This window comes from Onthophagus taurus, unplaced genomic scaffold (genome assembly GCF_036711975.1).
Source record: "Onthophagus taurus isolate NC unplaced genomic scaffold, IU_Otau_3.0 ScKx7SY_15, whole genome shotgun sequence".
Taxonomy (NCBI): domain Eukaryota; kingdom Metazoa; phylum Arthropoda; class Insecta; order Coleoptera; family Scarabaeidae; genus Onthophagus; species Onthophagus taurus.
In genome coordinates this window covers 2886421-3030599 of record NW_027248940.1, presented here as the reverse complement: position 1 = coordinate 3030599, position 144179 = coordinate 2886421, and the positions used below count along the sequence as shown (strand labels likewise).

The 144179-nt window shown below is 28.9% G+C and overlaps 4 protein-coding genes, 4 long non-coding RNA genes and 1 pseudogene across 13 annotated transcripts; 6 read left to right on the top strand and 3 right to left on the bottom strand.

Annotated features, from left to right (window-relative positions):
- Window positions 1–52062: 52062 nt before the first annotated feature.
- LOC139432382 (deoxycytidylate deaminase-like) lies at window positions 52063–61919 on the top strand. 2 transcript variants are annotated; one of them, XR_011642196.1, is made up of 4 exons: window positions 52063–52308; window positions 56663–56882; window positions 56947–61765; window positions 61820–61919. XR_011642196.1 is itself a non-coding variant. In XM_071200895.1 (3 exons), exons 1-3 carry the CDS (start codon window positions 52098–52100, stop codon window positions 57077–57079), a joined length of 564 nt encoding a protein of 187 aa, XP_071056996.1. In that variant the 5' UTR covers window positions 52063–52097; the 3' UTR covers window positions 57080–57219. The 2 variants fall into 2 exon arrangements, 1 of the variants encoding a protein (XP_071056996.1); XM_071200895.1 differs by lacking the exon at window positions 61820–61919 and having other exon boundaries at window positions 56947–57219.
- An 8030-nt stretch (window positions 61920–69949) lies between these two features.
- On the top strand, window positions 69950–70716 carry LOC111419707 (uncharacterized). Its single transcript, XR_011642192.1, has 2 exons — window positions 69950–70227; window positions 70282–70716. It is a non-coding gene; the product is annotated as an uncharacterized lncRNA (long non-coding RNA).
- LOC111419706 (iron-sulfur cluster co-chaperone protein HscB-like) lies at window positions 70640–71453 on the bottom strand. Its single transcript, XM_023052567.2, has 2 exons — window positions 71388–71453; window positions 70640–71324 (listed from the first exon to the last, which is right to left on the bottom strand). The coding sequence occupies exon 2, from the start codon at window positions 71132–71134 to the stop codon at window positions 70706–70708; it is 429 nt and encodes a 142-aa protein (XP_022908335.1). The 5' UTR covers window positions 71135–71324; window positions 71388–71453; the 3' UTR covers window positions 70640–70705.
- Window positions 71454–81393: 9940 nt separating this feature from the next.
- On the bottom strand, window positions 81394–85807 carry LOC139432374 (uncharacterized). The gene is made up of 3 exons (XR_011642180.1): window positions 85735–85807; window positions 85484–85667; window positions 81394–81575 (listed from the first exon to the last, which is right to left on the bottom strand). It is a non-coding gene; the product is annotated as an uncharacterized lncRNA (long non-coding RNA).
- A 329-nt stretch (window positions 85808–86136) lies between these two features.
- Window positions 86137–102021, top strand: LOC111422461 (homeobox protein HOX3-like). Its single transcript, XM_023055646.2, has one exon. The coding sequence runs from the start codon at window positions 101213–101215 to the stop codon at window positions 101996–101998; it is 786 nt and encodes a 261-aa protein (XP_022911414.1). The 5' UTR covers window positions 86137–101212; the 3' UTR covers window positions 101999–102021.
- Window positions 102022–110666: 8645 nt separating this feature from the next.
- Window positions 110667–111014, bottom strand: LOC111418213 (tubulin-specific chaperone A pseudogene; annotated as a pseudogene).
- Window positions 111015–111714: 700 nt separating this feature from the next.
- LOC111418215 (uncharacterized) lies at window positions 111715–113800 on the top strand. Of its 5 annotated transcripts, XR_011642188.1 has the most exons (8): window positions 111730–111846; window positions 111896–111998; window positions 112320–112395; window positions 112444–112546; window positions 112872–112947; window positions 112997–113104; window positions 113393–113438; window positions 113495–113800. It is a non-coding gene; the product is annotated as an uncharacterized lncRNA (long non-coding RNA). The 5 variants fall into 5 exon arrangements; XR_011642187.1 differs by having other exon boundaries at window positions 111715–111846; window positions 112821–112947; window positions 112997–113438; XR_011642189.1 differs by having other exon boundaries at window positions 111717–111846; window positions 112997–113434.
- Window positions 113801–114178: 378 nt separating this feature from the next.
- Window positions 114179–114514, top strand: LOC139432375 (uncharacterized). The gene is made up of 2 exons (XR_011642181.1): window positions 114179–114276; window positions 114326–114514. It is a non-coding gene; the product is annotated as an uncharacterized lncRNA (long non-coding RNA).
- Window positions 114515–124136: 9622 nt separating this feature from the next.
- LOC111420170 (armadillo repeat-containing protein 3) lies at window positions 124137–133426 on the top strand. The gene is made up of 3 exons (XM_071200874.1): window positions 124137–125206; window positions 131700–131981; window positions 132034–133426. The coding sequence occupies exons 1-3, from the start codon at window positions 124229–124231 to the stop codon at window positions 133351–133353; spliced, it is 2580 nt and encodes an 859-aa protein (XP_071056975.1). The 5' UTR covers window positions 124137–124228; the 3' UTR covers window positions 133354–133426.
- The last annotated feature ends 10753 nt before the right edge of the window (window positions 133427–144179 follow it).

Here is a 144179-nt window from a genome sequence, read left to right as displayed (position 1 = left end):
CCTTGTTATGATGAGTTCAGAAATGAGTTATATCTTAAAATGAAGCTAAGAGTCTCTATTTTTGAATTAGGTATAAAAATGTTTAGTTTTGATATAGAAAAATTTTAGGAAATAAATTTAGAAGATGAACCAGTTCATTTATGCATTGTCAGAAAAGAGTAAAAATTAAAAAAATCGCCTCTGCCTTATTATGATGAGTTCAGAAATGAGTTATATCTTAAAATGAAGCTAAGAGTCTCTATTTTTGAATTAAGTATAAAAATGTTTAGGTTTGATATACAAAAATTTGAGGAAATAAATTTAGAAGATAAACCAGTTCATTTATGGATTGTCAAAAAATAGTAAAAATTTAAAAAATCGCCTCTACCTTGTTATGATGAGTTCAGAAATGAGTTATATCTTAAAATGAAGCTGAGAGTCTCTATTTTTGAATTAGGTATAAAAATGTTTAGGTTAGATATAGAAAAATTTTAGGAAATAAATTTAGAAGATGAACCAGTTCATTTTTGGATTGTCAAAAAATAGTAAAAATTTAAAAAATCGCCTCTACCTTGTTATGATGAGTTCAGAAATGAGTTATATCTTAAAATAAAGCTGAGAGTCTCTATTTTTGAATTAGGTATAATAATGTTTAGGTTTGATATAGAAAAATTTTAGGAAATAGATTTAGAAGTTGAACAAGTTCATTTATTCATTGTCAGAAAATAGAAAAATTAAAAAAATCACCTCAACCTTGTTATGATGAGTTTAGAAATGTCTTATGTCTTAAAATGAAGCTGAAAGTCTGTATTTTTGAATGACGTATAAAAATGTTTAGGTTTGATATAGAAAAATTTTAGGAAATAAATTTAGAAGAATAACTAAATTGGTTTTTTTATCTTATTGGCTATAAATCAAAAATGAAACAGTTTGGAAGAAATTTTTTTAATTTCGTTATACTGTATCTTAAAGTAGAAACTTTAATTTGGTATCAAAATCACTTCTTCAATTCCAAAAATAAGCCTAGTACGATTTTTTGAAAATCATCCATTTTTTCTTAATATTCAAATTTGTTCTTTTTTATCTTATTGGTTATAAATCAAAAATGACAAAGATGGGGCAAAATTTGTTTAATATCATTATGCGGCATCTTAAACTACAAAGTTTGGGTTTTAATTTGATACCAAAATCACTTCTTCAATTCCAAAAATAAGCCCAGTACGATTTTTTGAAAATCATCAATTTTTTCTTAATATTCAAATTTGCTCTTTTTTATCTTATTGGTTATAAATCAAAAATGATAAAGACGGGGCAAAATTTTGTTAATATCATTATGTGGCATCTTAAACTACAAAGTTTGGGCTTTAATTTGATACCAAAATCACTTCTTCAATTCCAAAAATAAGCCCAGTACGATTTTTTGAAAATCATCAATTTTTTCTTAATATTCAAATTTGCACTTTTTTATCTTATTGGTTATAAATCAAAAATGATAAAGATGGGGCAAAATTTTTTTAATATCATTATGTGGCATCTTAAACTACAAAGTTTGGGCTTTAATTTGATACCAAAATCACTTCTTCAATTCCAAAAATAAGCCTAGTACGATTTTTTGAAAATCATCCATTTTTTTTTAATATTCCAATTTGCTCTTTTTTATCTCATTGGTTATAAATCAAAAATGATAAAGACGGGGAAAAATTTTTAACATCGCTATATGGTTTTTTAAAGTAGAAAGTTTGAACTTTAATTTGACGTCAAAATCATTTCTTTAATCCCAAAAGTAAGCCCAGTACGATTTTTTGAAAATCATCAATTTCTTTTATTATTCAAATTTGTTCTTTTTTATCTTATTGGTTCTAAATCGAAAATGTTAAAGACGGGGAAAAATTTTTAACATCGCTATACGGTTTCTTAAAGTAGAAAGTTTGAGCTTTAATTTGATATCAAAATCACTTCTTCAATCATAAAAGTAAGCCCACAACGGTTTTTTGAAAATCATCAATTTTGCTTAATATTTAAATTTGTTCTTTTTTATCTTATTGGTTCTAAATCGAAAATGAGAAAGATGGGGAAAATTTTTTAACATCGCTATACGGTTTCTTAAAGTAGAAAGTTTGAGCTTTAATTTGGTATCAAAATCATTTCTTCAATCCCAAAAATAAGCCCACTACGATTTTTTTTAAATCATCAATTTTTCGTGATACTTAAATTTGTCGCTTTTTACATTATTGGTTATAAGTCAAAAATGAAAAGAATGGGGCGAAATTTTTTAAAATCACCATATGGTTTCTTGAAGTATAAAGTTTAAGCTTTAATTTGGTATCAAAATCATTTCTTCAATCCCAGATATATGCCCGTTATGATTTTTTGAAAATCAAATTTGACATCTTTAAGAGTTAAGTTCTTAATTTAAGCAGCTTCATTCTCAGTTAATTTATTAGAATAATTATTAATCATACTATCGTGATTTAATATTAGTGCAAGTATGCAACCAAATACGCAAATCGCGTATTGCAATACGCATACTGTGATGTTGGTTGCATATATTTATGATTGTTATATTAATTTTGTTGTCTTTTTAGGCACTTCCTCAACTAAATCAACACGATGCGTCGAGTCCGCTTCGTCACAACGGCAACTATCAGTCACATCAGGGTCAGCCTTCGCAGCAATTAAGCCCCGATTTAACGGAGGCCCTCCGTCTTCAGGAGCAGCGTTTGGAGCAGGCGTTAAGGTTACATGGGAGCGATCCTCGGTCGTTGGGTTTCTCGCTGACCGGTGGTCAACAGCAAAGTCAACAGCCCTGAGGGTGTTCAGGGTAAATCGACTATTGCTACACTAATAAATTAACAAATTTCAAAAAGGAATCATTTTAATTGAAAGGCGACTCTTAGTACAAATTAAATCGGCTCCTGGTGCCAAAAAAAAGGGTCGACTTAAAACAATTTTAAATTTTTATTTCAACGTTTTTATTGATTGCGGAAATTTTAAAAAAGCGGAAGAAAAAATTAGTTTTTAGGGATTGAAAGAAGAAGAAAGAAAAAATGGGTTTATTTGATGCGATTTTTTTTGATAAATTAAGATTTTCTTTCTTTTTTTTTCGGATAAAAATTAAACGATAATAATAATACTATTTGTAAAATAGCCACCCCGATTGGATGTTATGTATATGTTAGATTATATAAAATATAAATATATAAATACTATTTGATTAGGATTAAGTGGGTGAGAGAGTGTAAATATTAGACAGAGAGACAGAGACACAAGGAATACTTATTAAGTTAATAAGAAGAAATACTTACTAATTAATAAATATTTAAGGATGAAAAGAGAGATAAGACCGTCCCTAAGGGATGGTTAATTATATTCTTTTTTTAATTATTTCGTTAGGTTAAAGAACCCAGTGTGAGTGGAGAATATCGAAAAAATTTAATAACAAAACATTATTTTCCCCTTTTTTGTATTTACATAAACACGAAAATGCATTTATTTTTTTAGTTTATAATTTTTTCTTCGAAAAAAAAAAGGAAATTGTACAACATTCTGTGATTTATTAGATTATCATATTATTATTTTAAAATATAAAAAATTCTTATTCTAAAGAAGCAAAAAAAAATGAGAAGAAAAATATTGGCCGGAAGACCGAGCAATAACAAATTAATTCGTTGCAATTCCTATCTGTGATTATAAAACTAAAAAAAAGAGAAAAAGAAAGCAACCAACAAGATTTTTTAAAAACGAAGAGAAAAAAAAATCGGTTTCAATTAAATCAATTATAATTAATTCAACGTTTTAAGAAAGAAATTTTATGTTTACGTTCTCAAAATCGTGTGTAAATGAGATGAAAATGAAAATAAACGATTTGTACAAAAACAACAACAAAAAAGAAATTAATGAATTAAAGTCGAGAGAAAGATTACGCGAGCGAAAGTGTAATTTAAAAAAAATAGAAAAAAGTGAGACTGTGAAAAATAAAAAATAACTACTACTCCTAACTAAAAAAAAATAAAAAGCTGATGCATATATATTTTTTATAAGATTAAACGAAAAAAAAGGAAGAAAAAGAAATCAGAAGCGGTTAATAGTTGTACAAAACAAAAATTATCTCAAAATATATACGAAAGTTTCTCAAAAAAAAAATTATCAAAACTTCAATTTAAAATTTCTTTTTTGATTTAAAATGAAAAAATGTGGTTTTTTCGTGTAAATAACCTTACAGAGACTTTTTTTTTCGAATTTTATAACACACAGATAATAATTACATCCATTCACACACAAATCCACACGAACCGAAAAATACATATAATAGTCATTTTGCATTCGGGTCTTTTGCGATTTATTTGCATCTTTTTTAATGAAATTTATGAAAAATTTATGAAAATCACTATATGATTTCTTAAAGTAGAAAGTTTGAACTTTAATTTGACATCAAAATCATTTCTTTAATCCCAAAAGTAAGCCCACTACGATTTTTTGAAAATCATCAATTTTGCTTAATATTTAAATTTGTTCCTTTTTATCTTATTGGTTATAAATCAAAAATGATAAAGACGGGGAAAAATTTTTAACATCGCTATATGGTTTCTTAAAGTAGAAAGTTTGAGCTTTAATTTGGTATCAAAATCATTTCTTCAATCCCAAAAATAAGCCCACAACGATTTTTTGAAAATCATCAATTTTGCTTAATATTCAAATTTGTTCTTTTTTATCTTATTGGTTCTAAATCGAAAATGAGAAAGATGGGGCGAAATTTTTAAAATCGCTATATGGTTTCTTAAAGTAGAAAGTTTGAGCTTTAATTTGGTATCAAAATCATTTCTTCAATCCCAAAAATAAGCCCACAACGATTTTTTGAAAATCATCAATTTTTCTTATTATTCAAATTTGTTCTTTTTTATCTTATTGGTTATAAATCAAAATTGAGAAAATGGGGCAAAATTTTTTAACGTCGCTATATGGTTTCTTAAAGTAGAAAGTTTGAGCTTTAATTTGGTATCAAAATCATTTCTTCAATCCCAAAAATAAGCCCACAACGATTTTTTGAAAATCATCAATTTCTCTTATTATTCAAATTTGTTCTTTTTATCTTATTGGTTATAAATCAAAAATGTTAAAGACGGGGAAAAATTTTTAACATCGCTATATGGTTTCTTAAAGTAGAAAGTTTGAGCTTTAATTTGGTATCAAAATCATTTCTTCATTTCCAAAATTAAGCCCACTACTATTTTTTGAAAATCAGCATTTTTTTTTATACTTAAATTTATCGCTTTTTACATTATTGGTTATAAATCAAAAATAAAAAAGATGGGGCAAAATTTTTTAACATCATTATATGGAGTCTTAAATTAGAAAGTTTGAACATTAATTTGGAATCAAAATCATTTCTTCAATCCTAAAAATAAGCCCACTATGATTTTTTGAAAATCATCAATTTTTCTTAATATTCAAATTTGCTCTTTTTTATTTTATTGGTTATAAATCAAAATTGAGAAAGATGGGGCAAAATTTTTTAACATCGCTATATGGTTTCTTAAAGTAGAAAGTTTGGGCTTTAATTTGATACCAAAATCACTTCTTCATTTCCAAAATTAAGCCCACCACGTTTTTTTGAAAATCATTTTTTTTATACCTAAATTTATCGCTTTTTACATTATTGGTTATAAATCAAAAATAAAAAAGATGGGGCAAAATTTTTTAACATCATTATATGGTGTCTTAAATTAGAAAGTTTGAGCTTTAATTTGGGGTCAAAATCATTTCTTCAATGTCATAAATAAGCCCACTACGATTTTTTGAAAATTAATCTTTTTAATACCTATTTTTTTCGTTTTTACCTTATTAACTATGAACCAAAAATACGAAATGATACAAAGAAATGTTTCTTACAAAAGATGTTTTGGATTAATCCCCAAATCGAGATCCATAAACGGTTTTAGCCCATCGATCATATTTACCAACTTATTAGAGAGAAAACGTGGAAATGAATCGAATTTGACCCGATTTGCAAAAACCTGCATTGTAAATAGCCTTTTTAACCGGACCGTTCTGTGCCGGAAAGCACAAAAAGCTCAATTAAAATAAAAAAATCTTGCAAAATCGTTTGGATCAAATTTTTGTGTTTTTACGGCTTCAGAACGGATATTTTTAAACACTAGTTACTTTTCCCACACACACACTCGTGTACAATAGCCATAGTCAGACAATAGCAGCAAAACAGAAACCAGTAAATAAATAAATAATTATTGTTAAACAAAAAAAAAATTGGCGAGCAAACCTGCAGATACCGTTAATAAATAAATAAGGTTGCTCGCGGATTTCCCATAAAAGTGACAAGACGACGCACAAAGCACAAAATAATGATTTACCACTTTTTTGAATTGAACGCGTTGAAGAAAAGGGTGGTAAAAGTGCTTTAATAAAGTTTTTCTTTGGGAGAAAACCCAACAGAAAGAAAAACTAAAACCGATTTGAGACGCCACAATATTAATACACTGAACGAGACTTTACAATTGACTACAATATCCTACGTGAAATACAATTACAAAACAGTGTAAAAAAATAGTGACAGCTGAAGAAGAAAAAAATCTATTATGTATAATAATAAATAAATAACAGTGAATGAAACTCACAACAATAGCCCGGTTGCACAATTGAGTGCTTCAAATATGATTTCGCCCACGCCACATATACACAAATATATAATAATAAATAAAGACAGAACAGAAAAATTTCAATCTGCAATAGCCCAGTATAACTAGGAGCCGTTCCTTTTAAACTTCATAAAGGGAAACGGTTTCGTGTTCACAATGTTTACTTTTTGTTTAATCAAATACAAAATAAGCCCTGTTATACATACACAGCAAAACAAAATAAAAAATAAATTAAAAAAAAATAATAATAATAACAACACACTATTTCGTCGCGCGCAACATCTTCAGGCGCGACGGTTTGGATATTTTACATAAATATTGTTGTCAAAATGCCCGAATTGACTTGGTATTTATTGTAAAATTACCTATCAAAAAATAAAACGAACGAAATTGTTTGCAATAGCCCATTAAACAAAAGCGGGCGCCGTCTTTTCGGCGCCCGATTCTCAAAAAACAAAAAAAAATAAAGATTTTCACCGAATTTTGTTTCGACGGTTTTCAGTTCAATGTTTAATTACGAATAAAGGAACCCCTTTTTAGCCAAACGACCAAATCAAGTGAGAGCGCGAGATTGCCGGGTTTTAATCGATTCGATCGGACCCAAAAAAAGATAAATATATAACACAAAAATATATATATAATATATATTATATCGCGCATAAGATTTTTAAATAATTAGTAATTTAACCGCGTATATAGGATGTAAAAAAATATTATTGTGTAGAATAGAAAAATTCATTTTTAACTTTTACTCAAAAGAAGTTTACTCAAAAACTAATCGAGATATCAAAAAACGGATTTCACGGCTCAATTTCAGAAAGAATTTTGAGTAAACCCACCAAATTTGGTTCCATCATTTTCATTAATAAACATTAACTTAGGGAAAAGGCGTAAAATTATACATTTTATTAATGTTAACTTTAACATTTATTTTCTCGAGAAGTATTCGAGATATCAACGAACGATTTTTTCTGTTAAAATTGCCCGTTAATTCTGATTATTCCCATAAATTACGGTTCTTTAATTTTAGTAAATAAATTAAAGAAAATTGTTGAAAGCAACCGTAAAAAAAAGTGGCAATATTAATTTAATTAAAATTTGAAAATATTAAAAATTTTTTTTATTAAAAATCATTAAATTTATAATTCTAAGCAACTTTTATTTGAAAAATTTCTTGATTCAATTAATAATTAGAAAAATAATCTCAAAAAATGATTTTTTATACCAGTGTGGAGCGCCATCTGTTGGAGATATCGCAAAATTTTATTAAAAGAAGTCATTTTAAATTAAATTTTAAACAAATATTATACGAAAAATTTTTCGATTTAAACAAAAATGTGATTTGCCTTAATTTAAAATGAGTATCATTTTAATTGAATTGTAATAAATGATGCCTTTCGAAAAAAATGTTTTAATAAAAGCTTTGGATAATTTAATTTTAAACAAATTTTATTTGAAAAATTTTTTGATTCGATTAATAATTAGAAAAATAACCTCAAAAAATAATTTTTTATACCAGTGTGGAGCCCCATCTGTTGGAGATATCGCAAAATTTTATTAAAAGAAGTCATTTTAAATTCAATTTTAAACAAATATTATACGAAAAATTTTTCGATTTAAACAAAAATATGATTTGCCTTAATTTAAAATGAGTATCATTTTAATTGAATTGTAATAAATGACATTTTTCGAAAAAATTGTTTTAATAAAAGCATTGGATAATTTAATTTTAAAAAAATTTCATTTGTAAAATTTTTTGATTCGATTAATAATTAGAAAAATAACCTCAAAAAATGGTTTTTTATACCAGTATAGAGCCCCATCTGTTGGAGATATCGCAAAATTTTATTAAAAGAAGTCATTTTAAATGATATTTTAAACAAATATTATACGAAAAATTTTTCGATTTAAACAAAAATATGATTTGCCTTAATTTAAAATGAGTATCATTTTAATTGAATTGTAATAAATGACATTTTTCGTAAAAATTGTTTTAATAAAAGCTTTGGATAATTTAATTTTAAACAAATTTCATTTGGAAAATTTTTTGATTCGATTAATAATTAGAAAAATAACCTCAAAAAATGGTTTTTTATACCAGTATAGAGCCCCATCTGTTGGAGATATCGCAAAATTTTATTAAAAGAAGTCATTTTAAATGATATTTTAAACAAATATTATACGAAAAATTTTTCGATTTAAACAAAAATATGATTTGCCTTAATTTAAAATGAGTATCATTTTAATTGAATTGTAATAAATGACGCCTTTCGAAAAAAATGTTTTAATAAAAGCTTTGGATAATTTAATTTTAAACAAATTTCATTTGGAAAATTTTTTGATTCGATTAATAATTAGAAAAATAACCTCAAAAAATGGTTTTTTATACCAGTATAGAGCCCCATCTGTTGGAGATATCGCAAAATTTTATTAAAAGAAGTCATTTTAAATGATATTGTAAACAAATATTATACGAAACATTTTTCGATTTAAACAAAAATATGATTTGCCTTTATTTAAAATGAGTATCATTTTAATTGAATTGTAATAAATGACATTTTTCGAAAAAATTGTTTTAATAAAAGCTTTAGATAATTTAATTTTAAACAAATTTCATTTGAAAAATTTTTTGATTCGATTAATAATTAGAAAAATAACCTCAAAAAATGGTTTTTTATACCAGTATAGAGCCCCATCTGTTGGAGATATCGCAAAATTTTATTAAAAGAAGTCATTTTAAATGATATTTTAAACAAATATTATACGAAAAATTTTTCGATTTAAACAAAAATATGATTTGCCTTAATTTAAAATGAGTATCATTTTAATTGAATTGAATTAATATGAATATTTTAATTGAATTAATAATTAGAAAAATAACCTCAAAAAATGGTTTTTTATACCAGTATAGAGCCCCATCTGTTGGAGATATCGCAAAATTTTATTAAAAGAAATCATTATAAATTAAATTTAAACAAATATTATACGAAAAATTTTTCGATTAAAACAAAAATATGATTTGCCTTAATTTAAAATGAGTATCATTTTAATTGAATTGTAATAAATGACGCTTTTCGAAAAAATTGTTTTAATAAAAGCTTTGGATAATTTAATTTTAAACAAATTTCATTTGTAAAATTTTTTGATTCGATTAATAATTAGAGAAATAATCTCAAAAAATAATTTTTTATACCAGTGTGGAGCCCCATCTGTTGGAGATATCGCAAAATTTTATTAAAAGAAGTCATTTTAAATTAAATTTTAAACAAATATTATACGAAAAATTTTTCGATTTAAACAAAAATATGATTTGCCTTAATTTAAAATGAGTATCATTTTAATTGAATTGTAATAAATGACATTTTTCGAAAAAATTGTTTTAATAAAAGCTTTGGATAATTTAATTTTAAACAAATTTCATTTGAAGAATTTTTTGATTCGATTAATAATTAGAAAAATAACTTCAAAAAATGGTTTTTTATACCAGTATAGAGCCCCATCTGTTGGAGATATCGCAAAATTTTATTAAAAGAAATCATTTTAAATTAAACTTAAACAAATATTATACGAAAAATTTTTCGATTTAAACAAAAATATGATTTGCCTTAATTTAAAATGAATATCATTTTAATTGAATTGTAATAAATGACATTTTTCGAAAAAAATGTTTTAATGAAAGCTTTGGATAATTTAATTTTAAACAAATTTCATTTGAAAAGTTTTTTGATTCGATTAATAATTAGAAAAATAACCTCAAAAAATGATTTTTTATACCATTGTGGAGCCCCATCTGTTGGAGATATCGCAAAATTTTATTAAAAGAAGTCGTTTTAAATTAAATTTTAAACATATATTATACGAAAAATTTTTCGATTTAAACAAAAATATGATTTGCCTTAATTTAAAATGACTATCATTTTAATTGAATTGTAATAAATGACGTTTTTCGAAAAAAATGTTTTAATGAAAGCTTTGGATAATTTAATTTTAAACAAATTTCATTTGAAAAATTTTTTGATTCGATTAATAATTAGAAAAATAACCTCAAAAAATGGTTTTTTATACCAGTATAGAGCCCCATCTGTTGGAGATATCGCAAAATTTTATTAAAAGAAGTCATTTTAAATGATATTGTAAACAAATATTATACGAAACATTTTTCGATTTAAACAAAAATATGATTTGCCTTTATTTAAAATGAGTATCATTTTAATTGAATTGTAATAAATGACATTTTTCGAAAAAAATGTTTTAATAAAAGCTTTGGATAATTTAATTTTAAACAAATTTCATTTGAAAAATTTTTTGATTCGATTAATAATTAGAAAAATAACCTCAAAAATCGATTTTTTATACCAGTGTGGAGCCCCATCTGTTGGAGATATCGCAAAATTTTATTAAAAGAAGTCATTTTAAATGATATTTTAAACAAATATTATACGAAAAATTTTTCGATTTAAACAAAAATGTGATTTGCCTTAATTTAAAATGAGTATCATTTTAATTGAATTGTAATAAATGACGTTTTTCGAAAAAATTGTTCCAACAAAAGTTTTTGATAATTTAATTTTAAACTAATTTTATTTGAAAATTTTTTTGATTCGATTAATAATTAGAAAAATAACCTCAAAAAATAATTTTTTATACCAGTGTGGAGCCCCATCTGTTGGAGATATCGCAAAATTTTATTAAAAGAAGTCATTTTAAATTAAATTTTAAACAAATATTATACGAAAAATTTTTCGATTAAAACAAAAATATGATTTGCCTTAATTTAAAATGAGTATCATTTTAATTGAATTGTAATAAATGACGTTTTTCGAAAAAAATGTTTTAATGAAAGCTTTGGATAATTTAATTTTAAACAAATTTCATTTGAAAAATTTTTTGATTCGATTAATATTTAGAAGAATAACCTCAAAAATCGATTTTTTTATACCAGTGTGGAGCCCCATCTGTTGGAGATATCGCAAAATTTTATTAAAAGAAGTCATTTTAAATGATATTTTAAACAAATATCATGCGAAATATTTTTCGATTTAAACAAAAATATGATTTGCCTTAATTTAAAATGATTATCATTTTAATTGAATTGTAATAAATGACGTTTTTCGAAAAAAATGTTTTAATGAAAGCTTTGGATAATTTAATTTTAAACAAATTTCATTTGAAAAATTTTTTGATTCGATTAATATTTAGAAGAATAACCTCAAAAATCGATTTTTTTATACCAGTGTGGAGCCCCATCTGTTGGAGATATCGCAAAATTTTATTAAAAGAAGTCATTTTAAATGATATTTTAAACAAATATCATGCGAAATATTTTTCGATTTAAACAAAAATATGATTTGCCTTAATTTAAAATGATTATCATTTTAATTGAATTGTAATAAATGACGTTTTTCGAAAAAATTGTTCCAACAAAAGTTTTTGATAATTTAATTTTAAACCAATTTTATTTGAAAATTTTTTTTCTATCGATTATAATTATGGAGATATTGAACAAAAATAAGTTTTTCTCAAAAAATATATGATATTAAAAAAAATTATTATAAACCCTCCAAATTTGGCTTCCTAATTTTTAGTTTCACTTTTAAATCAAAACGATTTTCGTTGATATCTCAAGAATTCTTCACGTTATCAAAATTGTTGTTTTTGAATGAATTAAATTCCAAGAAAGGAAGGGAAATATTAATCGTAATAAATATATTAATTATAACAAGAGATTAGGCAATCCAAACAACACACTCAAATTCAAAATAGCTACTAATAATAATCACATTAATTGCATGTTTCCTATTAAGATGTCCCCCCAAATCCGATGATGACTTAAGACAGATAAAAAATGATTAAGAAAAAGCCGATTTAATCGAATTAATAACACGGTTACCTCGCGATTCGATTCTGGTTAAGAAGGGGTTTAAAAACAGTTCGATTTAATTAAAATATTCGCAATAGCCCAAACGTATTGCACCCGTTCGCAATGCTAAACAAAAAATCCGGTTAACCACACTTCAGTTACAATTTTTAAGAAACTCTTACGTTTTTTACAATAAAAACAAAACTTTTTCATTAAATTGTTAATAAAAAAATAATACCGACCGTTTTGACTGACTGACGAGGACTCGAGGAGAAAAACGCGACCAATAAAGAAAAATGAGAGATTTAGAATTAAAAATTTAAACTTTACCAAGATTCTTTGGGGCTTAAAAAGAATAATCCAGGTCCGGACTGACTTAAAACGGACTCAATAACGAAGATTCGATTGAAGTGCTCCTTTTTTCAACTCCAATCGAATTCTTCTCAATTTTTGATGAAAAAAAAAAACTAAATAAACCAACTCAAAAAAAAACTACACGAAACTTTGGCGTCAAAAATCAATGTGAAAAGATTTTTAAAAAAATGAAGAAAAAAAAATTAAAATAATAAAGAAAAACTCAACGAAAAACAATGAGTTTTTATTGAAAAAAGTCACTTTTGGGAAACGAACCATATGAACACAAAAATTAATTGATTTCGAACCGAAATTTTTTTGAGATTGAAAAAAACCACATGACTTTTAAAAAAAATAATAAAAATACTTAAAGAAAATATACAATAGTTCTATGTTAGTGTTTCAAGCCTATCCGTTGTAATATTTACGTTAAATTTGATGTCGTTTTGAAAAAAAATAAATAAATAAAACGAAATAACGGGGTTCGAAAATTAAACCAAAAAAAATTAAATGCAACTTTAAGGATTTTTCTTCAAAATTATCGTAACGCATAATCGTTGCAATTTTAAATCAAAACGAGCGGAAAAATTGAGCCTGCTTAAATTCATTAAATAAACTCTTATACAGTACCACTATTTATAATATTACAATATTATAATGATAATATACATATAACAAATACACAAATAGCCAAATACAACAAAATGTTTTTTAGACGCAGTTATCGTTGAATAAATAACATAAAACAAAGTAGAAGCAATAGTAAGATGAATGTACCGCTAAACCATTTAATTAATTAATTAATTAATACAACTTTTATCGTTTCGTTATCAATTTGTTGATTGATTTACCGAGGCAGGTTCAATTTTTAATAATCAAAGATTTTAAACAAAGCCTTAAGGTTGCTCTGGTGAGAAGAAAAAAATTAAACGAAAAAATCATTGGATATCTCAAGAATTAGAAGGAATTTCTTAATGCGGCTTTTATCGTTGAAAAGAGCACGCTTTGTTTTATAAACTGTAAAAAATTTAAAAAAATTCAACATAAAATCGATTTATTATGATTTTTTTTTAAATTAACGATTTAAATGAAAATTTTGTTAAATTCAAAATTGATTATCTCAAGAATGAAAAGGAATTTTTTAATGTGGTTTTTAACATTAAAAAGAACACGCCTTGTTTTATAAATTGTAAGAAATTCAAAGAGATTCAACAAAAAATCAATTTATTATGATTTTTTTTTTAAATTAACGATTTCAATGAAAATTTAGTTATATTCAAAACTGATTATCTCAAGAACTAAAAGGATTTTTTTGGTGCGGTTTTTACCATTAAAAAGAACACGCTTTGTTTTATAAATTGTAAAAAATTCAAAAAGATTCAACAAAAAATCGATTTATTACGATTTTCTAAAATATGAACGAATTAAATGAAAATTTCGTTAAATTCAAAATTGATTATCTCAAGAACTAAAAGGAATTTTTTGATGCGGTTTCTACGATTAAAAAGAACACGCTTTGTTTTATAAATTGTAAAAAATTTAAAAAGATTCAACATAAAATTGATTTATTATGATTTTTTTTTTAAATTAACGATTTCAATGAAAATTTAGTTAAATTCAAAATTGATTATCTCGAGAATTAAAGGGAATTTTTTAATGCGGTTTTTAGCACTAAAAAGAACACGCTTTGTTTTATAAATTGTAACAAATTCAAAAAGATTCAACAAAAAATCAATTTATTATGATTTTTTTTTAAATTAACGGTTTAAATGAAAATTTAGTAAAATTCAAAATTGATTATCTCAATAACTAAAAGGAATTTTTTAATGCGGTTTTTAGCACTAAAAAGAACACGCTTTGTTTTATAAATTGTAACAAATTCAAAGAGATTCAACAAAAAATCAATTTATTATGATTTTTTTTTTAAATTAATGATTTCAATGAAAATTTAGTTAAATTCAAACTTGATTATCTCAAGAATTAAAAAGAATTTTTTGATGCGATTTTTACCGTTAAAAAGATCACATTTTATTTGATAAATTGTAATAAATTCGTAAAGATTCTTTAATAAATCGATTTAATACGATTTTTTAATTAAAAGAAATTTAGTTAAATTAAAAATTGAATATCTTAAGGGTTAAAAAGGATTTTTAATGCTGTTTTTAGCATTAAGAACAACACACTTGATTAGATAAGTTCTAATAAATTCGTAAACATTTCTCAATAAACCGATTTATGGCGATTTTTAAAAAACGATCGATTTTATTCAAAAGAAATGTAGTTAAATTAAAAATTGGTTATCTCAAAGATTAAAAGTAATTTTTTGATGCAACTTTTACCATTAAGAACAACGCACTTGATTAGATAAGTTCTAATAAATTCGTAAACATTTCTCAATAAATCAATTTATCAAGACTTTTTAAAAAACGATCGTTTTAATCAAAAGAAACTTAGTTGAATTAAAAATTGAAAATCTCAAGAATTAAAAGGAATTTTTTGATGCAGTTTTTAACATTAAAAAGAACACGCTTCGTTTTATAAATTGTAAAATATTCAACAAGTTTCGATTTATTACGATTTTTAAAAAAACTAACGGTTTAAATCACAATTTAGTTAAATTCAAAATTGATTATCTCAAGAACTAAAAGGATTTTTTTGGTGCGGTTTTTACCATTAAAAAGAACACACTTTGTTTTATAAATTGTAATAAATTCAAAAAAATTTACCAAAAAATCGATTTTATATGATTTTTTAAAATATTAACGATTTAAATGTAAATTTAGCTGATTTCAAAATTGATTATTTCAAGAAGTAAAAGGAATTTTTTAATGCGGTTTTTAGCACTAAAAAGAACACGCGTTGTTTTATAAATTGTAATAAATTCAAAAAAATTTACCAAAAAATCGATTTTATATGATTTTTTAAAATATTAACGATTTAAATGTAAATTTAGCTAATTTCAAAATTGATTATCTCAAGAACTAAAAGGAATTTTTTGGTGCGGTTTTTACCATTAAAAAGAACACACTTTGTTTTATAAATTGTAAAAAATTCTAAAAAATTTACCAAAAAATCGATTTTATATGATTTTTTAAAATATTAACGATTTAAATGTAAATTTTGCTAATTTTAAAATTGATTATCTCTAGAAGTAAAAGGAATTTTTTAATGCGGTTTTTAGCACTAAAAAGAACACGCGTTGTTTTATAAATTGTAATAAATTCAAAAAAATTTACCAAAAAATCGATTTTATATGATTTTTTTAAATATTAACGATTTAAATGTAAATTTAGCTAATTTCAAAATTGATTATTTCAAGAAGTAAAAGGAATTTTTTAATGCGGTTTTTAGCACTAAAAAGAACACGCGTTGTTTTATAAATTGTAATAAATTCAAAAAAATTGACCAAAAAATCGATTTTATATAATTTTTTAAAATATTAACGATTTAAATGTAAATTTAGCTAATTTCAAAATTGATTATTTCAAGAAGTAAAAGGAATTTTTTAATGCGGTTTTTAGCACTAAAAAGAACACGCGTTGTTTTATAAATTGTAATAAATTCAAAAAAATTTACCAAAAAATCGATTTTATATGATTTTTTAAAATATTAACGATTTAAATGTAAATTTAGCTAATTTCAAAATTGATTATTTCAAGAAGTAAAAGGAATTTTTTAATGCGGTTTTTAGCACTAAAAAGAACACGCGTTGTTTTATAAATTGTAATAAATTGAAAGAGATTCAACAAAAAATCAATTTATTATGATTTTTTTTTAAATTAACGATTTCAATGAAAATTTAGTTAAATTCAAAATTGATTACCTCAAGAATTAAAAGGAATTTTTTAATGCGGTTTTTAGCACTAAAAAGAACACGCGTTGTTTTATAAATTGTAAAAAAATTTACCAAAAATTCGATTTTATATGATTTTTTAAAATATTAACGATTTAAATGAAAATTTAGCTAATTTCAAAATTGATTATTTCAAGAAGTAAAAGGATTTTTTTGGTGCGGTTTTTACCATTAAAAAGAACACACTTTGTTTTATAAATTGTACAAAATTCAAAAAAATTTACCAAAAAATCGATTTTATATGATTTTTTAAAATATTAACGATTTAAATGTAAATTTAGCTAATTTCAAAATTGATTATCTCAAGAAGTAAAAGGAATTTTTTAATGCGGTTTTTAGCACTAAAAAGAACACGCGTTGTTTTATAAATTGTAATAAATTCAAAAAAATTTACCAAAAAATCGATTTTATATGATTTTTTAAAATATTAACGATTTAAATGTAAATTTAGCTAATTTCAAAATTGATTATCTCAAGAAGTAAAAGGAATTTTTTAATGCGGTTTTTAGCACTAAAAAGAACACGCGTTGTTTTATAAATTGTAATAAATTGAAAGAGATTTACCAAAAAATCGATTTTATATGATTTTTTAAAATATTAACGATTTAAATGTAAATTTAGCTAATTTCAAAATTGATTATTTCAAGAAGTAAAAGGAATTTTTTAATGCGGTTTTTAGCACTAAAAAGAACACGCGTTGTTTTATAAATTGTAATAAATTCAAAAAAATTTACCAAAAAATCGATTTTATATGATTTTTTTAAATATTAACGATTTAAATGTAAATTTAGCTAATTTCAAAATTGATTATTTCAAGAAGTAAAAGGAATTTTTTAATGCGGTTTTTAGCACTAAAAAGAACACGCGTTGTTTTATAAATTGTAATAAATTCAAAAAAATTTACCAAAAAATCGATTTTATATGATTTTTTAAAATATTAACGATTTAAATGTAAATTTAGCTAATTTCAAAATTGATTATTTCAAGAAGTAAAAGGAATTTTTTAATGCGGTTTTTAGCACTAAAAAGAACACGCGTTGTTTTATAAATTGTAATAAATTCAAAAAAATTTACCAAAAAATCGATTTTATATGATTTTTTAAAATATTAACGATTTAAATGTAAATTTAGCTAATTTCAAAATTGATTATTTCAAGAAGTAAAAGGAATTTTTTAATGCGGTTTTTAGCACTAAAAAGAACACGCGTTGTTTTATAAATTATAATAAATTCAAAAAAATTTACCAAAAGATCGATTTTATATGATTTTTTAAAATATTAACGATTTAAATGAAAATTTAGCTAATTTCAAAATTGATTATCTCAAGAACTAAAAGGATTTCTTTGGTGCGGTTTTTACCATTAAAAAGAACACGCTTTGTTTTATATATTGTAAAAAATTCAAAAAAATTTAACAAAAAATCGATTTTATATGATTTTTTTAAATATTAACGATTTAAATGTAAATTTAGCTAATTTCAAAATTGATTATCTCAAGAAGTAAAAGGAATTTTTTAATGCGGTTTTTAGCACTAAAAAGAACACGCGTTGTTTTATAAATTGTAAAAAATTCAAAAAAATTTACCAAAAAATCGATTTTATATGATTTTTTAAAATATTAACGATTTAAATGTAAATTTAGCTAATTTTAAAATTGATTATCTCAAGAACTAAAAGGATTTTTTTGGTGCGGTTTTTATCATTAAAAAGAACACGCTTTGTTTTATAAATTGTAAAAAATTCAAAAAAATTTAACAAAAAATCGATTTTATATGATTTTTTAAAATATTAACGATTTAAATGTACATTTAGCTAATTTCAAAATTGATTATCTCAAGAAGTAAAAGGAATTTTTTAATGCGGTTTTTAGCACTAAAAAGAACACGCGTTGTTTTATAAATTGTAATAAATTCAAAAAAATTTACCAAAAAATCGATTTTATATGATTTTTTAAAATATTAACGATTTAAATGTAAATTTAGCTAATTTCAAAATTGATTATCTCAAGAAGTAAAAGGAATTTTTTAATGCGGTTTTTAGCACTAAAAAGAACACGCGTTGTTTTATAAATTGTAACAAATTGAAAGAGATTCAACAAAAAATCAATTTATTATGATTTTTTTTTAAATTAACGAATTCAATGAAAATTTAGTTAAATTCAAAATTGATTACCTCAAGAATTAAAAGGAACTTTTTAATGCGGTTTTTAGCACTAAAAAGAACACGCGTTGTTTTATAAATTGTAAAAAAATTAAAAAAATTTACCAAAAATTCGATTTTATATGATTTTTTAAAATATTAACGATTTAAATGAAAATTTAGCTAATTTCAAAATTGATTATCTCAAGAACTAAAAGGATTTTTTTGGTGCGGTTTTTACCATTAAAAAGAACACACTTTGTTTTATAAATAGTAAAAAATTCAAAAAAATTTACCAAAAAATCGATTTTATATGATTTTTTAAAATATTAATGATTTAAATGTAAATTTAGCTAATTTCAAAATTGATTATCTCAAGAAGTAAAAGGAATTTTTTAATGCGGTTTTTAGCACTAAAAAGAACACGCGTTGTTTTATAAATTGTAATAAATTCAAAAAAATTTACCAAAAAATCGATTTTATATGATTTTTTAAAATATTAACGATTTAAATGTAAATTTAGCTAATTTCAAAATTGATTATCTCAAGAAGTAAAAGGAATTTTTTAATGCGGTTTTTAGCACTAAAAAGAACACGCGTTGTTTTATAAATTGTAATAAATTCAAAAAAATTTACCAAAAAATCGATTTTATATGATTTTTTAAAATATTAACGATTTAAATGTAAATTTAGCTAGTTTCAAAATTGATTATCTCAAGAAGTAAAAGGAATTTTTTAATGCGGTTTTTAGCACTAAAAAGAACACGCGTTGTTTTATAAATTGTAACAAATTGAAAGAGATTCAACAAAAAATCAATTTATTATGATTTTTTTTTAAATTAACGAATTCAATGAAAATTTAGTTAAATTCAAAATTGATTACCTCAAGAATTAAAAGGAACTTTTTAATGCGGTTTTTAGCACTAAAAAGAACACGCGTTGTTTTATAAATTGTAAAAAAATTAAAAAAATTTACCAAAAATTCGATTTTATATGATTTTTTAAAATATTAACGATTTAAATGAAAATTTAGCTAATTTCAAAATTGATTATCTCAAGAACTAAAAGGATTTTTTTGGTGCGGTTTTTACCATTAAAAAGAACACACTTTGTTTTATAAATAGTAAAAAATTCAAAAAAATTTACCAAAAAATCGATTTTATATGATTTTTTAAAATATTAACGATTTAAATGTAAATTTAGCTAATTTCAAAATTGATTATCTCAAGAAGTAAAAGGAATTTTTTAATGCGGTTTTTAGCACTAAAAAGAACACGCGTTGTTTTATAAATTGTAACAAATTGAAAGAGATTCAACAAAAAATCAATTTATTATGATTTTTTTTTAAATTAACGAATTCAATGAAAATTTAGTTAAATTCAAAATTGATTACCTCAAGAATTAAAAGGAACTTTTTAATGCGGTTTTTAGCACTAAAAAGAACACGCGTTGTTTTATAAATTGTAAAAAAATTAAAAAAATTTACCAAAAATTCGATTTTATATGATTTTTTAAAATATTAACGATTTAAATGAAAATTTAGCTAATTTCAAAATTGATTATCTCAAGAACTAAAAGGATTTTTTTGGTGCGGTTTTTACCATTAAAAAGAACACGCTTTGTTTTATAAATTGTAAAAAATTCAAAAAGATTCAACAAAAAATCGATTTATTACGATTTTCTAAAATATGAACGAATTAAATGAAAATTTCGTTAAATTCAAAATTGATTATCTCAAGAACTAAAAGGAATTTTTTGATGCGGTTTCTACGATTAAAAAGAACACGCTTTGTTTTATAAATTGTAAAAAATTTAAAAAGATTCAACATAAAATTGATTTATTATGATTTTTTTTTTAAATTAACGATTTCAATGAAAATTTAGTTAAATTCAAAATTGATTATCTCGAGAATTAAAGGGAATTTTTTAATGCGGTTTTTAGCACTAAAAAGAACACGCTTTGTTTTATAAATTGTAACAAATTCAAAAAGATTCAACAAAAAATCAATTTATTATGATTTTTTTTTAAATTAACGGTTTAAATGAAAATTTAGTAAAATTCAAAATTGATTATCTCAATAACTAAAAGGAATTTTTTAATGCGGTTTTTAGCACTAAAAAGAACACGCTTTGTTTTATAAATTGTAACAAATTCAAAGAGATTCAACAAAAAATCAATTTATTATGATTTTTTTTTTAAATTAATGATTTCAATGAAAATTTAGTTAAATTCAAACTTGATTATCTCAAGAATTAAAAAGAATTTTTTGATGCGATTTTTACCGTTAAAAAGATCACATTTTATTTGATAAATTGTAATAAATTCGTAAAGATTCTTTAATAAATCGATTTAATACGATTTTTTAATTAAAAGAAATTTAGTTAAATTAAAAATTGAATATCTTAAGGGTTAAAAAGGATTTTTAATGCTGTTTTTAGCATTAAGAACAACACACTTGATTAGATAAGTTCTAATAAATTCGTAAACATTTCTCAATAAACCGATTTATGGCGATTTTTAAAAAACGATCGATTTTATTCAAAAGAAATGTAGTTAAATTAAAAATTGGTTATCTCAAAGATTAAAAGTAATTTTTTGATGCAACTTTTACCATTAAGAACAACGCACTTGATTAGATAAGTTCTAATAAATTCGTAAACATTTCTCAATAAATCAATTTATCAAGACTTTTTAAAAAACGATCGTTTTAATCAAAAGAAACTTAGTTGAATTAAAAATTGAAAATCTCAAGAATTAAAAGGAATTTTTTGATGCAGTTTTTAACATTAAAAAGAACACGCTTCGTTTTATAAATTGTAAAATATTCAACAAGTTTCGATTTATTACGATTTTTAAAAAAACTAACGGTTTAAATCACAATTTAGTTAAATTCAAAATTGATTATCTCAAGAACTAAAAGGATTTTTTTGGTGCGGTTTTTACCATTAAAAAGAACACACTTTGTTTTATAAATTGTAATAAATTCAAAAAAATTTACCAAAAAATCGATTTTATATGATTTTTTAAAATATTAACGATTTAAATGTAAATTTAGCTGATTTCAAAATTGATTATTTCAAGAAGTAAAAGGAATTTTTTAATGCGGTTTTTAGCACTAAAAAGAACACGCGTTGTTTTATAAATTGTAATAAATTCAAAAAAATTTACCAAAAAATCGATTTTATATGATTTTTTAAAATATTAACGATTTAAATGTAAATTTAGCTAATTTCAAAATTGATTATCTCAAGAACTAAAAGGAATTTTTTGGTGCGGTTTTTACCATTAAAAAGAACACACTTTGTTTTATAAATTGTAAAAAATTCTAAAAAATTTACCAAAAAATCGATTTTATATGATTTTTTAAAATATTAACGATTTAAATGTAAATTTTGCTAATTTTAAAATTGATTATCTCTAGAAGTAAAAGGAATTTTTTAATGCGGTTTTTAGCACTAAAAAGAACACGCGTTGTTTTATAAATTGTAATAAATTCAAAAAAATTTACCAAAAAATCGATTTTATATGATTTTTTTAAATATTAACGATTTAAATGTAAATTTAGCTAATTTCAAAATTGATTATTTCAAGAAGTAAAAGGAATTTTTTAATGCGGTTTTTAGCACTAAAAAGAACACGCGTTGTTTTATAAATTGTAATAAATTCAAAAAAATTGACCAAAAAATCGATTTTATATAATTTTTTAAAATATTAACGATTTAAATGTAAATTTAGCTAATTTCAAAATTGATTATTTCAAGAAGTAAAAGGAATTTTTTAATGCGGTTTTTAGCACTAAAAAGAACACGCGTTGTTTTATAAATTGTAATAAATTCAAAAAAATTTACCAAAAAATCGATTTTATATGATTTTTTAAAATATTAACGATTTAAATGTAAATTTAGCTAATTTCAAAATTGATTATTTCAAGAAGTAAAAGGAATTTTTTAATGCGGTTTTTAGCACTAAAAAGAACACGCGTTGTTTTATAAATTGTAATAAATTGAAAGAGATTCAACAAAAAATCAATTTATTATGATTTTTTTTTAAATTAACGATTTCAATGAAAATTTAGTTAAATTCAAAATTGATTACCTCAAGAATTAAAAGGAATTTTTTAATGCGGTTTTTAGCACTAAAAAGAACACGCGTTGTTTTATAAATTGTAAAAAAATTTACCAAAAATTCGATTTTATATGATTTTTTAAAATATTAACGATTTAAATGAAAATTTAGCTAATTTCAAAATTGATTATTTCAAGAAGTAAAAGGATTTTTTTGGTGCGGTTTTTACCATTAAAAAGAACACACTTTGTTTTATAAATTGTACAAAATTCAAAAAAATTTACCAAAAAATCGATTTTATATGATTTTTTAAAATATTAACGATTTAAATGTAAATTTAGCTAATTTCAAAATTGATTATCTCAAGAAGTAAAAGGAATTTTTTAATGCGGTTTTTAGCACTAAAAAGAACACGCGTTGTTTTATAAATTGTAATAAATTCAAAAAAATTTACCAAAAAATCGATTTTATATGATTTTTTAAAATATTAACGATTTAAATGTAAATTTAGCTAATTTCAAAATTGATTATCTCAAGAAGTAAAAGGAATTTTTTAATGCGGTTTTTAGCACTAAAAAGAACACGCGTTGTTTTATAAATTGTAATAAATTGAAAGAGATTTACCAAAAAATCGATTTTATATGATTTTTTAAAATATTAACGATTTAAATGTAAATTTAGCTAATTTCAAAATTGATTATTTCAAGAAGTAAAAGGAATTTTTTAATGCGGTTTTTAGCACTAAAAAGAACACGCGTTGTTTTATAAATTGTAATAAATTCAAAAAAATTTACCAAAAAATCGATTTTATATGATTTTTTTAAATATTAACGATTTAAATGTAAATTTAGCTAATTTCAAAATTGATTATTTCAAGAAGTAAAAGGAATTTTTTAATGCGGTTTTTAGCACTAAAAAGAACACGCGTTGTTTTATAAATTGTAATAAATTCAAAAAAATTTACCAAAAAATCGATTTTATATGATTTTTTAAAATATTAACGATTTAAATGTAAATTTAGCTAATTTCAAAATTGATTATTTCAAGAAGTAAAAGGAATTTTTTAATGCGGTTTTTAGCACTAAAAAGAACACGCGTTGTTTTATAAATTGTAATAAATTCAAAAAAATTTACCAAAAAATCGATTTTATATGATTTTTTAAAATATTAACGATTTAAATGTAAATTTAGCTAATTTCAAAATTGATTATTTCAAGAAGTAAAAGGAATTTTTTAATGCGGTTTTTAGCACTAAAAAGAACACGCGTTGTTTTATAAATTATAATAAATTCAAAAAAATTTACCAAAAGATCGATTTTATATGATTTTTTAAAATATTAACGATTTAAATGAAAATTTAGCTAATTTCAAAATTGATTATCTCAAGAACTAAAAGGATTTCTTTGGTGCGGTTTTTACCATTAAAAAGAACACGCTTTGTTTTATATATTGTAAAAAATTCAAAAAAATTTAACAAAAAATCGATTTTATATGATTTTTTTAAATATTAACGATTTAAATGTAAATTTAGCTAATTTCAAAATTGATTATCTCAAGAAGTAAAAGGAATTTTTTAATGCGGTTTTTAGCACTAAAAAGAACACGCGTTGTTTTATAAATTGTAAAAAATTCAAAAAAATTTACCAAAAAATCGATTTTATATGATTTTTTAAAATATTAACGATTTAAATGTAAATTTAGCTAATTTTAAAATTGATTATCTCAAGAACTAAAAGGATTTTTTTGGTGCGGTTTTTATCATTAAAAAGAACACGCTTTGTTTTATAAATTGTAAAAAATTCAAAAAAATTTAACAAAAAATCGATTTTATATGATTTTTTAAAATATTAACGATTTAAATGTACATTTAGCTAATTTCAAAATTGATTATCTCAAGAAGTAAAAGGAATTTTTTAATGCGGTTTTTAGCACTAAAAAGAACACGCGTTGTTTTATAAATTGTAATAAATTCAAAAAAATTTACCAAAAAATCGATTTTATATGATTTTTTAAAATATTAACGATTTAAATGTAAATTTAGCTAATTTCAAAATTGATTATCTCAAGAAGTAAAAGGAATTTTTTAATGCGGTTTTTAGCACTAAAAAGAACACGCGTTGTTTTATAAATTGTAACAAATTGAAAGAGATTCAACAAAAAATCAATTTATTATGATTTTTTTTTAAATTAACGAATTCAATGAAAATTTAGTTAAATTCAAAATTGATTACCTCAAGAATTAAAAGGAACTTTTTAATGCGGTTTTTAGCACTAAAAAGAACACGCGTTGTTTTATAAATTGTAAAAAAATTAAAAAAATTTACCAAAAATTCGATTTTATATGATTTTTTAAAATATTAACGATTTAAATGAAAATTTAGCTAATTTCAAAATTGATTATCTCAAGAACTAAAAGGATTTTTTTGGTGCGGTTTTTACCATTAAAAAGAACACACTTTGTTTTATAAATAGTAAAAAATTCAAAAAAATTTACCAAAAAATCGATTTTATATGATTTTTTAAAATATTAATGATTTAAATGTAAATTTAGCTAATTTCAAAATTGATTATCTCAAGAAGTAAAAGGAATTTTTTAATGCGGTTTTTAGCACTAAAAAGAACACGCGTTGTTTTATAAATTGTAATAAATTCAAAAAAATTTACCAAAAAATCGATTTTATATGATTTTTTAAAATATTAACGATTTAAATGTAAATTTAGCTAATTTCAAAATTGATTATCTCAAGAAGTAAAAGGAATTTTTTAATGCGGTTTTTAGCACTAAAAAGAACACGCGTTGTTTTATAAATTGTAATAAATTCAAAAAAATTTACCAAAAAATCGATTTTATATGATTTTTTAAAATATTAACGATTTAAATGTAAATTTAGCTAGTTTCAAAATTGATTATCTCAAGAAGTAAAAGGAATTTTTTAATGCGGTTTTTAGCACTAAAAAGAACACGCGTTGTTTTATAAATTGTAACAAATTGAAAGAGATTCAACAAAAAATCAATTTATTATGATTTTTTTTTAAATTAACGAATTCAATGAAAATTTAGTTAAATTCAAAATTGATTACCTCAAGAATTAAAAGGAACTTTTTAATGCGGTTTTTAGCACTAAAAAGAACACGCGTTGTTTTATAAATTGTAAAAAAATTAAAAAAATTTACCAAAAATTCGATTTTATATGATTTTTTAAAATATTAACGATTTAAATGAAAATTTAGCTAATTTCAAAATTGATTATCTCAAGAACTAAAAGGATTTTTTTGGTGCGGTTTTTACCATTAAAAAGAACACACTTTGTTTTATAAATAGTAAAAAATTCAAAAAAATTTACCAAAAAATCGATTTTATATGATTTTTTAAAATATTAACGATTTAAATGTAAATTTAGCTAATTTCAAAATTGATTATCTCAAGAAGTAAAAGGAATTTTTTAATGCGGTTTTTAGCACTAAAAAGAACACGCGTTGTTTTATAAATTGTAACAAATTGAAAGAGATTCAACAAAAAATCAATTTATTATGATTTTTTTTTAAATTAACGAATTCAATGAAAATTTAGTTAAATTCAAAATTGATTACCTCAAGAATTAAAAGGAACTTTTTAATGCGGTTTTTAGCACTAAAAAGAACACGCGTTGTTTTATAAATTGTAAAAAAATTAAAAAAATTTACCAAAAATTCGATTTTATATGATTTTTTAAAATATTAACGATTTAAATGAAAATTTAGCTAATTTCAAAATTGATTATCTCAAGAACTAAAAGGATTTTTTTGGTGCGGTTTTTACCATTAAAAAGAACACGCTTTGTTTTATAAATTGTAAAAAATTCAAAAAGATTCAACAAAAAATCGATTTATTACGATTTTCTAAAATATGAACGAATTAAATGAAAATTTCGTTAAATTCAAAATTGATTATCTCAAGAACTAAAAGGAATTTTTTGATGCGGTTTCTACGATTAAAAAGAACACGCTTTGTTTTATAAATTGTAAAAAATTTAAAAAGATTCAACATAAAATTGATTTATTATGATTTTTTTTTTAAATTAACGATTTCAATGAAAATTTAGTTAAATTCAAAATTGATTATCTCGAGAATTAAAGGGAATTTTTTAATGCGGTTTTTAGCACTAAAAAGAACACGCTTTGTTTTATAAATTGTAACAAATTCAAAAAGATTCAACAAAAAATCAATTTATTATGATTTTTTTTTAAATTAACGGTTTAAATGAAAATTTAGTAAAATTCAAAATTGATTATCTCAATAACTAAAAGGAATTTTTTAATGCGGTTTTTAGCACTAAAAAGAACACGCTTTGTTTTATAAATTGTAACAAATTCAAAGAGATTCAACAAAAAATCAATTTATTATGATTTTTTTTTTAAATTAATGATTTCAATGAAAATTTAGTTAAATTCAAACTTGATTATCTCAAGAATTAAAAAGAATTTTTTGATGCGATTTTTACCGTTAAAAAGATCACATTTTATTTGATAAATTGTAATAAATTCGTAAAGATTCTTTAATAAATCGATTTAATACGATTTTTTAATTAAAAGAAATTTAGTTAAATTAAAAATTGAATATCTTAAGGGTTAAAAAGGATTTTTAATGCTGTTTTTAGCATTAAGAACAACACACTTGATTAGATAAGTTCTAATAAATTCGTAAACATTTCTCAATAAACCGATTTATGGCGATTTTTAAAAAACGATCGATTTTATTCAAAAGAAATGTAGTTAAATTAAAAATTGGTTATCTCAAAGATTAAAAGTAATTTTTTGATGCAACTTTTACCATTAAGAACAACGCACTTGATTAGATAAGTTCTAATAAATTCGTAAACATTTCTCAATAAATCAATTTATCAAGACTTTTTAAAAAACGATCGTTTTAATCAAAAGAAACTTAGTTGAATTAAAAATTGAAAATCTCAAGAATTAAAAGGAATTTTTTGATGCAGTTTTTAACATTAAAAAGAACACGCTTCGTTTTATAAATTGTAAAATATTCAACAAGTTTCGATTTATTACGATTTTTAAAAAAACTAACGGTTTAAATCACAATTTAGTTAAATTCAAAATTGATTATCTCAAGAACTAAAAGGATTTTTTTGGTGCGGTTTTTACCATTAAAAAGAACACACTTTGTTTTATAAATTGTAATAAATTCAAAAAAATTTACCAAAAAATCGATTTTATATGATTTTTTAAAATATTAACGATTTAAATGTAAATTTAGCTGATTTCAAAATTGATTATTTCAAGAAGTAAAAGGAATTTTTTAATGCGGTTTTTAGCACTAAAAAGAACACGCGTTGTTTTATAAATTGTAATAAATTCAAAAAAATTTACCAAAAAATCGATTTTATATGATTTTTTAAAATATTAACGATTTAAATGTAAATTTAGCTAATTTCAAAATTGATTATCTCAAGAACTAAAAGGAATTTTTTGGTGCGGTTTTTACCATTAAAAAGAACACACTTTGTTTTATAAATTGTAAAAAATTCTAAAAAATTTACCAAAAAATCGATTTTATATGATTTTTTAAAATATTAACGATTTAAATGTAAATTTTGCTAATTTTAAAATTGATTATCTCTAGAAGTAAAAGGAATTTTTTAATGCGGTTTTTAGCACTAAAAAGAACACGCGTTGTTTTATAAATTGTAATAAATTCAAAAAAATTTACCAAAAAATCGATTTTATATGATTTTTTTAAATATTAACGATTTAAATGTAAATTTAGCTAATTTCAAAATTGATTATTTCAAGAAGTAAAAGGAATTTTTTAATGCGGTTTTTAGCACTAAAAAGAACACGCGTTGTTTTATAAATTGTAATAAATTCAAAAAAATTGACCAAAAAATCGATTTTATATAATTTTTTAAAATATTAACGATTTAAATGTAAATTTAGCTAATTTCAAAATTGATTATTTCAAGAAGTAAAAGGAATTTTTTAATGCGGTTTTTAGCACTAAAAAGAACACGCGTTGTTTTATAAATTGTAATAAATTCAAAAAAATTTACCAAAAAATCGATTTTATATGATTTTTTAAAATATTAACGATTTAAATGTAAATTTAGCTAATTTCAAAATTGATTATTTCAAGAAGTAAAAGGAATTTTTTAATGCGGTTTTTAGCACTAAAAAGAACACGCGTTGTTTTATAAATTGTAATAAATTGAAAGAGATTCAACAAAAAATCAATTTATTATGATTTTTTTTTAAATTAACGATTTCAATGAAAATTTAGTTAAATTCAAAATTGATTACCTCAAGAATTAAAAGGAATTTTTTAATGCGGTTTTTAGCACTAAAAAGAACACGCGTTGTTTTATAAATTGTAAAAAAATTTACCAAAAATTCGATTTTATATGATTTTTTAAAATATTAACGATTTAAATGAAAATTTAGCTAATTTCAAAATTGATTATTTCAAGAAGTAAAAGGATTTTTTTGGTGCGGTTTTTACCATTAAAAAGAACACACTTTGTTTTATAAATTGTACAAAATTCAAAAAAATTTACCAAAAAATCGATTTTATATGATTTTTTAAAATATTAACGATTTAAATGTAAATTTAGCTAATTTCAAAATTGATTATCTCAAGAAGTAAAAGGAATTTTTTAATGCGGTTTTTAGCACTAAAAAGAACACGCGTTGTTTTATAAATTGTAATAAATTCAAAAAAATTTACCAAAAAATCGATTTTATATGATTTTTTAAAATATTAACGATTTAAATGTAAATTTAGCTAATTTCAAAATTGATTATCTCAAGAAGTAAAAGGAATTTTTTAATGCGGTTTTTAGCACTAAAAAGAACACGCGTTGTTTTATAAATTGTAATAAATTGAAAGAGATTTACCAAAAAATCGATTTTATATGATTTTTTAAAATATTAACGATTTAAATGTAAATTTAGCTAATTTCAAAATTGATTATTTCAAGAAGTAAAAGGAATTTTTTAATGCGGTTTTTAGCACTAAAAAGAACACGCGTTGTTTTATAAATTGTAATAAATTCAAAAAAATTTACCAAAAAATCGATTTTATATGATTTTTTTAAATATTAACGATTTAAATGTAAATTTAGCTAATTTCAAAATTGATTATTTCAAGAAGTAAAAGGAATTTTTTAATGCGGTTTTTAGCACTAAAAAGAACACGCGTTGTTTTATAAATTGTAATAAATTCAAAAAAATTTACCAAAAAATCGATTTTATATGATTTTTTAAAATATTAACGATTTAAATGTAAATTTAGCTAATTTCAAAATTGATTATTTCAAGAAGTAAAAGGAATTTTTTAATGCGGTTTTTAGCACTAAAAAGAACACGCGTTGTTTTATAAATTGTAATAAATTCAAAAAAATTTACCAAAAAATCGATTTTATATGATTTTTTAAAATATTAACGATTTAAATGTAAATTTAGCTAATTTCAAAATTGATTATTTCAAGAAGTAAAAGGAATTTTTTAATGCGGTTTTTAGCACTAAAAAGAACACGCGTTGTTTTATAAATTATAATAAATTCAAAAAAATTTACCAAAAGATCGATTTTATATGATTTTTTAAAATATTAACGATTTAAATGAAAATTTAGCTAATTTCAAAATTGATTATCTCAAGAACTAAAAGGATTTCTTTGGTGCGGTTTTTACCATTAAAAAGAACACGCTTTGTTTTATATATTGTAAAAAATTCAAAAAAATTTAACAAAAAATCGATTTTATATGATTTTTTTAAATATTAACGATTTAAATGTAAATTTAGCTAATTTCAAAATTGATTATCTCAAGAAGTAAAAGGAATTTTTTAATGCGGTTTTTAGCACTAAAAAGAACACGCGTTGTTTTATAAATTGTAAAAAATTCAAAAAAATTTACCAAAAAATCGATTTTATATGATTTTTTAAAATATTAACGATTTAAATGTAAATTTAGCTAATTTTAAAATTGATTATCTCAAGAACTAAAAGGATTTTTTTGGTGCGGTTTTTATCATTAAAAAGAACACGCTTTGTTTTATAAATTGTAAAAAATTCAAAAAAATTTAACAAAAAATCGATTTTATATGATTTTTTAAAATATTAACGATTTAAATGTACATTTAGCTAATTTCAAAATTGATTATCTCAAGAAGTAAAAGGAATTTTTTAATGCGGTTTTTAGCACTAAAAAGAACACGCGTTGTTTTATAAATTGTAATAAATTCAAAAAAATTTACCAAAAAATCGATTTTATATGATTTTTTAAAATATTAACGATTTAAATGTAAATTTAGCTAATTTCAAAATTGATTATCTCAAGAAGTAAAAGGAATTTTTTAATGCGGTTTTTAGCACTAAAAAGAACACGCGTTGTTTTATAAATTGTAACAAATTGAAAGAGATTCAACAAAAAATCAATTTATTATGATTTTTTTTTAAATTAACGAATTCAATGAAAATTTAGTTAAATTCAAAATTGATTACCTCAAGAATTAAAAGGAACTTTTTAATGCGGTTTTTAGCACTAAAAAGAACACGCGTTGTTTTATAAATTGTAAAAAAATTAAAAAAATTTACCAAAAATTCGATTTTATATGATTTTTTAAAATATTAACGATTTAAATGAAAATTTAGCTAATTTCAAAATTGATTATCTCAAGAACTAAAAGGATTTTTTTGGTGCGGTTTTTACCATTAAAAAGAACACACTTTGTTTTATAAATAGTAAAAAATTCAAAAAAATTTACCAAAAAATCGATTTTATATGATTTTTTAAAATATTAATGATTTAAATGTAAATTTAGCTAATTTCAAAATTGATTATCTCAAGAAGTAAAAGGAATTTTTTAATGCGGTTTTTAGCACTAAAAAGAACACGCGTTGTTTTATAAATTGTAATAAATTCAAAAAAATTTACCAAAAAATCGATTTTATATGATTTTTTAAAATATTAACGATTTAAATGTAAATTTAGCTAATTTCAAAATTGATTATCTCAAGAAGTAAAAGGAATTTTTTAATGCGGTTTTTAGCACTAAAAAGAACACGCGTTGTTTTATAAATTGTAACAAATTGAAAGAGATTCAACAAAAAATCAATTTATTATGATTTTTTTTTAAATTAACGAATTCAATGAAAATTTAGTTAAATTCAAAATTGATTACCTCAAGAATTAAAAGGAACTTTTTAATGCGGTTTTTAGCACTAAAAAGAACACGCGTTGTTTTATAAATTGTAAAAAAATTAAAAAAATTTACCAAAAATTCGATTTTATATGATTTTTTAAAATATTAACGATTTAAATGAAAATTTAGCTAATTTCAAAATTGATTATCTCAAGAACTAAAAGGATTTTTTTGGTGCGGTTTTTACCATTAAAAAGAACACGCTTTGTTTTATAAATTGTAAAAAATTCAAAAAGATTCAACAAAAAATCGATTTATTACGATTTTCTAAAATATGAACGAATTAAATGAAAATTTCGTTAAATTCAAAATTGATTATCTCAAGAACTAAAAGGAATTTTTTGATGCGGTTTCTACGATTAAAAAGAACACGCTTTGTTTTATAAATTGTAAAAAATTTAAAAAGATTCAACATAAAATTGATTTATTATGATTTTTTTTTTAAATTAACGATTTCAATGAAAATTTAGTTAAATTCAAAATTGATTATCTCGAGAATTAAAGGGAATTTTTTAATGCGGTTTTTAGCACTAAAAAGAACACGCTTTGTTTTATAAATTGTAACAAATTCAAAAAGATTCAACAAAAAATCAATTTATTATGATTTTTTTTTAAATTAACGGTTTAAATGAAAATTTAGTAAAATTCAAAATTGATTATCTCAATAACTAAAAGGAATTTTTTAATGCGGTTTTTAGCACTAAAAAGAACACGCTTTGTTTTATAAATTGTAACAAATTCAAAGAGATTCAACAAAAAATCAATTTATTATGATTTTTTTTTTAAATTAATGATTTCAATGAAAATTTAGTTAAATTCAAACTTGATTATCTCAAGAATTAAAAAGAATTTTTTGATGCGATTTTTACCGTTAAAAAGATCACATTTTATTTGATAAATTGTAATAAATTCGTAAAGATTCTTTAATAAATCGATTTAATACGATTTTTTAATTAAAAGAAATTTAGTTAAATTAAAAATTGAATATCTTAAGGGTTAAAAAGGATTTTTAATGCTGTTTTTAGCATTAAGAACAACACACTTGATTAGATAAGTTCTAATAAATTCGTAAACATTTCTCAATAAACCGATTTATGGCGATTTTTAAAAAACGATCGATTTTATTCAAAAGAAATGTAGTTAAATTAAAAATTGGTTATCTCAAAGATTAAAAGTAATTTTTTGATGCAACTTTTACCATTAAGAACAACGCACTTGATTAGATAAGTTCTAATAAATTCGTAAACATTTCTCAATAAATCAATTTATCAAGACTTTTTAAAAAACGATCGTTTTAATCAAAAGAAACTTAGTTGAATTAAAAATTGAAAATCTCAAGAATTAAAAGGAATTTTTTGATGCAGTTTTTAACATTAAAAAGAACACGCTTCGTTTTATAAATTGTAAAATATTCAACAAGTTTCGATTTATTACGATTTTTAAAAAAACTAACGGTTTAAATCACAATTTAGTTAAATTCAAAATTGATTATCTCAAGAACTAAAAGGATTTTTTTGGTGCGGTTTTTACCATTAAAAAGAACACACTTTGTTTTATAAATTGTAATAAATTCAAAAAAATTTACCAAAAAATCGATTTTATATGATTTTTTAAAATATTAACGATTTAAATGTAAATTTAGCTGATTTCAAAATTGATTATTTCAAGAAGTAAAAGGAATTTTTTAATGCGGTTTTTAGCACTAAAAAGAACACGCGTTGTTTTATAAATTGTAATAAATTCAAAAAAATTTACCAAAAAATCGATTTTATATGATTTTTTAAAATATTAACGATTTAAATGTAAATTTAGCTAATTTCAAAATTGATTATCTCAAGAACTAAAAGGAATTTTTTGGTGCGGTTTTTACCATTAAAAAGAACACACTTTGTTTTATAAATTGTAAAAAATTCTAAAAAATTTACCAAAAAATCGATTTTATATGATTTTTTAAAATATTAACGATTTAAATGTAAATTTTGCTAATTTTAAAATTGATTATCTCTAGAAGTAAAAGGAATTTTTTAATGCGGTTTTTAGCACTAAAAAGAACACGCGTTGTTTTATAAATTGTAATAAATTCAAAAAAATTTACCAAAAAATCGATTTTATATGATTTTTTTAAATATTAACGATTTAAATGTAAATTTAGCTAATTTCAAAATTGATTATTTCAAGAAGTAAAAGGAATTTTTTAATGCGGTTTTTAGCACTAAAAAGAACACGCGTTGTTTTATAAATTGTAATAAATTCAAAAAAATTGACCAAAAAATCGATTTTATATAATTTTTTAAAATATTAACGATTTAAATGTAAATTTAGCTAATTTCAAAATTGATTATTTCAAGAAGTAAAAGGAATTTTTTAATGCGGTTTTTAGCACTAAAAAGAACACGCGTTGTTTTATAAATTGTAATAAATTCAAAAAAATTTACCAAAAAATCGATTTTATATGATTTTTTAAAATATTAACGATTTAAATGTAAATTTAGCTAATTTCAAAATTGATTATTTCAAGAAGTAAAAGGAATTTTTTAATGCGGTTTTTAGCACTAAAAAGAACACGCGTTGTTTTATAAATTGTAATAAATTGAAAGAGATTCAACAAAAAATCAATTTATTATGATTTTTTTTTAAATTAACGATTTCAATGAAAATTTAGTTAAATTCAAAATTGATTACCTCAAGAATTAAAAGGAATTTTTTAATGCGGTTTTTAGCACTAAAAAGAACACGCGTTGTTTTATAAATTGTAAAAAAATTTACCAAAAATTCGATTTTATATGATTTTTTAAAATATTAACGATTTAAATGAAAATTTAGCTAATTTCAAAATTGATTATTTCAAGAAGTAAAAGGATTTTTTTGGTGCGGTTTTTACCATTAAAAAGAACACACTTTGTTTTATAAATTGTACAAAATTCAAAAAAATTTACCAAAAAATCGATTTTATATGATTTTTTAAAATATTAACGATTTAAATGTAAATTTAGCTAATTTCAAAATTGATTATCTCAAGAAGTAAAAGGAATTTTTTAATGCGGTTTTTAGCACTAAAAAGAACACGCGTTGTTTTATAAATTGTAATAAATTCAAAAAAATTTACCAAAAAATCGATTTTATATGATTTTTTAAAATATTAACGATTTAAATGTAAATTTAGCTAATTTCAAAATTGATTATCTCAAGAAGTAAAAGGAATTTTTTAATGCGGTTTTTAGCACTAAAAAGAACACGCGTTGTTTTATAAATTGTAATAAATTGAAAGAGATTTACCAAAAAATCGATTTTATATGATTTTTTAAAATATTAACGATTTAAATGTAAATTTAGCTAATTTCAAAATTGATTATTTCAAGAAGTAAAAGGAATTTTTTAATGCGGTTTTTAGCACTAAAAAGAACACGCGTTGTTTTATAAATTGTAATAAATTCAAAAAAATTTACCAAAAAATCGATTTTATATGATTTTTTTAAATATTAACGATTTAAATGTAAATTTAGCTAATTTCAAAATTGATTATTTCAAGAAGTAAAAGGAATTTTTTAATGCGGTTTTTAGCACTAAAAAGAACACGCGTTGTTTTATAAATTGTAATAAATTCAAAAAAATTTACCAAAAAATCGATTTTATATGATTTTTTAAAATATTAACGATTTAAATGTAAATTTAGCTAATTTCAAAATTGATTATTTCAAGAAGTAAAAGGAATTTTTTAATGCGGTTTTTAGCACTAAAAAGAACACGCGTTGTTTTATAAATTGTAATAAATTCAAAAAAATTTACCAAAAAATCGATTTTATATGATTTTTTAAAATATTAACGATTTAAATGTAAATTTAGCTAATTTCAAAATTGATTATTTCAAGAAGTAAAAGGAATTTTTTAATGCGGTTTTTAGCACTAAAAAGAACACGCGTTGTTTTATAAATTATAATAAATTCAAAAAAATTTACCAAAAGATCGATTTTATATGATTTTTTAAAATATTAACGATTTAAATGAAAATTTAGCTAATTTCAAAATTGATTATCTCAAGAACTAAAAGGATTTCTTTGGTGCGGTTTTTACCATTAAAAAGAACACGCTTTGTTTTATATATTGTAAAAAATTCAAAAAAATTTAACAAAAAATCGATTTTATATGATTTTTTTAAATATTAACGATTTAAATGTAAATTTAGCTAATTTCAAAATTGATTATCTCAAGAAGTAAAAGGAATTTTTTAATGCGGTTTTTAGCACTAAAAAGAACACGCGTTGTTTTATAAATTGTAAAAAATTCAAAAAAATTTACCAAAAAATCGATTTTATATGATTTTTTAAAATATTAACGATTTAAATGTAAATTTAGCTAATTTTAAAATTGATTATCTCAAGAACTAAAAGGATTTTTTTGGTGCGGTTTTTATCATTAAAAAGAACACGCTTTGTTTTATAAATTGTAAAAAATTCAAAAAAATTTAACAAAAAATCGATTTTATATGATTTTTTAAAATATTAACGATTTAAATGTACATTTAGCTAATTTCAAAATTGATTATCTCAAGAAGTAAAAGGAATTTTTTAATGCGGTTTTTAGCACTAAAAAGAACACGCGTTGTTTTATAAATTGTAACAAATTGAAAGAGATTCAACAAAAAATCAATTTATTATGATTTTTTTTTAAATTAACGAATTCAATGAAAATTTAGTTAAATTCAAAATTGATTACCTCAAGAATTAAAAGGAACTTTTTAATGCGGTTTTTAGCACTAAAAAGAACACGCGTTGTTTTATAAATTGTAAAAAAATTAAAAAAATTTACCAAAAATTCGATTTTATATGATTTTTTAAAATATTAACGATTTAAATGAAAATTTAGCTAATTTCAAAATTGATTATCTCAAGAACTAAAAGGATTTTTTTGGTGCGGTTTTTACCATTAAAAAGAACACACTTTGTTTTATAAATAGTAAAAAATTCAAAAAAATTTACCAAAAAATCGATTTTATATGATTTTTTAAAATATTAATGATTTAAATGTAAATTTAGCTAATTTCAAAATTGATTATCTCAAGAAGTAAAAGGAATTTTTTAATGCGGTTTTTAGCACTAAAAAGAACACGCGTTGTTTTATAAATTGTAATAAATTCAAAAAAATTTACCAAAAAATCGATTTTATATGATTTTTTAAAATATTAACGATTTAAATGTAAATTTAGCTAATTTCAAAATTGATTATCTCAAGAAGTAAAAGGAATTTTTTAATGCGGTTTTTAGCACTAAAAAGAACACGCGTTGTTTTATAAATTGTAATAAATTCAAAAAAATTTACCAAAAAATCGATTTTATATGATTTTTTAAAATATTAACGATTTAAATGTAAATTTAGCTAGTTTCAAAATTGATTATCTCAAGAAGTAAAAGGAATTTTTTAATGCGGTTTTTAGCACTAAAAAGAACACGCGTTGTTTTATAAATTGTAACAAATTGAAAGAGATTCAACAAAAAATCAATTTATTATGATTTTTTTTTAAATTAACGAATTCAATGAAAATTTAGTTAAATTCAAAATTGATTACCTCAAGAATTAAAAGGAACTTTTTAATGCGGTTTTTAGCACTAAAAAGAACACGCGTTGTTTTATAAATTGTAAAAAAATTAAAAAAATTTACCAAAAATTCGATTTTATATGATTTTTTAAAATATTAACGATTTAAATGAAAATTTAGCTAATTTCAAAATTGATTATCTCAAGAACTAAAAGGATTTTTTTGGTGCGGTTTTTACCATTAAAAAGAACACACTTTGTTTTATAAATAGTAAAAAATTCAAAAAAATTTACCAAAAAATCGATTTTATATGATTTTTTAAAATATTAACGATTTAAATGTAAATTTAGCTAATTTCAAAATTGATTATCTCAAGAAGTAAAAGGAATTTTTTAATGCGGTTTTTAGCACTAAAAAGAACACGCGTTGTTTTATAAATTGTAACAAATTGAAAGAGATTCAACAAAAAATCAATTTATTATGATTTTTTTTTAAATTAACGAATTCAATGAAAATTTAGTTAAATTCAAAATTGATTACCTCAAGAATTAAAAGGAACTTTTTAATGCGGTTTTTAGCACTAAAAAGAACACGCGTTGTTTTATAAATTGTAAAAAAATTAAAAAAATTTACCAAAAATTCGATTTTATATGATTTTTTAAAATATTAACGATTTAAATGAAAATTTAGCTAATTTCAAAATTGATTATCTCAAGAACTAAAAGGATTTTTTTGGTGCGGTTTTTACCATTAAAAAGAACACGCTTTGTTTTATAAATTGTAAAAAATTCAAAAAGATTCAACAAAAAATCGATTTATTACGATTTTCTAAAATATGAACGAATTAAATGAAAATTTCGTTAAATTCAAAATTGATTATCTCAAGAACTAAAAGGAATTTTTTGATGCGGTTTCTACGATTAAAAAGAACACGCTTTGTTTTATAAATTGTAAAAAATTTAAAAAGATTCAACATAAAATTGATTTATTATGATTTTTTTTTTAAATTAACGATTTCAATGAAAATTTAGTTAAATTCAAAATTGATTATCTCGAGAATTAAAGGGAATTTTTTAATGCGGTTTTTAGCACTAAAAAGAACACGCTTTGTTTTATAAATTGTAACAAATTCAAAAAGATTCAACAAAAAATCAATTTATTATGATTTTTTTTTAAATTAACGGTTTAAATGAAAATTTAGTAAAATTCAAAATTGATTATCTCAATAACTAAAAGGAATTTTTTAATGCGGTTTTTAGCACTAAAAAGAACACGCTTTGTTTTATAAATTGTAACAAATTCAAAGAGATTCAACAAAAAATCAATTTATTATGATTTTTTTTTTAAATTAATGATTTCAATGAAAATTTAGTTAAATTCAAACTTGATTATCTCAAGAATTAAAAAGAATTTTTTGATGCGATTTTTACCGTTAAAAAGATCACATTTTATTTGATAAATTGTAATAAATTCGTAAAGATTCTTTAATAAATCGATTTAATACGATTTTTTAATTAAAAGAAATTTAGTTAAATTAAAAATTGAATATCTTAAGGGTTAAAAAGGATTTTTAATGCTGTTTTTAGCATTAAGAACAACACACTTGATTAGATAAGTTCTAATAAATTCGTAAACATTTCTCAATAAACCGATTTATGGCGATTTTTAAAAAACGATCGATTTTATTCAAAAGAAATGTAGTTAAATTAAAAATTGGTTATCTCAAAGATTAAAAGTAATTTTTTGATGCAACTTTTACCATTAAGAACAACGCACTTGATTAGATAAGTTCTAATAAATTCGTAAACATTTCTCAATAAATCAATTTATCAAGACTTTTTAAAAAACGATCGTTTTAATCAAAAGAAACTTAGTTGAATTAAAAATTGAAAATCTCAAGAATTAAAAGGAATTTTTTGATGCAGTTTTTAACATTAAAAAGAACACGCTTCGTTTTATAAATTGTAAAATATTCAACAAGTTTCGATTTATTACGATTTTTAAAAAAACTAACGGTTTAAATCACAATTTAGTTAAATTCAAAATTGATTATCTCAAGAACTAAAAGGATTTTTTTGGTGCGGTTTTTACCATTAAAAAGAACACACTTTGTTTTATAAATTGTAATAAATTCAAAAAAATTTACCAAAAAATCGATTTTATATGATTTTTTAAAATATTAACGATTTAAATGTAAATTTAGCTGATTTCAAAATTGATTATTTCAAGAAGTAAAAGGAATTTTTTAATGCGGTTTTTAGCACTAAAAAGAACACGCGTTGTTTTATAAATTGTAATAAATTCAAAAAAATTTACCAAAAAATCGATTTTATATGATTTTTTAAAATATTAACGATTTAAATGTAAATTTAGCTAATTTCAAAATTGATTATCTCAAGAACTAAAAGGAATTTTTTGGTGCGGTTTTTACCATTAAAAAGAACACACTTTGTTTTATAAATTGTAAAAAATTCTAAAAAATTTACCAAAAAATCGATTTTATATGATTTTTTAAAATATTAACGATTTAAATGTAAATTTTGCTAATTTTAAAATTGATTATCTCTAGAAGTAAAAGGAATTTTTTAATGCGGTTTTTAGCACTAAAAAGAACACGCGTTGTTTTATAAATTGTAATAAATTCAAAAAAATTTACCAAAAAATCGATTTTATATGATTTTTTTAAATATTAACGATTTAAATGTAAATTTAGCTAATTTCAAAATTGATTATTTCAAGAAGTAAAAGGAATTTTTTAATGCGGTTTTTAGCACTAAAAAGAACACGCGTTGTTTTATAAATTGTAATAAATTCAAAAAAATTGACCAAAAAATCGATTTTATATAATTTTTTAAAATATTAACGATTTAAATGTAAATTTAGCTAATTTCAAAATTGATTATTTCAAGAAGTAAAAGGAATTTTTTAATGCGGTTTTTAGCACTAAAAAGAACACGCGTTGTTTTATAAATTGTAATAAATTCAAAAAAATTTACCAAAAAATCGATTTTATATGATTTTTTAAAATATTAACGATTTAAATGTAAATTTAGCTAATTTCAAAATTGATTATTTCAAGAAGTAAAAGGAATTTTTTAATGCGGTTTTTAGCACTAAAAAGAACACGCGTTGTTTTATAAATTGTAATAAATTGAAAGAGATTCAACAAAAAATCAATTTATTATGATTTTTTTTTAAATTAACGATTTCAATGAAAATTTAGTTAAATTCAAAATTGATTACCTCAAGAATTAAAAGGAATTTTTTAATGCGGTTTTTAGCACTAAAAAGAACACGCGTTGTTTTATAAATTGTAAAAAAATTTACCAAAAATTCGATTTTATATGATTTTTTAAAATATTAACGATTTAAATGAAAATTTAGCTAATTTCAAAATTGATTATTTCAAGAAGTAAAAGGATTTTTTTGGTGCGGTTTTTACCATTAAAAAGAACACACTTTGTTTTATAAATTGTACAAAATTCAAAAAAATTTACCAAAAAATCGATTTTATATGATTTTTTAAAATATTAACGATTTAAATGTAAATTTAGCTAATTTCAAAATTGATTATCTCAAGAAGTAAAAGGAATTTTTTAATGCGGTTTTTAGCACTAAAAAGAACACGCGTTGTTTTATAAATTGTAATAAATTCAAAAAAATTTACCAAAAAATCGATTTTATATGATTTTTTAAAATATTAACGATTTAAATGTAAATTTAGCTAATTTCAAAATTGATTATCTCAAGAAGTAAAAGGAATTTTTTAATGCGGTTTTTAGCACTAAAAAGAACACGCGTTGTTTTATAAATTGTAATAAATTGAAAGAGATTTACCAAAAAATCGATTTTATATGATTTTTTAAAATATTAACGATTTAAATGTAAATTTAGCTAATTTCAAAATTGATTATTTCAAGAAGTAAAAGGAATTTTTTAATGCGGTTTTTAGCACTAAAAAGAACACGCGTTGTTTTATAAATTGTAATAAATTCAAAAAAATTTACCAAAAAATCGATTTTATATGATTTTTTTAAATATTAACGATTTAAATGTAAATTTAGCTAATTTCAAAATTGATTATTTCAAGAAGTAAAAGGAATTTTTTAATGCGGTTTTTAGCACTAAAAAGAACACGCGTTGTTTTATAAATTGTAATAAATTCAAAAAAATTTACCAAAAAATCGATTTTATATGATTTTTTAAAATATTAACGATTTAAATGTAAATTTAGCTAATTTCAAAATTGATTATTTCAAGAAGTAAAAGGAATTTTTTAATGCGGTTTTTAGCACTAAAAAGAACACGCGTTGTTTTATAAATTGTAATAAATTCAAAAAAATTTACCAAAAAATCGATTTTATATGATTTTTTAAAATATTAACGATTTAAATGTAAATTTAGCTAATTTCAAAATTGATTATTTCAAGAAGTAAAAGGAATTTTTTAATGCGGTTTTTAGCACTAAAAAGAACACGCGTTGTTTTATAAATTATAATAAATTCAAAAAAATTTACCAAAAGATCGATTTTATATGATTTTTTAAAATATTAACGATTTAAATGAAAATTTAGCTAATTTCAAAATTGATTATCTCAAGAACTAAAAGGATTTCTTTGGTGCGGTTTTTACCATTAAAAAGAACACGCTTTGTTTTATATATTGTAAAAAATTCAAAAAAATTTAACAAAAAATCGATTTTATATGATTTTTTTAAATATTAACGATTTAAATGTAAATTTAGCTAATTTCAAAATTGATTATCTCAAGAAGTAAAAGGAATTTTTTAATGCGGTTTTTAGCACTAAAAAGAACACGCGTTGTTTTATAAATTGTAAAAAATTCAAAAAAATTTACCAAAAAATCGATTTTATATGATTTTTTAAAATATTAACGATTTAAATGTAAATTTAGCTAATTTTAAAATTGATTATCTCAAGAACTAAAAGGATTTTTTTGGTGCGGTTTTTATCATTAAAAAGAACACGCTTTGTTTTATAAATTGTAAAAAATTCAAAAAAATTTAACAAAAAATCGATTTTATATGATTTTTTAAAATATTAACGATTTAAATGTACATTTAGCTAATTTCAAAATTGATTATCTCAAGAAGTAAAAGGAATTTTTTAATGCGGTTTTTAGCACTAAAAAGAACACGCGTTGTTTTATAAATTGTAATAAATTCAAAAAAATTTACCAAAAAATCGATTTTATATGATTTTTTAAAATATTAACGATTTAAATGTAAATTTAGCTAATTTCAAAATTGATTATCTCAAGAAGTAAAAGGAATTTTTTAATGCGGTTTTTAGCACTAAAAAGAACACGCGTTGTTTTATAAATTGTAACAAATTGAAAGAGATTCAACAAAAAATCAATTTATTATGATTTTTTTTTAAATTAACGAATTCAATGAAAATTTAGTTAAATTCAAAATTGATTACCTCAAGAATTAAAAGGAACTTTTTAATGCGGTTTTTAGCACTAAAAAGAACACGCGTTGTTTTATAAATTGTAAAAAAATTAAAAAAATTTACCAAAAATTCGATTTTATATGATTTTTTAAAATATTAACGATTTAAATGAAAATTTAGCTAATTTCAAAATTGATTATCTCAAGAACTAAAAGGATTTTTTTGGTGCGGTTTTTACCATTAAAAAGAACACACTTTGTTTTATAAATAGTAAAAAATTCAAAAAAATTTACCAAAAAATCGATTTTATATGATTTTTTAAAATATTAATGATTTAAATGTAAATTTAGCTAATTTCAAAATTGATTATCTCAAGAAGTAAAAGGAATTTTTTAATGCGGTTTTTAGCACTAAAAAGAACACGCGTTGTTTTATAAATTGTAATAAATTCAAAAAAATTTACCAAAAAATCGATTTTATATGATTTTTTAAAATATTAACGATTTAAATGTAAATTTAGCTAATTTCAAAATTGATTATCTCAAGAAGTAAAAGGAATTTTTTAATGCGGTTTTTAGCACTAAAAAGAACACGCGTTGTTTTATAAATTGTAATAAATTCAAAAAAATTTACCAAAAAATCGATTTTATATGATTTTTTAAAATATTAACGATTTAAATGTAAATTTAGCTAGTTTCAAAATTGATTATCTCAAGAAGTAAAAGGAATTTTTTAATGCGGTTTTTAGCACTAAAAAGAACACGCGTTGTTTTATAAATTGTAACAAATTGAAAGAGATTCAACAAAAAATCAATTTATTATGATTTTTTTTTAAATTAACGAATTCAATGAAAATTTAGTTAAATTCAAAATTGATTACCTCAAGAATTAAAAGGAACTTTTTAATGCGGTTTTTAGCACTAAAAAGAACACGCGTTGTTTTATAAATTGTAAAAAAATTAAAAAAATTTACCAAAAATTCGATTTTATATGATTTTTTAAAATATTAACGATTTAAATGAAAATTTAGCTAATTTCAAAATTGATTATCTCAAGAACTAAAAGGATTTTTTTGGTGCGGTTTTTACCATTAAAAAGAACACACTTTGTTTTATAAATAGTAAAAAATTCAAAAAAATTTACCAAAAAATCGATTTTATATGATTTTTTAAAATATTAACGATTTAAATGTAAATTTAGCTAATTTCAAAATTGATTATCTCAAGAAGTAAAAGGAATTTTTTAATGCGGTTTTTAGCACTAAAAAGAACACGCGTTGTTTTATAAATTGTAACAAATTGAAAGAGATTCAACAAAAAATCAATTTATTATGATTTTTTTTTAAATTAACGAATTCAATGAAAATTTAGTTAAATTCAAAATTGATTACCTCAAGAATTAAAAGGAACTTTTTAATGCGGTTTTTAGCACTAAAAAGAACACGCGTTGTTTTATAAATTGTAAAAAAATTAAAAAAATTTACCAAAAATTCGATTTTATATGATTTTTTAAAATATTAACGATTTAAATGAAAATTTAGCTAATTTCAAAATTGATTATCTCAAGAACTAAAAGGATTTTTTTGGTGCGGTTTTTACCATTAAAAAGAACACACTTTGTTTTATAAATAGTAAAAAATTCAAAAAAATTTACCAAAAAATCGATTTTATATGATTTTTTAAAATATTAATGATTTAAATGTAAATTTAGCTAATTTCAAAATTGATTATCTCAAGAAGTAAAAGGAATTTTTTAATGCGGTTTTTAGCACTAAAAAGAACACGCGTTGTTTTATAAATTGTAATAAATTCAAAAAAATTTACCAAAAAATCGATTTTATATGATTTTTTAAAATATTAACGATTTAAATGTAAATTTAGGTAATTTCAAAATTGATTATCTCAAGAACTAAAAGGATTTTTTTGGTGCGGTTTTTACCATTAAAAAGAACACACTTTGTTTTATAAATTGTACAAAATTCAAAAAAATTTACCAAAAAATCGATTTTATATGATTTTTTAAAATATTAACGATTTAAATGTAAATTTAGCTAATTTCAAAATTGATTATCTCAAGAAGTAAAAGGAATTTTTTAATGCGGTTTTTACGATTAAAAAGATCACAATTTATTTAATAAATTATAATAAATTCGTAAAACATTCCTCAATAAATCGATTTATTATGATTTTTGAATGTTATCAAAATGATTTTTTCGTTTAATTGTTGACTTCGTTGATTCATTAAGAGGAGAACCCCGTTAACCCACAGATTCCTAAAATTATAAATAAAAAACCGAAATGTCACACACACAAAACAACCTTCAAAAACGTTTTTAACAAATTAATAATATTAACATACATAAATTTTTGGGAGAACAATAATAAGTGCGGTGAGTAGGACGTTATTAATCGAAAACTTTTGTTGTTTGTTGTAATTTGTGATGATTACTTGGAGAGATGTTTCCGTTTCTTAATTCTTTGGTTGAGGATTTAAAGAAAGAAAGGTAGAAAGAAAGAAAGAGAAAAAACGCTTCCAGTTGATACGAATGAATCGATATAAAATATATTATTAAATATTATATGATATATTATAAAGTTGAGCTCAAATTTATTTTTTCTTAATTTTTTTATTATTTAATTAATTATTAAAAGTAAAGATCGTCAACTACACTTTATTTTTTAAGATTTTATTTTAGCTAAAATAATTTATTTATACACAATCTTTTCTAATTATAAATGAAATTTAATTAATTATTATCGCTATAATTAAAAGAGAGCAAAAAGGTATACGTCGATAAATATATATATTATTATTATTAAATAATATTATTTTTTTGTAATTTTCGTTTAGTTGTAAGGATGATTTTTAAACTAGATGTTTTTAATTATTATTATTATTACTTTAAATGTTTGCCATTTGTTTTATTTTTTTTGTACTGCCATTAATGTAATTAATAATTAATAATAACTGCTTTGTTTCGATTAAGTTCCTAAGGCGAAAAATCAAGATAACAACAACAACTTTCTTTCCAAGCCGTTTCGTTTCGTTTCGTTTCTTATTATAACTATTTACCGTTGTAGCCGTTGTAGGGTTTTTCTTTTTTACATAAATTAATTCATTAATATTATTGCAGTTATAAAAAACACACGAATGAATGGCCATTGACTGTTAGCTGAATTTGCGTAATTAATTATTAAAAGAAAAACCATTTTCTTTCAGTTGATTAAAATTTTTCTCAAAACAAGCAAAATGGGGTACGAACAAAATGTATCTTTTACATATTATTAAAGTACTTATTAGGATCATTAACTTATTATCAAAGAAAGAAATTTCGATCTCAAAATTTTTCTATAAAAATTAATAAATAACGCGTGTGTATTTCTGTAAATAAATTGACCAAAAAAAATTACCAAAAAAAAAGAAATTAAATTAAATATGTAAATATACATTTTGTAAGGATTATTATTAAAAAATAAGCAAAAAAAAACAAATAATGGTGAAAATGAAATTCGAAAATTTCGAACTCGTCTGTGAAATTCAGAGGCATTATTCGAGACGTTGTAAATTGTAATAAAATTAAAAATTGTAAATCGAGTGAAAATAATTGAATGAATATTTGTTTTAAGGAGTTGTAAAGCAAAAAAGAGAACTAAAAAGCAAATTATTAGCGTATCGTTTCGTCCGATTTTTGTAAAGTCAAAAGTGAATTAAAAAGATAAAAAAAAATAAATTAGCGGTTGACGATTTGCGGCCCGTTAGAATTATTATCAAAACACGAAGGAGAAGGAGAAAAAGCGTAAATAAATTAAAGTTAAAGCGAAAGAAATGGCGAGAGGCAACGATTCTGTTTGGAAATCGTAAATTTAATTGTATGGATAATGTTTGTGTGACAGTGTACTTCTATCTACTGATATAGCAAATACTGAAAAATAACACCTCGTTTTAATTCTAACCTGAATCCTAATTTTTATCCCAAAATTAATTAATAAACGTTTTACGAAAAAATTATGTTAATAAAAGATTTAGATAATTTCATTTTAAACACATTTCATTTGAAAAATTTTTTGATTCGATCATTAATTAGAAAAATAATCTCAAAAAATAATTTTCTATACCAGTGTGGGGCCCCATCTGGTGGAGATATCGCAAAATTTTATTAAAAGAAGTCATTTTAAATTAAATTTTAAACAAATATTATACGAAAATTTTTTCGATTTAAACAAAAATGTGATTTGCCTTAATTTAAAATGAGTATCATTTTAATTGAATTGTAATAAATGACGTTTTTCGAAAAAATTGTTTTAATAAAAGCTTTGGATAATTTAATTTTAAACAAATTTCATTTGGAAAATTTTTTGATTCGATTAATAATTAGAAAAATAACCTCAAAAATCGATTTTTTTATACCAGTGTGGAGCCTCATCTGATGGAGATATCGCAAAATTTTATTAAAAGAAGTCGTTTTAAATTAAATTTTAAACATATATTATACGAAAAATTTTTCGATTTAAACAAAAATATGATTTGCCTTAATTTAAAATGAGTATCATTTTAATTGAATTGTAATAAATGACGTTTTTCGAAAAAAATGTTTTAATGAAAGCTTTGGATAATTTAATTTTAAACAAATTTCATTTGAAGAATTTTTTGATTCGATTAATATTTAGAAAAATAACCTCAAAAATCGATTTCTTTATACCAGTGTGGAGCCCCATCTGTTGGAGATATCGCAAAATTATATTAAAAGAAGTCATTTTAAATTATATTTTAAACAAATATCATACGAAACATTTTTCGATTAAAACAAAAATATGGTATGATTTGCTTCAATTTAAAATGAGTATCATTTTAATTGAATTGTAATACATGACATTTTTCGAAAAAAATGTTTTAATAAAAGCTTTGGATAATTTAATTTTAAACAAATTTTATTAGAAAGATTTTTTGATTCGATTAATAATTAGAAAAATAACCTCAAAAGATGATTTTTTATACCAGTGTGGAGCCCCATCTGTTGGAGATATCGCAAAATTTTACTAAAAGAAGTCATTTTAAATTAAATTTTAAACAAATATTATACGAAACATTTTTCGATTAAAACAAAAATATGATTTGCCTTAATTTAAAATGAGTATCATTTTAAGTGAATTGTAATAAATGACGTTTTTCGAAAAAATTGTGTTAATAAAAGCTTTAGATAATTTAATTTTAAACAAATTTCATTTGAAAATTTTTTTGATTCGATTAATATTTAGAAAAATAACCTCAAAAATCGATTTTTTTATACCAGTGTGGAGCCCCATCTGTTGGAGATATCGCAAAATTTTATTAAAAGATGTCATTTTAAATTAAATTTTAAACAAATACTATACGACAAATTTTTCGATTTAAACAAAAATATGATTTGCCTTAATTTAAAATGAGTATCATTTTAATTGAATTGTAATAAATGACATTTTTCGAAAAAAATGTTTTAATAAAAGTTTTGGATAATTTAATTTTAAACAAATTTAATTTGGAAAATTTTTTGATTCGATTAATAATTAGAAAAATATCCTCAAAAAATGGTTTTTTATACCAGTATAGAGCCCCATCTGTTGGAGATATCGCAAAATTTTATTAAAAGTAGTCATTTTAAATGATATTTTAAACAAATATTATACGAAAAATTTTTCGATTTAAACAAAAATATGATTTGCCTTAATTTAAAATGAGTATCATTTTAATTGAATTGTAATAAATGATATTTTTCGAAAAAAATGTTTTAATAAAAGCTTTGGATAATTTAATTTTAAACAAATTTCATTTGAAAAATTTTTTGATTCGATTAATAATTAGAAAAATATCCTCAAAAAATGGTTTTTTATACCAGTATAGAGCCCCATCTGTTGGAGATATCGCAAAATTTTATTAAAAGTAGTCGTTTTAAATGATATTTTAAACAAATATTATACGAAAAATTTTTCGATTTAAACAAAAATATGATTTGCCTTAATTTAAAATGAGTATCATTTTAATTGAATTGTAATAAATGACATTTTTCGAAAAAAATGTTTTAATAAAAGCTTTGGATAATTTAATTTTAAACAAATTTCATTTGAAAAATTTTTTGATTCGATTAATAATTAGAAAAATAACCTTAAAAAATATTTTTTTATACCAGTGTAGAGCCCCATCTGTTGGAGATATCGCAAAATTTTATTAAAAGAAATCATTTTAAATTAAATTTTAAACAAATATTATACGAAACATTTTTCGATTTAAACAAAAATATGATTTGCCTTAATTTAAAATGAGTATCATTTTAATTGAATTGTAATAAATGACGTTTTTCGAAAAAATTGTTTTAATAGAAGCTTTGGATAATTTAATTTTAAACAAATTTCATTTGAAGAATTTTTTGATTCGATTAATAATTAGAAAGATAACCTCAAAAATCGATTTTTTTATACCAGTGTGGAGCCCCATCTGTTGGAGATATCGCAAAATTTTTTTAAAAGAAATCATTTTAAATGATATTTTAAACAAATATCATACGAAAAATTTTTCGATTTAAACAAAAATATGATTTGTCTTAATTTAAAATGAGTATCATTTTAATTGAATTGTAATAAATGACGCTTTTCGAAAAAATTGTTTTAATAAAAGCTTTGGATAATTTAATTTTAAACAAATTTCATTTGAAAATTTGTTTGATTCGATTAATAATTAGAAATATAACCTCAAAAAATAATTTTTTATACCAGTGTGGGGCCCCATCTGGTGGAGATATCGCAAAATTTTATCAAAAGAAGTCGTTTTAAATTAAATTTTAAACAAATATTATACGAAAATTTTTTCGATTTAAACAGAAATATGACTTGCCTTAATTTAAAATGAGTATCATTTTAATTGAATTGTAATAAATGACGTTTTTCGAAAAAATTGTTTTAATAAAAGCTTTAGATACTTTAATTTTAAACAAATTTTATTAGAAAAATTTTTTGATTCGATTAATAATTAGAAATATAACCTCAAAAAATGATTTTTTATACCAGTGTGGAGCCCCATCTGTTGGAGATATCGCAAAAATTTTATTAAAAGAAATCATTTTAAATTAAATTTTAAACAAATATTATACGAAAAATTTTTCGATTTAAACAAAAATATGATTTGCCTTAATTTAAAATGAGTATCATTTTAATTGAATTGTAATAAATGACGCTTTTCGAAAAAATTGTTTTAATAAAAGCTTTAGATAATTTAATTTTAAACAAATTTCATTTGAAAAATTTTTTGATTCGATTAATAATTAGAAAAATAACATCAAAAATATTTTTTTATACCAGTGTAGAGCCCCATCTGTTGGAGATATCGCAAAATTTTATTAAAAGAAGTCACTTTAAATTAAATTTTAAACAAATATTATACGAAAAATTTTTCGATTTAAACAAAAATATGATTTGCCTTAATTTAAAATGAGTATCATTTTAATTGAATTGTAATAGATGACATTTTTCGAAAAAAATGTTTTAATAAAAGCTTTGGATAATTTAATTTTAAACAAATTTCATTTGAAAAATTTTTTGATTCGGTTAATAATTAGAAAAAAAACCTCAAAAGATGATTTTTTATACCAGTGTGGAGCCCCATTCGATGGAGATATCGCAAAATTTTATCAAAAGAAGTCGTTTTAAATTAAATTTTAAACAAATATTATACGAAAAATTTTTCGATTTAAACAAAAATATGATTTGCCTTAATTTAAAATGAGTATCATTTTAATTGAATTGTAATAAATGACATTTTTCGAAAAAATTGTTTCAATAAAAGCTTTGGATAATTTAATTTTAAACAAATTTCATTTGAAAAATTTTTTGATTCGATTAATAATTAGAAAAATAATCTCAAAAAATGATTTTTTATACCAGCGTGGAGCCCCATTCGATGGAAATATCGCAAAATTTTATTAAAAGAAGTCATTTTAAATTCAATTTTAAACAAATATTATACGAAAAATTTTTCGATTTAAACAAAAATATGATTTGCCTTAATTTAAAATGAGTATCATTTTAATTGAATTGTAATAAATGACATTTTTCGAAAAAATTGTTTCAATAAAAGCTTTAGAGAATTTAATTTTAAACAAATTTCATTTGAAAATTTTTTTGATTCGATTAATAATTAGAAAAATAACCTCAAAAAATGATTTTTTATACCAGTGTGGAGCCCCATTCGATGGAGATATCGCAAAATTTTATCAAAAGAAGTCGTTTTAAATTAAATTTTAAACAAATATTATACGAAAAATTTTTCGATTTAAACAAAAATATGATTTGCCTTAATTTAAAATGACTATCATTTTAATTGAATTTTAATAAATGACGTTTTCGGAAAAAAAGGTTTTAATAAAAGCTTTGGATAATTTAATTTTAAACAAATTTTATTTGAAAAATTTTTTGATTCGATTAATAGTTAGAAAGATAATCTCAAGAAATGATTTTTTGTACCAGTGTGGAGCCCCATCTGTTGGAGATATCGCAAAATTTTACTAAAAGAAGTCATTTTAAATTAAATTTTAAACAAATATTATACGCAACATTTTTCGATTAAAACAGAGATGTGCTTGATTTGCCTTAATTAATGAGTATCATTTTAAGTGAATTGTAATAAATGACGTTTTTCGAAAAAAATGTTTTAATAAAAGCTTTACATAATTTAATTTTAAACAAGTTTTTTTTGAAAAATGGGATTAATAATTTGGAAAATAACCTCAAAAATGATTTTTTTTTGGTCTACATGAAATCTTATATTTTCTATTAATATTTCTTGCAATAAAAAATTAAACTTATGTTCTATAATACTTTTTTAATAGTTTTAAATAGTGGGATTTGACTGTCCCGCCCCTGTATCATCTTTATTTTGTAATGTAGGCATTTCATATATTTCTATAATCATTAATAAATGATAAGATTTTTTAAAGATTTAAGTTAAGATAAGAACACATATAAATAGCGCGGTTTTTAAGGTCATTGTCATTTTTTGATGCATTATTAACGGTGTACCCTAATAATGGCAATTAACACTGACGTATTAGACAATCAATATATGCGTATTGCATTGGTAAATGGGATGAGGAGTAAGGAAAATTTTAAAGTGGGAGCTTGTGTCGTTAATCCAAATGGAAAAGTAATTGCGATGGGGTATAATTCAATTTTATTTCCTGAGTTTCATAAAGAATGTGCCGAAAAGAAGTACAGCTGGATGTACCGGTACAATACTAGTAAGTACTTAGTATATATGTATGTATACGCCCCCTGCTAATTTGAAAACGGTTGAAGACAACGATTTTTATGTTTTGCTAACCCAAATAATTTATCAAAATTGTTTATCACATAGTTTTTTCCGGATAATGTGTCAACTTTGTTTCTTTTAATGGAATACCCTATATATTATAACATTTGCTGATAGATAACTTTGGAAGTGGGGCGTACCTCTTAGATTTTTCGCAAGACAGACAACCAGGTAAATAACGAGCTGTTGACTTCTATCTGGTCGACTGGAACCTAAAACAGTTCTAACGAACCAGTTACATAAGTCATTACATTACATTACATTACATAGAAAACATATCGGGTAGGCGGACCAACCAACCTTGCACCGCGACCCTAAGGATCTATTGTACCCCGATAGATATCGTTATCAAATTTCACCGTGCAGTCCAATGCTCTTAAGGAAAAGGTGAAAGGTCATTCAGATCTTTTGAGGAGATAAACTGCGACCCAAAAATCGAGAATCTGATACGGTTAACAAGTTGAGGTGTGCTTTTAATCGGCAGTGCCCAGTAAAAACACCCATTAGAACTTTTACGCTACTACGGGCAAGTCCTAAAATATTCCCGGGTCTCATTCCAGGAGAACTGGTCCACAGTAGGAGAAGTCTCTCTGCAGCCCACAGTCCAATCCTATATTTGGCCATCGCAAATGATACACCAACTGCTGGTTCCGGCCCCACAAACGCTTCAGCGCTGCCATCTCGTGCTAGCTTATCTGCCGCTTCATTGCCAGCAACACCAGAGTGACCCGGGACCCAGATCAGAGAGACTCTGTTATCACAACTCAGTGTGTTTAATGTTCTCTTACAATCATTAACCAGAGCCGACACCGTTTTCACGGCTTGCAGCGCCTGGAGAGCGGCTTGACTGTCTGAGAAAATTCGTACTGTCATGTTCTTCACCCCTCTTTCAAGAAGGATTTTAGTACCCATGTCAATAGCAAATACTTCCGCATGGAATAGAGTACAGTACGTACCCAGGCTGTAGGCTTGCTTAATTCGAGGTGTCTGGAAGTATACTCCTGCTCCTACCCCTTCAGGCGTTTTTGATCCATCTGTGTACAAGCAAATGTCTGCCCGAACCAGAAAATTTTCATTTTCGATCCAGGACTGCCGCTCAGGCAGTACAATCTGGTATCGAGCATTAATCACTGATAGTGATACCGCCAAATCTGACGGCATTGATAGCACAGTATCAGTGCTTATAATGTCTTCCGCAGCCCATTGGTAGGACATGTCGGAACAGTTTTGAGCATATTGCTTAAATCTGTAAATGGTTGTTCTAGCCACTTTCTCTATATGCAAATGCAGAGGAGATAGGCCAAGCAGAACCTCCATTGCTAGAGTTGGCGTTATACCTATCGCACCAGAGATTGCCAATCTAGCTACTCGTTGAATTCGTGAAAGTTTACTGATAACTGAAGTCTGTCGGACTTTCCTATACCAGGCTGCTGCTCCGTATGTGATCATAGGTCTAACCACAGTCACATAGAGCCAGTACAGTCTTTCAGGGGTAAGACCCCAATTTTTTCCACAAAGACTGCGACAAGTCCACAAGGATAGTCTAGCTTTGTGCAAAACTCCCTGCAAATGTCCATTCCATGACAGGGTTTTGTCTAGGATTACTCCTAGATATTTGACTTCCTTTGAGAAAGGAATTTCTTCACCTTGGATAGTTGGGCGGATTAGTCCATCCAACTTTCGCTTTCTGGTGAAGGGCACAACAATTGTCTTTTGCGGGTTTATTGAGAGGTTCTCTCCCTTACACCAAGCGCAAATGGTATCTAGGGTCACCTGGAGGGCTTTAGATATCCTCGGCAAACAGGTTCCTTTGACCATAACGACAATGTCATCAGCATAAGCTTGTATTTCCACACCAACGGCTTCGACTATCGCAATCAGATCGTCAAGTAGGAGGGACCAAAGCAGGGGAGATAACACCCCTCCCTGCGGGCAGCCACCTCCCGGCCTGAAGCGTATCGTATCACCGTGGAGTGAAGTAGAATCTAGCATATTGCGGATCCAACCCGCTATAGTTGCTTCCACTCCCCTGTCAAGTGCAGCTCTTTCAAGAGATTGTGGTATTGCGTTGTTGAACGCTCCCTCTATATCCAGAAACGCACAAACCAAGATTTCTTTATCCTGCAGCGTCCTGGATACTCTACCAACTAACTTGTGTAGAGCCAATTCTGCTGATTTTCCCGCTTGTTAAGCATACTGGTGGCGACTCAGTGGACCAGATACCAATGGCACCGTACGGATATACCGTTCCAGAACTTTTTCAAGGGTTTTCAGCAGAAATGACGTTAGGCTGATGGGAGGTAGGGACCGAACGGCCCGCTTTGGGTATGTAAGATACCCGTACCTTAGTCCATTCTGCCGGCACATCGCTCTGAAAATTTTTACCAAAATTGGCAACAACAAAGACCTCCCCTGCTGTAACAAAGCAGGAAATATATTGTCTTCTCCAGGCGATTTGAACGGCTTAAACGTTTGAATTGCCTGGTCCACGGATGTGTAAGTGACGACTTTTCTAGCCACACTCCAATCCGTATTTGAGGGGCGCTTTACCTTGCAGGAATAGCCCGCTGTGGCATTATCGGCCCTCATCATCAGGCTTCCTGGGAAGTGAGTCTGCATTAGAAGCTCCAACGAGGCTCTGCTAGAGTCCGTAAAACTACCGTCAGGCCGCCTAAGTGAGCCCAGGGGTAGTGCCGGATCTCTAGCGAGAATCTTGTGAATTCTTGCACTGCTGGGTGTGTCTTTCACTCCCTCACAGAACCTCCTCCAAGACTATCTTTTTGCCTTACGTATGTTTTTGGTGTAATTCGTTAGAGCCTGTTTATATTTCTCCCATTCACCTAATGTCTTGGCCCGGTTGAAAAGCTTTCGGACCTCTTGCCTTTCGGAGCTAAGAGATTCGTTCCACCAGGGTGTGCCCCGATTACTACTTTTCACCTTCAGTGGGCTGCTACTGTGATATGCAGAGCGAATTGCCACAGAGATCTGCTCCGTGGCTATTTCAACCTGATCACAGTTCCTAACGGTTGCGATAACACTAGTTAGGTTATCTGCAAGGTAACTCTTAAACAGATCCCAATTAGTGCTACGGGGATTACGGTACGTACAGTCCGATTTCATCCCTAGGTCAATTTTAAATTGAATATGTCTATGATCTGAACACGACGGTTCAGAGGATACCCTCCAGGAGGTTATCTTACAGCTTAATATAATTGAGCTGAACGTAATGTCAAGTACCTCTGCTCTATTTCTGGTAACAAAGGTTGGTTTGGCGCCTGCATTATTAACAGTAAGCACCTCCCCTAATAGGTAGTCAAAAAGTAACTCACCTCTTTCATTTGTGTTGGTGCTTGCCCACATTGTGTGGTGGGCATTGGCGTCACATCCAACAACAACTTGCAGGTTATTCCTCCGGCTGTAGGCAATTATGTCTCGCACAGCGGCCGGGGGAAGGTCATTTTCCGTTCCGGGGAAGTATGCCGAGTAGATGACAATTTCTGTCCAGCCCTTCTCACCTCGGATTCTCAGAACCGCAGCCACACGGTTCCTTCGCGGTCGCTATGCTCTGAGATTAAGAAAGCATGAATGTTGTTCCTGATAAGTAAACAAGCTCTGGGTCTATCTCCTGAGCAAAGTAACTTACCGGATAAATTACCGAGTCCGCTGATGCGCCCGGTATTGGCGAGCCATGGTTCCTGAATGAGGGCAATATCAATTCGCTCACTCATCCAGGTTCTGCTAAGGACAGCCGTAGCCGCCCTAGCGTGCTGCAGGTTTACCTGTAAACAGTTAATAGACTTATCCACTAAGCTGAGTACAGTTTCCCCTACTTACCTCTCACATGGGATGGAGCAGCCGTCCCACCGGCCCCTCTCATTCCAGCGCGCCTTCTCGAGCCTCGGGCAGGAGTCGAGGACTTTCCTCTTTCTCCACTCTCCCGTGGTGCAGAACGAGCACCTGCACGACGCCCCCTGCTGGACACCCCGGCACGTGCGGATATCCCACCTCGGCCGGGTTTCACAATTGGCGATCTTTTCACGCGCTTGGCGCTTGTTGCCGCGGGAGCTGGCATAAGTCATAAAGGGTGTTTCATTTAAAAAAACAAAGTTGACACATTTTCCGGACAAACTAAAAGTGATAAACAATTTTTACGTCAAATTATTTGGCTGAACAAAAAGTAAAAATCAACATGTTTCAAATGTTTTCAAATTAGACAAAGGGGGGTTACATATGACGCGCCCTGTATGTATCACGTATATAGGTGCTTAATGCATTAATTTCAGTTAATTTGGCCATTGAATCAGCTTTGAGTAATTCTAATGTCGATTATAAGAATGCCACCGTTTATGCCACAACATACCCCTCCATGTGCTGCGTAAAAGAAATGGCAAAGAAAGGAATTCGACGTGTCGTATTTTATAACGATAAAAGGCCACAGATAATGCCAGAGACCTATTATAAAGATACGGACCAGGCCTTGAAGGAAAGTTGCATTTTAAGAAGGTAAATTCAACGTTCCAAATTTATCCGAGTCAATAAAAATTTTTCATTGTCACTCTCTTTAAAGTCCTTTTAAAGCCCAAGATGATGAATTCGAAGATGCTACTGAAGATGACGATACTAAAGATATTCGGTTGAAGGCAAATCTTGTGAATACGCAGATCGACAAGTATAGGGATTATAAAATTCGTGGATGGTAGAGTGGACATAACATTGAAGAAGAGTCTTGCTGATCTGCAGTTAGACAAATTATTTTAAAAGATACGATAAAAATCTGTAGCCAAATTGTAGTGTGACAAAAATTATGCATTAAAACAATAAAAAAAAAATTTTTGTTCAATTTATTAATTTTCTAACGCGACAAAACAAATAAAACTTAAAACAGAGTTTTACTCGTCGAACGCGACCTTAAGCGAAATCATTCGAATCCAATGTTTGGATGTCAGAAATTTCTATCGTGAAATAAAGAAAATGCTTGAGACGCATAAGAAGAGAAAGACAGAGCGACCTCGGTTTGGTTCCTTAGATTCATTGTTTCTTCTGATTAAACCGAGATCGTTTGCGGCAACAAAGATTACCAAATGATTTAAATGGAAAATTATAAAAAACATTGCGCAAGGCTTTATATCTTAAATGAAAGTTTGAAATCAACTTTAAAAGGATACATCCATCACTTTCGTCACTTTCACTGGTATAGTTGGCTGCTTTTATTTCATGTAATAAATAATACTCCCTCTGTCCCAAATTATGGTATACATTTAATCAGTTATAAAAGCAAACGGTTCATAACTGAAGTTATGTTTATGGTTGTAGTGGCCAGACCACGTTATGACAGTGCTAAAAAACAGTATTTCAACGGCAAGGTAGGACTCTGGCCTTTTGTTAATAAAGAACCTGCAAAAAGAAACAGCAAGTACCTAGTAAAAGAAACAATGGTGAACAAAAACATCGAGTCTGTTAACGCAGTAGAATGCAAAAAGATGATTATCGATAACGTTGTACCAGCCATTAGTTCCAAATTAGTAGTTATCTCAATTTCTTATGCACAAGCCAGGAAATCCCACAATATCAAAATTGACAATCATCTACATTTCTACATTAAATTCTGTTATGATTAAAAAACTGAAAGTGATAATGAAAAACGTTTACCATAAAAATTAATGATAATAAATTAAGATAACATAATCCATAGCCAATGCCACCATAGATATCACCATTTCCTGTCAGGAATTCTTAAAATATCAAAATTGACAATCATCTGCGTTATATTCTGCTATAAGTGGAAAATTAAAGGTAATAGAAAAAACGTTTCCCATAAAAATTAATGATAATGAGTCAAGATAACATAATCCATAGTCAATGCCACCATAGATATCAGCATTTCTTAGGTTCAAGCTAGGAATTTTCAAAATATCCAAATTGACAATCATCTGCGAAAATTCTGTTATAAGTGGAAAACTAAAGGTGATAGAGAAAAAAGTTTCCCATAAAAATTAATGATAATGAATCAAGATATCATAATTCATAATCAATGCTATCATAGATATCACTATTTCTTAGGCTCAAGCTAGGAATTCTCAAAATATCAAAATTGACAATCATCTGCGTTATATTCTGCTATAAGTGGAAAATTGAAGGTGATAGAGAAAAACGTTTCCCATAAAAATTAATGATAATGAATCAAGATAACATAATTCATAATCAATGCCACGACAGATATCACCATTTCTTAGGTTCAATCCAGGAATTCTCAAAATATCAAAATTGACAATCATCTGCGTTAAATTCTGTTATAAGTGGAAAACTAAAGGTGACAGAGAAAAACATTTCCCATAAAAATTAATGATAATGAATCAAGATATCATAATTCATAATCAATGCTATCATAGATATCACTATTTCTTAGGCTCAAGCTAGGAATTCTCAAAATATCAAAATTGACAATCATCTGCGTTATATTCTGCTATAAGTGGAAAATTGAAGGTGATAGAGAAAAACGTTTCCCATAAAAATTAATGATAATGAATCAAGATAACATAATCCTTAGTCAATGCCACCATAGGTATCACCATTTCTTGGGTTCAAGCCAGGAATTCTCAAAATTAACAATCATCTGTGTTAAATTCTGTTATAAGTAGAGAATTAAAGGTGATAGAGAAAAACGTTTCCCATAAAAATTAATGATAATGAGTCAAGGTAACATTATTAGGAAGATAACCTCAAAAAACGATTTTTTATACCAGTATGGAGCACCATCATTTTATCTGCGACTGCTATTACTTAAAAATCAATTTCTTTAAAAAGTCCTAATTTGACATTTATAAAAATATTTTGAAATAATTGTTGACAATTGAAGGGTTCAGGGGAAAAACGTGATAAGTCTAATATTTCATTAATTGATCTAAATGATTGAATCTTGTAGTAAAAATTACGACCTACAAGATGATCAATGAGTTTTAGATGAAAACATGTTTAGTCTTGAGATATTCACAAAATAAGTTTAGATGTACAGGGGAAAAACATGGTAAGTCCATCTAAAACAGTATAAAAAACCGTTAAGTCCAAAAAAAACATAATTCTTTGTGGTTAATAGTATCCCAAGATATGTTAGCAGACTTTTTTTAGTCCATTTAAACGAATTAAAAATATACAATGACAACAATATTTAGGTTGGTATTACTTGTCAATTATTAAATTTTTAAAACGGTTTAAATACTTTAATGTATCGCGGCATTAAGCCCTAAATAACTATTATTGTTGCAACAAAACGTGTTCTTTTTCGCCTTGACGACGTAATCAACACATTGTTAGTAACAATATAGTAGTTCTGTGGTTTTTGTGTTGTATAATATCTCAAAATGTCTGAAAGTGCAAAGAGTTGAAGACAAAGAAAAGAAAAATATTTGGAAGAATTACTGAGGTCGGTAAGAAATTGCGGTTACAAACCCATGAAACAGGAAGAGCCTGCACATGCAAGAAAAAATGTTTTGAACAACTATTATCTAAAAACAGTAAAGAAAAAATTATTAATCATTTCAATAAATTAAAGTCAAATGACGAACAAAATTTGCATTTGGCAGGATTAATATCTATATTGTCTGTTATGTGCAGTAACATTCAATACAATTTTTTATGGGACAGGGCTGATTCACTTACCGACCATTGATTAACCACGCTGTTAATTGTTCTTTTCTTCACTAGCTAGACTTTTGATTAATCGGTACAGCCTTTCTTCAAGTCGCACACTTTGTTTTCACTCGTTTCGGTTTTAAATACGGTTCTCATCTATCTTCACGACACACGATATCTTAAAATTCTCGTTCGAGGGTATGGTCTGGACCAAAGTTAAAATCACAATGTCACCAAAAATTTAGACCAACTTCCCCAAAAAAAAAGAACTGGTTCGCCCCCACCCTCAATCAATGGAACGAACCGAAACCAAATAATAACGAAAATAAACAATAATAAGAAACTAATAATGTGATGCGTGAACATTGTCAATTCGGCGAAGAAGGAACAGAAAACCGGAAGCAGAAGTGTTATTTCGGGAAGCTAGTTACTGTTATAAAGTCCGCGTAGTCATGGATGAAAATGTGGAAGAAAAAGTTGTCTGTAAGGTAGCATTTATGGCTCTGCATGGTATAGGGAGATCAAAAGTCGATTATATACTAGCATCGTTAAAAAATTACGGAACAGCACCAAAGGATAAGAGAGGCAAACACAAAAATCGCCCCAACAAAATTTCTGAAGAGGTGAAGAGTGCTGTTCATGCTCATATTAAATCTCTGAAAGGAAAATCTAGTCACTACAGTTTGCGCGATTCCACTAAGACATATCTGCCTGAAGAATTAAACATCAAAAAGTTGTTTTTGATGTTTAAAGAAATTCATGGCGAACTGAAGATTTCTTATGAAACATATAGAACAATCTTCAATAATGACTTCAACATAACGTTTAGTTACCCACGTACCGATACGTGTAGCAACTGTGATGAGTTTGCAGCAAGAAAGAAGAGTTTACTATCACAAATAAGCAATGAAACGGATAGGGAAAAACATTTAACACTTAAAACTGAAGTCGATCGCATAGCAATAGAAAATAAACTTCATCTTTTAAACGCAGATACCTTTTATAGAAAAAAGCGAAATTCTAGGAAGTCGTGTAAGAAATCTGAAACTAGATTTTGGTAAAAATTTGCCAGTCCCCAATATACCAATGGTGTTTATTATAAACGACAACTTTCTGTTTTTGCTTTCAATATCCATAATATATTGTCAACTGGTGAAAGCGTGTTTTACGTCTACCCAAAAACTGTTGGTAAAAAAGGTAGCGATGATGTTTGCTCCTTACTTCACCACTTTATATATAACATTTTAGACACTAAAGTGAAAGAGCTTGAGATATTTTGTGACTCTTGTGGTGGCCAAAACAAAAATGTGGCGATGTTTCGTTTTTTACATCACGTAGTACATGAAGAACGCAAATTGACATCATTGAAAATGACATTTCCCATAAGGGGACACTCATACCTAGAGTGTGATAAGAACATGGCTCTTGTGAATCAAAAGATTAGGGTGGAACATCCCGATGAATGGCTGGAAGTATTTAAAAATGCACGGATATTCATGTAATTCCAGTTCAGCAAAATTTCTTTCGAAGCTGGACCGTTTACTTGGACACTCTTTATAAAAAAAAATTACCGTTTAAATCAAGACCCGTCAGAATTATAGATATTAACCAGGAAGATTCTGATGTTATACGGTACAAAACTGCCTATAATGGTCCTTGGTTCAGTGAATCACTGAAAACTTCTAAAAGGAAACGTTCTAAACCATCTCAACAATTACGTCCAAACGAATTCTCATTACCACAGCATTTATACGATCGTATGTTTACATTAACTATAACTTATATTATTAAAAAATATTATTGTTTCTCAGGTCTCCTTCCAATCTCGGCCGAAAAATATCAAAATTTACAGTTCCTCAAAAGGTTTTGTGGCGATAAAGCTGCCGAATATTTTTATTCTTTACCACATAAATAAGAACATTTAGTTGTTACAGATTTCGTTAATAAAATTGATTTTGATACTTTAAATAATGTAGTTATATATTTTTTTTTTGTTTTATAAGCACCTGTGTTTATTATTGCATTGATTTATCGTCAAATATTAAATTTCTTTCCATTAACTCTTCTTTGGTAAAGAGCAAAAAGATGATAAGTGTGGGACTTACCGTTTTCTTGCATTGCAATTCTATTTGTTACCCTAGTCTGACTTTATTTACGCGTAGAACGCAAACATTTAAGAATTATCGTGTTCACAGAATCAATAAAAAATAAATTCGAATATTAATTACCGTAGCAAAATCGAAGAAAGTCGAAAAGTCTGGTGACTTTAAAATAGTTCTCTTATGAAATTACGCATTTGTGACTTATCACGTTTTTCCCCTGGACCCTTCAATTTTGAATTAATGTCAGTTTTAATAACATGTTTACTCATCTGATATAAGTGTTTCGAAATGTAAACATATAACAACTAATGTTTATAATAAATAGTATTGTTTCTCTTTAAATAGATAGCACTTTTTCTTTTGTATTGTTGCTCTTTTCAATAAATTAAGTCTGTTCTGATTGGGCTAAAAATGCGTTACGTAATGAAACTAGTGCGGTAATGAATTTCATTACGTAACTCAAATGAGTGTGGTAATGATGACTTATCCAATCAGTCGTAGGTAAATGGTAATTTACAGAATCTTTATATCTTTCAAATATGCGGATGACGATAAAAAATATTTTTAGATTGTTTTATATCTCTGTATTATTTTATCTTATTATTTATCTGTAAGCGAATCAATCAAGAAAACATTTAGGCATTTCCTTAAATAACAATATCAATTATATCTGTATGTGTAGAAATATACTTCTACAATCATAAAAAAGAAAAAAAAAACTTAAGAAATAAATAAAATATTACACCTTTCCGTTACCACCATTCATTATCCGCCTAATCAAAGATAAGAGACGGCTGTACCGAGACTTTAGAGCATGCGAGATTCCTGAACTGAAAAAAAAGTTTAACGAGCTCAACAAAAACTAGTACAGCAATATAGAACGGAGAAATATATGGAAACCTGCGACAAAATCAATTCATGTAAAAGAAATTATTGACAGGAAGTTGCTGGAACAAAAGAGCTCACTCCCACTGATGGAACTGCACATTCGAACCCTGAAGAGATTGTTAACATCCATCCTGACTACCTGGAAGGAATATTTTCCTTTGCTGAAGATGCCTCATTTTGTTCCCAGAACAAAAGCACAATAAACAACTGGTATCAACTTGCTTTTATAAATCCCTCTGAAACACCTGAGAATGCTATTATGCTGGAGGACAAGTATTTCACTCTCCTAGGCCAAGGGAAGAATACAGCTCCTGATTATGATAACATCTCGAGGAGGGTGTTGAGAAGCTTGGACCTTGATATTCACTCCTACATCAGGGAAATAATTAACTTCTGCCTTATGAATATACATTTTCCACGAGACCGGAGGACCTCTATCATAATCTGCGTCCCCAAGAAGGATTCCTCACTTTCCGACTAAGCAAACTACCGCCCCATCTCACTGCTGCCAGTGATAGGAAAGCTTTTCGAGACACATCTCAAGAACAAGCTCCTGGCTATCGTCTCAAAGAACATTCCACGCTACCAATTTGGATTCCAACCCGGCAAATCTACATCCCAGCCACTTACGGTATTGGTTTCCAACTTTCAAGCGGCAAGCTATCAGAAACATAAATCCGCGGCTCTGTTTCTGGATGTCCGAAAGGCATAACACTCGACAGAACCCTAAAATTCTCTGCCCACGCCATCAAAGTGAACACTTCATATCCCTGTCATCAACAAAATGTGCCTCGCACATTTACAAATCCATATGCAGACCAATTATAGAATATGGATCTATACTTCTAAACGACGCGCCTAGAACATCAAGACACCATTTAGAAGTCGCAGAAAGATCGACATTGAGGTCCATAACACGAATAAGGAATCCCCAAAAGCCTCTTTTCAACCCTAGCAATGATCTCCTATATAACCTCATTAATATCCCTCCCATTAACTTCCGTCTACAATCTTTATCTCATAAAACTACCCGAAATTTCCCAACTAATCTTCTCCACCATATGCTCATTATCGCTACAGTAAGCCACACATCTGACCGCCCTCCACTCCTTCAAAAACTATTGATGGACAGAAAAGACTGAAGCTGCCGCTAACTAGAACTTGCATGGGCAGAAAGACTCCGGTCAATAGCACTATTTTTGACTGAGTTTTAGGTAGGTTGAAAGTGCAAATAGGGCCAAAAGGGGTGTAGCTCCTTAGGGGAGCCGAAGTCGCCCACGGTTCATATATCAAAGTACCCTTAAAATTCACCAAAGAATCACCCCTTGAAGTTTGTTGTAGTCATTCAGATACACTCTGTATACTCCTTTTTTTTAATTTATTTGTACTTTTTGGCATCCAAAAATAAAATTTGTTTTCTCTCTCTCTCCAGTTCTTGGAATATGATTATGATTTCCCAAAATGTTAATAAAAGTGTCCTCTTTCCAATGAACCAACACGTCTTCAAAAATAACTTTTAGTTTTTGAGAAAACAATATTTGAAGTTTTAATAAAATTTTCGATGTTGCAATTTTCATCGATAATTTTTCACAAAATTTGCTATAAAATTAATTTCTTGAAGGATCCTTGTGGAAATATCACCAATTATTAATTAAAGTATCATCTTTTTAATGCAATAAGCCGTTTTGAAAAATCACTTTTAGTTTGTGAGAAATAAATTTTTGAAATAATCGAAAATTTTTTCGAATTTTGCAATTTTCGCCGATTAAGCTTTAAAAATTCCTATAAAATCCAGTTCTTTGAATATGAGTATGAAAATTTCCCAAAGTGTTAATAAAAGTGTCCTCTTTCCAATGAACCAACACGTTTTGAAAAATAACTTTTAGTTTTTGAGAAAATAATGTTGAAGTTTTGATAAAATTTTCGATGTTGCAATTTTCATCGATAATTTTCAAAATTCGCTATAAAATTAATTTCTTGAAGGCTCCTTGTGGAAATATCACCAATTATTAATTAAAGTATCCTCTTTTTAATGCAACTAACCGTTTTGAAAAAACACTTTCAGTTCTTGAGAAATAAACCTTTGAAGTAATCGACAATTTTTTCGAATTTTGTATTTTTCGCCGATTAAGTTTTAAAAATTCGTATAAAATCCCGTTCGTGGAATAGGAGTACGAAAATTTCCCAAAATGTTAATAAAAGTGTCCTCTTTCCAATGAATCAACACGTTTTGAAAAATAACTTTTAGTTTTTGAGAAAACAATATTTGAAGTTTTGATAAAATTTTCGATGTTACAACTTCCATCGATAATTTTCAAAATTCGCTATAAAATTAATTTCTTGAAGGATGCTTGTGGAAATATCAACAATTATTAATTGAAGTATCCTCCTTTTAATGCAATAAGCCGATTTGAAAAATCACTTTCAGTTCTTGAGAAATAAATTTTTGAAGTAATCGACAATTGTTTCGAATTTTGCAATTTTCGCCGATTAAGTTTTAAAAATTCCTATAAAATCCAGTTCTTGGAATATGAGTTTAAATATTTCCTAAAGTATTAATAAAAGTGTCCTCTTTCCAATGAATCGACATGTTTTGAAAAATAACTTTTAGTTTTTGAGAAAACAATACTTGAAGTTTTGAGAAAATTTTCGATGTTGCAATTTTCATCGATAACTTGCAAAATTCGCTATAAAATTAATTTCTTGAAGGATCCTTGTGGAAATATCACCAATTATTAATTAAAGTATCCTCTTTTTAATGCAAAAAGCCTTTTTGAAAAATCATTTTCAGTTCTTGAGAAATAAATTTTTGAAATAAACGACAATTCTTGCGAATTTTACAATTTTCGTCGGTTAAGTTTTAAAAATTCGTATAAAATCCATTTCTTGGAATATAAGTTTTAATATTTCCCAAAGTGTTAATAAAAGTGTCTTCTTTCCAATGAACCAACCCGTTTTGCAAAATAACTTTTAGTTTTTAAGAAAACAATATTTGAAGTTTCGAGAAAATTTTCGTTGTTGCAATTTTCATCGATAATTTTTAAAATTCGCTATAAAATTAATTTCTTGAAGGATGCTTGTGGAAATATCATCAATTATTAATTAAAGTATCCTCTTTCTAATGCAAAAAGCCGTTTTGAAAAATCACTTTTAGTTAATGAGAAATAAATTTTTGAAATAATCGACAATTTTTTCGAATTTTGCAATTTTCGCCGATTAAGTTTTAAAAATTCGTATAAAATCCATTTCTTGGAATATGAGTATAAAAATTTCCCAAAGTGTTAATAAGAGTGTCCTCTTTCCAATGAACCAACACGTTTTCAAAAATAACTTTTAGTTTTTGAGAAAACAATATTTGAAGTTTTCATAAAATTTTCGATGTTGCAATTTTCATCGATAATTTGCAAAATTCGTTATAAAATTAATTTCTTGAAGGATCCTTGTGGAAATATCACCAATTATTAATTAAAGTATCCTCTTTTTAATGCAATAAGCCGTTTTGAAAAATCACTTTTACTTAATGAGAAAAAAATTTTTGAAATAATCGACAATTTTTTCGAATTTTGCAATTTTCGCCGATTAAGTTTTAAAAATTCGTATAAAATCCAGTTCTTGGAATATGAGTATGAAAATTTCCCACAATGTTAATAAAAATGTCCTCTTTCCAATGAACCAACACGATTTGAAAAATAACTTTTAGTTTTTGAGAAAACAATATTTGAAGTTTTGATAAAATTTTCGATGTTGCAATTTTCATCGATAACTTGCTAAATTCGCTATAAAATTAATTTCTTGAAGAATCCTTGTGGAAATATCACCAATTATTAATTAAAGTATCCTCTTTTTAATGCAACTAACCGTTTTGAAAAAACACTTTCAGTTCTTGAGAAATAAACCTTTGAAGTAATCGACAATTTTTTCGAATTTTGTATTTTTCGCCGATTAAGTTTTAAAAATTCGTATAAAATCCAGTTCTTGGAATAGGAGTACGAAAATTTCCCAAAATGTTAATAAAACTGTCCTCTTTCCAATGAATCAACACGTTTTGAAAAATAACTTTTAGTTTTTGAGAAAACAATATTTGAAGTTTTGATAAAATTTTCGATGTTACAACTTTCATCGATAATTTTCAAAATTTGCTATAAAATTAATTTCTTGAAGGATGCTTGTGGAAATATCAACAATTATTAATTGAAGTATCCTCTTTTTAATGCAATAAGCCGATTTGAAAAATCACTTTCAGTTCTTGAGAAATAAATTTTTGAAGTAATCGACAATTGTTTCGAATTTTGCAATTTTCGCCGATTAAGTTATAAAAATTCGTATAAAATCCAGTTCTTGGAATAGGAGTACGAAAATTTCCCAAAGTGTTAATAAAAGTGCCCTCTTTCCAATGAACCAACCCGTTTTGCAAAATAACTTTTAGTTTTTGAGAAAACAATACTTGAAGTTTTGAGAAAATTTTCGATGTTGCAATTTTCATCGATAACTTGCAAAATTCGCTATAAAATTAATTTCTTGAAGAATCCCTGTGGAAATATCACCAATTATTAATTAAAGTATCATCTTTCTAATGCAACAAGCCGTTTTGAAAAATCACTTTTAGTTAATGAGAAATAAATTTTGGAAATAATCGTCAATTTTTTGGAATTTTGCAATTTTCGCCGATTAAGTTATAAAAATTCGTATAAAATCCAGTTCTTGGAATAGGAGTACGAAAATTTCCCAAAGTGTTAATAAAAGTGCCCTCTTTCCAATGAACCAACCCGTTTTGCAAAATAACTTTTAGTTTTTAAGAAAACAATATTTGAAGTTTCGAGAAAATTTTCGTTGTTGCAATTTTCATCGATAATTTTTAAAATTCGCTATAAAATTAATTTCTGGAAGGATGCTTGTGGAAATATCATCAATTAGTAATTAAAGTATCCTCTTTTTAATGCATCAAGCCGTTTTGAAAAATCACTTTTAGTTAATGAGAAATAAATTTTTGAAATAATCGTCAATTTTTTGGAATTTTGCAATTTTTGCCGATTAAGTTTTAAAAATTCGTATAAAATCCAGTTCTTGGGATAGGAGTACGAAAATTTCCCAAAGTGTTAATAAAAGTGTCCTCTTTCCAATGAACCAACAAGTTTTGAAAGATAACTTTTAGTTTTTGAGAAAACAATATTTGAAGTTTTGATAAAATTTTCATTGTAGCAATTTTTATCGATAATTTTCAAAATTCGCTATAAAATTAATTTCTTGAAGGATAATTGTGGAAATATCATCAATTATTAATTAAAGTATCCTCTTTTTAATGCATCAAGCCGTTTTGAAAAATCACTTTCAGTTCTTCAGAAATAAATTTTTGAAGTAATAGAAAATTTTTTCGAATTTTTCAATTTTCGCCGATTACGTTTTAAAAATTCCTATAAAATCCAGTTCTTGGAATATGAGTATGAAAATTTCCCAAAATGTTAATAAAAGTGTCCTCTTTCCAATGAACCAACACATTTTGAAAAATAACTTTTAGTTTTTGAGAAAATAATGTTGAAGTTTTGATAAAATTTTCGATGTTGCAATTTTCATCGATAATTTTTAAAATTCGCTATAAAATTAATTTCTTGAAGGATGCTTGTGGAAATATCATCAATTATTAATTAAAGTATCCTCTTTTTAATGCATCAAGCCGTTTTGAAAAATCACTTTCAGTTCTTGAGAAATAAACCTTTGAAGTAATCGACAATTGTTTCGAATTTTGCAATTTTCGCCGATTAAGTTTTAAAAATTCCTATAAAATCAAGTTCTTGGAATATGAGTTTAAATATTTCCTAAAGTATTAAAATTCGCTATAAAATTAATTTCTTGAAGGATCCTTGTGGAAATATCACCAATTATTAATTAAAGTATCCTCTTTTTAATGCAAAAAGCCTTTTTGAAAAATCACTTTCAGTTCTTGAGAAATAAATTTTTGAAATAAACGACAATTCTTGCGAATTTTACAATTTTCGTCGGTTAAGTTTTAAAAATTCGTATAAAATCCATTTCTTGGAATATAAGTTTTAATATTTCCCAAAGTGTTAATAAAAGTGTCTTCTTTCCAATGAACCAACCCGTTTTGCAAAATAACTTCTAGTTTTTAAGAAAACAATATTTGAAGTTTCGAGAAAATTTTCGTTGTTGCAATTTTCATCGATAATTTTTAAAATTCGCTATAAAATTAATTTCTTGAAGGATGCTTGTGGAAATATCATCAATTATTAATTAAAGTATCCTCTTTCTAATGCAAAAAGCCGTTTTGAAAAATCACTTTTAGTTAATGAGAAATAAATTTTTGAAATAATCGACAATTTTTTCGAATTTTGCAATTTTCGCCGATTAAGTTTTAAAAATTCGTATAAAATCCATTTCTTGGAATATGAGTATAAAAATTTCCCAAAGTGTTAATAAGAGTGTCCTCTTTCCAATGAACCAACACGTTTTCAAAAATAACTTTTAGTTTTTGAGAAAACAATATTTGAAGTTTTGATAAAATTTTCGATGTTGCAATTTTCATCGATAATTTTTAAAATTCGCTATAAAATTAATTTCTTGAAGGATCCTTGTGGAAATATCATCAATTATTAATTAAAGTATCCTCTTTTTAATGCAAAAAGCCGTTTTGAAAAATCACTTTCAGTTCTTGAGAAATAAACCTTTGAAGTAATCGACAATTTTTTCGAATTTTGTATTTTTCGCCGATTAAGTTTTAAAAATTCGTATAAAATCCAGTTCTTGGGATAGGAGTACGAAAATTTCCCAAAGTGTTAATAAAAGTGTCCTCTTTCCAATGAACCAACACGTTTTGAAAAATAACTTTTAGTTTTTGAGAAAACTTTTTTGAAGTTTTGATAAAATTTTTTACTAAATTTTTAAAATTCGCTATAAAATTATCTCATATCTTATCAGCTTTCTTATTAATTTCAATAATGTGGCAATATAGGGTATCACTTCAGAAATTATAACCATAATCGCCGGATAGATATGCCGGATAACCGGATATCCGGTCGAATATCCGTCTTTTCACAAATTCCCAAAAGAGAATAGTTTAGAAAATAATCTTTATTACTATTAAAAGTAGGCTCAACTTTTTGACTTTTAATCATAAACAATTTTGTCATTTACTATATTTTTAACACCACATAATGGCGAACAGCATCGGGGATTTATTCAAACAACCCAATTTTATCCTGAAATTCGTCGAATTCGTAAGTTTAAAGCATACAGTCCTAACCGACACGCTTTTAATTTTAATTAAACAGATAATTTGTCTCGTCGCTTGGATTCTTTGGTACGTGGACCCCCCAATAAAAGCGTTTGATGATCAACCAAGTCACGACACCGTCGTAATCGCAATCATCGGCTACACATGGGTCTCTTTAGCGTTTATAATCACCTACATTTTCGATGAAACCCAAGATTTATTGGAGATGTTGTTAACATTCTTTGGATTTGCGTACCATTTCGTGTCTTGTATCTTTATATTTATTTTGCATTCTAATTATAAGGGGTATAAGACGGATGCGTCGACTTTTTGGGTTATAATGGGTATTTTTTGTTTGGTTGTTGCGGTGCTTTGTTTAGTTGATTTTATCTTAAAAATTGCTAATAAGAAATAGGTTTATTTATAAGATTATTTATTATACAACAAGTACTTTATAAAATTTATTAATTTAATAAATAATTTTAATCTAAAATTCCTTTTTCTCTCAATAAATCATGTATCCTTTTTGATAAACTATCATAATATTTCATTTTAATAATTGCTTTCTTAGCTTGTTCCACATCGTTTTCCTCAAAACATTTCGAAATCATAATTGAAACATTGTTTAACATCTCCTTATTTTTAGCCTCGATTTTCCTCAACTTCTCCTCTCCATCAGCTTCTTCCAATTCCTCATTTAATTCCATAACTTCCATCAAAAACTCTGGATCATCACTTTTATTACTCTCCTCGATAACCTCATTCTTCAACCATAACATGTGTAAAGCTCGACTTAATGGTCCTTGTAATGTATTATAACCTTTATTAATCAAAGATGAGTACTCTTCAGAGATTTTCTTTTCATCCTCACTCCTATTAGTGAATTTATCCGGATGTAAAACTGCTTGCATCTTACGGTAATGTTGAGTTAATGATTTTTGGTCAATGTCGTACTTAAAATTAAGGTTAAAAAGGTTAAAATAATCGTTATTAGCATCTTTTGGGGGGTTTTGAATCGTTTTGCAAGCGGGGCAAAAAAGGTTTTGGGTGTTTTCTTGAAATACACCACATTTCCAACAATTCTTCGTCGAATAATTTAATCTAAGTAACAAATTAGATTTGATTGGATTTAAAAAATTGATTAATTTATAACGATTCATTTACGTTTAATTAAGATATTTTTATATTTTCTTTTTGACGTTTATTTTGAGGTTATGTTGTTTTTAGGTCAAAAACAAACATGAAGTTAGTTCATAGATAAAAGTTAAAATTTAAATAATTTATAAATCAAATATAAAAATTTTAAATATAAAGCTTAATAAACATGCATATAATGTTGATTTGTATTAAATTATGAGTTAAATTTGAAATTGAAAAAAATTTTCGGGGTGATTCGTGCTTAATAATTTTTATGTTGGTATCTCACGTCAACAAATCAATAATTTTTAATAAATCCTTAAAAATTAATTTGTTTAAATAAATCGTAATAAAATTAATAATAAAGTGTATAATAGTGTATAAATGGAGTTGGAATTTAATTTAAATTAGGTATTTGATAAAATTAATATTGGGGAAAAAATGACAAGTAACATAACCTAGAAATATCGAACTTCCAAAAATTTTAATTATAAATTATCTTTTTAGGAATTTATAACTATTAAAGATACTCAACTACAATCCATAAAATTTCAACCCAAAGGAAGATAAGGATGAGTTAAATATCAATAATAAAGTAGGAATTGATACCTACACACAATTATAAGGACAAAGTGATTGTCCTGCAGGAACATGTAAGGTAAAAATTCAAAATTACTCAATATGATAATAATAATAATTAGTTGAATAGCATCAACAGCAGGGAAAATACAGGTCATAAGAAACGGATTCAGCAGTTCCAAGATTTAGGGCGCATGAAAGCAATTGAAGTAAAACTTTTAGTATGAGGTGAAAGTAGACATATAGGGCTTTCGTGTAAAAATCACCAATCACCAAAATTATTATTATTAACAAAAAAAATCGCAAAGTTAGGTGTAATTTTTGGCCACTTTGTCTTGTTGTTATAAAAAACGAAGTAAGGCACAAATCATTCGGGAAATACCTTTACTTGAAGCAGAATAGTCCGCAGAAACCGTTTCCGGTCATATCAACACATTTTGTTACGTTAATTAGGAGAAAACTTGGAACTACGAAATTATATGGAATAATAAATAAACCGCTGACATAGGCAAACACTCTAACATAAAAATAGTTCAGGACATACTCTCAAAGATGGCGCCATATTTATAAATAAAATATTTAATTTATTAAAATAATTGTATTATAATATAATATATATATTTATAATTAATATAAGTATATTAAGCCCCCTAGTTACTAACGTTGAAATAATAATTTTTTTATTACAAATAAAAGAAATTAGTGGAACGAAAAATATAATATGACGAAACATTTCGTCGAAATCCATACAATCGTTAGCTACGCGGATTGGTGAAGTGGTGATTCTGGAAAATCGAGGCATATTATTTATTTATTAAAATTATAGAGGGTGTGTCAAATGTCTGGAATATAGCCAATAACTTCGCCATTTGTAGTTTTAAAGAAAAATGTTTCAAATACAAGTTTCTTTATTAATCATGGCGCATTTTTTGGCGATATTAGCTTGTTTGTATTGTTTTTTGTTTCGTTGCTACGGCAACGTATAAGAGAAAAATGCGTTTTTTGAAAGTCTTAAATCAGCTAATTACAATCAAAGTGGGCGCCGAAATAACGCCGTTGACAGCTTTCAATGTCAAAAAAAATACAGTTTCAACAATTATGAGTAATGTCCAGTAGTTTTGATAAAATTAATCGGTTGTTTTGGTAACGTTTTTGTAGAAGTGTCCACGCTGCATCATAATTACTATCGGATATTTGCAGGTGTTGGATTATTCGACTAGCTTCACCTTTCAAGTACGTCTTCAAATATTGCATTTTTTCGACTTTTGTTAGGGATATACTAGCATGGATTATTTTTTGGAAAAGGTCATAGAAGGTGATCCATTGGTCATAGGATCCATCGAATACGGGAAGTTTTATTTGTGGAAGAGGTATAGCAGTGTTGTTCTGAGGGATATGTCGTGTTTCAGAGGAAGGTGGGTTAGAAATGATGTCTTCTAGTTCTTCCATTACGGCAAAAAATTCCGTCTGAAGGTTGGAATATACATCTTCGAAGTATCGGGCTTGAAATCTTGTTTCTTCTACCTGGATATCTTCTTCCAATCTTGAGATGCTGTCCATTTGTTGTTGAAGTTGACGTCGAAGATATTCATAAGTGCTTTTTTGTTTAGCTTGCACCATTTCCAGTTTTACTTTGTCGATTAGTTTACCCATTTCTTTGATTCTTATTTCCTGCCTTTTTATTCTTCGGATCTGTTCTGGATCTTCAGTTGCTTCTTGTACTCTGGTTTCGGGATGTTGTGCTTTTTGACACTCTTTTATATAGTTTAGAGCATCGTTGTATGCTTGCTGTAATTGCAGATAATAATTTGAGGTGTAATACGAATGATTGGGTATTTTTATTTCTTCCATTTTGTCATCATTTTCTTCGATCTTCTTCCAAAGCGATTCGAGGGTGTGTAGACGCTTTTGTATATACTCTGGCGTCTTCCGGGACTGTGAATCTTTTGTCATATTGGTGTGTAACTTCTTGATGTTTTGACCGATTTCTTCTTGATTTTGGGCATATTGGTTTAACGCCTCCATGATTAAGGAAAAGTGTAAGGTTTTGTTTATTTATTATATGTTTGAAAAGATAGCTTTGTTACTGAGAGCGGCCTCACTCTCTAATTTGGCCTGGTCCGTAACAAAATGGATAACTCACTACACAGGAAAAAATCGTGTCGTGTAAAAATTTTAGAGTAGTTGGTAAAAAGAATTAGAGTAAAAATTGTAATATCACATGGTAAAAATAACTTTAATGTACAGGGTGGTTCAAATTCGATGTCCGAATAGGCTAACTCGAAAACTATAAGAGTTAGAAGAAAAGTAGCTCACATGTCATGATCTCGTTTTTCGAGAAATTGCTAATGCCGAAAACCTCATAGGGCTATCGTCTTTTGTTTTTCCGCTAGACGCCAAAATTGAAAATATCGTGAAACCCGCAAATGTAATTATCTTGGTTATTATTATAGGTGGAGTATTATAACTAAGACATTATATGGACACTTTTTTACAGAGAATTTGATGACGTAGTCAAAAAAATTTTGTCGGTTTTAGATTTTGAGATATTATCACAATTTTCGTTTTTTTAAATGGAAACAACCATTGATTATTCGCTTAATAAATTCGTTATTTTTTTCTGATTACAAAAATATAGGGTTTGACAGGTCTATTTCTTATTGTTTTAGAATAAAACTAAAAATAAACTTTTCTTTTAGTATCGTGGAAGAAATTAAATTTACAGTTTCCTGTAAATTACGGTTCTATAACTAAAAATTAAAAAAACATATTTCTGATATTTGAAACAAATATATTTATTGAACTGTTTAATTTATATATGTTTTACACAAAAGTTGGAATAGATTGACATTATTTCACATTCTTTATTACGATTTAATATTATTTTTAAATGACTTAATAAATTATCGATAGATGGCGCTCATGTTTTTTTTTTTAATTCAAATAAACATAGCAACATTTGTTTGTATTCAAAAATTTTCTGAAGTGTCACTTTAAAAATCCTGTTTTTAAGATCAATTACGAAAATTTTGAAAAGTTTGACATGTTAGAATGTTACATATTAAAAAATTATTTGTTTTTAAATACCAGAAGTTATCTTCGTATTTAATTGTAAACTTTTTAGATTTTACCTACCGCCCCGTAACTTACAGGAAACTGTAAATTTAATTTCCTCGACGACACTAGATGGAAATTCTATAAAAAAAGTTTATTTTTAGCTTTATTCTAAAACAATAAGAAATAGACCTGTCGAACCCTATATTTTTGTTATCCGAAAAAAATAACTAATTTAATAAGCGAATAATCAGTGGTTGTTTCCATTTAAAAAAACGAAAATTCTCATGATATCTCAAATTCTAAAACCGAAAAATTTTTTTTGACTATGTCATGAAATTCTCTGTAAAAAAGTGTCCATATAATGTCCTGATGAACCACCCTGTACAGGGTGTCCCAATTTCGATGTCCGCATAGGCTATCTCCGAAACTAAAAGAGATAGAAAAAAAGTAGCTTACATGTCATGATCTCGTTTTTCGAGAAAATGCTAATGCCGAAAACTCCGAACAGCTATCGTCTTTTGTTTTCGCCCTATCGGCAAAAACTGAAAATTTTGCGAAAACGACATTCGCGAATATCTCACTTATTATCAAAGATGGAGTATTATAAATAAAACATCAACAACTTTTTACGAAGAATTCAGTGGCGTAGGTAGAATTTTTTTCCCATCTTTTATTTTCGAGATTTTAGACGTAACTTTATTTTTTTAAATGGAAACCATAGTTGGCTGTGATCTAAAATAATTTGTTATTTTCTTCTGATAACAAATATATATAGTTTGTGGGGTATATTTCTTATAGTTTTTGAATAATTAACAAAAATTCATTTTGTTCTATCTAAAACTAATGTATGTATTTAAAAGTTATGTTGCTATGGTGATAACCATACATACTATGGTGGCACATAATGTATCAAATAATTGCTTAAGTTTGTATTTAAAAATTCGATAACAACTCTGGCATTATGTGCTGGTATGAAGCACCGGGATGTTAAGTGTCAAAGTGTAACAAAACTTTACAATGAATTCCGAAAATTATGAAAACTGTTACATGATGGAATGCTATAGGTTATCAAATGAGAATGCGACGTTAGCCGCGGAATTATGTTTCACAAGGTATCCGGAAAGGAGACAACCGCACGTAAGAACTTTCAGCCAGTTAGCAGAAAATTTAATAGATTTTAGCAAGAGGATGAAGTCAATGTGTTGGCTTCACTTGCGATAAATCCATCAACATCTTGCAGAGAAATTGAACAAGACGTCTGACCCAAAAGCCGCTGCTCCCAAATGTGAAAGAAAAATAAGTATAAACCATACAAAACTGGGCTAACTCATTATTTACGTGCCGGAGATGTCAATCTAAGACTAGAATTTTGTAGATGATATTCAGAAAAATTAAATAATCTGCTGTTTGTTCAAAATGTCATCTGGACCGATGTGTCCTCTGAGTCTCTGAGTGTTCAAAGAAGATTAGGGTTCAATGTATGGTATGCCCTTTTAGATAATAGAATTTTGGCCTATAGTATCTACCATAAAAATTTAAACTAAGGTAAATATTTCAATATATTAAGGCAGCACATTGAACCTTTGGTCGACAATTTGCCATTAAATATGTCTCAAATGATATATTTAACACCAGCACATGGTGCTCCATCATATTGAAAATGCCAGAGTTGTTAGTGAATTTTTAAATACTGCTACCAACTTTGACAATAATTGGAAACAATGTTTTCCATCATGGTATGGTTATCACCATAACAACAGTTAAGTTTTATAAATACATACAATAGTTTCAGAAAGAACAAAAAAAATTGATACATTATGTTCCATCATAGTATGTATGTATGGTTATCACCATTTAGCAACATTAACTTTTAAATACATACATTAGTTTTAGTTAGAACAAAATGATTTTTTTTTTAATTATTCAATAACTATAAGAAATATACCCCACAAACTATATATATTTGTTATCAGAAGAAAATAACAAATTATTTTAGGTCATGGCCAACTATGGTTTCTGTGGTATTATTATTTATTATAATAATAAGGTACAATTTAAATATGTTCAAAAACTATGTTATATTGTTTGAATAGCATAAAACAACTTAAATGATGGTTGGTGGTCGTGTGTTAACTGTCCTTGGTCGTCGTTGCACTCGTTAACACGTGAGCGTTCTACAATTTTGCCGCTAGATGTCGCCATAATACTACATCCCTCCCTCACTTAAACTTGATAACGCGCCGGAAGTCGTCGATCCTGGATAGGATTCCGTCTAGGCTTCGTTTCGGACTCCCGATCTGTTATAATCTCAGGTTGCGGTATCTTTTTCTTTGGAGTGTCACATTTTGGGTCTTCCATACTGGTTGATTCGTCAATTTCCGTGAATATTTCCTTTGGCTTTTCTGGGGTAGTTGGTACATCATTAAGAGGGGATTTTACTCGAGATCTCATGTGATCTGCATGCTTTCGTTTTACAGAATTTCCCAGATCTACTATATAAGAGTACGGTGCTGTTTTTTCAACTATCTGGCCCGGTTTTGATCCGTCCGCTAACGGGTTGTTGACCCAAACAGGCTCTCCTATCTCGAAGGATTTCTCTTTTACATGGTGTCGATCATAACATTGCTTTTGTCTTATACTCTCCTCATCGAGTCGTCTGTGTACATCCGGTTTCAGTTGATCAAACTTATTTCTCATGAGCCGACCAAACATAAGTTCGTACGGTGTTCGTCGGGTCGTTCTAGTAGGGGTTGCTCGATATGAAGTTAAAAATGATTGCACTCGCGTATTTAGATCTATATCTTTTTCACTACACTTCATGCGATTCTTGAAAGTTTTTACAAGTCTTTCCGCGATCCCATTTGTCTGCGGGTGATATGGAGTGGTACGTACGTGCTTTACACTTAACGACGCACAGAAACTTTCAAACTCTTCCGATGTTAATTGTGGTCCATTGTCAGTCACTATTATTTTAGGCAGTCCATACCGCGCGAACATTTTTCTTAAAATATTTATTGTTTTGGCACTTGTCGTTGATTTCATCGGTTCAATTTCAATCCATTTGGTGTAGGCGTCGATAACCACTAACCACATTCTTCCTTCAAACGGTCCTGCAAAATCCAGATGGATTCGTGACCACGGAACTGGTGGTGCTGCCCATGAATATAGAGGTAGATGTTGGGTACTCTTTCTCGAGCTTTGACAATACTCGCAATGTTCTATAAACTTTTGTATATCGTTGTTGATATTTGGCCAGTAGACGTGTAATTTCGCCATACTCTGCATTCCTGTGATTCCCGGGTGTCCCTCATGCAACATCTTTAATATTGTTTTGCGAAGTTTTTCTGGGATACATATCCTTCCCTTCCAAAGAATCATATCTTCCTCATACGATAGCTCATCCCTTTTTTTCGTAATATGGTATCAGATCATTTGGAAGTATACCTTTATCAGGCCAATATGTTTTAATATATGGTATTATTTTGCACAACACGTGATCCTTAAAAACTTCTTTCTGTAATTCTTTTCTTGACATCGGCAGGTGTTTAACTCGGAGGTGTAACAGATGTCCTCGCTTTGGTAGACCAATCGCTTCATTTTTACTTGGTGTATCTTCACAGATAGGTAATCTTGACAAAGCGTCCGCCGCTTGATTTTGTTTTCCGGGTGTATATCTGATGGTGTAATTATAACTGTTCAATAACATAGCCCATCTTAACAATCGATTGCTTGCTATTTTTGGTGTTTCGCGTTTATGACTAAAAATACGTTCTAGCGGTTTATGGTCGGTTAAAAGATAAAAATGTCGTCCGTACAGATATTGGTGAAATTTTGTTACCGCATAGGCAATAGCTAATGCTTCTTTATCAATTGTCGAATATCTGGTTTCTACGTCTGTAAAAGTACGGGATGTGAATGCAACAGGTCTTAGGGTATCGTCGGGCATTTTGTGAGCTAGCACCGCTCCTGCTCCTCTTGCCGATGCATCATTACTGACGTAAAGTGGTAAATTTTCATTATAATGTACTAATGTTGATTCTGAGGTTAAAGTTTTCTTTAGTGATTTGAATATTTCTGAATCATGATTTGTCCAATTGAATGACGTATTCTTCTTAAGGTGTCGATGAAGGGGTTCACAAATGATCTGTAGATTTTCGATAAATTTGGCATAATATGTGATTAATCCCAGAAAAGAACGCAATTCTGTGACATTTCGAGGTCGTGGCATTTGCTGTATTGCATGGATGTGTTCTTCAGTTGGGTGTAACCCATTTCTATCTATTTTATGTCCCAGAAACACAATTTCCTTCTGTAACCAGGCACACTTAGATGCTTGCGTTTTGATGCCAGCTTGTCGTAACCGTGCTAACACACGTTCAATTCGTTTCAAATGAGTTTCCTTGTCTGGTGCAGTTATTAATATGTCATCTAAATAACATGTGGTACCTTCTAATCCATTTAATATTTGGTCCATCGTTCGTTGGAATAATGATGGAGCAAATGAGACTCCGAAGGGTAAACGTTTGTAGGTATAGTAACCTTTGTGTGTTGCAATAACTAGATATTTTCTTGAATCGGAATGAACGGGTAGTTGTAAATATGCGTCTTTTAAGTTTATTCGTGAAAAATGTTTTCCACCACTCAGTTTACTAAGCATATCCTCGCATCTCGGTAGAGGATAATTGTCGACCTGAACGAATGGATTTATTGTGACTCTGTAATCTCCACAAAGACGAACATTTCCATTTGATTTAACTGCTATCACCACTGGTGTCGCCCATTCGATCGGTGTGGTAGTTGTATCTATTTGTTCTAATACATCTTCTTTAACTAATCTTTCAATCTCTTTTGATACATTCTTCTCTAAGGCTAAAGGTACTGGTCGAGGCCTAAAAGTCTTTGGTGTTACATCGCTGGAAATGTGTATGCGGGCTGTGTGTCCCCTTATGGTTCCAATGCTACCATCAAATAGTTCTTTATGTTGTTCTAAAATTTTCGTTAATTGCTTTTCTACTTTCTCAATTGATACGATCTGTTTGTCGTTGTTTTTCTGATATTGAATGTTACAAATTCGTGCTCCTTCAGGTAATGGTGTTTGTTGAAGTTTTGTTTTGTTACCCGGTATGCATGTTCTAATTGATTTTGTTGAGTAAGTGACGTTAATTTTTGCGAATGAATACTTGCTTGTTCAAACTTCACGGCTGTAGCTTCAATTTCTGACAAAGTTGCAGAGTTATTTGGATGTTCCCGAATGATCTCTTGTTGCCATGCAGAGTTATTAATTGCGATTACGAATTGATCACGCAGACGTTCGTTTAAATTTGCACCAAATTCGCAATTTCCTGCCAAACCACGAAGTCTAGTTATAAATTGAGTTAAGGTACGGTCTATCTACAGCGATTAGTCGAAGCGAACAAACGATAAGAGTAAACGCGGCGATAAGTCGTTCAGGCATGGTCTCTATTCCAAAGATTAGTGGAAACGATTCATTCGAGTGTGATTCCTTATTGACAAGTGTTGTTTAATGCAGTGTTGTTCCTTGTAATTTAAAAATAATGATGAACAATGTGGTATTAGCTGCAATAGCATTACTAGAAAAGGGAGAGGAAGAAGAACAAGCTGTACTGACGACTATGTGTAAACTACGACGCCAAACCAACAAAATTTTTCTGAATAGGATAAGCGAGGGATGTTTCAATACACTGATTCAAAGGCATTTAATGGATGATGAAACTAAATTTAAAGAATATTTTAGGCTCACTAAGAGCCAGTTTTTCAATGTACTGTCATATATATCTGAAGATATAACAACAATGCCCTCTACGTTTGTAAAATATCCTATTTCACCTTGTCAGAAGCTTGCCCTGACCCTGAGGTAAGCTTATGTACTTTGTTAATTTCAACAACTATAGAAAATCACGATTATAAGAAAGTATGTGCGGTACGGTTTGTTCCAGGTTTCTTGCTACCGGAGAGTCATTTCGGTCGATGTCTTTTAATTTTAGAATATCTCATAACCATATAAGTAAAATCATCAGAGAAGTTTTGAAAATACGGCGTATGAAGTTGCTCCCGATTTATTTACCAAACCCTACAAAAGCAGATTTGAAACAAAAAGCTAACGATTTTGACGCTAGATGGAATTTTCCAAATTGTTGTGGAGCAATAGATGGAAACATATTCGCATAGTTTGCCCGAAAGAAAGTGGAAGCCTATACTTTAACTGTTGAGTTAGTAACATTAATATTTTTAAGTTTTGAGTACTGTTGGGTTGGTAGTATTGAAAATGGTGCACATTGCGCACAAGACGAAGCGGGTGTCATGTCGAAGACGCGAGTTAACGGTCATGGCATGTAAAGATTTAATCGTTTATACTTGAATATATTAAAATACAGCAGAAACTAAAAAGTGGATTTATTCCCCGAAACATTGGTCCTTCGAGCATGGATTAGTAACAGTGAAGACATTAAAAATAAAAAAAAATTCGTGAATTGCATCATCTTGGCTGGGGTCTGTCGATCGGAACTTGGTTGACAACGACACGAGGTCAACTCATCGGCGGCGGTCACTGGTGGGTTCCTGAAAGAAAACACAAAACGTAACTAAGTCCTTTTTACTTTTATCCTTTTTCGTGAGTATTGCTTCACAAAATGGAGGAACTCAAACCTCTGTTGGCAAAAAAGAAACTGCTCAAGGCACAATTAACGCGTTTCGGGACGTTTCTCGAAAAAATTACAACGGAAAAATTAAACGAATTGAAAATCAGATTACAAAACATTAAAGAGATTTTGCATGAGTTTAACAAAATACAAAACGCGATCGATTTACTAAACAAAGACGACGAGTATAATGACGAATACGAAATATTTGAAACAAAATATTATGAATTAATAGCAGAGGCGACAACATTTATTCAAGAGCGAGATAATGACATCGTATGTAAAAGCGCTATAAACGATGAAACGACGGGTTCGGCGGGGGCTGCGACGGCTTATGCACCGAGCGACGGTTATTTTCATAAAAATGTTAAACTTCCTACGTTGGATTTGCCTAAATTTTACGGAGATTATGATCAATGGATATATTTTCACGATACTTTTAAATCGCTCGTTGACAATGACAACTATGTAGATGACATCAATAAATTTCATTATTTATTTAGTTGCTTAAAAGGTGAAGCAGCGAATATCATTTAATCTCTTGAAATCACAAAGGAAAATTACAAAATTGCTTGGGATATGTTGCGTCAAAGATACGAAAATAAGGCGGTTATTGTAAAAACACACGTCAAGGCTTTGTTTGAATTACCGATGGTTACAAAAGAAGCTCATCAAAACTTAAGACGTTTAATTGATAGTTATAACAGGCACACTCGTTCTTTAAAGGCCTTAGGTGAACCAGTAGAGCACTGGAGCACGTTGCTTACACATTTGATTTTTAAGAAATTGGATGACGTTTCTAAAATGAAATGGGAGGAGCACGCGGGGCAGACATTTAATAATGATGTACCAAACATAAAAAGTATGATAGATTTTCTTAGAAATAGATGCAGTATTCTGGAAACCATAGAAGGTAATAACAAAACGAATAAACATATCGGACAAAAGAAGAATGAGCGTACTATTGCAAATTTAGCCACGAACAACAAAACGTGCGTTTTTTGTGAATCGGGCGATCATTTCATTTACGGTTGTAATAAATTCAAAGCATTAACTACAAGCAAAAAAGTTGAGGAAGTTAAAAAACTCAGGCTTTACTTAAATTGCCTTCGTTCGGGACATTTCTCGATGGATTGCAAATCTTTGTCCACATGTAAGGCTTGTAAGCAAAAACATAACACGCTTTTGCATTATGATACACAAACAAATACACACACAACTGAAAAACGTGTTACAACCGCACATACCATGAAAGCATTGGAGAATACTTCGATAATTTTAGCAACCGCGCAGGTTCACATCAAAGATGCGACTGGGAAATGGTGTGAGGCTAGGGCACTTTTAGATTCTGGCTCGCAGTCGAATTTTATGACAATGAAGCTTGTAGAAAAGCTGCAATTACATACTTACAATTTAAACGTACCGGTAACAGGTATTAGTCAATGCAACCTTAATGTTAAGTATGGAACGAATACCAAGATTATGTCTATATATAACTCATACACCATTGATTTATCATTTTTGGTTATAAGAGATATAACTGATAACTTGCCAAATGTTCCAATAAACATCAAAGAATTAGAAATACCGCGACACGTTAGGTTAGCTGATCCGAAATTCCATCAACCAGGAGAAATAGATATTTTAATAGGCGCTGGCTTATTCGCTGAATTGTTGTCTATGGGTCAAATTAAACTCGGAATTGGTTTACCTGTTCTGCAGAAATCAACACTGGGATGGATTGTATCCGGGCCTATGAGTACAAATTTAAGACAAAAGGTGCGCAGCAACGTATGTATAAATAACTGCGAGATTTAAAGGGCCTTGGAAAAATTTTGGAGTGTACGGCACAAATGGTTTTTTCTGCGGAGGAAAAATATTGTGAGAATCTGTATCAACAGACGACCACAAGGGACAACAATGGACATTTTGTGGTACAACTGCCAACGAAAGATAATATTAGCGAATTAGGAACATCGTTTGAAACTGCTGAAGCAAGATTTTTAAATTTGGAACGAAAGTTATTCAAGAATCATGAATTATGGAAACAATACTCCGAATTCATGAGTGAATATCAAGAATTAGGACACATGACAAGAGTAAATCGCGACGATACTTATGCGTATTATTTACCTCATCACGCAGTGATTAAAGATACAAGCAGCACTACGAGGCTCAGAGTAGTATTTGACGCTTCGACAAAAACAAGTACTGGCATTTCACTGAATGATACTCTAATGGTTGGACCTACGATACAACAGGAATTATTTTCCATTCTCTGTAGGTTTAGAGAACATAATTACGTATTAACCGGTGACATTGCAAAAATGTATAGACAGGTAAACATCATACCTAATCAGAGAAATTTACAACGTATTGTATGGCGACAAAGTCCTGAACATGATTTGGAGCATTTTCAATTAAACACGGTAACGTACGGCACCGCATCAGCATCATTTTTGGCAATTCGCAGTCTGCATCAAGTTGGCATAAATATTCAAAATAAACATCCTAACATAGCTAAAGTTATAATCGACGATTTCTGTGTTGATGACCTTATTACAGGTTCAAAAACTTTGGAAGAAGCATTGAAATTAAAAAATGACTTAAGTGAGATGTTAAATGGTTGCGGATTTGAATTGCGGAAATGGAATTCGAATTCACAAGAAATTCTGCAAGGAAGCGATGAAACAAGCGTGGATTATCTAATAGGTGACTCTAAGGATGTAAAAACTTTATGGTGCTCACAAGACGATACACTTAGGTATTCAATTAAGCCTATAGTTGAATACGGGAAATTAACGAAACGTATTATTCTGTCATTTATTGCTCAGATATTTGACCCACTTGGTATTGTATCTCCTTCTACGATCAAAGCAAAGGTAGTTTTACAGCGTTTGTGGCAGCTGGGAATCACGTGGGATGAAGCTGTACCTATCGAACTTTACACATCATTCAAGAGGCTTTATGAGGAATTGCAATAATGGCAAAACTACAAATTGATCGACACATTTTGCTAACAGATTTTGCAATGGTAGAAATGCATGATTTCAGCGATGCTTCTGAAATAACTTACGGAGCATGTATTTACATTAAAACCATAAACCAAACTAAAACAACGATTCGTTTATTGTGCGCCAAATCGAGAGTAGTACCTTTACGGAAAATTTCATTGCCGAGATTGGAACTCAATGGTTGTTTATTGTTGGCAGAACTAGTGAAAAAAGTACTTGATTCATTAAACACAGAAATTACTAAGGTTTATCTCTGGACTGATTCCACCATAGCGCTTGCTTGGATACATGCGGATCCTTCGAGATGGCAAACATTTGTTACAAACCGCGTATCGCAAATACAAGAACTAACAGCACATGCACAATGGAAGCACGTAACCTGTTCAGAGAACCCTGCAGATTTGGTTTCTAGAGGTATCGAGACTCCTCAATTAATAAAGTCTAACCTGTGGTGGGAGGGGCCGAAATGGTTAAAGAGTAAAACTTATCCTGATATTGACATGAACTTTCCTAAGGAGTTACCAGAAAAGAAAAAAAAATGAACTAACTTCGTTGGCGCTAAGAATTATCTCAACGAGTTGAAAAAAGTAATCGACTATAACAACGATAAACTTGAAAGATTTTGCTTGAGAAATAACATAGATTGGCAATTTATTCCGGCACGTTCTCCGCATTTTGGAGGTTTATGGGAGTCTCCTATCAAATCGGCTAAATCGCATTTTATACGAATTATTGGCTGTAACGTTTTAACCTTTGAAGAGTTAACAACAATTTTTACTCAAATCGAAGCAATACTAAATTCTAGACCACTTACTCCTTTATCCACACATCCTGATGATTTCTTGGCTCTTACCCCGGGACATTTTCTCATTGGAGAACATTTGATTCCTCAGCGAGACGTTATGGATATTCCCTTCAACAGACTGAATCAATTCAACAAACTTCAACAAATGTATCAACATTTCTGGCGAAGATGGTCTATGGAATACATCAACATCCTACAACAAAGAGGCAAATGGTCTCAAGCTGTTGGAGAAAACGTTAAGATTGGACAGCTAATATTACTCAAGGAAGACAACACTCCACCGTTGAAATGGCGACTGGGAAGAATTCTTGAAGTTATTAGTGTAAAAACAACCAGTGGTGTTGTGAAGCGGGCTGTTAAAAAGGTGTGCGTTCTTCCTATAGACGTTGAAGTACCTAAAAAACTATAACATGTAATATTTAGATTTTCGTTATACTTACCTATTTTTATCTTGAAAGTTAATACTTTCAACGGCGGCGGTATGTTGAGTTAGTAACATTAATATTTTTAAGTTTTGAGTACTGTTGGGTTGGTAGTATTGAAAACGGTGCACATTGCACACATGACGAAGCGGGTGTCATGGCGAAGACGCGAGTTAACGGTCATGGCATGTAAAGATTTAATCGTTTATACTTGAATATATTAAAATACAGCAGAAACTAAAAAGTGGATTTATTCCCCGAAACAACCATAATCAAAATTACTAAGTATTAAAGTGTCGCATAATCTTATCTTATTTGATGTCGTCAACAAATATCTACTAGCATATATCATTTTCAGAGTAACAAACGATTTCCCAACTTTACTAGTAATATGTTCACGGAATCTTAAATCGCTATCAAGTATTAAACCCAAGTTGCGAGACGTGTCGCTAGTATTAAACTGTCGCATAATCTTATCTTATTTGATGTCGTCAATAAATATCTACTAGCATATATCATTTTCAGAGCAGCAAACGATTTCCCAACGTTACTAGTAATATGTTCACGGAATCTTAAATCGCTATCAAGCATTAAACCCAAGTTGCGAGACGTGTCACTGACCTTTATTGATTTCTTGTTAATATTTACGAAGAAAGAGCTACCATACTTCATACGTGTTTTTTTGTCTCCCAAAGGGCATCACCACAGACTTGTCTGGGTTTATACTCAGGCAATGTTCTGTGGATATGTCAATCAAACTACGTATATCACTCTCAAGCGTTAACCTAGCCGAGGTTATATTTTCAGGAGGAACCGATAAATAAATTTGCGAGTCATCTGCGTAGAAGTGCACCTCAGAGTTTGATAATGTTCTAATCACAGGTATATATACAATATAAAAGAGGCCCCAGTATTGAACCTTGTGGAACTCCGGCTTGAAGTTGTTTTGGTGTGGACAATACATTGTTCAATTTGACACCTATCACTCAAGTAACTCGATATCAACGCTTGAGAGTGAGAACTGAAACCTATATAGTGTAATAACGATACTAAAATTTTATGATTTACTCTATCAAATGCCTTGGAATAATCCAAAGTTACTCAGATAGTTTTTATCACATGCTCTTAAACAATCATCCACAATATGCATCAGCGTCGTCTCGCAACTGTAATGCTTTCGGAAGCCAGATTGTGTATGTGGCAGGATACCATACTTGTTCAAGAATAAACTTATTTGAAAATGCATTATTTTTTCAATTACCTTTGATATTGCCGGCAAAATACTAATTGGTCTCAATTCATTATATGTCTTGGGCAATGTCTTCTTTGGCAATGGTGTCACTAGTGCCGTTGTCCAACACGATGGAAATACTGAGTTCTTCGAGCAAAAATTGACTATATGTGGGGAACACAGTCGCAACATATGTATAGATATACCATCCGAGCCCACTGCCATCGACTTAATCTCGAGTAAATATTTCACCACAACCTACTCCTCAACTGGCGTAAATTCAAACTCCACATCGTCATTACATTTTTTATTGAGTAGATAATGACTTAGTAGATCTTGATTTACCACAGTAATCCCCACCGACGTCTGAATGAAGTGATCATTTATTGCTTCAACATCATTCAAACAGTTCGGCAGTGCCAAAGTGTTAGAATTCAAAGCATCTAATTTTTTTAATGCATTCCAAAGTCTATGCGGGCCACCACTAGCTAAAGTGTGGTCAACATAAGCTCGCTTTGCTGCTCTGATTTCGCGGGCTGTATCTGTCTTCAAACATTTATATCTATCGAGATCATTTGCAGATTTAGTGGACTTGTACTTATAAAGAGCTCGATCCCGGATCTTCATCATCTCCTTGAGATCTGGAAACAACCAGGGTGCAGGCTTTTTAGAGCAACTGATAGTAATGTTAGGTGCGTACCTGTCAAACAGGGATATAATTAACCTTCACATTAACATCAGACAAGTCATATACAGGGTGTCTCAGCGAGACCGGTCATTAGACGTTTCTGGGGTTCTGGCGAAAATAAAAATTTGAGAATTCAAACTTAAGTATTATCAATTACGATCTCTTCGTCTAAAATATTTTCAGATTTTTTGCACGTCCGGTTATACCGGAAGTCGCCACCAACTTAATTTTTTTAAATGGAACACCCTGTATATTTTTACATATTTGGATTTGTCTGTTTTCAAGGTTTATATATAACTTTACTTTTTGCAATTTGATTCGACCGTTCTCGAGTTATTCGATTTTTTCCAGAAAAATCTGCTCCAGCAGACAAGAGTTCAAAAAATCAGAGAACACTCGATTTTCGGGATATCAATTTACGATTGAGAACATGCTTAAGCAACATGATGGAGTATGTTTTGGTGCCGAGAACTGCTGCCTAGAACGTTTGGTCACTTTACTATGGCACGTTAACTTTTCAAAATTTGGAAGTACCATAACTTAATTTTTTTAAATGGCACCCCCCATATTTTATTTCTTAGTCGTCTTCGGTGTCTCATTCTACATCTTTTATATCCCACATGTCCCATACCTAATATTAATAGTTTGGGAGATAATTAAGGTTTTTTGAAAAATGCACACATATATGGATATTTAGCCTAGTGTGCCATGAAAAACAAGCCTTCTCAATAAGTTCTTGTCAAAGACTCACTTGTTTACGTCACTTGATGCATGTGAGCTAATAATTATCTGTTATGTCCCTTAATATTAGTACTGAAACGAGTTAAAATCGATAACAATAACGAAAGTAATATTTACACAAATCAAGAAATTCTTAATTTATTTTTTATGCATGAAAAGCGCGACAATAAGTTGCATTATCTACTACATTTTTTGCTCAGTGTAACACGTGATTAATTCGTCCAAAATGCAAAAAATTTGCTTCTATTCTTCTAAATTTACCTTTTGTCATCGGAGATAAATGTGGATAATTTTCATTAAACATTCTGCTAATTCTAAAAATAAATTATGAATTTCTTCATTTGTATAAACATTATTAATATCCATTTTAACTGGTTTTAGACTCACAAGCATCAAACAACGTAAATCAGACTTTAACGTTTATCAATAAGTCATTAAACATTTGTTTTCCATGGCACACTAGGTTAATATTGATGATATGTAAGCATTTTTCAAAAAACCCTAATTATTTCTCAAACTATTAATGTTAGGCATAGGACATATGGAATATAAAAGATGTAAAATGAGACGCCGAAGATGACTAAGTAATAAAATATGGGGGGTGCCATTTAAAAAAATTAAGTTATGGTGCTTCCAAATTTCGAAAAGTTAACGTGTCATAGTAAAGTGACTAAACGATCTAGACAGCCGTTCTCGGCACCAAAACATACTCCATCATGTTGTTTAAGCATGTTCTGAATCCTAAATTGATATCTCAAAAATTGAGTGTTCTATGATTTTTTGAACAAATGTCCGCTGGAGCAAATTTTTCTAGAAAAATTCGAATAACTCGAGAATTGCTGGTTCAAATTGCAAAAAGTAAAGTTATTTATAAACCTTCAAAACAGACAAATCCAAATATGTAAAAATATACAGGGTGTTCCATTTAAAAAAATAAAGTAGGTGGCGACTTCCGGTATAACCGGAAGTGCTAGAAATCTGAAAATATTTTAGGTGAAGAGAACGTAATTGATAATACTTAAGTCTGCATTCTCAAATTTTTTGTTTGGCCAGAACCCCAGAAACGTCTAATGACCGGTCTCGCTGAGACACCCTGTATTAACCCAAAAGGCAAATTTTCAAGGTCCGAGTCAAACGCTTGCATATTAATTTTTTTTAGATTGCGGTAAGTTTTTATTTCCGGCATGATTTTTGAACTTATAATTTGTAATGAGCATTCGACCAGCTCATGGTCTGTTATTCCATGCATCGACCGTACACCAATAAAAGAAAATAAACTTCCCGAGCATATAGCAATATCAATAAGTGTTTGTGATGTTGAAGTAATTCGCGTAGGTTCGGTAACTATCTGTCGAAGGCCATATGATTCTAATAAAGTAGAAAATTTTCTTCCATAAGAACTATCAGGCTTCATCAAGTCCAAGTTCATGTCCCCCCCCCCACAAAAAATATCCCTGCATTCTGGAATAATAAATGCCAAAGTATCTTCAAACGAAGTAAAAAATTGCGTTAAATTTGTGTTTGGGGGCCTATATATCACTTCAAACCCATAGGCAGTTCACACATTTCGAAAGTATCCAATACCATCTTTTTAAATTTGATGTTTGATCTAAGGTAAATTCCAACACCACCCCCTTTCCCGGACTCTCGATTTTGAAATAAAAAGTGATAACCAGGAATACTGCACTGTTTCGCCGCAAAATTTGATGACGGGTATAAATCATTGAATGTCATGGCCTTAGGGTTGCCACCTTTTTGACAACGGAAAACCGGCCTTTAACGTTTTGCATGCCTCAGAATTTTTGTTTTTTAAATTTAAATGCAAATTATCACCACCAAAATTAAAAAATTACGCAACTTAAAAGAAAAACTACGTTGTAAAAATAATTACAATGGGATGTTAATATTTCTAGATAATATTTATTTTATGCCAATAAATGCAATAAAACATATATGTATTTAAAATTTAAAATGGTATTTCGAATTTGATTTTGTTGCTTTAATAAGGTCTTTTTTGTCCCTTATTAATGAATAAAATTCCGAACAAAAAAGCTGAATGTTCGAACGTTCGAATGTTATCAACAGATAATCTATTTCTGTCATCATTCCACAGTTGGTTCATCATACTGAATACTCTTTCTACATAAGCATTGCTACAGGGTATAGATAAAATGACACAAATAATTCTTCTTAAAATTGGCGATTCTACTTTCTTGAAAAATTTACACCACTTGTCGGCGACAGATATATCTTCATCCATAAAAGATGGAGCTACTTTTTGTAGGAAACATAGTTCTTCATAAAGATTATCACCATCGGTGTCTTGAAATTCAATACCAATACGCGATGCAATTAAAATTATTTCATTTAATTCTGGAAAGTGCCCTCTCAAATTGAATGATCTAAACAATAAAAAGACATTGTTTTCAAAATCGAACCATTTTTCTAAATATTCTTGTGCTCTATTGTAGACCTGAACGGCTTCAGTTTGAAATTGTAATCGAAGGTTTTCTGAAAGCTTCGCTAGTGCTTGGTTGGTTTTGATCCAAAAAATAAATCTTCCCTGCGCCTTTTTAACTTGCTTCTTAAATCGGACATAATATCGTATAAATCCGTAATAACTAAATTAGATGTTTCCAGCATTTTAATTGTCGATTGAAATGTGAACAGAATATGATGAACAAAATAAATATAACATTCAGCAAAAGTTGGGTGTTCTGAGAGTTGATCTTCTTGATCTCCTATAAATTTCCATATAACACGGTCACAATTTTCATTTCCTTGTTGCAAAAAATAAGTTTTTATAGCGTTCCAATTTAGTAATAAATGGTCGACAGCCGCATAAAGGCTTAACCATCGCACTGGTATATGTCTCAACACTTGATGGTATTCTTCTTGAACAAATTGGGAGCACTCTTTGAGATTTTCCACATTTTTTGCGCTACAACTAAAAGTATTAAACACCTTTATTACCAAACATTCCACATCGAAACTCAATAATTTAAGACAATGTTTCGCTGCATTGTGAACTATGTGACAGTTACAATTAGCTTTGAGAATGTTTGGTTTAATTTCTGTAAGTTTTTGGTATACTGAACAATGTTTTCCGTAATTCACGGACGCATTATCTGCTCCAAATGCGGTTACATTAGCAATATCAAGTTGCAGTTTTTGCAGTGCATTTAATATTGTATTTTTTAGTGATTCAGAAGTTTCGTCTGCTTCGTCATAAAAATCAAGTAAGCAGTCTCGAACGCCTTCGTTGGGGTCAAAAAAACGTATCACCAAAGGAAAAAATTTCCTACTGCCTTTGTTGGAAGCGTCCGTAGCTATTGAAAATGGAAGATTTTCTTCTTTTAACTTCCGAATTATAACTTCCAACGAATAAGGCGCTAAAACATTACGCGTAATTGCTTCCAGTTTTGTTCGCCCTAAATGTATTTTAGTAGCTATTGCTGAATCTCGGTAAATATGTCCGTCAAGTTTGTTACCTAAAGTGAAATAACAGTAATAAAATATACATTACACACAAAAAAAGACATTATTTCAGCATTTCAGCATTATTTCAGCAAATTAAATTTTATTTACCACAATCAGATGATAGATAACTAAGGCCATGTTTAACAGTATGATAAGTTTTCGATAATTCGGCTATAGCTACGGAATCCGAATCTTTTAATTCTTTAGAGGCAAAAAATTTTGTAATACTGCCCATCATACTGCTTTTTTCTAAATTTAAATGTTTTGTTGTAGCACCATGGGACTTTACGGCTTTAACTCCGTCATACTTTACGCTAAACGTTATTTTACACAGGGTACATTTCGCCATGTTACTATTGTTATCACTTGCCAACCACTTTTTGAAGTTGGGGTCGTTGAGCCAATCTTTATTGAATTGGCAGTTTCGTAACCTAATTTTCTTTTTAGGTGGTGTGTTTGGAATGTCGTCTTTATCTTTACTACCATCACTCATTTTTACGGACTTCAAAAACTTTTTATACCAGAGGTACTATCACGTATCGCACGCAACCGCAAATATAATAGATTAACTAATTGTTAAGCTAACACAAAACGCGTACATCAAACTGTGTAAGTAAATCCCCACTGGGATTCCCCAGAAAAATAGGACACAATTTTTACGTACCAAAACAAGCTGCCATCTTGTAGTAAAGTATTGAAATTAAAATTAATACCGCTAAGTGGGTAACCCAACAATAGATGGCCTGTTATTTGAGCATTTTTAAGTTTTCCCATCTGTGATATCGAACGTATCTGTTAATATGATAAGAACCGGCCTTTTTAACATGTTGACCGGCACCCGGCCTGAGTAACAGAAAACCGGCTAAGCCGGTGGAAATCCGGCCAGGTGGCAACCCTACATGGCCTTCTAATCAAAATACAAACAAAAATGACAGAGCTAAGGCTTTGGTAGTCAAATCCCTGTCAGACTTGAATAAATTGTAAGACGGGGCTCTTTATCGCATTGGTTTTCTTTGGGAGTATCACTTCACTATTCATGGGCCTTAGCTTCTACTACCAAAATGTCCGAGGACTACGTTCCAAAACGAATACTACCTCAGTTAATTCTTATGCGCTATCGACGGATTTTATTTGTCTTACCGAGACCTTTCTTAACTCTACGGTGTCCGACGGGGAACTTCTCAACCCGTCATATATTGTATATCGTCGTGACAGAGAATCAACAGCGTCTACCAAGCGAGATGGTGGAGGAGTCCTTGTCGCCGCCAAGAGAGGTCTTCACGTCGTTCCTATGCCGTGTCTCCACTGCGGTGCCGACGACTTGTGGTTGAATGTGTGTTGCGGTCAGTATAATTTTCTTTTGTGCTGTGTTTATCTCCCTCCTAACGCCGAGGAGCCACTTGATCTCTTCTTATCCAATCTATCTACTGTGCGCGATAAATATCCGGATCTCATGATCATTATCGTGGGTGACTTTAATCAACCATCCATCACATGGACTTCATCTGATTCTGATGTTTTATTAGTGCCTACGGGAACCTTCGAGCGTCGCGCCGTTAACTTCCTTAACACTTCCTCTTATTGTAATTTTAGTCAATTCAATAATGTTTTAAACGATAATAATAAAATTTTGGATCTTGTATTATGCACGAACGGTCGTATTGAGAGCGTTCACCCCTGCAATGATCCACTTGTGGATCCGGACAGACACCACCCGCCTTTTGTATTTGTTATATCAATCACGACAACTTACTTGACTGAAGGCCCGAAAATTAGTTTTCTTTACAAGAAAGCTGATTCCTTGGGTATTAAGAACTATTTAAACGGTATTGATTGGGGATCTGTCTTTGCCGGGATGGACGTGGAAGCCATGGTTGAGGTCTTTTACGCGCATGTTAACTTTGCTATTAATAGATATGTTCCGCAACGAATTTTACCTAAACAACGATTCCCTTGTTGGTATAACCGTTCTACTATTCCTATTATTAAGGAAAAGCTAAAATTTCACAAAAAGTGGAAGTTTAATTTTGCGTCGTAGATCTAAAAAATTGATAGCTGCTGATTACAGAGCTTATCTGAGTTCCATTCAGGCAGATGTGTTGGGGAAACCAAAGAAGATATGGTCGTTAGTTAATGGCAAAAGAGGTTCCTCATCTGGCATGCCAGCCTCAATGACTTCCTTTGATGGAACCATAGTTGACTCATGTTCTGCGATCTCTTGTGCTTTCTCGGATAACTTCTCATCTGTTTTTGCAATTCATAATGTTCTGTTGCATCTTGACCAGTCGTCTAGTCCTGGCCCGGATGGTATTCCAACTTTATTCTTAAAAGAGTTTGCTACTGAGCTGTCAATGCCACTGTTTCGTATTTTGTCGAAGTCCTTACTTGAAGGTGTTTTCCCAAATATGTGGAAAACGGCTTTCGTTATTCCAATATTTAAATCTGGTGTTAAACAGTTGGTATCCAATTACCGTCCTATTTCTATCCTTTCAGCTATCCCAAAGTATTTGAAAAAATTGTCCACGAATATCTTAGTCTGTCTATTTCTCACTCTATAATCAATGAACAACATGGTTTTCTGTCTGGGCGATCGGTGGAGTCTAATCTGTTGTCTTATGTAAACTTTATTCATTCTGCTTTAAACGAGGATTGGTAGCTTTATATCTGGCTACAAACCTATCACATCCGGTGTGCCTCTGGGCAGTCATCTTGGACCCTTACTATTCGTAATGTACATAAATGATATTTCTTCGTGTTTTATATTTTCTAAGTTTCTACTCTATACCGACGATAATAAAATATTCACAAGAATCGGGTCTAATCTGGACTGCCTTAGACTACAGGAGGATCTTGACCGCCTGCAGGAGTACTGTCTAAATTATGACAAATGCCAAAAAATTACATTTACTAGGAAACGTTATCCTCTTAACTTTCCTTACAACTTTAACGGTGCTGCTATCCCGCCCATGGATAATGTAAAAGATTTTGGCATCATATTGGATTCCAAGTTGCGATTTCATCTTCATATTGAATTTATGGTGAAGAAAGCTCTACGTAATTTGGGGTTTGTTATAAAAACCCTTTATTTAGCATTTGTCAACAGTGTGCTATGTTATGGTTCCGTAATATGGAACCCCATGTATGCGGTGTATCGTGGTCGTATTGAAGCTATTCAGCGACGCTTTGTACGTTATTTGGCACATAAATTTCATCTTCCTTACTGCGATTACGATAGGCGTTGCGTGGTCTTCAACTTGTTGTCACTGCAGCAGCGTCGAATTGTTGCTGACTTGATCTTCCTCTTCAAGCTTGTTAATGGCATGCTGGATACAACCGATCTTCTGCCTGAGTTAAGTATCAATGTACCGCAACGGCTTACACGTTTCAACGCTACATTTCGTCTTGATAGATCTAACACCAACCTTTATCAAAACTCCGAGTTTTACTATTAACATCTATTAACACAACGAAATTCATCAAATTTTCATACTTTGGTATTTACCTCGATATCTGTACATCCGAGAACAAAAGTGAAAGAGTACAATATTGTTAAGAATCAAATTTGCTACAGCTTTTGTTCTAAAATTTTTTTGTAATATCCTCCGAATCTCGAGTGTTACCATTACCTACTAGTAAAACAACGAAATTCATCAAATTTTCATACTTTGGTATTTACCTCGATATCTATGCATCTGAGAGCAAATATGAAAGAGTATAATATTGTTAAGAATCAAATTTGCTACAACTTTTGTTCTAAAAATTTTTTTGTAATATCCTCCGAATCTCGAGTGTTACCATTACCTACTAGTAAAACAACGAAATTCATCAAATTTTCATACTTTGGTATTTACCTCGATATCTATGCATCTGAGAGCAAATATGAAAGAGTATAATATTGTTAAGAATCAAATTTGCTACAACTTTTGTTCTAAAAATTTTTTTGTAATATCCTCCGAATCTCGAGTGTTACCATTACCTACTAGTAAAACAACGAAATTCATCAAATTTTCATACTTTGACATTTACCTCGATATCTGTGCATCTGAGAGCAAAAGTGAAAGAGTACAATATTGTTAAGAATCAAATTTGCTACAACTTTTGTTCTAACATTTTTTTTGTAATATCCTCCGAATCTCGAGTGTTACCATCACCTACTAGTAAAACAACGAAATTCATCAAATTTTCATACTTTGGTATTTACCTCGATATCTGTGCATCTAAGAGCAAAAGTGAAAGAGTACAATATTGCTAAGAATCAAATTTGCTACAACTTTTGTTCTAAAATTTTTTTTGTAATATCCTCCGAATCTCGAGTGTTACCATCACCTACTAGTAAAACAACGAAATTCATCAAATTTTCATACTTTGGTATTTACCTCGATATCTATGCATCTCAGAGCAAAAGTGAAAGAGAGCAATATTGCTAAGAATCAAATTTGCTACAACTTTTGTTCTAAAAATTTTTGTGTACTATCCTCCGAATCTCGAGTGTTACCATTATCTACTGTAAAACAACGAAATTCATCAAATTTTTATACTTTTGTATTTACCTCGATATCTATGCACCTGAGAGCTAAAGTGAAAGAGAGCAATATTGTTAAGAATCAAATTTGCTATAATTTTTGTTCAAAAAATTTTTTTGTAATATCCTCCGAATCTCGAGTGTTACCATTACCTACTAGTAAAACAACGAAATTCATCAAATTTTCATACTTTGGTATTTACCTCGATATCTATGCATCTGAGAGCAAATATGAAAGAGTATAATATTGTTAAGAATCAAATTTGCTACAACTTTTGTTCTAAAAATTTTTTTGTAATATCCTCCGAATCTCGAGTGTTACCATTACCTACTAGTAAAACAACGAAATTCATCAAATTTTCATACTTTGACATTTACCTCGATATCTGTGCATCTGAGAGCAAAAGTGAAAGAGTACAATATTGCTAAGAATCAAATTTGCTACAACTTTTGTTCTAAATATTTTTTTGTAATATCCTCCGAATCTCGAGTGTTACCATCACCTACTAGTAAAGCAACGAAATTCATTAAATTCTCATACTTTGGTATTTACCTCGATATCTGTGCATCTGAGAGCAAAAGTGAAAGAGTACAATATTGCTAAGAATCAAATTTGCTACAACTTTTGTTCTAAAATTTTTTTTGTAATATCCTCCGAATCTCGAGTGTTACCATCACCTACTAGTAAAACAACGAAATTCATCAAATTTTCATACTTTGGTATTTACCTCGATATCTGTGCATCTAAGAGCAAATATGAAAGAGTATAATATTGTTAAGAATCAAATTTGCTACAACTTTTGTTCTAAAATTTTTTTTGTAATATCCTCCGAATCTCGAGTGTTACCATTACCTACTAGTAAAACAACGAAATTCATCAAATTTTCATACTTTGACATTTACCTCGATATCTGTGCATCTGAGAGCAAAAGTGAAAGAGTACAATATTGCTAAGAATCAAATTTGCTACAACTTTTGTTCTAAAAATCTTTTTGTAATATCCTCCGAATCTCGAGTGTTACCATCACCTACTAGTAAAGCAACGAAATTCATCAAATTTTCATACTTTGGTATTTACCTCGATATCTGTGCATCTAAGAGCAAATATGAAAGAGTATAATATTGTTAAGAATCAAATTTGCTACAACTTTTGTTCTAAAAATTTTTTTGTAATATCCTCCGAATCTCGAGTGTTACCATTACCTACTATATAGTAAAACAACGAAATTCATCAAATTTTCATACTTTGACATTTACCTCGATATCTGTGCATCTGAGAGCAAAAGTGAAAGAGTACAATATTGCTAAGAATCAAATTTGCTACAACTTTTGTTCTAAAAATCTTTTTGTAATATCCTCCGAATCTCGAGTGTTACCATTACCTACTAGTAAAACAACGAAATTCATCAAATTTTCATACTTTGACATTTACCTCGATATCTGTGCATCTGAGAGCAAAAGTGAAAGAGTACAATATTGCTAAGAATCAAATTTGCTACAACTTTTGTTCTAAATATTTTTTTGTAATATCCTCCGAATCTCGAGTGTTACCATTACCTACTAGTAAAACAACGAAATTCATCAAATTTTCATACTTTGACATTTACCTCGATATCTGTGCATCTGAGAGCAAAAGTGAAAGAGTACAATATTGCTAAGAATCAAATTTGCTACAACTTTTGTTCTAAAAATCTTTTTGTAATATCCTCCGAATCTCGAGTGTTACCATCACCTACTAGTAAAGCAACGAAATTCATCAAATTTTCATACTTTGGTATTTACCTCGATATCTGTGCATCTAAGAGCAAATATGAAAGAGTATAATATTGTTAAGAATCAAATTTGCTACAACTTTTGTTCTAAAAATTTTTTTGTAATATCCTCCGAATCTCGAGTGTTACCATTACCTACTAGTAAAACAACGAAATTCATCAAATTTTCATACTTTGACATTTACCTCGATATCTGTGCATCTGAGAGCAAAAGTGAAAGAGTACAATATTGCTAAGAATCAAATTTGCTACAACTTTTGTTCTAAAAATCTTTTTGTAATATCCTCCGAATCTCGAGTGTTACCATTACCTACTAGTAAAACAACGAAATTCATCAAATTTTCATACTTTGACATTTACCTCGATATCTGTGCATCTGAGAGCAAAAGTGAAAGAGTACAATATTGCTAAGAATCAAATTTGCTACAACTTTTGTTCTAAAAATCTTTTTGTAATATCCTCCGAATCTCGAGTGTTACCATTACCTACTAGTAAAACAACGAAATTCATCAAATTTTCATACTTTGACATTTACCTCGATATCTGTGCATCTGAGAGCAAAAGTGAAAGAGTACAATATTGCTAAGAATCAAATTTGCTACAACTTTTGTTCTAAATATTTTTTTGTAATATCCTCCGAATCTCGAGTGTTACCATCACCTACTAGTAAAGCAACGAAATTCATCAAATTTTCATACTTTGGTATTTACCTCGATATCTATGCATCTGAGAGCAAATGTGAAAGGGTATAATATTGTTAAGAATCAAATTTGCTACAACTTTTGTTCTAAAATTTTTTTTGTAATATCCTCCGAATCTCGAGTGTTACCATCACCTACTAGTAAAACAACGAAATTCATCAAATTTTCATACTTTGGTATTTACCTCGATATCTGTGCATCTAAGAGCAAAAGTGAAAGAGTACAATATTGCTAAGAATCAAATTTCCTACAACTTTTGTTCTAAAAATTTTTTTGTAATATCCTCCGAATCTCAAGTGTTACCATCACCTACTAGTAAAACAACGAAATTCATCAAATTTTCATACTTTGATATTTACCTCGATATCTATGCATCTGAGAGGAAATGTGATAGATAGCGATATTGTTAAGAATTAAATTTGCTACAACTTTTGTTCTAAAAATTTTTTTGTAATATCCTCCGAATCTCGAGTGTTACCATTACCTACTAGTAAAACAACGAAATTCATCAAATTTTCATACTTTGACATTTACCTCGATATCTGTGCATCTGAGAGCAAAAGTGAAAGAGTACAATATTGCTAAGAATCAAATTTGCTACAACTTTTGTTCTAAAAATCTTTTTGTAATATCCTCCGAATCTCGAGTGTTACCATCACCTACTAGTAAAACAACGAAATTCATCAAATTTTCTTACTTTGGCATTTACCTCGATATCTATGCATCTCAGAGCAAAAGTGAAAGAGAGCAATATTGCTAAGAATCAAATTTGCTACAACTTTTGTTCTAAAAATTTTTGTGTACTATCCTCCGAATCTCGAGTGTTACCATTATCTACTGTAAAACAACGAAATTCATCAAATTTTTATACTTTTGTATTTACCTCGATATCTATGCACCTGAGAGCTAAAGTGAAAGAGAGCAATATTGTTAAGAATCAAATTTGCTATAATTTTTGTTCAAAAAATTTTTTTGTAATATCCTCCGAAACTCGAGTGTTTCCATCAGCAGATACCACAACAACAAAATTTATCAAATTTTCATTCTTTGGTATTTACCTCGATATCTATGCATCTGAGAGTAAAAGTGAAAGAAAGCAATATTGTTAACAATCAAATTGGCTACAACTTCAATGTACCGCAACGGCTTACACGTTTCAACGCTACATTTCGTCTTGATAGATCTAACACCAACCTTTATCAAAGCTCTCCATTAGTTCGAATTCTTAATTCCTATAACCAAGGCTTCAACCATGTACCTCTCTGTGACGTTTCCTTACACTCTTTTAGAAAATATGTACTAACTAATGTATAGCGGATGTTTTGTTGATCGCTTTATCGTTGTATTTATTTTAGTTTATATCACAATTTTTTTTTATATTAATTTTCGTTATTATGAGGATGCTTTGTTGGGGATATTCTCCCCGTATGCATCCCGAATATGTAATAAATAAATAAATAAACGGTTTCCTGCATTTCCTGCATGTTTTGATAAATTTCCCAATACTAGAGAAACTACAATAAATAGGTATAGGAATGTTTATAGATAAATTGTAGAGAATTAAAAAAGAACTAAAAATTTCTAACGAACCAGTTACGCGAGACACCCTGTATAATGTTGTATAGAAAACTTCACAAGATACTTTAACTGTTGTCAAAAACAACAGATAATTCCAGTCAATATTCAAAATTTCACTGTATAAGCCCGACTTATACAGGTTAGTCCTTTTGAAGCAATACTGGGCGTCTCGGTATACAGGTGTCCCATAATATATTCCGGATCAGAGCATTATACGGGTAAAGGGTACATTATTCTGAAGCGATTTTTCTAATCGCGATCAAGAACTGTTTCTTTGTGTTTTGAAAAAGTCGTTTTAAACCACGAGTATTTTTGTAGTATAATGCATATTGCGTCCATTGGGAATCAGCTAGTTTTTTCTTTTGTATAATAAATATACAACATAAGAAATAAATAATTAATTAATATAAAAGAAAATACGTTCCAGTAACTTTTCGAATCCTTCAAAAACCTTTAAATTCTCATTAAACGCTCATTATCGCACCCCAATGCTAACGAAATCGGTAATTATCCAGTTCATTTTCGACCTGTTCGTAACCAACATCGTTTTCTTTTACGTAATTGAATCATTCAAACCAAAATCGTCTAAAACAAGTTTACGTGATGGATTTAAATCCCAAAGAAGAGGTTTTATCATCGTCAAGAGAAAGTTCCCCGATAAATTACGTCGAAATCGGTCGAAACAAACCCGAAGTAACTTTTCCAAATTACCAAAATCCACATCAAAATTTATCCCATCAACCGTGGATTCAAAACTCGAACGTTTTTGATGTTCAATTGCATAATAATTATTACGCGAACGATGTTTATATGCAACAACAAAATCCGAATTACAATTTTATTAAGTATAACAATAATTCGCCGCAATCAACGATTTTGGATTACCACGAAGAAACCTCGACCTCAGCATCACCATCTTCGGGACCGCCGAAACAAAAAAGAAAAAGAACCGCTTACACAACACATCAATTAGTTGAATTAGAGAACGAATTTAAGGTGAATAAGTATTTGTGTAGAAGGAGGAGGGCGGAGATTGCGAAAACTTTGGATTTGCCCGATTTAAAGATTAAAGTTTGGTTCCAAAATCGGCGGATGAAGCAGAAGAAGGAAGACGCGCAGAGAAGGGCGAGAAATTTCGAGAATTTATTCGCTAATAATCAAATTTCCGAGCAATATTCGGGGAATCAATACAGAGTTTTAACTTACGGCGGGAATGGGTCGTTCGTCGAAGAAGTTAATTCACCGCATCTTGCAGTGCATAACGACGTTAATAATCATAATCTTACCGTTAATTCGAATCAATCGGTTCAAAATCATCAAATCGTGACACCAAGTGTTAAAAGTGAGATTGAGGCGCAAGTTACCGATTATATTCATTATGATATGTAAATAAATTAGATTTTTATTTTTAATTTCTTTTAATTTATAACCTAAAATGTCAATGTCAAATTTTATGTTTTTCCTAATTTATATTATGTTTTGTAAGAATAAATAATGAATTTGATGAAAATTTAACGACGAAGAAAATGTTAATAATTATCTGGATATAGACGAAAAAGATAATGCGGATGACGCATAAGATGAATCAATATCAATTTAATCAAAACCTTTCAAAAATACATATTTCTGAGAACCTTAATTGAACAAATTTTCATACTTTAGTATTTTTCACGATATCTATGCATCTGACAACAAACGTGTACTAGAGCAATATTGTTAAGAATCAAATTTGCTACAACTTTTGTTCTAAAAATTTTGTTGTAATATCCTCCGAATCTCGAGTGTTACCATTACCTACTAGTAAAATAACGAAATTCATCAAATTTTCATACTTTGGCATTTACCTCGATATCTATGCATCTGAGGGCAAAAGTGAAAGAGAGCAATATTGTTAAGAATCAAATTTGCTACAACTTTTGTTCTAAAATTTTTTCTGTAATATCCTCCGAATCTCGAGTGTTACCATTACCTGCTAGTAAAACAACGAAATTCATAAAATTTTCATACTTTGGTATTTACTTCGATATCTATGCATCTGAGAGCAAAAGTGAAAGAAAGCAATATTGTTAAGAATCAAATTGGCTACAACTTTTGTCCTAAACATTTTTTTGTAATATTCTCCGAATCCCGAGTATTACCATCAACAACTAGTAAAACAACGAAATTCTTCAAATTTTCATACTTTGGTATTTACCTCGATATCTATGCATCTGAGAGCAAATGTGAAAGGGTACAATATTGTTAAAAATCAAATTTGCTACAACTTTTGTTCTAAAATTTTTTTTGTAATATCCTCCGAATCTCGAGTGTTACCATTACCTACTAGTAAAACAACGAAATTCATAAAATTTTCATACTTTGGTATTTACCTCGATATCTTTGCATCTGAGAGCAAAAGTGAAAGAGTACAATATTGTTAAGAATCAAATTTGCTACAACTTTTGTTCTAAAAATTTTTTTGTAATATCCTCCGAATCTCGAGTGTTACCATTACCTACTAGTAAAACAACGAAATTCATAAAATTTTCATACTTTGGTATTTACCTCGATATCTTTGCATCTCAGAGCAAAAGTGAAAGGGTACAATATTGTTAAGATAAGAATCAAATTTGCTACAACTTTTGTTCTAAAAATTTTTTTGTAATATCCTCCGAATCTCGAGTGTTACCATTACCTACTAGTAAAACAACGAAATTCATAAAATTTTCATACTTTGGTATTTACCTCGATATCTTTGCATCTGAGAGCAAAAGTGAAAGAGTACAATATTATTAAGAATCAAATTTGCTACAACTTTTGTTCTAAAAATTTTTTTGTAATATCCTCCGAATCTCGAGTGTTACCATTACCTACTAGTAAAACAACGAAATTCATAAAATTTTCATACTTTGGTATTTACCTCGATATCTTTGCATCTGAGAGCAAAAGTGAAAGAGTACAATATTATTAAGAATCAAATTTGCTACAACTTTTGTTCTAAAAATTTTTTTGTAATATCCTCCGAATCTCGAGTGTTACCATTACCTACTAGTAAAACAACGAAATTCATAAAATTTTCATACTTTGGTATTTACCTCGATATCTTTGCATCTCAGAGCAAAAGTGAAAGGGTACAATATTGTTAAGATAAGAATCAAATTTGCTACAACTTTTGTTCTAAAAATTTTTTTGTAATATCCTCCGAATCTCGAGTGTTACCATTACCTACTAGTAAAACAACGAAATTCATAAAATTTTCATACTTTGGTATTTACCTCGATATCTTTGCATCTGAGAGCAAAAGTGAAAGAGTACAATATTATTAAGAATCAAATTTGCTACAACTTTTGTTCTAAAAATTTTTTTGTAATATCCTCCGAATCTCGAGTGTTACCATTACCTACTAGTAAAACAACGAAATTCATAAAATTTTCATACTTTGGTATTTACCTCGATATCTTTGCATCTGAGAGCAAAAGTGAAAGAGTACAATATTATTAAGAATCAAATTTGCTACAACTTTTGTTCTAAAAATTTTTTTGTAATATCCTCCGAATCTCGAGTGTTACCATTACCTACTAGTAAAACAACGAAATTCATAAAATTTTCATACTTTGGTATTTACCTCGATATCTTTGCATCTGAGAGCAAAAGTGAAAGAGTACAATATTATTAAGAATCAAATTTGCTACAACTTTTGTTCTAAAAATTTTTTTGTAATATCCTCCGAATCTCGAGTGTTACCATTACCTACTAGTAAAACAACGAAATTCATAAAATTTTCATACTTTGGTATTTACCTCGATATCTTTGCATCTCAGAGCAAAAGTGAAAGGGTACAATATTGTTAAGATAAGAATCAAATTTGCTACAACTTTTGTTCTAAAAATTTTTTTGTAATATCCTCCGAATCTCGAGTGTTACCATTACCTACTAGTAAAACAACGAAATTCATAAAATTTTCATACTTTGGTATTTACCTCGATATCTTTGCATCTGAGAGCAAAAGTGAAAGAGTACAATATTGTTAAGAATCAAATTTGCTACAACTTTTGTTCTAAAAATTTTTTTGTAATATCCTCCGAATCTCGAGTGTTACCATTACCTACTAGTAAAACAACGAAATTCATAAAATTTTCATACTTTGGTATTTACCTCGATATCTTTGCATCTCAGAGCAAAAGTGAAAGGGTACAATATTGTTAAGATAAGAATCAAATTTGCTACAACTTTTGTTCTAAAAATTTTTTTGTAATATCCTCCGAATCTCGAGTGTTACCATTACCTACTAGTAAAACAACGAAATTCATAAAATTTTCATACTTTGGTATTTACCTCGATATCTTTGCATCTGAGAGCAAAAGTGAAAGAGTACAATATTATTAAGAATCAAATTTGCTACAACTTTTGTTCTAAAAATTTTTTTGTAATATCCTCCGAATCTCGAGTGTTACCATTACCTACTAGTAAAACAACGAAATTCATAAAATTTTCATACTTTGGTATTTACCTCGATATCTTTGCATCTCAAAGCAAAAGTGAAAGGGTACAATATTGTTAAGATAAGAATCAAATTTGCTACAACTTTTGTTCTAAAAATTTTTTTGTAATATCCTCCGAATCTCGAGTGTTACCATTACCTACTAGTAAAACAACGAAATTCATAAAATTTTCATACTTTGGTATTTACCTCGATATCTTTGCATCTGAGAGCAAAAGTGAAAGAGTACAATATTATTAAGAATCAAATTTGCTACAACTTTTGTTCTAAAAATTTTTTTGTAATATCCTCCGAATCTCGAGTGTTACCATTACCTACTAGTAAAACAACGAAATTCATAAAATTTTCATACTTTGGTATTTACCTCGATATCTTTGCATCTGAGAGCAAAAGTGAAAGAGTACAATATTATTAAGAATCAAATTTGCTACAACTTTTGTTCTAAAAATTTTTTTGTAATATCCTCCGAATCTCGAGTGTTACCATTACCTACTAGTAAAACAACGAAATTCATAAAATTTTCATACTTTGGTATTTACCTCGATATCTTTGCATCTCAAAGCAAAAGTGAAAGGGTACAATATTGTTAAGATAAGAATCAAATTTGCTACAACTTTTGTTCTAAAAATTTTTTTGTAATATCCTCCGAATCTCGAGTGTTACCATTACCTACTAGTAAAACAACGAAATTCATAAAATTTTCATACTTTGGTATTTACCTCGATATCTTTGCATCTCAAAGCAAAAGTGAAAGGGTACAATATTGTTAAGATAAGAATCAAATTTGCTACAACTTTTGTTCTAAAAATTTTTTTGTAATATCCTCCGAATCTCGAGTGTTACCATTACCTACTAGTAAAACAACGAAATTCATAAAATTTTCATACTTTGGTATTTACCTCGATATCTTTGCATCTCAGAGCAAAAGTGAAAGGGTACAATATTGTTAAGATAAGAATCAAATTTGCTACAACTTTTGTTCTAAAAATTTTTTTGTAATATCCTCCGAATCTCGAGTGTTACCATTACCTACTAGTAAAACAACGAAATTCATAAAATTTTCATACTTTGGTATTTACCTCGATATCTTTGCATCTGAGAGCAAAAGTGAAAGAGTACAATATTATTAAGAATCAAATTTGCTACAACTTTTGTTCTAAAAATTTTTTTGTAATATCCTCCGAATCTCGAGTGTTACCATTACCTACTAGTAAAACAACGAAATTCATAAAATTTTCATACTTTGGTATTTACCTCGATATCTTTGCATCTCAAAGCAAAAGTGAAAGGGTACAATATTGTTAAGATAAGAATCAAATTTGCTACAACTTTTGTTCTAAAAATTTTTTTGTAATATCCTCCGAATCTCGAGTGTTACCATTACCTACTAGTAAAACAACGAAATTCATAAAATTTTCATACTTTGGTATTTACCTCGATATCTTTGCATCTCAGAGCAAAAGTGAAAGGGTACAATATTGTTAAGATAAGAATCAAATTTGCTACAACTTTTGTTCTAAAAATTTTTTTGTAATATCCTCCGAATCTCGAGTGTTACATTACTTACTAGTAAAACAACGAAATTCATCAAATTTTCATACTTTGGTATTTACCTCGATATCTATGCATCTGAGAGCAAAAGTGAAAGAGAGAAATATTGTTAAGAATCAAATTTGCTACAACTTTTGTTCTAAAAATTTTTTTGTAATATCTTCCAAATTTCGAGTGTTACCATTACCTACTAGTAAAACAACGAAATTCATCAAATTTTCATACTTTGGTATTTACCTCGATATCTATGCATCTGAGAGCAAATGTGAAAGAGTACAATATTGTTAAGAATCAAATTTGCTACAACTTTTGTTATAAAAATTTTTGTGTAATATGCTCCGAATCCCGAGTGTTACCATTAACAACTAATAAAACAACGACATTCATCAAATTTTCACATTTTGGTATTTACCTCAATATACACTCATCTGAGAGGAAAAGTGAAAGAAAGCAATATTGTTAAGAATCAAATTGGCTACAACTTTTGTTACAAATGTTTTTTTGTAATATGCTCCGAATCCCGAGTGTTACCATTAACAACTAATAAAACAACGACATTCATCAAATTTTCACATTTTGGTATTTACCTCAATATACACTCATCTGAGAGGAAAAGTGAAAGAAAGCAATATTGCTAAAAATCAAATTTTCCATAATTTTTGTTCTAAAAGTTTTTTTGTAATATCCTCCGAATCCCGTTTTACCATTAACATCTGTTAAGGCATTTATAATTGTTGTTATAATTTTTATTGTTATTCCGTTTAAATGATTTTCCTAATTTGATTTTATATTTTTTTGTTGTTTTCCGAATCGTAACATGTGGATGAAGTACGACGTTCGGCTCGTATTATTTATTAGATGAATTTGGTAAAACCGGATATATTCGGCTTTATGCCTCAAGCAATGTAACATCGTCAAAATTATATTAAAATTTAGTAAAATAAATTTCAAGAGTTTAATTCTATCACAAAAACAAAGAAAACGAATCAGCGATTAAACACTAACATCTATTAACACAACGAAATTCATCAAATTTTCATACTTTGGTATTTACCTCGATATCTATGTATCTGAGAACAAAAGTGAAAAAGAGCAATATTGTTGAGAATTAAATTTGCCATAATTTTTGTTCTAAAAGTTGTTTTGTAATATCCTCCGAATCTCAAGTGTTTCCATCAGCAAATAGCACAACAACGAAATTTATCAAATTTTCATTCTTTGGTATTTACCTCGATATCTATGCATCTGAGAGCAAAAGTGAAAGAGAGCAATATTATTAAGAATCAAATTTGCTACAACTATTGTTCTAACATTTTTTTTGTAATATCCTCCGAATCTCGAGTGTTACCATTACCTATTAATAAAACAACGAAATTCATCAAATTTTCATACATTGGTATTTACCTCGATATCTATGCACCTGAGAGCTAAAGTGAAAGAAACCAATATTGTTAAGAATCAAATTTGCTACACCTTCTGTTCTAAAAATTTTGTTGTAATATCCTCCGAATCTCGAGTGTTACCATTACCTACTAGTAAAAAACGAAATTCATAAAATTTTCATACTTTGGTATTTACCTCGATATCTTTGCATCTGAGAGCAAATGTGAAAGAGTACAATATTGCTACGAATCAAATTTGCTACAACTTTTGTTCTAAAAATTTTTTTGTAATATCCTCCCAATCTCGAATGTTACCATTACCTACTAGTAAAATAACGAAATTCATCAAATTTTCATACTTTAGTATTTACCTCGATATCTATGCATCTGAGAGCAAAAGTGAAAGAGTACAATATTGTTAAGACTCAAATTTGCTACAGCTTTTGTTCTAAATTTTTTTTTGTAATATCCTCCGAATCAAGAGTGTTACCATTACCTACTAGTAAAATAACGAAATTCATCAAATTTTCATACTTTGGTATTTACCTCGATATCTATGCATCTGAGAGCTAAAGTGAAAGAGAGCAATATTGTTAAGAATCAAATTTGCTACAACTTTTGTTCAAAATTTTTTTTTGTAATATCCTCCGAATCTCGAGTGTTACCATTACATACTAGTACAAGAACGAAATTCATCAAATTTTCATACTTTGGTATTTACCTCGATATCTTTGCATCTGAGAGCAAATGTGAAAGAGTACAATATTGCTAAGAATCAAATTTGCTACAACTTTTGTTCTAAAAATTTTTTTGTAATATCCTCCGAATCTCGAGTGTTACCATTACCTACTAGTAAAACAACGAAATTCATCAAATTTTCATACTTTGGTATTTACCTCGATATCTATGCATCTGAGAGCAAAAGTGAAAGAGAGCAATATTGTTAAAAATCAAGTTTGCTACAGCTTTTGTTCTAAAATTTTTTTTGTAATATCCTCCGAATCTCGAGTGTTACCATTACCTACTAGTAAAACAACGAAATTCATCAAATTTTCATACTTTGGTATTTACCTCGATATCTATGCATCTGAGAGCAAAAGTGAAACAGAGCAATATTGTTAAGAATCAAATTTGCTACAATTTTTGTTCTAAAAATTTTTTTGTAATATCCTCCGAATCTCGAGTGTTTCCATCAGCAAATAGCACAACAACGAAATTTATCAAATTTTCATTCTTTGGTATTTACCTCGATATCTATGCATCTGAGAACAAAAGTGAAAGAGAGCAATATTGTTAAGAATCAAATTGGCTACAACTTTTGTCCTACAAATTTTTTTGTAATATCCTCCCAATTTCGAGTGTTACCATTACCTGCTAGTAAAACAACGAAATTTATCAAATTTTCATACATTAGTATTTACCTCGATATGTATGCATCTGAGTGCAAAAGTGAAAGAGAGCAATATTGTTAAGAATCAAAATTGCTACAACTTTTATTCTAAAAGTTTTTTTGTAATATCTTCCGAATCCCGAGTGTTACCATTAACAGCTAGTAACCTAACAAAATTCATAAAATTTTCATATTTTGGTATTTATCTCGATATCTATGCATCTGAGAGCAAAAGTGAAAGAGAGCAATATTGTTAAGAATCAAATTTGCTACAACTTTTGTTCTAAAAATTTTTGTGTAATATCCTCCGAATCTCGAGTGTTACCATTACCTACTAATACAACAACGAAATTCATCAAATTTTCATACTTTGGTATTTACCATGATATCTATGCATCTGAGAGCAAAAGTGAAAGAGAGCAATATTGTTAAGAATCAAATTTGCTACAACTTTTGTTCTAACAGTTTTTTTGTAATATGCTCCGAATCCGGAGTGTTGCCATTAACTAGTAAATCAACGAAATTCATCAAATCGTCATACTTTAGTATTTACCTCGATATCTATGCATCTGAGAGCAAAAGTGAAAGAGAGCGATATTCTTAAGAATCAAATTTGCTACAACTTTTGTTGTAAGAGTTTTTTTGTAATATCCCCCGAATCTCGGCTGCTACCATTAAGAACTAGTAAAACAACGAAATTCATTACATTTTCATACTTTTGTATTTATCTCGATATTTATGCATCTGAGAACAAAAGTAAAAGAGTACAATATTGTTAATAATAAATTTTGCTACAACTTTTGTTAAAGAAATTTTTTTGTAGTATGCTCCGATCATCCATTTGGATCCTCTGTTGTTCTCAATCTCATAATTTCCTCACCCCGGATAGTCTTTGATGTCGGAGTTTTTAATTCTAACCTATCTTCATTTTTGCTATTATTAACATGCTCTTAATTTTGTTTGTATTTTCCCTTGGAATATGAACTGTGACCATCCTTCCATCTTATTCACGCTCAGCGACAGCCTCATATGATTGAGGCAACTTTAGAATAAAACGTGAAGAGTACGTGATTATTAAGGTTCAAGAAGAAATCGAAAGAACGAAAATCAGTGCGAATACAATAAAATAATTAATTCTTAATAATCAACAAATTTATTATTTATTTCCTTTTCTACATCAAAGTCAACACAACTTCATAATAACCTAAACTAATTTAATTACTGATTTAATTTATTTCTTTTAATTCTCCAACCTTAAACGAAATTAGAAATCTTCATTTTGGCACCTTCCAAAAGCTTCAATCCAGTTTTAAACTCTTCAGTTTCCTTCAAGTGTTTCTCCTCCTTCTCAATAACATCTTTAAGTTCCCCAAAAGCTTCGTTAAGCCTCCGTTGACAATCAGGTACCATTTTTAAGCTCTCCTCGAGTACCTCTTCTTGTTTTAGAACTTCGTACGCATCCTTTCCCTGCGTTTTCATCTCGTCTATTTTCGTTTTGATTGATTCGACCTCTTCCTGATAGTGTTGGTGTTCTTTCTCCAAACGTTTAACAACGGCAGATTTAATTCTTAAAGATTTTAAACCAAATTCGGTATCGTTCATTTTAATTTTTGTGAGTGAAGTTGATGATGTTTCAAAGTTGATTGAATAGAATTGTTTGTATCTGATTTCTATTTATACCTTTCAATGAGATGAGTCAGTTTTATTGAGTTATCGATTAAATGGCATGATTAATTTATGTTAAAGATGGAAATCGATAAATTTTAACCTTGGATTCAATATTTTAAAGGTTTTAAGAAAAAGTTACCATTTAAAAGTATGTATTGGAAAGTTTTGTGACGTTTTTAAAGGAGGAATTAAAAGAATCCGAACACGTTTTTATCTATATCTTGAGGCTAATTGTTGTAAAACACTTTTTAGTCTACCTTGTGAGGTACTTTTTTTTTTAAATAAATAAATAAATTAAATAAACTTACCACTTGTTTTTCGTTTCAATTCCTAGCACAAAATGATTTTAAAACGGATTTAAAAAGCTTTAAATTATTTTGTTGTTAAAAAATGATGTTTTAATATCAATTTAATTGTTTATAAATTATTTTCTAATAATTAGATTTTAGCATGGAATGTTTTTAACACTTTGTATCTTAAGAAGTTAACGTATGCAACCAATCATACACGTCATTTTTTTTAAAATTAATTATTAAACTTTATTTTTAAACAATAATTCTTTTATACAAAAAGATTTAAAATCTGTACCCAAAATAACATTATTCGTATTAAATTAAAAACAATTTTTCTTTATTTTTAGTAACGAATGAAGTTGTAGATTATGTTATTGACTGACAGGTTACATTGTAGGTTATGTTGTTGCTCCTTATTAATGACGAAAATTCAATGAAAATGACCGAAATTGTTGGTAAAATCGAAGCCGGTGGTAAGAAAAATGTTTTATAACAAGCTAAATAATAATGCTTTATTTGTAGGCGCTTCAACATAATTTTTTCTATTTTTCTGTATCCAACCTTTCTGGAGTGAGGTTATGGTATCATCAAAATCAATTAAAATAACAAATTGGGCGAAAATTAAGTGAGGGATGATGTTCTAATATTAATTAAATTGTTTATAAATAATTAGATTTTATCATGAAATCTTTTTAATGCTTTTTATCTTAAGAAGTCGATTTAGAGTTGTATATTTATCGTAAACATATGCAACCAATTATACACCTCATTTTTTTTAAATTATTTAATTATTAAACTTTATTTTTAAATAATAATTTTTTTATACATAAAAGTTAGAAATCTACCCAAAATAACATTATTCGTATTAAATTAAAAACAATTTTTCTTTATTTTTGGTAACGAATTGAAGTTGTAGTTTGTTATTAACTGACAGGTTATGTTAAAGGTTATGTTGTTGCTCCTTATTAATGACGAAAATTCAATGAAAATGACCGAAATTGTTGGTAAAATCGAAGCCGGTGGTAGAAAAATGTTTTATAACAAGTTAAATAATAATGCTTTATTTGTAGGCGCTTCAACATAATCTTTTCTATTTTTCTGTATCGAACCTGTCTGGAGTGAGGTTATGGTATCATCAAAATCAATTAAAATAACAAATTGGGCGAAAATTAAGTGAGGGATGATGTTCTAATATTAATTAAGTTGTTTATAAATAATTAGATTTTATCATGAAATCTTTTTAATGCTTTTTATCTTAAGAAGTCGATTTTGAGTTATATATTTATCGTAAACATATGCAACCAATTATACATCTCATTTTTTTTAAATTATATAATTATTAAACTTTATTTTTAAATAATAATTCTTTTATACAAAAAGATTTGAAATCTGTACCCAAAATAACATTATTCGTATTAAATTAAAAACAATTTTTCTTTATTTTTAGTAACGAATTGAAGTTGTAGATTATGTTATTGACTGACAGGTTATGTTATAGGTTATGTTGTTGCTCCTTATTAATGACGAAAATTCAATGAAAATGACCGAAATTGTTGGTAAAATCGAAGCCGGTGGTAAGAAAAATGTTTTATAACAAGCTAAATAATAATGCTTGATTTGTAGGGGCTTCAACATAATCTTTTCTACTTTTCTGAATCGAAACTATCTGGAGTGAGGTTATGGTATCATTAAAATCAATTAAAATAACAAATTAAGCGAAAATTAAGAGAGGCATGATGTTTTAATATTAATTAAATTGTTTATAAATAATTAGATTTTACCATGAAATCTTTTTAATGCTTATTATCTTAAGAAGTCGATTTTGAGTTATATATTTATCGTAAACATATGCAACCAATTATACATCTCATTTTTTTTAAATTATTTAATTATTAAACTTTATTTTTAAATAATAATTTTTTTATACATAAAAGTTAGAAATCTGTACCTAAAATAACATTATTTGTATTAAATTAAAAACGATTTTTCTTTATTTTTTGTAATAATTTGACGTTATAGGTTATGTTGTTGCTATTTATTAATGACGAAAATGCCCGATATGTTGGTAAAATCGAATAATTTAGTTTAATAACAATCTAAATAATAATACTTTATTTGTAGGGGCTTCAACATAATCTTTTCTACTTTTCCATATCGAAATTGTCTGGAGTGAAGTTATGGTATCATGAAAATCAATTAAAATAACAAATTGGACAAAACTAAAGACAGGAATTTATTATTTTATTGATAACGCATTTACATTATGAGCTAGATAAGAGGAAGTTACGATTTATTCATTTATAACAAACTTGTGTACATTTCAAACAAAACCTGGATTTTTACTTTTTCTAATTGGCAAATTGTTATAAAACACTTTTTACTCTACTTTGTGAGGTACTTTTATTTAAATAAATAAACTTACCACTTCTTTTTCATTTCAATTCTAACCACAAAACGATTTTAAAACGGATTTAAAAAGCTTTAAATTACTTTATTATTAAAAAATGATGTTTTAACATCAATTTAATAGTTTATAAATTATTTTCTAATAATTAGATTTCATCGTGGAATGTTTTTAATACTTTATATCTTAAGAAATCAATTTTTAATTATTTATTTAATGTATACATATGCAACCAATTATACATCTAGGTTTTTTTTAAAATTATTTAATTATTAAACTTTATTTTTAAGCAATAATAATTTTGAGCAAACAGATTTTAAATCTGTACTCAAAATAACTTAATTCGTATTAAATTAAAAACGATTTGTTTTGTATTTTTGGTACCGATTTGTATTTATAGGTTATGTTATTGACTGACAGGTTATGTTGAAGTTGCTACTTATTACTGATGAAAATTCAATGAAAACGACCGATATTGTTGATAAAATCGAAGCTGGTGGTAAGAAAATTGTTTAATAACAACCTAAATAATAATGCTTTTTTTGTAGGAGCTTTAATATAATCTTTTGTACTTTGTTGTATCAAAACTGTCTTAAGTAAGGTTATGGTACCATGAAAATCAATTAAAATAACAAATTGGGCTAAAATTAAGAGAGGAATTTGTCATTATTGTATTAATAACGCTCATTTACATTATGAGCTAGATTATTATTATTATATTGAATTATAAATTATAATACTTGATTTGAAGAAACCAGAGCCATCTTTACTTCAAAACTGCAAACTTAGTACTTTTAACATTTTAAAAATATCTTGATTTCTAGCTTAATGTATTTAATAGCTACTCCGAAATTCATAAAATTTCAACAAAACGTTTTAATATTGCGGTTTATGTACTTTAACTATGTTTTCCTATATTATAGGTAATCCTTTGTGTCATTTAGTAGGAAAAATCACCAATAGGTGGCAATAGTTGTATAAACTAATAACAGCAACAAATTTACATTATTGCAAAATAAAAAACCTTCTTTGACAGTTCTTTCTAGCGATTATGATACACAGAAATATGTGTGCCTGGAGTATTTTTGCTTGAGATTTTGACAAATTCAGATTCATTTAATTCTAACTGATTTACTAAATGAGGTTCGTCTTCTCAAGATGGCAAATATTCATCATCGCTGGTCGATAACTCGGAAATTTGTTCTTCTGCTTCTGTAATAACATATTCTTCACTCAAAACATCTATAGGTCTTGGTACTGATAATAGCTAGGTGCAAAAGATTTAGCAAGCCAAGATGGAAGGTAGAAACAAGAAAGGAAAATTTTAGCACCCATAATAAATTCTAGACAATTCTCGGCAGCATGGCTTCTTCGGCAATATAATATTACATTTATATTTAAGAAAGTATAATTATTTGTAATTACTAACGCCCCTGTCTAATTAATAACCTGCTAGAAGAGCTTAATAAGGATGGCTAACCACCTGTTTTTGAAACTACTCCTTCTCAGGGGAAGTTTTTACCGTAACGTATCAAAATGAATTCTCCTTGAACTGGCATACACAGTCCCCACGCTTTCCCCATGGGAAGCAGCGAAGCTGTATATAGTTCGGAAGGAGGAAGTACGGCGTAACGGCGTGGATACCAAAAGCTATTAACATGCTCGCGGATGTCCGGAAAACGGGTTGCAAACTGGTGTTTGCTACATTCTGAGGAGAAAGAAGATGGCATGCTCTTATCTTCGCCCTTCCTGGGAATACCGATAAATTAGAGGATCTCAAGCTGATTCAGGCTTTCCACAGTGCATGTGCTGCGAGAACAGTGGGGGAGAAAGGAAGGGCAACAGCATGGTGGACTCCCGATTTCCATTCACTGAGGGTCACCTGCAGGAAGGCTTTTAATAAAGTTAAACAAACTAGACTGAATTCTGACTGGACTGTGTTTACAACACACCATACGTTAAAAGAAGTGACAAGCCTGGAGAGGTCTTTGTGAGGAGGTGAAGAATCATTGCACTTACTAATCGATGTTCATCTTCTAGGTTCTCTGCACGATTTTTCAACACTTCCACACCAAGTGGAACTAAATAACTTTCCTACCAAACATGATTAGCAGATAGCCAGCCAGTTGTACAGATCGTGTTGATAGAGTGGGTCGTTTGCAGTTTTGATGAACCCTTCAAAACACCTGGACCCGATAGTACCGTTCCTGTTCTTCTTCAATGGAGTCAAGAAGATATAAAAACACACTTGATGATGATTTTTAGAGCTTGTTTAGCCTTTAAGTATGTCCCCATCAGCTGTAGAAGGGTTACAGTAAGCTTTATACTGAAGAATGGAAAAAAGGATCCAAATGATCCTAAAACCTTTCGAAATTAATCTTTTATCTTTTTTTTTAAAGACACTTGAAAGACTTGTCAGCTTTGAAATCTCGAAGAGTGCCACTGGTCATCGCGGGTTGGATAAAGACAATGCTAGCAAACAGAGTTGTTCAGGCCAATACGTTCTACACGTCTGTGATAAGACCCATAGTTTGGTGCCCAGCACTGAAACATGCCTATAATGTTAATCACTAGCGCAATGAGATCGACACCCACGATCGAGCTGGAGACTATGCTAGACGTGCTGCCCTAGATATCAGTGGATAATAAGCACGTTGTAAAAATGAGAAATCTCCGAAGTGAACTGTGGAGTGAGGCTGTTCGAAAACAACCCCTCCTTGAAGCTCGCACAGACTACATCACACCTACTTTCTTAAACAGGCCACATTTTGGCATTTAAAGGATACCCCGGAGCAACTTAAGCACGGTAAAAACGCTGACCATCTACACTGATGGATCAAAGAAGCTCCTGAAAGAAGAATCTCCAGCTACACTTTTTGCACCCGTTGAATTTTAGCAATAAACACGAAGTCAATACACGAGTCCTAAACAACATCGCCGTACTTAAATATAGATAGCACCAAGGTATCACACAAACCAAGGTTTCAATGTTGTGTACGCTCTCTGAAGCAAGTTACTTATATGTTTACTAAATCTCAACTCAGAGTCGACAACCAAGCCCAAGTTTCGCGCGTCAGTTACCACATTTAGCATTTGACCATTGATACATACACCAGGAGCCACAGTGAAACAATCAGGAACACCATCACACCCAAAAACAACAACCGACATCTTCGAAGGATTGATCACAAGGCAGTGCCTAACCGCGAACGTGATTAGGTCGTTCAGATCTTTATTTATATTATACCGTGCAGCCAACCCATCCGATTTAGAAATGCTGTAATATCATCAGCAGACATATTAACATTACAGAACGAGAGTCGGCTATACAAATTCGTAGTGTAATTAAGATAAAGATAAAATGGAACTCTGAGGCACTTCCGATGTGATGCTACCTGGTTTAGACAATTTATCGTTAAAATCAACTAATTGTAATCTGTCGCAGAAGTAGCTTCTAAATAAGCATATAGCTGCATCTGATAGACCAATGAAATGAAGAATTGAAAAGTGAGTTTCATGATGCAGTACATCTAAAGTCTTAGAGAAATCAAGTAGTACAAGCGCGGTGCTAAGACCCACATCCAAGTGCTCTCTCAGTCTGGTAGCAATTATTCTTTCAAAAACCTTCGAGAGAATAGGCAAAATATTTATAGGCCTAAGATCCAATCATCAGGAAAAACGGAGTGTTCAATACAAAAGTTAAAAATATGACAGATAAATGGCAAAATAGTTGGACAGCAAAGTAATAACATTTTCCTGCTGATCTGGTCGGCACCTACGGCATTAGTTTTAATACTAAGCAATTCCTCTTCAGAGGTAAAGGAAAAGGATAAGGTATCAGTTACCTGCGCTAAAACGTTGGAACTGCAATGAGGGGCGATGAAGTAGTTGTAGCACGGGTAGGCGAATCTATAATTTGATGCAAGTGAAACTGAGCCAAGGCAGGACCAAAGAAACGGTCATACGTACCATTCACCTCCAAGCCATCAACATTAAAATCATATAATAAGAGCCTCTGATCCTGGGGCAATCTCGGACAAAATATCCTCAAAATAATTCAAAAATTATGATACATTTCGAGGAGGCCTATAAACGACACCAATTGTGACAAGCTTGATACAGTTAGCAAGTTCAATCCATAGGCATTCACAACATTGAGTTATTTCTTAGCACAAAATTTTAAAATCTAAATTAGTCTTAATGTACAGCCCGACGCCGCCACCTCCACCAAGGTTACTCCTAACGTTTAGTCTAGTGCGGCCAATGAATACACAGCGATAATTAGGTATATTGAATGCGGTGAAATCAGTATCTGTATAAACCCATGTCTCAGAAATAGCAAAAACGTCAAAGTTACCATCAATAATAAGGTCGTTTACAGCAGGAAAGTGACCAGAACAATAAAAAAAAAGAATAAATTTCTCCTTCTTCTCTTTTTTTCCCTTACAACTACAAAAATTACCAAAAACACATAAGATGCGCTGAACTCAGACTGCAAAAAAAATTTTCTGCATGAGGAGATAGCGAAGTCCTGTTGCTAATCACTTGAAGAGGCTAACGTTTATAACAACGTCACGATAAAGTGGTGGAAAGGACATGCTGGAAATAAGGGACACGATCATGCATGTATGTATGTATGGATTGGGGAGTGCATGCGAAACCGCACTCCACATTTTGGCCCCATTGGGCCCCTTGTGCATCCTCCCATTACACACTCTGATCACATCAACTAGCCTAAGGATTTGCCAAAGGCTAGGACGGCTCCTAGAGGTGCATTCTTGATGTCACGTCCTGTTCTGAGGTCGGTCAGAGAGTGGTAATCACACAAGATGTGTTTAACAGGGCGCTCTACCGGCAGCACGTTTGGCTACCCTGCCGCGTGGTTGTTACCCTTGGAGCTAGAATGCTCTTTAATCCACTGGATTCTGACACGATTGTATTGCGCGGCCTCCTCCAGTGCTTTGTGAGAATTCATTACTACAGACGTTATAATAACTCTGCTTAAAGCTAAAAGAGATTGTTTACTGTCTGTAAAAATAGTAAAACACTTACCCCGCTTGCTGGATTTAACAATGCAATCAGCAGCAAGTTTAATAGCAGTTAGTTCCGCTTGTATGACGGTGGTGCTACACTCTAAAGGTTCCGAGAGGCGAATCCGGGGATCGTGAGAGAATACCCCCGCGCCTGCACCATTTCGTCCTTTTGAACCATCAGTGTAGATCTTAAAAGTTCTACGTTCATCTATTACTGTGGGACTAACGTGGACTAACTTCTTTGAGAAAACATATTTTGCTGGTCTGTGATCAGTTTTATACTCGAGTAGGGGTGTGTTTAACACTGCTCCCCCCAAAGTGTTGAACTGCTGCCAGCATCCCCATCCTTCATAGTTCCTACTGATTGTAGTCTTTTCATGGTTACCAACGCCACTTCCTGAATATGTAGGTTGAGTGGTGGTAAATTTAACATGAATTCCATAGCCGCGGTGGGGGTTGATCGCAGCGCATCTGTAACATACCCTCTCTGTATTCTATTAAGTGCAGTGGTGGCGGTAGACTTAGAAGTTCTAGTCTACCATGACTCAAGCTTTATTAACTCTATTGTCTAGGTTATTAAGCCTAAGTACTTAACTTTTGTAGACAGTTTAAGTGGAGTTTTAGCGAGCGTTGGCAGTCTAGGATTGCCAATGTTGCACATGCGTGTAAAAAGAACCATCTCCGTCTTCTTGGGATTGACGGAAAGGCATTGTTTATTACACCAGTTCTTAATTAGATTGAGTGCTTCCTGCATCATGTCGAGGAGTACGTTAACGTACTTGCCTCTTATGAGGATTTAAATCAGGTTTAAAACCGGCTAGGTTTAGGCGTTTCATGAGGTTATCGAGGGTGAGATTCAACAAAAGTGGAGAAAGTACTCCCCCTTGCGGACAGCCTCTAGTAACAGCCCCTTGAAGAGTGGCCTGGCTAGCCCTTAATTTGACGACCCTATGTCTTAGAGTGCTCTCAATCCAGCCGCACAGGGCCAGAGGAACGTTATGCTTTAGCAAGGCGTCGCTAATTCCGGAGAAGGTAGTTTTGTCAAAAAAAAATCACCGACGAAACTGATCACTGAGTGAAGAGCCATCAGCGTGGACTTTCCCTGGGTGTAAGCATGTTGATTAGAGTCTAGTGCCTTGCTGCACAGACAAAAGTCTCTAATGTAACGGTCGCAAAGCCTCTCCATCGTTTTCAGTAGAAAGGAGGAGAGGCTAATTGGTCTATAGGACTTCGGAAGGAAGTAATTTTGCTTACCCGGTTTAGGTATAAAGTTGACCGTGACTTCACGCCAACTTCCTGGTACGTAGCGAAACGATAGGCATCCCTGGAAAATACGTTTCAGGTGCGGTAGCAGGTCATCCAGTCCCCATTGTAAAAGGGCCGGTGTAATCCCGTCTGGTTCTGGAGTTTTGAACGGCGAGAACGTATTCACAGCCCACCGTATTTTTTCCTCCTCGCAGATGACTTTGGCCAAGAGCCATTCATCCGCAGTTGGTACATGATTTGTCTCTTGTTGGACATTGTTAAAGTTGTCCGAACCTGAGTCTTCTTTAGTATACCAATACGTTGAACAGGGTTCGAAGCAAGCACCTTTTTTAACGGGCGGCTAACAAGTCACCGGTGTCCCCTGAACCACTTGTACCTCTAACTTTTAATACAGCATCAAAGTTAATCAACTTCATCTTCCATCGAGCTTTTTGCGATAGATGGTATGAAACTACGGTCTACCCTAACCGGAAGAGATATATTCGGTTCCTGGGAAAATCAAAAAGTGACTTGAGGTTCCTTACTCACTTCCTGACTGGACACTGCAGGTTACGCAAGCTCATGTTCTACATGAAGCTGACAAATACATCGCTCTATAGGCGGTGTGAAATGGAAGACGAGACGGTAAGTCATATTATTTGTGAGTATTGTAGTAACAATCGCTTCTCTGAAGATGGGCAACGGCAACTCAGAATAGGCTGGTAGCTATTTATTATATAATTTTATGCACATATAGTTAGTGCTTTGTTGTGCTCTTTTGATGCGGTGCTGTGGAATGACGATCCTGTTCTTCTGCCTAAGTAGTGTCATGTTGGTGAATATCACTATGAGATGAATATCTCATTTTGTTCTTATGCAGAAGAGTAACTGTCGCCAGTATGCAGACGCTAGAGACAGTTAATATTTGCATCGCTTTAAATATGCTTCTGCAGCTATCTCGCGGTCCTGCACACACCAAAGCTCTAAGGGCTTCCTTTGCGGGATTAAGAGCTTGGAAGTTTGAGGCGATGATCTCCACACCTCGATGCCATATTAATGTATGGAATTAATGTGGCTGAAGTAGGCGGTGCTAACAGCTTCATGCGTTGAGATAATCCTTATTCTTCTGATGAGGTAGGTTGCTGTGGCTAACTTTTTTGTAACGTATTCTATATGTGAATTCCATTTCAGGTGGGAATCTATGTTAAGTCCAAGGAATTTAATCGTATGTCCCGTATCTGGCTCTCTATTAGTGAGTATCAGTGATTGCGTCTTTTTTCATTCAGTCTTAGCTTATTGCTGGCGAACCACTCTCTCGCTTCCAGCTCGAGTTCTTCGGACCTTCCGAGGAGTTTTTGTCTGTCTCTAGATGTCACTAACAGCGAAGTATCATCAGCGAAAAGGCACGTCAAATCAGCGGTCAAGTTTTGTGGTAGGTCATTGATATAGATCAAGAACAAAACCAGGCCCAGAACAGATTCCTGTGGCACTCTCTGCCCTATCTGTCTTCTTGCCGAGAATCTTCCTTTCCAGTAAACTATGTGTTTTCTATCCTGGAGATATGTCTTGAAGAGTGAAAGTGAAGTACCCCTTATACCGTAGTACTCTAGCTTAGCGAGTAGAATCTGGTGGTCGACGCAATTAAAATCCTAGCATAGCATAGTACTATGATATAAGGAACATACCTTTCTGTCATACCCCCACGTGAAGCTACGTACATACAACGCTCCTGCCTCAATATAGTAGAAACCACGAGAGCTAGCAGTGACTTGACGTTTAAAAATTGTATGAATCAAGATATGGACGTACGACTTAGATTATTTCACCACATACCTTTAAATATGTATACGTTAGGTTAGTAATGGAGGTTATATGTCAAACACTCTCAAATTCAGGACAGGTTAAGCAGCGAAAAATCGTTAATATTAATTTATAATAATATTTATCTACAACTATTGAATTATCTATTCGTTATACATTTGATTATTGACGGGTAATGACATGCATTACTCATGACTGACAAAGTGTTGAATAATGAAGCCATTATTCCACAGTTCTGATACGGCCTACTAATCAAAAAATAAATTTTAACAGAAATGACAGCTTTCTTATATTGAGGTTATGTCTGAAATGTCTATCAAGTTAATATTTTTCCTTTTTCTGATTTTTTTTTTTAAATTAAATAGTTGTAGATAAAGTATAGTATTCAACTTGCGTATAATGGATGTTACGCGCTCAGATCACAACTTCATCTTCGTGGGTAACAGCCGCCATTATACGCTTGTTGAATAATATACTATTATCTACAACTATTGAATTATCTATTCGTTATACATTTGATTTTTGACGGGTAATGACATGCATTACTCATGACTGACAAAGTGTTGAATAATGAAGCCATTATTCCACAGTTCTGATACGGCCTAATAATCAAAAAATAAATTTTAACAGAAATGACAGCTTTCTTATATTGAGGTTATGTCTGAAATGTCTATCAAGTTAATATTTTTCCTTTTTCTGATTTTTTTTTAAAATTAAGTAGTAGATAAAGTATAGTATTCAACTTGCGTATAATGGATGTTACCCACTCAGATTACAACTTCATCTTCGTGGGTAACAGCCGCCATTACACGCTTGTTGAATAATATACTATTTTGTAATTCGCGATGGTAATGAAAGCTATTACAGTACTCAAACGGGTGCTGTAATGAGACTCCTTACAGCATCCGATGCTGTAATGAGATTTTAGTAACATTTTATGGAACCAGTTCAAGTTGGTGACATTGGGTCATTAATTTTTCTAGTTGTCAATGTGATAATTATTGTCTATAGATTGAAAATAAGTCTCATTCCTTAATTTCAATAAACATGGTTTCCAAGAATTTTTAAATTAGCATCTTTTTTGACTCTTTTAAATATAAGTTTTGTTTCAACATTTTTTTTCTTAATATTTTTCCAATCCAACCTAACAATTATTATACATCATTTTAAAGAGAAAGCTTTGAGCTTTAATTTAGAATAAGTTTCATTCCTTAATTTCAATAAATACGGCTTCCAGGAATTTTTAAATTAGCATCTTTTTTGACACTCTTAGGTTATACGAAAATGTAAGTTTTATTTAAATTTTTTTTTTCTCTATATTTTTCCAATCCAACCCAACAATTATTATACATCATTTTAAAAAGAAAGCATTGAGCTTTAATTTAAAATAAGTTTCATTCCTTAATTTCAATGAATACGGCTTCCAGGAATTTTTAAATTAGTATCTTTTTTGACACTTTTAGGTTATTCGAAAATGTAAGTTTTGTTTCAACATGTTTTTTTTTATATTTTTCCAATCCAACCCAACAATTATTATACATCATTTTAAAGAGAAAGCTTTGAGCTTTAATATAGAATAAGTCTCATTCCTTAATTTCAATAAATACGGCTTCCAGGAATTTTTAAATTAGCATTTTTTTTGACACTTTTAGGTTATACGACAATGTTAGTTTTAACTCAATACTCTTTTTCTCAATATTTTTATAATTCAACCCATCGATTATTATATATCGATTTAAACAGAAAGCTTTAAGCTTCAGTTTAAAATAAGTTTTATTTCTTAATTTCAATAAACACGGTTTCCAGGAATTTTTGAATTAGCATCTTTTTTGACACTTAGATTATGCGAAAGTAGGGGGATTGCATATTTTGCTAAAATTGATTCCAAAGAGCTTTACTGAGTATATTTTGATAGCGTTTTAATTCTGTCTGATTCTGTCACAAAATATCAAAATGTTTGACTTCTTGGGACACAAAGGGTTAAGTAAGTTTTATTTAAACAGTGGTTCATAATTTATTCATTAATTATTAATTTATTTCATTTTCAGCTTGTGAAAGCACTGACAGATTCATGACAACGCTCACAAGACGGCGTTATGGTCTACTTCCGGTCTACCGGAAGTAGACCATAACTTCGTTATTTTAAATGGAATGCTATAGTTTTTATTTCACCTTTTAATTGTAGGTAAAAAAAAGTTTTATGATTATTAATCACTAAAACTACTCGGTAACCAGGTAGGTGACTTTCGGTTCAATGTATGTTCAAATAAATTCAATATTTTAATATATTCTGTGTATGTCATAAAACGTCAATAATTTGAAAAGGTATTTTTTTTGAAATAAAATTTTAAGATGCCACCTAAAAAGAACGCAAATCCCGTGGCTGAAAAGGTGGAAGAATTATATCCTTTAGTAACCCCTCTCGATTACTTAGTAAATAATCTTCTAACAATGATCGAGCTGTTAGCATCAAAAAACGAAGAAATTCGATTGCGCTCCATCGGAAGATTACACAAATGCTTTCAAGACAACGACGATTTAGTCGATTTTATTTTAAAAAATTGTTTGTACCCGAAATTTGTGGTCCCATTAAAAACCAGCAACATCTACATCTTAAGATTTACTTTGGCGGTGTGGAAAATGTTTTTCGAACGATTCCAAATCGGAAACATCGATATCGACGAATTTAAAGAAGAAGATTTTTTAACGTTTTGCGATTTTCTACGAACTTATTTAGTGGAACAAGACGATTTAATGATAACGAATTTATCGTTGGAAGTGATTCATTGGATCTTTCAATTCACGAAGAAGAATATTAATTTTTTCGGAACGATCGAAGTGATTACGAAATTATTCGATATGATCACGTCGACCACCGAGTTCGAAATACAAAAAATGTGTTTAGAAATTTTTTATATTTTATTAGAAACGAATTCGATTCAAGATTTTTTAATATACATGCCGAATTTTTCGTTGGAGTTGTGGTTATGTTTCATTTTGAGCGCGGAAGATCATCCGTTTAAAATGTTAATTGTGAGAATCGTCCATAAAATGTCGTGTTGGACGGATCGAAAGGAGTACTTAAAGTTCTTGTTCGATAAGAAAATTATGGAGATATCGACGAATTTAATGTTGGAGAATAATGATTTTACCCCGATTTCTTATGAAATCCTTTATAATATGCTCAACGGGGAAGGATTCGATGTTGAGTACGTAAAAACGTTGGAATTTTTGAAATTTTTGGAATGGTCAAGGAATTGTTTGAAAATTAATCAACACATTGCTTTGAACCTTATTACTAAATTAACAAGGAATGATGATCTCCACCAGGTAAATAATTTTTATTACTTAATTTATAACTTTTAGTCAAATTTATATTTTTGTGTGGTAATGTGGCAATAATATAAGTATAGTAGACGCCACGAGAGCTGGCAGTAAATCATCGTTTTACGCTCTCGCAAATGCCATACGTAGTAAATTAAAATTCACAAACCGCTAGAGAGTAATTTATTACATTAGTTTAATATGTCTGTTGTACAATTCAAATAGCCACGTCGAAAATGTACGTCTGTTCTTCTAAGGGATGTAACTCTATAATTATAACATCAAATCGAAACGTCTTGTGAGCGCTTCTCATGAATAAATTATGAACCACTGTTTAAATAAAACTTACTTAACCCTTTGTGTCCCAAGAAGTCAAACATTTTGAAACTTTGTGACAGAATCAGATAGAATTAAACCGCTATCAAAATACACTCAGTAAAGGCCTTTGGAATCAATTTTAGCAAAATAGGCAATCCCCCTATTAAAATTCGTGGAAACCGTGTTTATTGAAATTAAGGAATGAAACTTATTTTAAATTAAAGCTCAAAGCTTTCTCTTTAAAATGATGTATAATAATTGTTGGGTTGGATTGGAAAAATATAGAGAAAAAAAATGTTGAAACAAAACTTACATTTTCGAATAACCTAAAAGTGTCAAAAAAGATGCTAATTTAAAACTTCCTGGAAGCCGTATTTATTGAAATTAAGGAATGAGACTTATTCTAAATCGTCCGCTTACGTACCAACAACAGACAAAAATCTACAACTCGGTGTTCTTCATAAAAACAAGTCTTCCGCTAAGCAGGATTCAGTTGTCCGAAATTTGGACGAAACACTCACTTAATCCACGTGACATTATAATAAAAACAAAAGAGGGCTTTATTATTAAATCGGAAAATTCCAAACCACAACAAACCATCAATTTAATTCTACTAAAAAATCAAAACATTATCTCAGAGTTTTCTGAATCAAGAAATTTTACACCATCTATTAAAAAAATTCCATCGGCCTCATACTCTGCAGTTATTGCTTCCGTTGATCTTGAAATTACAGATCAAGAAATTAGCGAACATCTGAACTCGCTTAATATATCACACAGATACTGTAAAAGAATTATCTCAAAAGCCACAGATAAGCCCACCTATAAAATTAGGATAATTTCCGGGTGTGTCGACTCCTATCAAAAGCTTCTGCAAGCGGGAGTATTCTTCAAAAACAACCACTTTCCTGTGTTTGAAAGCCGCGCTCCACCGCCAATGCCGATCCCGTGTAGTAGATGCGACGAATTTTCTCATACCTCAGACAAATGCACTGCCACAGTGCAGTGCTCAAAATGCCTCGGCCCACACAGTACCACTAAATGCACCTCACAGCTACCGGAGAAATGTAAATCCTGCGGCCTGGAGGGACACAGTGCCTGGTCACTAAAATGCAAGAACCGCCCCACAGCTCCCATACGAGGAGTCCCTAACGTTAGAATAAAATCGGCTAATAACAAATCTGACCAAATCTCTACAAAAACAAAAGAAACACGCATACATAAACTAATCACCATTCACGACCACATTATTGATACCTACCTCTCAAAAATTAACTCACCCAAACCACGCGATCGTCAAGAGCTTATCAATTCCCTCAAACGGAAATTTGTAGAAAACTACCAAATCGATACGATTGTCACATTCTCTGGAAGTTACATGTACGTTATCATGATTGATCTCCAGGACACCTCTAAGCCATCTCCTACAGAACCTATCCACGGCTACCAATCCTCGATTCCGCAAGATCAACAATGACCAGCATAAAATTATTGTACGCAAACATTAACAGCTACCACCCGAAATCACACCTGATCGGAAACTACATCATTGACAATCATATCCGTTGCGCAATGTTTGTGGAAACAAAATCGAAGTCTTCCATCACATTTAGAAACTGGACGTCAATCCAAAATCACGGCAATACTATAAATAGAGGAGTCAGAGGAGGAGCGGTGGCTATGGGCCACCCCGCGATACAATTGAGAAAATCCAACCCCCCCGCAATCAACTCTCCATTAAATAATGCACTTCATTTTTGTATCACTATCGGGACAGACTTAATACATGTTTTCTTAATTTATATCCACCCGTTTAGTAAAATTGAAGAATCCATATTTAACATGGCCTCACTGCACGACAAATGTCTCATAATTGGTGACTTCAATCCGAATCCAACCAAAAGGAAACACATAAGACATTTCCTGAATATGTCTAATTTCGTACAAATCACGACTCCTCCCACGTACGTTATGGAAAACAATCCGAACTCTACTCCTGATCTACTATTCTGCACAAGAAACATCCGCGGTCTAATTACACAGGTAGAAGTTGTTCCGGATTTATGCTCCGATCACTTGGGCATTTTAGTTTATGTCAACGTCACAACCAACGTACCTAAACCTGTTCCGACTTTAATTAAAAACTATAAGCTTTGCGACATGGAGACAGTTAACTCAATAATGAAAGACTTCATAGAAGCACATCAGACAATCACAGTTGACACGATCTCAAGGTTTAACAAATGTCTTAAGGAGTCAATAGACAAAGCGAGCCCATCCAGAACCACCAAACACTACAGTTTTCCGCTACCTCCATTTATTATCAGACTCATCAAGGAGACAAGACGCCTATATCGAGACTTCAGGGTATATGAAGTGCCTGAGTTGAAAAAGAAGTTTAATGAGTTCAACAAAAAGATACAGAAACTAATTCAGCAATACAGAACGGAAAAGTACATGGAAGCCTGTGACAAAATAAAACTGTGTAAAGGAAGAAACTATTGGCACGAAATTCGAAAACTATCAAGATACCAAAAGACACCTGGAACGGAGGAGCTCATTGATCCTACCGATGGCGGTGTGCACTCCAACCCTGAAGAGATTGTCAACATACACGCTGACTACCTAGAAGGTGTATTCACCTTTACCGAGGATGTTTCGTTTTGTCCCCACAATAAAAACATTATAGATAATTGGTACGAATCCGCATTTTTGACACCGTTCGAGACATCCGAAGATGCTCTCATGTTGGAAGACGAATATTTTACTCTTCTTGGACAGGGAAAAGATACCGCTCCCGGTTATGATAACATCACAAGGAAACTGCTTAGAAGTCTAGATCTTAACATCCATGGCTTTATCAGAAAAATAATTAACTTTTGCCTTACGACTCAGCATTTCCCGCGCGACTGGAAGACGTCTATTATAACTTGTATTCCCAAGAAGGATTCTTCTCTATCTGATCCAGCCAACTATCGCCCCATCTCACTGCTCCCCGTAATTGGAAAACTCTTCGAGACGCACTTGAAGAACAAGCTCCTGGCTGCGGTATCAAAGAAAATTCCGCCTTACCAATTTGGCTTCCAATCCGGCAAATCAACATCCCAGTCACTAACTATTCTGGTTTCCAACTTCCAGGCGGCACGTTTTATAAAACTGAAATCTGCAGCAGTTTTTCTGGACGTCCGAAAGGCCTTTGACTCCGTGTGGCACAAAGGATTGCTATTTAAACTGGATAAGCTAAAAACGCCATACTATCTTCTAACCCTGATAAACCAATTCCTGTCGAATCGCTCCTCCATCGTGAAGTTGAAAAATCATTTCTCCCACAGCTTCTCCGCTCAACAAGGCCTTCCTCAGGGTTCGCCTATCTCTCCCTCTCTATACAATCTTTTCTGCCACGATCTTTACAACGACAACCCAGACGCCTTTAACCTCACAGCATACGCACTACTTTATGCCGACGATACAGCATTGGTCTCGCACAGTAGGGATATCACTTCCTCGGTCCGTAAGCTGCAGACGCTCATAAACGAAACGGAAAATTGGTACCGAAAATGGCGCATCCTACTCAATCCCACAGAAACACAATTTTTTGTCCCATTCCTCTCACCCCGCTCTCCCTCTCCCACAATTACAATCCAATCAACGGCAATCTCCGTCTCACCAACCTGCAAGTATCTTGGCATAATACTTGACAGAACGCTTAAGTTTTCCACTCATGCAACCAAGGTGAAGATGAAAGTAAAGACACGCGCCAAACACTTTAAATCTCTCTCGTTCAGCGGTCGCGGAATCTCTACCTCATGTTCCTCGCACATCTACAAGACCATATGCAGGCCCATCATAGAATATGGATCAATACTGCTAAACAACGCACCAAGAAGAACGAAGTACCACCTGGAAGTAGCGGAAAGATCTGCACTGAGATCCATCACCCGAATTAGGAACCCCCGTAATCCCCTCTTTAACCCTAGCAATGATCTGCTATACCAACTTACCGATATACCCCCTATCCATACCCGTCTTCAATCTTTGTCCGATAAATCCATTCTAAATTTTCCTACCAACGCCTTGCAACACACGCTTATATCGACTCCATTACTCCACCCTCGCAACAACCCACCTCTTCTCTTCCAAAAACTCCTGGCCGTCAGAGAAGACTGAAGCAAGCCGCCGACTACAAAAATCACGGGCAGAAAGACCTTGGTCGGTAGCCCTATTCTCACCCCTTAACTTTTTAATTTTTGTTTTATATACATATAGATATTTTTATTGTTATTCTTATTTTTTTTTATGTAGTGGGTACAGAATAAAATTTGTTTTTCTTCTTCTTCTAAATTAAAGCTCAAAGCTTTCTCTTTAAAATGATGTATGATAATTGTTGGGTTGGATTGGAAAAATATTGAGAAAAAAAAAGTTGAAATAAAACTAACGTTTTCGTATAATGTAAGAGTGTCAAAGAAGATGCTAATTTAAAAAATCCTGGAAGCCCTATTTATTGAAATTAAGGAATGAAACTTATTTTAGATTAAAGCTCAAAGCTTTCTCTTTAAAATGATGTATAATAATTATTGGGCTAGATTGGAACAATATTAAAAAAAAATGTTAAAATAAAACATACATTTTCATATAACCTAATAGTGTCAAAAAAGATGCTAATTTACAAATTCCTGGAAACCGTAGTTATTGAAATTAAGGAATGAGACTTATTCTAAATTAAAGCTCAAAGCTTTCTCTTTAAAATGATGTATAATAATTGTTGGGTTGGATTGGAAAAATATAGAGAAAAAAAACGTTGAAATAAAACTTACATTTTCGTATAACCTAAAAGTGTCAAAAAAGATGCTAATTTAAAAATTTCTGGAAGCCGTATTTATTGAAATTAAAGAATGAAACTTATTTTAAATTAAAACTCAAAGCTTTCTCTTTAAAATGATGTATAATAATTGTTGGGTTGGATTGGAAAAATATTTAAAAAAAAAGTTGAAATAAAACATACATTTTCATATAACCTAAAAGTGTCAAAAAAGATGCTAATTTAAAAATTCCTGAAAGCCGTATTTATTGAAATTAAGGAATGAAACTTATTTTAAATTAAAGCTCAAAGCTTTCTCTTTAAAATGATGTATAATAATTGTTGGGTTGGATTGGAAAAATATAGAGAAAAAAAACGTTGAAATAAAACTTACATTTTCGTATAACCTAAAAGTGTCAAAAAAGATGCTAATTTAAAAATTCTTGGAAGCCATTTTTATTGAAATTAAAGAATGAAACTTGTTTTAAATTAAAGCTCAAAGCTTTATCTTTAAAATGATGTATAATAATTATTGGGTTGGAAAGGAAAAATATAGAGAAAAAAAATGTTGAATCAAAACTTACATTTTCGAATAACCTAAAAGTGTCAAAAAAGATGCTAATTTGAAAATTCCTGGAAGCCGTATTTATTGAAATTAAGGAATGAAACTTATTTCAAATTAAAGCTCAAAGCTTTCTCTTTAAAATGATGTATAATAATTGTTGAGTTGGATTGGAAAAATATAGAGAAAAAAAATGTTGAAACAAAACTTACATTTTCGAATAACCTAAAAGTGTCAAAAAAGATGCTAATTTAAAAATTCTTGGAAGCCATTTTTATTGAAATTAAAGAATGAAACTTGTTTTAAATTAAAGCTAAAAGTTTTCTCTTTAAAATGATGTATAATAATTGTTGGGTTGGATTGGAAAAATATTAAGAAAAAAATTGTTGAAACAAAACTTACAATTCCACTTACTTGTTCGAATTTTTTGTGATGGTTTTGTAATATTTGTTAATTCTCCAGTTTTCAATCCCATTGCATATGTGGTTTTACAAATTCCAACTCTTTTAATTTGACGGTAACTTAATTGTATATTTTCCGTTTAATTAATTAATTACTTATACACAATGTACTTTCAGTCGTGCCTGATGAAACTTGTTGCACCGAAATAAATTTTAATAAAACATAGCTTCATCGTTAACCTAGAGTTTTAATAGTTGTATAAATATTGAACGATGAATATTGAATCTACAATTGCTAAAATACACATCTATATCGTTCTAAATATATATCGTCCCAATATATAGTTGTTAGGGCTCGTAGTTCTAGGTCTATTGTTAGTTCTAATTCAATTAGAATATGCAACATAATTTTTTTTTCAGGTTTTTTTTGATTTCGGATTAGACGTAATTTTGGAGACCTTCATCGAAAACTACCAAGAAAGCACCCTTCCCAATCTCTTAGAATCGATCGAAAATTTATCGAGACACATGTATATGTGCTTCAAAATGACCAACCCCGCCGTTTTAAACGGCCTAATCAAAATGATTAAGAACCCCTCGATTTCCGCGGTCCCTTACGGCGAGTTAGTTTTAAAAACTTTACACCGATTTTTTAAATGTAACCCGTTAACCGTTGAGGTGATTTGCACCACTGAAGGATTGGTAAATTCTTAAATTAATTTTGTTTCAAATTAATTTATTTTTCGTGTTTTAGGAGGATTTATTGGAGTCTTTTTATGTTTATGCGAATTTAAGCGAATTAACCCAAAGCGGTTTTGACACATTTTTGGAGATCATCCAGTTCATAGTGCGCTCTAGATTCGTTAAAAAGCTCCAATACATTTCTTTTTACGATGTCACAACGAGATTATTTTGCTCCGATAAAGAATACGTCGTTGAGAGGGCGCTAAAAATCGTGCAAGAACTTGTTAATTTTGGGGAATATCGCGATTATTTCCTTGCTAAAGGAGGATTAAAGTTAATTTTTAACCTGTTATCTTCGACTAGTTACACGGTTATTTATGGGTTATTGTTGGTAATCAAATTTTTTGTTAAATTCAAAAAATCCGCGTATTATTTCGTGGATAAAGGATTAATTGGGAGATTAATCGAGCTCAATGAAAACTTAAAATCAAAAACGGTGCTTTGCGAAGAGATTTTGGACACCCTCTACGACATGTGCTTAACGATCAAGTTCTTTTACACCGACCATTTAAGCGTGAGCGATAAAATTAGGGACCAATTCTATTTAATGCCCGATGATTTACTAAGAAACGAGAAACACGTCGAAATAAACGAATTAACCACCGATCAACCCATTTATTACGTCCAATTTGGCTCGATTTTAAAGTTTAAATCGGCCAAATTAAAGTTGTTGCGAAACGATAAAGAGAAAAAACCCCAAACGAAGACTGAAAATGAAAAAGAGACCTCAACAACGCGCTGTTTAAGCATCGTCCCTTCGTTTTTAGCGTTCAAATTCGTACAAGAGTTAAACAAGGAACCGATTGAGCACATCTCGAACCAAAATAAGCATCGAAAAAAATGCGAAGATGTTAAATTGGGGGATTACATCCGCGAAATTTACCAAGAATTAAACTTTGGGAAGCTCCAAAAAGTTAAAAAGCAAGAAAAAATTTCTTACATTGCTAAATACGTCGTTGAAAGTTTGAATGATTTTAATCGGAACGAGCCGAATAAGAGGCATTCGCTAAAAATGCATTTAATTCATTTAAAAGATGTGCTAAAAAGTAATTTTATTCCAATCGGGTATTTGAGAATGGGATTATCGCGAGAACGAGCTCTCCTTTTTAAGGTTATTTGCGACCAAGTTGGGGTTCCGGTGACTTTGAATCGACACAAAAATGGGGTGTTGTGGAATGGGTTTACCGTGATTAAATCCAACCCGAGGACGTGCTCGGAGGCGGTGATTTCGGTGGATTTTTTGGTGGATTTGATGGCGAATGTTGGGGAAATTATCCCGGTTAATACGCCTTATTGCGATAAGTATTTCGAGTATTTCTCAAATTATTAAATTCTTCTTTCAAAATGTTGTATAAGTCGTTGCTTCAATTTGAAATCGATTCCACTAAAGAATTTTAAAGAAATGATGTGTTTTTGAATATTTAGTGGAATCGTGAAAAAAATGATAAAATTCAATAAATCGTGGAAGTCTTATTTTTGAAGATTATGAAATGATTTTTGTACCAAGTTGAAGCTTAATCGTTCCTCTTTAAAATGCTATATAACTCGTTGCTTCAATTTGAAATCGATTCCACTAAAGAATTTTAAAGAAATGATGTGTTTTTGAGGATTTAGTAGAATCACGATAAAAATGATAAAATTCAAAAAATCGTGGAGGTCTTATTTTTGAAGATGATGAAATGATTTTTGCACCAAATTGAAGCTTAATCCTTTCTCTTTAAAATGTTATATAACTCGTTGCTTCAATTTGAAATCGATTACACTAAAGAATTTAAAAGAAATGCTGTGTTTTTGAGGATTTAGTAGAATCACGATAAAAATGATAAAATTCAAAAAATCGTACAGGTTTTATTTTTAAAGATGAAGAAATGATTTTTATACCAAATTGAAGCTTAATCCTTTCTCTTTAAAATGATGTATAAATCGTTGCTTCAATTTGAAATCGATTCCACTAAAGGATTTTAAAGAAATGATGTGTTTTTGAGGATTTAGTGGAATCGCGAAAAAAATGATAAAATTCAAAAAATCGTGGAAATCTTATTTTTGAAGATGAAACAATGATTTTTGCACCAAATTGAAGCTTAATCTTTTCCCTTTAAAATGATGTATAAGTCGTTGCTTCAATTTGAAATCGATTCCACTAAGGAATTTTAAAGAAATGATGTGTTTTTGAGGATTTAGTGAAATCGCGAAAAAAATGATAAAATTCAAAAAATCGTGGATGTCTTATTTTTGAAGATGATGAAATGATTTTTGTACCAAATTGAAGCTTAATCGTTCGTCTTTAAAATGCTATATAACTCGTTGCTTCAATTTGAAATCGATTCCACTAAAGAATTTTAAAGAAATGATGTGTTTTTGAGGATTTAGTAGAATCCCGATAAAAATGATGAAATTCAAAAAATCGTGGAGGTCTTATTTTTAAAGATGATGAAATGATTTTTGTACCAAATTGAAGCTTAATCGTTCCTCTTTAAAATGCTATATAACTCGTTGCTTCAATTTGAAATCGATTCCACTAAAGAATTTTAAAGAAATGATGTGTTTTTGAAATTTTAGTAGAATCGCGAAAAAAATGATAAAATTCAAAAAATCGTGGAAGTCTTATTTTTAAAGATGAAGAAATGATTTTTATACCAAATTGAAGCTTAATCCTTCCTCTTTAAAATGATGTATAACTCGTTGCTTCAATTTGAAATCGATTCCACTAAAGAATTTTAAAGAATTGATGTGTTTTTGAGGATTTAGTGGAATCGCGAAAAAAATGATAAAATTCAAAAAATCGTGAATGTCTTATTTTTGAAGATGATGAAATGATTTTTAAACCAAATTGAAGCTTAATCGTTCCTCTTTAAAATGATGTATAACTAGTTGCTTCAATTTGAAATCGATTCCACTAAATAATTTTAAAGTAATGATGTGTTTTTGAGGATTTAGTAGAATCGCGAAAAAAATGATGAAATTCAAAAAATCGTGGAGGTCTTATTTTTAAAGATGGAGAAATGATTTTTATACCAAATTGAAGCGTAATCCTTTCTCTCTAAAATGATGTATAAATAGTTGCTTCAATTTGAAACCGAATCCACTAAATAATTTTAAAGTAATGATGTGTTTTTGAGGATTTAGTAGAATCGCGAAAAAAATGATGAAATTAAAAAAATCGTGGAGGTCTTATTTTTAAAGATGAAGAAATGATTTTTATACCAAATTGAAGCTTAATCCTTCCTCTTTAAAATGATGTATAACTCGTTGCTTCAATTTGAAATCGATTCCACTAAAGAATTTTAAAGAATTGATGTGTTTTTGAGGATTTAGTGGAATCGCGAAAAAAATGATAAAATTCAAAAAATTGTGAATGTCTTATTTTTGAAGATGATGAAATGATTTTTAAACCAAATTGAAGCTTAATCGTTCCTCTTTAAAATGATGTATAACTAGTTGCTTCAATTTGAAATCGATTCCACTAAATAATTTTAAAGTAATGATGTGTTTTTGAGGATTTAGTAGAATCGCGAAAAAAATGATGAAATTCAAAAAATCGTGGAGGTCTTATTTTTAAAGATGGAGAAATGATTTTTATACCAAATTGAAGCTTAATCCTTTCTCTTTAAAATGATGTATAAATAGTTGCTTCAATTTGAAACCGAATCCACTAAATAATTTTAAAGTAATGATGTGTTTTTGAGGATTTAGTAGAATCGCGAAAAAAATGATGAAATTAAAAAAATCGTGGAGGTCTTATTTTTAAAGATGAAGAAATGATTTTTATACCAAATTGAAGCTTAATCCTTCCTCTTTAAAATGATGTATAACTCGTTGCTTCAATTTGAAATCGATTCCACTAAAGAATTTTAAAGAATTGATGTGTTTTTGAGGATTTAGTGGAATCGCGAAAAAATGATAAAATTCAAAAAATCGTGGAAATCTTATTTTTGAAAATGAAGAAATGATTTTTATACCAAATTGAAGCTTAATCCTTTCTCTTTAAAATGATGTATAATTCGTTGCTTCAGTTTGAAATCGATTCCACTAAAGAATTTTAAAGTAATGATATGTTTTTGAGGATTTAGTAGAATCGCGAAAAAAATGATGAAATTCAAAAAATCGTGGAGGTCTTATTTTTAAAGATGAAGAAATGATTTTTATACCAAATTGAAGCTTAATCCTTTCTCTTTAAAATGATGTATAATTCGTTGCTTCAGTTTGAAATCGATTCCACTAAAGAATTTTAAAGTAATGATATGTTTTTGAGGATTTAGTAGAATCGCGAAAAAAATGATGAAATTCAAAAAATCGTGGAGGTCTTATTTTTAAAGATGAAGAAATGATTTTTATACCAAATTGAAGCTTAATCCTTTCTCTTTAAAATGATGTATAAATAGTTGCTTCAATTTGAAATCGAATCCACTAAATAATTTTAAAGTAATGATGTGTTTTTGAGGATTTAGTAGAATCGCGAAAAAAATGATGAAATTAAAAAAATCGTGGAGGTCTTATTTTTAAAGATGAAGAAATGATTTTTATACCAAATTGAAGCTTAATCCTTCCTCTTTAAAATGATGTATAACTCGTTGCTTCAATTTGAAATCGATTCCACTAAAGAATTTTAAAGAATTGATGTGTTTTTGAGGATTTAGTGGAATCGCGAAAAAATGATAAAATTCAAAAAATCGTGGAAATCTTATTTTTGAAAATGAAGAAATGATTTTTATACCAAATTGAAGCTTAATCCTTTCTCTTTAAAATGATGTATAATTCGTTGCTTCAGTTTGAAATCGATTCCACTAAAGAATTTTAAAGTAATGATATGTTTTTGAGGATTTAGTAGAATCGCGAAAAAAATGATGAAATTCAAAAAATCGTGGAGGTCTTATTTTTAAAGATGAAGAAATGATTTTTATACCAAATTGAAGCTTAATCCTTTCTCTTTAAAATGATGTATAATTCGTTGCTTCAGTTTGAAATCGATTCCACTAAAGAATTTTAAAGTAATGATATGTTTTTGAGGATTTAGTAGAATCGCGAAAAAAATGATGAAATTCAAAAAATCGTGGAGGTCTTATTTTTAAAGATGGAGAATTGATTTTTATACCAAATTGAAGCTTAATCCTTTCTCTTTAAAATGATGTATAAATAGTTGCTTCAATTTGAAACCGAATCCACTAAATAATTTTAAAGTAATGATGTGTTTTTGAGGATTTAGTAGAATCGCGAAAAAAATGATGAAATTCAAAAAATCGTGGAGGTCTTATTTTTAAAGATGAAGAAATGATTTTTATACCAAATTGAAGCTTAATCCTTTCTCTTTAAAATGATGTATAAATAGTTGCTTCAATTTGAAATCGAATCCACTAAATAATTTTAAAGTAATGATATGTTTTTGAGGATTTAGTAGAATCGCGAAAAAAATGATGAAATTAAAAAAATCGTGGTGGTCTTATTTTTGAAGACTATGAAATGACTTTTGCACCAAATTGAAGCTTCATCCTTTCTCTTTAAAATGCTATATAACTGGTTGCTTCAATTTGAAATCGATTCCACTAAAGAATTTTAAAGAATCGATGTGTTTTTGAGGATCTAGTAGAATCGCGAAAAAAAATAATAAAATTCAAAAAATTGTGGATGTCTTATTTTTAAAGATGAAAAAATGATTTTTGCTCCAAATTAAAGCTTAATCCTTCCTCTTTAAAATGAGGTATAACTCGTTCCTTCAATTTGAAATCGATTCCACTAAAGGATTTTAAAGAAATGATGTGTTTTTCAATATTTAGTGGAATCGCGAAAAAAATGATAAAATTCAAAAAATGAAAAAAGATGTTAAAATGATTTTTATACCAAATTAAAGCTTAATCGTTCCTCTTTAAGATGATGTATAACTTGTTGATTCCATTTGAAATCGATTCCACTAAAAAAATTTCAAGAAATGATGTGTTTTTTGAGGATTTGGTGGAATAGAGAAAAAATGATAAAATTCAAAAAATCAAAAAAGATGTAAAATGATTTTTATACCAAATTGAAGCTTAATCATTCCTCTTTAAAATGATGTATAAGTCGTTGCTTCAATTTGAAATCGATTCCACTAAGGAATTTTAAAGAAATGATGTGTTTTTGAGGATTTAGTGAAATCGCGAAAAAAATGATAAAATTCAAAAAATCGTGGAGGTCTTATTTTGAAAAATGAAAAAATAATTTTTGCATCAAATTGAAGCTTAATCTTTCTTCTTTAAAATGATATATAAGTTGTTGCTTCAATTTGAAGTCGATTCTTCCACTAAAAGATTTTAAAGAAATGATGTGTTTTTGAGGATTTAGTAGAATCACGATAAAAATGATAAAATTCAAAAAATCGTGGATGTCTTATTTTTGAAGATGATGAAATGATTTTTGCACCAAATTGAAGCTTAATCTTTCTTCTTTAAAATGTTATATAACTCGTTGCGTCAATTTGAAATCGATTTCACTAAAGAATTTGAAAGAAATGATGTGTTTTTGATTGTTTAGTAGAATCGTGAAAGAAATGAAAAAATTCAAAAAATCATATAGGTAGGTTTTATTTTTAAAGATGAAGAAATGATTTTTATACTAAATTGAAGCATAATCCTTCTACTTTAAAATGATGTATAAGACATTGCTTCAATTTGAAATCGATTCCACTAAAGAATTTTAAAGGAATGATGTGTTTTTGATTATTTAGTAGAATTGTGAAAAAAATGATAAAATTCAAAAAATCGTGGATGTTTTATTTTTGAAGATGATGAAATGATTTTTGTACCAAATTGAAGCTTAATCCTTTCTCTTTAAAATGATGTATAAGACATTGCTTCAATTTGAAATCGATTCCACTAAAGAATTTTAAAGAAATGATGTGTTTTTGAAATTTTAGTAGAATCGCGAAAAAAATGATGAAATTCAAAAAATCGTGGAGGTCTTATTTTTAAAGATGAAGAAATGATTTTTATACCAAATTGAAGCTTAATCCTTTCTCTTTAAAATGATGTATAAGTCGTTGCTTCAATTTGAAATCGATTCCACTAAAGGATTTTAAAGAAATGATGTGTTTTTGAGGATTTGGTGGAATCGCGAAAAAAATGATAAAATTCAAAAAATCGTGGATGTCTTATTTTTGAAGATGATGAAATGATTTTTGCGCCAAATTGAAGCTTAATCCTTTCTCTTTAAAATGATGTATAACTTGTTGCTTCAATTTGAAATTGATTCCACTAAAGAATTTTAATGAATTGATGTGTTTTTGAGGATTTAGTAGAATCGCGAAAAAAATGATGAAATTCAAAAAATCGTGGAGGTCTTATTTTTGAAGATGAAGAAATGATTTTTATACCAAATTGAAGCTTAATCCTTTCTCTTTAAAATGATGTATAACTCGTTGCTTCAATTTGAAATCGATTCCATTAAGGTATTTTAAAGAAATGATGTGTTTTTGAGGATTTAGTAGAATCGCGAAAAAAATGATGAAATTCAAAAAATCGTGGAGGTCTTATTTTTAAAGATGAAGAAATGATTTTTATATCAAATTGAAGCTTAATCCTTCCTCTTTAAAATGGTGTATAACTCGTTGCTTCAATTTGAAATCGATTCCATTAAAGTATTTTAAAGAAATGATGTGTTTTTCAGGACTTAGTAGAATCGCAAAAAAAATGATAAAATTCAAAAAATCGTGGAGGTCTTATTTTTGAAGATGATGAAATGATTTTTGCACCAAATTGAAGCTTAATCCTTTCTCTTTAAAATGTTATATAACTCGTTGCTTCAATTTGAAATCGATTACACTAAAGAATTTAAAAGAAATGCTGTGTTTTTGAGGATTTAGTAGAATCACGATAAAAATGATAAAATTCAAAAAATCGTGGAGGTCTTATTTTTGAAGATGATGAAATGATTTTTGCACCAAATTGAAGCTTAATCCTTTCTCTTTAAAATGTTATATAACTCGTTGCTTCAATTTGAAATCGATTACACTAAAGAATTTAAAAGAAATGCTGTGTTTTTGAGGATTTAGTAGAATCACGATAAAAATGATAAAATTCAAAAAATCGTACAGGTTTTATTTTTAAAGATGAAGAAATGATTTTTATACCAAATTGAAGCTTAATCCTTTCTCTTTAAAATGATGTATAAATCGTTGCTTCAATTTGAAATCGATTCCACTAAAGGATTTTAAAGAAATGATGTGTTTTTGAGGATTTAGTGGAATCGCGAAAAAAATGATAAAATTCAAAAAATCGTGGAAATCTTATTTTTGAAGATGAAACAATGATTTTTGCACCAAATTGAAGCTTAATCTTTTCCCTTTAAAATGATGTATAAGTCGTTGCTTCAATTTGAAATCGATTCCACTAAGGAATTTTAAAGAAATGATGTGTTTTTGAGGATTTAGTGAAATCGCGAAAAAAATGATAAAATTCAAAAAATCGTGGATGTCTTATTTTTGAAGATGATGAAATGATTTTTGTACCAAATTGAAGCTTAATCGTTCGTCTTTAAAATGCTATATAACTCGTTGCTTCAATTTGAAATCGATTCCACTAAAGAATTTTAAAGAAATGATGTGTTTTTGAGGATTTAGTAGAATCCCGATAAAAATGATGAAATTCAAAAAATCGTGGAGGTCTTATTTTTAAAGATGATGAAATGATTTTTGTACCAAATTGAAGCTTAATCGTTCCTCTTTAAAATGCTATATAACTCGTTGCTTCAATTTGAAATCGATTCCACTAAAGAATTTTAAAGAAATGATGTGTTTTTGAAATTTTAGTAGAATCGCGAAAAAAATGATAAAATTCAAAAAATCGTGGAAGTCTTATTTTTAAAGATGAAGAAATGATTTTTATACCAAATTGAAGCTTAATCCTTCCTCTTTAAAATGATGTATAACTCGTTGCTTCAATTTGAAATCGATTCCACTAAAGAATTTTAAAGAATTGATGTGTTTTTGAGGATTTAGTGGAATCGCGAAAAAAATGATAAAATTCAAAAAATCGTGAATGTCTTATTTTTGAAGATGATGAAATGATTTTTAAACCAAATTGAAGCTTAATCGTTCCTCTTTAAAATGATGTATAACTAGTTGCTTCAATTTGAAATCGATTCCACTAAATAATTTTAAAGTAATGATGTGTTTTTGAGGATTTAGTAGAATCGCGAAAAAAATGATGAAATTCAAAAAATCGTGGAGGTCTTATTTTTAAAGATGGAGAAATGATTTTTATACCAAATTGAAGCGTAATCCTTTCTCTCTAAAATGATGTATAAATAGTTGCTTCAATTTGAAACCGAATCCACTAAATAATTTTAAAGTAATGATGTGTTTTTGAGGATTTAGTAGAATCGCGAAAAAAATGATGAAATTAAAAAAATCGTGGAGGTCTTATTTTTAAAGATGAAGAAATGATTTTTATACCAAATTGAAGCTTAATCCTTCCTCTTTAAAATGATGTATAACTCGTTGCTTCAATTTGAAATCGATTCCACTAAAGAATTTTAAAGAATTGATGTGTTTTTGAGGATTTAGTGGAATCGCGAAAAAAATGATAAAATTCAAAAAATTGTGAATGTCTTATTTTTGAAGATGATGAAATGATTTTTAAACCAAATTGAAGCTTAATCGTTCCTCTTTAAAATGATGTATAACTAGTTGCTTCAATTTGAAATCGATTCCACTAAATAATTTTAAAGTAATGATGTGTTTTTGAGGATTTAGTAGAATCGCGAAAAAAATGATGAAATTCAAAAAATCGTGGAGGTCTTATTTTTAAAGATGGAGAAATGATTTTTATACCAAATTGAAGCTTAATCCTTTCTCTTTAAAATGATGTATAAATAGTTGCTTCAATTTGAAACCGAATCCACTAAATAATTTTAAAGTAATGATGTGTTTTTGAGGATTTAGTAGAATCGCGAAAAAAATGATGAAATTAAAAAAATCGTGGAGGTCTTATTTTTAAAGATGAAGAAATGATTTTTATACCAAATTGAAGCTTAATCCTTCCTCTTTAAAATGATGTATAACTCGTTGCTTCAATTTGAAATCGATTCCACTAAAGAATTTTAAAGAATTGATGTGTTTTTGAGGATTTAGTGGAATCGCGAAAAAATGATAAAATTCAAAAAATCGTGGAAATCTTATTTTTGAAAATGAAGAAATGATTTTTATACCAAATTGAAGCTTAATCCTTTCTCTTTAAAATGATGTATAATTCGTTGCTTCAGTTTGAAATCGATTCCACTAAAGAATTTTAAAGTAATGATATGTTTTTGAGGATTTAGTAGAATCGCGAAAAAAATGATGAAATTCAAAAAATCGTGGAGGTCTTATTTTTAAAGATGAAGAAATGATTTTTATACCAAATTGAAGCTTAATCCTTTCTCTTTAAAATGATGTATAATTCGTTGCTTCAGTTTGAAATCGATTCCACTAAAGAATTTTAAAGTAATGATATGTTTTTGAGGATTTAGTAGAATCGCGAAAAAAATGATGAAATTCAAAAAATCGTGGAGGTCTTATTTTTAAAGATGAAGAAATGATTTTTATACCAAATTGAAGCTTAATCCTTTCTCTTTAAAATGATGTATAAATAGTTGCTTCAATTTGAAATCGAATCCACTAAATAATTTTAAAGTAATGATGTGTTTTTGAGGATTTAGTAGAATCGCGAAAAAAATGATGAAATTAAAAAAATCGTGGAGGTCTTATTTTTAAAGATGAAGAAATGATTTTTATACCAAATTGAAGCTTAATCCTTCCTCTTTAAAATGATGTATAACTCGTTGCTTCAATTTGAAATCGATTCCACTAAAGAATTTTAAAGAATTGATGTGTTTTTGAGGATTTAGTGGAATCGCGAAAAAATGATAAAATTCAAAAAATCGTGGAAATCTTATTTTTGAAAATGAAGAAATGATTTTTATACCAAATTGAAGCTTAATCCTTTCTCTTTAAAATGATGTATAATTCGTTGCTTCAGTTTGAAATCGATTCCACTAAAGAATTTTAAAGTAATGATATGTTTTTGAGGATTTAGTAGAATCGCGAAAAAAATGATGAAATTCAAAAAATCGTGGAGGTCTTATTTTTAAAGATGAAGAAATGATTTTTATACCAAATTGAAGCTTAATCCTTTCTCTTTAAAATGATGTATAATTCGTTGCTTCAGTTTGAAATCGATTCCACTAAAGAATTTTAAAGTAATGATATGTTTTTGAGGATTTAGTAGAATCGCGAAAAAAATGATGAAATTCAAAAAATCGTGGAGGTCTTATTTTTAAAGATGGAGAATTGATTTTTATACCAAATTGAAGCTTAATCCTTTCTCTTTAAAATGATGTATAAATAGTTGCTTCAATTTGAAACCGAATCCACTAAATAATTTTAAAGTAATGATGTGTTTTTGAGGATTTAGTAGAATCGCGAAAAAAATGATGAAATTCAAAAAATCGTGGAGGTCTTATTTTTAAAGATGAAGAAATGATTTTTATACCAAATTGAAGCTTAATCCTTTCTCTTTAAAATGATGTATAAATAGTTGCTTCAATTTGAAATCGAATCCACTAAATAATTTTAAAGTAATGATATGTTTTTGAGGATTTAGTAGAATCGCGAAAAAAATGATGAAATTAAAAAAATCGTGGTGGTCTTATTTTTGAAGACTATGAAATGACTTTTGCACCAAATTGAAGCTTCATCCTTTCTCTTTAAAATGCTATATAACTGGTTGCTTCAATTTGAAATCGATTCCACTAAAGAATTTTAAAGAATCGATGTGTTTTTGAGGATCTAGTAGAATCGCGAAAAAAAATAATAAAATTCAAAAAATTGTGGATGTCTTATTTTTAAAGATGAAAAAATGATTTTTGCTCCAAATTAAAGCTTAATCCTTCCTCTTTAAAATGAGGTATAACTCGTTCCTTCAATTTGAAATCGATTCCACTAAAGGATTTTAAAGAAATGATGTGTTTTTCAATATTTAGTGGAATCGCGAAAAAAATGATAAAATTCAAAAAATGAAAAAAGATGTTAAAATGATTTTTATACCAAATTAAAGCTTAATCGTTCCTCTTTAAGATGATGTATAACTTGTTGATTCCATTTGAAATCGATTCCACTAAAAAAATTTCAAGAAATGATGTGTTTTTTGAGGA

Excerpts from the sequence above, each read along its gene's own strand:
- LOC139432382 (XM_071200895.1), top strand. The coding sequence starts at position 52,098 with ATGGCAATTAACACTGACGTATTAGACAATCAATATATGCGTATTGCA. Across the intron at positions 52,309-56,662 it reads GATGTACCGGTACAATACTA|TTAATTTGGCCATTGAATCA; the intron begins GTAAGTACTTAG and ends CATTAATTTCAG. Across the intron at positions 56,883-56,946 it reads GAAAGTTGCATTTTAAGAAG|TCCTTTTAAAGCCCAAGATG; the intron begins GTAAATTCAACG and ends CTCTCTTTAAAG.
- LOC111419706 (XM_023052567.2), bottom strand. The coding sequence starts at position 71,134 with ATGCAAGCAGTTTTACATCCGGATAAATTCACTAATAGGAGTGAGGAT.
- LOC111422461 (XM_023055646.2), top strand. The coding sequence starts at position 101,213 with ATGGATTTAAATCCCAAAGAAGAGGTTTTATCATCGTCAAGAGAAAGT.
- LOC111420170 (XM_071200874.1), top strand. The coding sequence starts at position 124,229 with ATGCCACCTAAAAAGAACGCAAATCCCGTGGCTGAAAAGGTGGAAGAA. Across the intron at positions 125,207-131,699 it reads GGAATGATGATCTCCACCAG|GTTTTTTTTGATTTCGGATT; the intron begins GTAAATAATTTT and ends TTTTTTTTTCAG. Across the intron at positions 131,982-132,033 it reads TTTGCACCACTGAAGGATTG|GAGGATTTATTGGAGTCTTT; the intron begins GTAAATTCTTAA and ends TTCGTGTTTTAG.